We start from the raw sequence: 101,411 nt of genomic DNA, 5'->3' as shown, positions 1-101,411 counted from the left end.
CAGCCATGAACTAAGTAGTCTTAGGCTCGTATCCTAAATGGGGAGTACTTCTGAGACCATTTCATAGGATTGCATTGATCTCTCTTAGCTTCAGTTTTGAAATTAGGAGAACATAATAATAATATACCTGCTGTGCTGCTCCTTCAAAAGCAATAGATAAATGCAATTGTTAAGAAAGCATCTGTGACTACATAGTCATGCACCACTCTCCAAATTGCATTAATTAGGGAAAACAACTTGCGGCACTTGAGTCCTGTATATCCCGTAGGCTCTTGTTAGAATCCAGAGAATCCCAGCCTTCATTAAAAAATAAATAAACTTACATTATGTTGCAGAGCTGCAGTTGAGAGCCAGCTGGAACCTCATCAGGGTAATCTTTCTGGGAGACTCTGAGAACAAAGATAGTGAAGGGACTTGACAAGCATTTGACAGATAGCAATGGATGGGGAAGGGTAGCCCAACAAAAGAGCTCCAGGATCTGATGCAAGGGGAAAATTTATTTCACTTTGCCAAAATGCCTAATGCTGCAATCCTAGATCCACTTAGTAGAGAATAAGCCCCCTTGAAATTCAGTTATAAATTACTTCTGAGTAGACATATATAAGCATGTACTGCGAGGCTCCTATGGGCCTGCGTAATTTAATAATGACTTCTTAGTAAGGGATGAGGAACAACTATAAATCTGCTGCTATGGCCCAGACAAGAAAAGATTTCTTTCTCATGCTCCAAGTATTCATGATGTTACAAAGCAAACAAGACAATTCTGAACAACACAGATTCTGATTTTTTAAAAGTTTGTAAAATCTGTTAACATTAGGCAAAATGATACTTTTCTCTAAATTCATGTTTTCATGGAAGGTCATCTTGTCAGTTGCCTAAAGGAAATGTTGGCATAACAACAATTTATCAATGTAGTGATGACATACACAGATCATGTATGGTTTTACTAGCTAAAACTACCTGTAGTTGCTCAGGAATTTTAAGAAAAGGGGGGGGGGCGGGAATCAGTGTTTTTGAAATCAGTGTAACATTTCAATGTAATTTTAAAATGTTCAGTCTGCCATCTTGATTCAAAATTGTGTCCAATTGTAACCAAACAGACAAAAAACTTTCTCCTTGATATCAGAAACCATAATGCACACTTTGCTTATAGTGCCTTAAGTATATATAGGACAGACAAAAAGACAAATAAATTTCCAAAATATATAGTACATGAGGCTGAAAGCCTGAATGCACAAGGCTGATACGTTCCATAGGTTCACAAAATACTTTTGCGGGTCTTGTTGATAATGTTGATACGTTGTGCACAATTGTAATGATTTTTAACTGCATCGCTTTTCCTGCAAGTCTCACGTTGTCACTTCTGCATTTGTTTGTAGTATGGAGTTGATCACTGGTTCCAAGTTCCCAGGAAGCCAAATCACTGTGTCACTATCGCTTTTCTCCAGGGCTGGAACATCCAGTTCATCCATTTGTCTCTCTCCCAAGCCAAACTTACCCACACAGTAATACCATCCTTAAAGGCTAATACTACAAGCTTGCAGAGTTCTCAAGTGAAATAAGTGAAACTATTTAAACAGGTCAAGAACCTGCAGTAGCAGCTACTCCCCCAGCCCTCCTCCAGAGGTTATTCTGTTTGATGAGAATTTTTGTGCTCTGCTGGCTAAAAGTTGCTTCCAAATCCAAACTCCTCCTAATGGTTTTATGTTACGCCTATAAGGAAGAACAGAACTTTAAAATACATAATTTCAATATATTTGTGCCTGTCTAGCAGCTGCTCAGATCTTTGTCAATGGCATACAACCTTTGGCAATCCTCACAGAACTCTAGCCCAATGGTTGCCATTAATTTGATCTGAACTGATTTTATAATGAACTGATTTTAGAATGTTGTATTATTTTACTGTTGTTAGCCGCTCTGAGCCCGGCTTCGGCTGGGGAGGGCGGGATATAAATACATTTTTTATTATTTATTATTATTGTGGTACACAGCAGCAGTTAATGCAGTGTCCCTGATTAAACTGTTTTTAAAATGTTTCTGGGCTGCACCAGGAATGTCTGAGGATCCATCGGATGCCGGGCTTCACAACTGTAATTTTGCTTTCTGATATTGTGTGAGAATCAAAGTTCTGTTCTCTCTCAGGACTGGAGAAACAGTTATATGTCATCTGGAGTTCATTATTTGAACTGTGTGTGACAGGGCAGCATGGAACAAGTTCTATTTTCACATCAAACAATGTTTTGGGGAGTTTTAGCCAGTACTTCTCATTTGAATTCATGAAAGTGAGAAGGCAGATTCACACATCAGCCTCTCTACAGCATTCAGATGTGCAAGTCTCCTGCAGAGTTGTGTACTTGGAAAAATGTAACCTGCAAAAAGGTAGCACACCAATGGTAAACCTGTTTTAGAAGTCAATTTTGTACAGAATAAGAATGAGATTTCTGCGAAACTAGTTCATCTAAAATTCGCTGCTTATGGGGTTGCATCCCGTAATTGGTGCCATTTAAGCCCATGTTTAAATCTTCTATTGAAATCAGTGGGACTTGTTGCTCAGTCCTGTGCATATTTACTAAGAAGTAAACCCCACTGTGTTCAAGGCAGGAAAGTGTACATAGGACTTCAGATATATGGTACAATCCCACATGCAAGATCTCCCAGCCAATATTGCCAGAGGTGAGATATGTTTTCACTGGGAATATTGGCACAAATGCTTTTATACTCATGTGGCCCCACAATGAACTATCTCCTTTTCAATAACAGATGGATACGATTAAAGGGGGGGAAGTTCCCACATGGACATCTTAAACCAACAAATTCCTAACCATGGCTGTGCCCACTTTGCAGACTGTGCTGCATAACCTTGCTTGTTGCTGCCACCTGATTTTATGTCTTTCTTCAGTTGTGGGGTGTGGGGATGTTTTACCCATTAAGAGATTTGAATGAGTGCTGTCCTGAGTGTTTCTGTTTAATCACAGTACCACAGGGCACCATTGGTGGCAACACAACATACATGTTTCCAGTTCATATTGTGTGTGCTAGCTCATTACATATCCATGTGTTGTTTGGACACCATCACTGGCATGGTACATGGTGGTGAGCACTGGCGTTTTCATTTTGTCATTTCCCCATATTCCCACTGTATTTTGTATTCTCTGAGTTGTGGGTTTTCCCCTCCCACTTTTCTAGGTTGAAAGTCTATCAGATATGGTGGTTGTCCTACCTGGACAGCTGTGGCATATCTCTGGAACTGCTGTGAGCATAGAATTGCTCGTATAATTATGGCTGAACTGACTTCATAGTATATTAATTGTCCTTCAGAGTAAATACTGCAAAATACAACAGCCATGGAATATTTGCCATGCATTAACTGAAAGCTAAAAAGAAATTCTAATGTTCTCTTAGCAACAATGTTGGATATAGTGGTACTCCTCACGATTTGTGTAAAGATACTGCTATAGGCAATCCCAATTTCTACCCTGGAGGTTAACAGGGGGCGTTATGTCACCATAGGAAAAAAGGTGTCCTTTGAAACTAAGGTTTCTGAACAATGGTTTTCAGGAAGGAGAAAAGAGGGGCCTGAACTCCATGCACTGGCTGGGTGAGGCTACACACAGAGACCTGGGAGCAGGGCTGGCTACTGTTTTGGACCCAAGCTTGCCGGTGCTAAGAGAAGCAATGAGAGACACTCTTGGAGTTTAATGTTCTTCACTCTCTCCATCAAGCTGCAAATATGTGTAAAATAAACCATATTTCATAAAGACACCAACTTCCACTGTGCCTCATTCCAAAGGAACACAAACCTTGGTTCACTGCCAAGACTGCTGCTCAACAGAGATTGAGGTGGCCAGTAACAACACATTTCCAGAGTCTGCTTGATAAACTTGGATTTATTTTTCTTTTCTTTTTTTGCTTTATAATATAAAATTTATATCAACCTTGACAAAACAGGCAATTGCAGCAGCTAATTAAAAAAACACAAGCAGATGGAATCTGCAGAGTTATTTGAAAACAGGGAGAAATCTGCAGCATTACAAAACGAGTTTTGTATTAAATCAAGCTGATTTACCAATGATTAGAAAACAAGAGTTTGATTTTATAATTTTATAATGTAGCAAACCGTCTAGTAAGGTAAATGACCCCTGGATGCTTAAGTCCAGTCAAAGGTGACTATGGGGTGCTGCGCTCATCTCACTTCAGGCCGAGGGAGCTGGCATTTGTCCACAGGTAGCTTTCTGGGTCATGTGGCCAGCACCTCTGGCACAATGGAAATGCTGTTTGCCTTCCTGCTGCAGCAGTACCTATTTATGTACTTGCACTTGTGTGCTTTCGAACTGCTAGGTTGACAGAAGCTGGGACAAAGCAATAGGAGCTCACCCCATCGCATGGATTTGAACGGCCAACCTTCTGATCAGGAAGCCCAAGAGGCTCAGTGGTTTAGACCACAGCGCCACCCGTGTCCCTTAAAAACCATCTAGTATGCAAATGCAAGCAGATTAGTGAATAACTTGTTCCAGAGTTTTGCAGTTGCTACTGCACATATGGTAGTGATTGTTTTAAGAACAAAGACACATAATTAAGTCACGGAGCTCAGTACAAAAAAGCATTTTCATGGTTGTGACTTGGAAGTCTTCTGCTCAAATCCCATTTGATCTGCAAATTAATTTAAACACTTTGGTTAAAAGCTCCCTGCCTTCCTAATATCACATTTCTGAGGGCTCAAATATCTTCCTGTTTTAAAATTCCTCTTCTCCTTCCATCTGAAGTTAAGCATAATACCACAATTGGCTGTATATATGTTACATCAGGAATGATAAAGCCTGTGGGAATACCTAACAGTATTAAGGTTAAATTACACAAAATGCAGGAGCTCCATGAGTGGGTCTCCTGATGTTTTCGTCTTTCCCAAGTATCATTAGAACAGTAACACCGGTACCTTCCCTAAGAAACCAGAGGCCTTCCTGCTGGGCATGGTAGACCAGAAAGTGTCAAAGAAAGATAGAACTTTGTTTATGTATGCTAGCACAGCAGCAAGAATACTCATCGCAAAGAACTGGAAGACACAAGATTTACCCACGTTGGAGGAATGGCAGACGCAGTTGATGGACTACATGGAATTAGCTGAAATGACCGGCAGAATCCGAGATTTGGATGAAGAATCAGTTCAGGGGGATTGGAAAAAATTTAAAGACTATCTGCAAAAATATTATAAGTTGTATGAATCTTAAGATAGTGCATGTTATTGAAAATGTTATGCTTTAGCAAATATGATTAAGCAAATGGTAAAATAAGTCACAAATGAGAAAAGAAGATAAGTGAACCAAACATATTATGTTTATTTTAAAGGTATCAAAATTGAGATATAACATATTGAATGCGGAGACATAATAATTGAAAGTTGTAATAAGGTTTGAAATAAGGTAACAAATTGCTGATATTGTTATTACAAAGAACGCAGATTTGGAAGGTGTGGGGAAGTCCAATGGGGATTTACGGAAAGTGGAATGTTTACATATCTATAACTTTATTAAGGTTTCTTTTGTTAAAAAAATCAAAAAAAATGTTTCTTGCATTTGGTCTCTCCTGTACCATTTGGAATGTACAAAACTATGAAAAGAAACGCAATAAAAAATATTAAAAAATAAATAAATAAATAAAAAGAACAGTAACACCGGAGGAAGGTTTAACCCTTCTCCTCATAATAGATTTTTCCCATCTAAAGTGTTCTCTCTGGTTCTGTTAGCTCCACAGCAAGTGCTGAGGCACATGGCTAATAATACTTTAAACTTCCTTCCACTCAGCTACACAACCGAGTTGCTGTCCTGTGGTTGCTTAAATGGACAAAAGAAAATATTGGCCCATAGTTTTTCTATTAGATTATAAACATGGAAAAACAACAGGAGAACACTGGCTGCTTGATCACTAGTTGTGGGCCGCAAGACATACTTGTGACCCCTTTAGTTAGAGTACATTTTCTTTTTGACCAGTGCTTTGTTGTGTGATATTGTAAAATCTATGGGTGCTCAAGATCCAAAAGGTGGTGCCATAGGAGCCAGCTCCTAGGGGCTAAGTTCCCTTTGTGCCTCCCCATAAAATATTTGAGGGAGCCAGGCCCTCCCAAAGTTAATGGGCATTGCCATTCAAATGGTGGGTGGGTGCTGTGTCATGTGACTGATTATGTGGGGCAGGGTTTACCTGTCCCCCACCCCCATTATTTTATTCAAGTTGGCACCGCTGGGTAGTGTTGCCCAAATGGAAAACACTTTTGCTAATGCATGGAGGTTGCTGATTTCCCATGCCTCTTCCAATCATGCCCTGTGTCACTCTATTGCATAGAGCCCTTCAACTCTCAGGAGATTTGGAGAGGGCACACAGGGGTCTTCAGCAGGCAGGGAAGCCAAGCCAAGCCACCCCACCCCTCATTAATAATTCTGTTCTGTTCATGGGAACAAAAATTGGGATCCAAGCCATAGTCTTCATTTTAGTGCAGTACTGGAGAGAGAAGGAGCCTCAAAGCACATAGTCATATTACTATATGGATCAGTGTATAGGTATTTATTGGTATTATTTTTCCATATTCATCTGGTGCAGCACAGTTCTAGGTCACATTCACACTATGCATTTGAAGCACTGTGATGCCAATTTAAACTGTCATGGCTTTCCCCCAAAGAATTCTGGGAGTTGTAGTTTGTTAAAGGTGCTGAGAGTTGTTGGGAGATGTCCCATTACCTCCCAGAGCTACAATTCCCATAAATCAAATTCACTTCTTTATCTATTTGCCTCGGTGATTCTGAATGGCTACCAAATAGAATCTTAGAACCAAAGAGGCCTTGTGAAGCATCTAACCAACCCCTGCTTGATGGAGAAAATCCAAACCTAGAGCACCTTCAGCTTTTCCTTCAAGGTTTCTGACAAGGAAGAACCCATCAGCCCTGCAAGTAACTGATTCCACAGTCAAACTGCTCCTACTGTTAAGTTTATTTTAATGTTCAGCTGAAAACTGTCCTTAAGTCCTGCCCTCCAGGGCACCAGAGAACAAGTATTATGTATCAGTCCTTTGAATCTTTGATGTTCCTCTCAGTCTTCTCTTGTTCATGCTAAAGATACCCAATTTTTTCAACCTTCTCTGAGAGAACTTGTTTTCTACATCTCTAACCACCCATTCTTCTTCTCTGAACCGTTTCTGATTCATCCACAACCTTCCTGTGTCACAGCACTCAAAACTGAACAAAGTACTCCAGATGAGGTATGATTAGTGCAGAATATTAGCCTTGTTTGAAGCTGCATCACCTTATCAACTCATTTTCAGCAACTAATAGTTTATAATCTTGAGATCCAATCCTGGGGTCCTTTTCACATGTCAAGTCAGGTATCCCCCATCCTATACGTCTACATTTGATTATATTGCTTTTTGCCTAGATGAAGAGTCTGAATGTGTCACTATTGTATTTAAATCTCTCTAATCCCACCTTCTCCAGCTTTTGAAAAGCAAAACGGCTATAGGGGAGAGGGACAGAAGGTTAAAAGAGTAGCAGGCCTTTGGCAAGAGCAACCTTTCCCAAATAATTTCTTGCGATTAGAAGGGCAGGCACTATCTGTCTTCAGGTCAGGCACTGACAACTCAGTGACACTAATTACCTACTTCAGGTAAGTATGGCAGCAGAAAATGTTTTTAAGAGCAGGGTGCCAGTTCCAGGGTGGACAGAGTATAAAGTGATCCTCTTGTGTGTGGAGAAGCTCCTTCCCTGGCTACAGCCCAGGGGCAGCTAATATCTTCTGCACCTTGTCTCAAGTGGCTCAGCTTCTGAGTTTTGTTGTGGGAGAAGTAGGTGCCTCATTGAGAGAAGTAATGATAGCCTTATAATGCTTCTCATGCTGTAAGTTCAGAAATACAGGAAACATCTGGCCCCTCACAAGTTTGTTCTTGAAAGGCCAGGCTGGGGCACTCATGCATGAGTGGAACTGACTGTAAGTGCTCCAAGAGCAACATGGGAATGTACCAGAGAAAGGAAAATTTCCCACTCCCTCTCCTAGAAAGAAAACTGCATGAGAAAGGAGATGTGAACAGTAGCCTAAGCTGAAAATGGAAAAAAACTGTTCATAGCCTCCGGGGGGGGGTACCATATGCCTTGTGGAACTATTAACAGTTCAATGGACATTACCTCTCTGAAAGGGCTCTCAGAAAACCTAGACCAAGCTTTTTGATGAATATGCAGCATATAAAATTTATTTACCAAGCATCTGAAGAATTAATGTTTTGCAGAAAAGCCTCACAAGTATGAAGTGGTTTGCTTCTGTGAAGCAAAGGACATAAGTTCTGAAACTCAAAAAATCAGAAGCGAATGAAATGCAGTAGTACACAATTTGTTCTGAATGCACATAGGTATGGTTGTGGACATGATGAAAGTCAAATACACTTTTAAACATATTTATGCTGCATTACTTCGTCCTCCCATGAGTAATAAGGAAATAAAAATAACTGTATAAAAATAGGGTAGTGCTTAGAAAAGTTTTACATTCGTTAAGTCTGGTGCAATTAAATTATTACCTGGAGCATTTGATTAAACATACTCTAGAGGTTGACAAACCTAGTATCCATAGGTATGTTTTCTAATGTTACTTCCAAACTATCAATCTCACTGTTTTTTTCTCCTCGGACAACAACCTTTACATATTTTTCAGAAGCATGCTTTGCATTCGATTGAATTTTATTTTCCAAGGGTATGTTTTCTTGAAGTGTGTGTTCCATGGTGCTTAGCCTGTCCTGGCAGCACTTTGGGTAGTTCTTGAAGCATTCAAAGGTATCGTTGCACTTTTCACAGGGAAAATAAGAACATCCTTCTACTATCTGCATGGAGTTACTGCTGGATTCATGTCTTCCCTTAAATGATTTCGAGTGGACTTCCAGAACTGATCTGTAAGAACAGCTCTGTACATGCTTGAGACAAAAACAAGTTTTGATGCATAATTGTTGGAGAACAGCAAAATCTTTGGCAATAGTGCTTCGGAAATTAGGCTTTAGCATAAGATACATAACTGGGTTATAGAGTGTTGAAGACTTGGCAAAAACAGCAGGTACAGCAAAGGCTAGTGGAGGAATCCTCTCTATTGACCCAAAGGCTGCCCACATGGCAATGACGGCATATGGGCTCCAGGCAGCAAAAAATCCAATGCATACAGCAATACTCAGCTGCAAAGTTAAAAGAAGAAAAGAAAGTTTGTGCTATTCAAAACAAAACAGTAGGTGGGTTAGACCAATAGATTGCCTAATTCACTGTCCCACCTCCAAGCAACAACTGCCTAAGAGTGATGACATGACTGTCAGTCAATTTCAGGGCCATTAACAGATCTGATTTGGCTTTTAGTCTATTTAATTACAGTTTGCAGTTCTAACAATTACGGTGTCATCATTTATACTCTCATTGGCTTTATTGTTTTAAATAAGATGTGCTTTGTTTTTAATAATGTTAACCAGATGAATTCATTTGGTGGAGATTTGTCCAATACTTGGCCCTTTTCCACATGCATACTTGCCACCACAATAACCAAGTGGCCATAGCTACTTCAGTCCCCTAGACTTTGTGATATGGTCCCTCCCAAGAGTTTATAACCTACACTGGGCAGCCAAGATTGCAAATAGGCTACAAATGGCTATGAATATATTCAAAGAGCATAGCATCCAATCACAGTCAAAGAGATCCAGGTGCATCTTGCAAGCTAAATGGCAGACAAAATAGAGATTATTTCTATTCTTATTTATTTTATTTGTGAGTTTATTGGTTGCTTCCTATACCCTGAAGCGATTTAACAATAAAAGCACTAACAATAAAAGCATGCTTAAAAATGATTTCACACTTCAATGATGGATCCACAGCAGGAGAACTGAGACAGTCTCTGCAGTTGGCTGCACAGCTCAGGTCCCATATCTTCCCCTCTGCTAGTGCAATAGGAATCCCATCATACAAAACAAACACTATGGCTTTGCTACCAAAGCATAGCAATGGTTCTTCCATTTTCCAAGGTTAAAACCTGGAAGTAGTCAGCCTGCAAACAGCATTTCCATGCTCACAAAAGTGGTGTTCTTACATTTGATCATACATTCACATACCCATACCCACACCCACACAGAGAGAGAGAGAGAGTTCAGAGAGTATGCAAACTCTTTATTTGAGGCAACTTAAGTCTTTACAGTGGTACCTCGCAAGACGAATGCCTCGCAAGACAAAAAACTCGCTAGACGAAAGGGTTTTTTGTTTTTTGAGCTGCTTCGCAAGACGATTTTCCCTATGGGCTTGCTTCGCAAGATGGAAACGTCTTGCAAGTTTGTTTCCTTTTTCTTAACACCGTTAATACAGTTGTGACTTGACTTCGAGGAGCAACTCATAGAATGCGGTGTGGTAGCCTTTTTTGAGGTTTTTAAAGACTTTGGTGATTTTTGAAGCTTTTCCAAAACTTTCCCGACACCATGCTTCGCAAGACGAAAAAAATCGCAAGACGACAAAACTTGCGGAACGAATTAATTTCGTCTTGCGAGGCACCACTGTACTTAAATTGCCTTGTTGCTGCATCCTGCCCAACACTTTGACCGTTACAAAGCACTCAAGAATTATGCCATTTCATGCAATCTTACATTCAGTCCAAAAATGGAAGAGGAAAGAAGCACCAGTCACAAAGCCTCAAAAATTGAGGTGATCCTTAAAAGGTGCTTCATATTTTAGTCTTTATGGCAGGGGTAGCCAATGTTGGGTCCTCCAGATGCTGTGGACGCCAACTCCCATCATCCCTGAACATTGGCCATACAAGCTAGGTGCACTTTTACCATACCTGCTTCCACTTCTGGATGCATATGCAAAGCTTCAAACAACTTTGTGAGGCTCAATAAAGATAAAAGCCAATAAAGACCATTTCACCTCCACTATAAATGTGCTTTAAAATATCAAGAGAATGTCAACATCAAAGCCAGCATATCTGCTCTGTTTATCTCCTGCTGCTCTCCTCCATTTTTCGGAAGCATTTATCAAATGGGGTATATAATAGTTCTGAAATAGGAAGGTTCTTTTTTTATATTAGCACTTAAGAATATTGGTTGTAACTATAAATAAAGCAAGGATATATAATCATTTGCTTTGACAACCAATTACCTATACATATTTCATAGTGCCAGCATCTGTTCTTTTTAGTGGAGCTAAAAGCTCTCACAGATTAAAAGATTGATCAGCTGCAGTTAATCACAGGCTACCTCCCCACCATTATCTGCTGTCACAATCCTCCTAGGGGTGAAGGGGAGGTCCTAAGAATGCACTCAGTGAGTCCCAATCTTTCTTCAAAGGAGGCTTGGCAAGTCATCCCCCCCCCCCCCGAACAAGTGAGTCCAGGACACATTTCATCTGCCTACATTCGCTTTTAATAAAGCATGATGCACACCTGATTCCAATCACTCCTCCATTGAAGAATGCACTGGGGGAAAGGTACAATGAACGCCACACCCCTGGTGTGTCTCTATCACTCTATTGTCACTCTTCCCCTTTATGGCCTGGCATGAGAGACAAGATCATCCTGAGTGAGCAGGCCATAAACATCACTTCTGGCCTGCCCATGCTTACTTCCAATTGGGCCAAAACTGCTGGAGCATGGAGGCCACATTATGAATTATATGCTACTACACTGGCCATAGAAACAAGGCGGCTTCCTCCATCCTAGTGGGTGGCACAAGGCAAACTTCAGCTTGGAGATCCAGGTGTGAGCACTAATTCCCTTCCCCATGAACTTTAATGAAACGTTAACATTTTTAAGATTCCTACAAGCCCAGGTACTAGAAAATCAAGGGTCTGGTTATAGCACCAATCCTAAATCTAGCATTAGTGTAAAAGCTGGTAAGACAGTCCTGTTCACAAGCCAAAATTTCCACAAGTGTAAAATGTGGACCAACAAGCAGTCTTTGGCACCATGAAAAGTATTAGGAACAGAAGTCAGAAGAACTGGATTCTTTATTCTTAGACAGGAAACTCAGTGCCAAACACAATTCCTGTTCATGCTTCAGTATAATTTCAGAATATCATAGCCCTCTTCTCTTGCTTCTTCTATCCACAGATTCCATTAAAGGCAAAAGGCTGTCAACATAAGTGCACAGCAGCCATGGAAACTAACTTGTTCAGCACCAGTGACCACATCAGGAAGACTAGATGGCAATTATGATGCTTTGCTTATGCAGCCTGGGGATAGCGACAGGGTGCTTGGAGTGAGTGGGCACCCTGCCATTGGTATGCTCAAGCCTATATTCCAGTACAACTTATCACTTCTAAAGGGAAGTGACTTGTTGAGTCCAGGAGACAGTTAATGATAGGACATTTCCCTAAGTTAAACTAGTATTGCTGCAACAGCTGTGTATATTTGGTGAGATTATCATGGGCTCCTACTTGACAGGGCCTACAGCAAGACAAACCCTTTCCTCCTGCCTTCACCCTTGCAGAGTTTACACAAATTGCATCTATTTTTATATTTCTAAAGTATACTCATGTAGCCTTTAAAATGGGAGAGACTAACTGCTAAAGATTGCTTTAGGACTGAATTTAAATCAAAAGCTGTTTAGCAATCTGGTCATCAGTTTTACCACTCCATTGATAAACTTGATATATGTTGGACTAGATTCAGAAGAATACAAAGTGAACTAAGTTTTCCCCTCTTGCAGCAAGGCTTACCTCCTCCATGACATTAGACAGTACAATAGTACTATGCTAGCAGCATAATAACAGAAAGATGGAGGTTCCATAGACTGCATGAATTAACAGTGAACACATTGACAGATTGCAGGCCAGAATCAATGTAGTCTCTGATTGTTCAATCATTAAACAGAAACTCTGCAGGCATTAATCAACAGGACAATGAACCTTGCATCTAAAATGTACTTTGATGATATATTGCACTTAACACCTCTGGCAAACAAGTTATGGTGCTGTGATATACGGCAAAGAGCTTCATTGCCTAAAACACACCATAATTTACAGGCTATATATAATCGTGTGGCTTCATTGATCTCAGTGGAACTACAGCTGAGCAAATGGTTTGTAAATTACCCATAAGCAACTCTTAAGATTCTAGCTACCATTGGCCTGATCCTGAATAATCTCGGCCTTCCTGAAATGTTGACTGAGCCAGCAGCCCAAAAGCTAAACAACTTCCTCCCTAGAATGTCCTTGCAAAAACGTCAGATTTGTCCCATCAGGGCAATCTCTGTCCATTTGTCTCCAAAAGATACATATTTTCTAACTTAGCTATCTTACATTTTAGTACCACCTCAGTAAAGAGGTAGAGACACAAAGATATCTGAAGGATTATTTCCCTAATCTAATTTTCCAAAATGCTGCCATGTAAATTTTTAATTTGAATCAGATTTAGAGTCAACAAATATGCATAAAGTATAATACCACAACAAACTACATTAAAACTGTTTTGTTGTATTGTGGATGTCTCCATTTTGATAAAATATGTAAATAGCCTGCATTGATTCCCCCACATTTTGATTTTTAGTCATGGGACTAGTCCTGTATGTTATTCCCATGACCCAAATTGCAGAGTAGTAGAAAAAGGTCTCATCTGTTCCCCTTGCTAGAATGCCAATGGCAAGAGTGTCTTCCCCTCTGATAAGCTCTCTCCCCCATCCGAGTTCTTCATGAACTGCAGAGACTATGAGAGGGGCTAGTGCAACTTGTCTCCCTTCATGACAGGGGAAAGAGAAAGTGGGAACGGGTGCAGAAGTTAGTGGTTTAGTCATCACTGCTATTCTAGACTTTCATGTTAGGGTTCTCTGCATGCTTACTGGAGGGCAAACCTCGTTGAACTCAATGGGATTTTGCTTTTGACTATGTATAGCTCAGGCAATTAGTAATTTTGGGGTGAGCGCAAGAGCCTGTTGGACCCATTAGACTCAGGACTAAGTTTAAATTCTTTAAATTCTTTTGGCAAAGCATGTTTTGTTTCTTTCCCCTGCAGAGCTAGGCAGAGTCTCAGCAAAGTTTCATATCTAGAGTAGAGAGTCAGTCCTATCATTCCTGGCTTAAAAGAACCCCATTTTATTAAGCAGGGAACAAGTGCCAGGCTCAATTGCTGTGCCCTCCCCTGACACCTGGCTTCAGCACTTTGATCCTGATCTCTTTAAACCACAGTTCCCTACTATAATCAATTGAAAAAACCTCAACAGATCCATGGAAACATCTGGCAAGACCTATTAAATTAGAGTATTTAATATGCATTATAAACTGTTTCTGATTTTGAGCTGCTGCGATGCCTTTTCCCGAGAAATGGCAGACTAGTTGCTATTGTTGTTGTTTATGGGGCTTTGAATTATGTTTATTACATGTGAAAAAGCAATGAAATACTTTTTAAAAAACAGAGTGCAAATCTATAGGTGAAGAAAAAAGAGCATGGCTTTTTAAATACCTTGGCTGTAACAGCCTGCACGTTGCTCATCCTGGTGGGTCCCAGGACATGTTGCTCCACTGCTTTTCTGGAGTCTTTCACCGTAATCAGAATAAGAGTATAGGAGGTAACAATTACTCCACAGGGGATAATGAAACAGAAGACAAAAAGGACAATTGTGTAAGACATTGCTGTTGTGTTTATATTTGATGAATACCAGTCAATGCAACATGCTGTACCATAAGGTTCGGCTCCATATTCTCCCCAGTGAGCCAGTGGGGAAAGGGCAAAAATGGCTGCATAGGCCCAACTGCATCCTATCAAGATCCAACCATGTTCTCTCCTAAATCTATTCCCTGAAATACAAAATATTCACATTTAAGATACATGGGTGAGATGTTGCTTGTAATAATACTGAAGCTGGTTTTAAGTCTACAAATCAAAATACAGGTCTCTCTGTTTATTGCCTACAGAGAAGTGGTGACTAGCCTATGGCCTTCCAGAATTTATTGGATTCGAACTCTCATTAGCTACAACTAGTATGCCCAACCCAATAGTTGCTCAAAACAACCATGACCAGTGTGGGGAGCGAAACATAGTGTTATCTCCAAACCAAAGGAGCAAAGCAGCCCAGGTTTGCCTATACCAGGCACATCCAACTTCCTAGAGACTGCAATCTACTCACATGATTAAAATCTGGCAGTGAGCTACCCCTTTTGGGGGGGGGGGGTTCAGGTCAAAGTTGGACATCCCTGACCTATATAAAGTAAGCAAGTAATTATGTTCTGTCATGACGTGTACATTGTGTTGCTATTCAACAATCCTCCAATGCAAGTTATAACAGTATTATTCACAAAAAGGGGGGAACCCTTCTACAGAGAGAGCCAGAGAGAGAGAGAGAGAGAGAGAGAGAGAGAGAGAGAGATCACACTCCCTAACACTCCATTTTCTGAGACTTAATGGCCATACTAGAACTGCCACAATGATAACCTTGCTAAAGCATTTAGTACCAAAATTTGTGTTGCATAACTCTTGGTTCTTCTAAATTTGTGCAGAAGGAAAGAAAAAAATTATTTACCATAAGATGGGAAACAAATTTTTAGGCAGCACACAGTACTCAGTAATGTTAGCGTAGACAGACTGCAGATTCCAAAAAATACTCCACAAAATGCATAGAACAAGCAAACCTGTTGGCCAAATAACCACCTAGGAAGAAAAATGAAACATTAATATCAAAAAATACTCTTTTCGCTACTGTTCAGTCATATATTCAAAAGTAACTTTCAAGGGTCACTACTGTACTGAGATAGCAATACTGATTATAGTCCATGCTCATTCTGAGCCAAGAGGGACCTTAATGTATCTTTATTTGTCTATAAAAAATTAATGAACGTAAATGCTTATAACCATCCCATGAAAGAAATTATGTTGCTTCAAATTTAAATAACGTAATTGAAAACACAGCATGCATCTGGAAGGATTCTGAACAATATATAAACTCATTAAAGAAATAACACAAAAGCGTTCAGTTTCTTGCCTGTATCTCTGGCAAGTAGTGTCTGCTTGATACAATTTAACTTGAAAAATGGCTATTTGAAGTTGGGTGGAGAAAAGGCACATTTGCAAATTGTGGATGTGCAGATTTAATATTCTTACATATTGAGATAGAACTGAAGTCTAAAGAAAAGGAAACTCCAAGGTAATGCTCTCTCACACAAGTTACAGGAGTACTGCAATTGTTTGCTTATTTGTCTATTTATTTTATATATCCCATACATATACTAAATTTGACACATTTGTTCCAAGGAATAATAAACATACAGTAATTTTTTTCTCATTTATGAGTTATGTTTTCTGTATGTATCGTTTATAAACCAATAAAGATTGAATTTTTAAAAAAGAACAATGCAACATACTTACCAGCATCACTTAGTATCTAAACTCTTTCCTTAGAAAGGTTTGAATGAATAAGATTCAATAGATAGCTACGACAGACTTAATGAGCCCAATAAGGTTCAACTAGTTTTTTCTAGCTTGTAACATTTAACCTTTCTTATCTGCATCAGCTAGTAAGAATACTGGCCTTTATTTATCAATCTAAAATAGTTTTGGATTGCATGACACACTGAGATGGGAAGTATTTTCCCAAATCACTTACCACATAGGGCATGTATTATTGTGCCCTAGATGACGAGCGACAACCTCAAAAATTGAATTGGGATAGGAGAGCCATTGTGTTTTGATTCCAGCTCTCTGACTCAATGACATTGTAAGACTTTAGTGCTGAAGATCCACATGGCTTCCTGACACCATCATCAGATACTTTACTGGGCCCTTCCCATTTTGACAGCAGTGCGTAGAAGAACGATATATTTAAATTAAAGAAAATTACTTTTATAATAAGCCATATTAATGATAATATCTACCTTGTATTAACTGCCCCCATCAACTTGAGTCCCAAAGATGAACTCTTAAATCTGTGTCTATCTCCTGACATAGACCATCCAAGACAGTCTCAGTGCCAAAAGCCTGACTGAAATTGATCTCACCCAAGAGTACCTAGAGCTGGTCAAAAGTGGCATGAGCAACTGTTCAAATCTTCTGAGTACAAGGGGGGATTTTTCAACCACTCATAGGCTGTGCAAAAGATTTACAATTACAACTAATGGCAGGGAATACTGGGGAGCACAACTCTGACTTTTTTTCAAAGCAGGACTGATGTCACCATCTGCAAGTGCCAGGTAATTAAGAGAAGCCTTGCTCTGGCAAGTGAATGAGACAGTAATGAGGCTTTTACATTTCTTTGTGACAAGCATAGCATAGAGGAAGCCAGATAATGAGGAAAATAACAGAGCAGATGCTGGATGCTTCTTTCTTTTTCTTTGATGGAATTCCTACTTTTCTACCAGTAGTTTAAACAGTAACACTTATTTGCAAATTGTATGCATTTCAACTGGGACGCGGGTGGTGCTGTGGTCTGAACCACTGAGCCTGGGGCTTGCCGGTTGGAAGGTCGGGGTTCCCCGCAACGGGGTGAGCTCCCATTGCTCGGTCCCAGCTCCTGCCGACCTAGCACTTCAAAAGCACGTCAAAGTGCAAGTAGATAAATAGGTACTGCTCTTGCAGGCAGGTAAACGGCGTTTCCGTGCGCTGCTCTGGTTTTGCCAGAAGTGGCTTAGTCATGCTAGCCACATGACCCGGAAAAACTGTCTGCAGACAAACGTCAGCTCCCTCAGCCAGTAACGTGAGATGAGCACCGCAACCCCAGAGTCATTCATGACTGGACTTAACTGTCAGGGGTCCTTTAGCTTTTTATGCATTTCAAATTAAAAGCTAAAAGTTTTATTTCTGCTGGATAAATATTTTTAGTTAAAGCTCAATGTGTTTTACAGTGGTACCTTGGGTTAAGAACTTAATTCTTTCCGAGGTCCATTTTTAACCTTAAACGGTTCTTAACCTGAGGCACACTTTCGCTAATGTGGCCTTCTGCTGCCACTGGCTCACGATTTCCGTTCTTATCCTGGGGCAAAGTTCTTAAACTGGAGGAACCACTTCCTGATTAGCAAAGTTTGTAACCCAAAGCGTCTGTAACCCGAAGCATCTGTAACCTGAGGTACCACTGTACAAGTTAAATGTATACAGTCATTGGAGCTTACTCCCAGGTAACAATGTATAATTGCACGTGTGTGTGTGTAATGGATCTGCACAACTGCCTGTAATTTTGGATTCTCCTTGGAGACATGGCTAGGGATTATCCCTGGGGAGTGGCTACAGCAGTTTTCATGATGAGGTCATGAGCGTCAGAACGCATAACCTTGAAAAAGAAACATAAGCAATTCCACTAATGTATTCCTTTCATTTCAATTGTAACTGAATTTCACTCTGTAAAAAAAAATAAAAATCATTTGTAACTAAGTAACAATGACATGTATTACTGTAGAAAGGGAAGCTGGATCTTTTGTTATTCCTTCCACTGAAAATTAGGAAACCAGGTGGAGTAATTGTACTGAATGAATGCAACTTTTCTCCAAAAGGTATCCTAGTGACAACAGTGTTGTGCAGCTCAGAATACTAATTACTGCCAGGAGCTTGAAAGACTGCTTTTCTCAGCCCTTGGAATTATTCATCACTATAGTAATAAAAAAATGTGGAAGAAGAAAAGTTTAGTTACTGTTTCCTACTAACAGAGAACTTCAGTGGATGCACATTGAACACACCTGTGTGAAAGGCTGGATGTAACAGCTAGAGGGTACAAGGTCAGAGTCATACCAAGGTCACTGATGGCCAAATTGATCATGAAGTACTCTGCTGGTTTCAATATGTTCTTTTTCTTGTAGGAAACATAGAGGAGGATACTGTTCCCACAAAAGGAGCATATGCCTGGAGGACAAAACAAAAAAGGGTTAACTGTTTTCACTCTCATTAGCATTTTGACTTTGCATGAAAGTAGCATGTTGTCCCTTTCTCCAGTGGCTTTAAAGGGAAAAACATACAGGGCAAAGGGATGACTAATCATGATTTTTATATAGGGGTTTTTACAAAAAATAATAATTTTGCAGCATGATTTCCAAATTGTTCTCTTTCCTTCAGTGCCAGTTTATTCTTATCACCCTTGCCTCCAAAGTGGTTGAGCACTTTGTAAAAATTAATGAATATGACCCATATAATAAAAAGTATACTATCTGTATAGAAAAAATTAGACATAAAACAAGGCAGCAGGGAACTAATGGCACCTTACCATGAACCAAATTTAGTTCAAGTTAAGCTGACCCAGACTGCAGCCCACTCCACAAAATGCTAAAAAGCCACTCAAGCTTTTTATATATTGCCAATCAGGTTTTCATGATGACCGCAGCTAACCTAGCTGACTGCACTGTTAAAATGAGCAGTAGCGAATTTATTCAAGGCACTAATTGAGCTCAAAGCTAAAGGCAAATATATCACATCCAGATCAGTCCTCTGAACCATAATGGCTAGCATCTTCTTTTGTGCACAGATGCACCATATGGAAAGGCATTATGCTATATCTTTGTGTTTCTGTAAAACAGGGTAAGAACAGCTTTTGAGGCACAACACTGGAGAAACCAAATAGAGGAAAAGGCAAAACAGTTTATATCTCAGCACCTCTCTTCCAATTAAATTTGGAACTCCCTGTGCCTGTTTTAAAGAACACATGCCAAAAGATCCCAAGTCACATGTGATTTGGCCCTAAAACACTACGAACCTAGGCCAGGGGTGACCAATGTGGTGCCCTCCAAATGCTGTTGAATGATACAAATTGCAATTTGGCAACATTTAGAAGGTACCACATTGGCTGTCCCTGTCTTGGACTGTCTCAGAGATATTTAGTCTTAATATTTAGTTCATCAAGTACTTGAGTTAGCTGATTTGCCAGGAAAGTCACCAGATTCAGATTCAGTAAAGCCCAATATAAATTTCTGCTAGCTTGCCAGGAAACAATAAACATTATTCCCACAGTAATTGTAATCTGTATTCTTTATCTGTGAAAGTTCAGCTTAAACACTGCTTCCCAACAACACATCAATATGTCTGTGAAAACCGCAATGTGTACTTTGTGCATTATATCATCATTTAACTCCAACTTCTAGATTTCCCCCCACCTTAACACCCATGTGTATCTATGCCTACCAACTGAGGATTACACGTCATGCATCTGATGGAATGGGTGCTAGTCCATGATCGCTTGTGCTATAATACATTTGTTAGTCTTCAAAGATGCAGAAGACCCTATGTTGTCATTACTTAAAGATTATTTCCTTCACTAGAAAACGATTCAGTCTCTAAAGGTCTGATGGCACATGAAGGGACCACCTTACTGAAGCTAAGCAAGTGTGGTCAGGTGATAGGAGACCTCCTTGGAACCACATGTATTTCACCTTGGGTTCCATGACGCTTCTGTGTAAAAATGGAGTGTAAAATATAAGAAAATACAATAATAAAAAACTAAATTGGTTTCCATAAACTAATTTAAACCAATGCAAATGTAATTATTTTATTACACTTACTTATTTAAAAAATGAAATTTTGCATATTGCTTTATGTATTCCAACTACAATACTGTGAAGCAAGTCACTAAAATTCCCATTGTATTGATGGGCGAAACTCAAGACAGTAATTTGCCCATTGCTGTCCCAGGAATTCACAGCTGAACAGAAATCTGAGTCCAGGTTTGCTGGGGTCCAAGTCCAGCAGAGGCCTCCAGTATATATATACTACAGTTGGATTCTCCTCTCTAGCAGCTGGTCCATCCAGTTCCATATGTACTTCACACAGAAAAATGTGGCCACCTTCTGGGTGGGTCATATTTCAGATTCTGTCACCTACAGCCTTTGCAGCTACTACCAAAGCACACATAAGCAATACAAAGCTCAGATTGGGCCGGGAATGGGAAAACAGATACGTGGGTAAAAGGTAAGGTAAAGGACCCCTCAACAATTAAGTCCAATCTAAGGCAACTATGGGGTGCGGCACTCATCTCGCTTCAGGATGAGGGAGCCGATGTTTGTCCACAAACAACTTCCTGGGTCATGTAGGTAAACAGTATCACACACATGCCAGTGACAGAGTTATAAAATCATCTTTTGTTTTCTAGAATGTGAAATACAATCATCATCATATGTAGAGAATATCACAATCATATGTAGAAAATAGCAAACAATCACTCTTACCAAATATAATATAGAAGATTCCAACAATAATATCAGCTGCTTCAGTTATTTTGGAATGAAATGTTGCGTTCACAAAGTAAGAACCCATCTGGGGGGGAAATAGGATGGAAGAAGAGAGAATTCAAGGTAAGTGCATCTCAGAACCCTCAGTTTTCAGGTACAGTGTTTTCAAGCGTTGATACATAAATGTGGAGGCATTTTCTTAAGCCTCACAGTAATTTAAAAACTGACGTTTTGAGACTTTAAGGAAACATGACCAGATTCAAACCCTCTGAGAATCTGGGCTCTCCCTCACTACCTGGTTGGGCAAGCACAAGTCTATTTGCCCACTATGCACAGGCTACTTGGAGCAGGGGTCACAAACATGTCACTCACAGGTGCACATACAACAACAGGGGCTTCCCCTTGTGACCACAGCTTCCCCTCATCCACTGAAATTAGGCTTGAAGGAACCATTTTATTGCAGTCAATAAGAAATAGAATAAGATGAGGCTACAGCGTATGTGTGATGCCTACAATAGTTTTTCCAATTTGCAAATGTGCCAAAGCTTTATCCACACCAATCTAAAAGATGCCATAGAATGGCATTGGATTTATGTGTTCCTTCGTGGCACCGCAAACATAACGGTAAATGTTTAAAAATAAACTATAAAAATCACGTGTCGACATTATTCATTCAAACTTTATTAAGAATGCCCTTCTCACAATTCATCAATTTAATACTGCATACTACGTGCTGAAAAAAATATTTTTCAAGTCACAGTAAAAGTATAAATAGCACAGAATATATTCTTCAAAACACAGTCCTTATCAACAACCTTTTATTATGTTCATAATTCTAATTTCACAGGGCTCAATGCAACTTCTGTATGAAGTCACTATGGAAAAATTGCCCAAATAAAACAATCACTAAGTTATCCAAAGGATACTTTAACAAGATATTTATAACATGAGTAAGCAACCTTGCACTACCAAGGAAAGATTAGCAAAAACAGAAATCTCCATCACAAATTTTACATCAGTGATTGTGAACAGCGGATTGAGAGCCTTCACAGGGACACACAGACTTCAAACACGTTTCACCAAGCTACTCAACACAAGGTGGTCTTGTTGTCTTGGCGGCCCAGGACCTCCATACACACGGTCCGTGCTTGCATGTCAAAGAGGTCACATTGATGCTGGTAACGTAGTAAAAACAATGCAGGAGGCAGAAGTTATGAGTTACCAATTTCTGCAGCCCCAGCAAGCACTGTGAATCTCCAGCTGTTTGACTTCACCCCTGGAAGCTCACTCCATTGTCTCTCAAGACAGATGGATGCCAACAACACTTAACGGTGCTTCATTTACTTACCACCCAACCTATTCAAATATTTAGTTAAACTACTTTTGACTAGGGCAAAAATTCAGATGCAGCTCCCCCCCCCCCAAAAAAAAGTCCAGAAAAATGAAAAAAAATCCAAAATTTCCATGATTACAGTTGGCCCATGAGTGGTGACTAAAGTTTGGCTTACATCTGCGGTTTGTTCATGGGGCAATTGGGGGGGGGGGTGGACTATGCACCCAGGTTCAGACATACAGTAATGCTAATTCAGATCAGGTATTGTTTCCCAACAGTGAAGCAGGAACAAAGGAAGTGTGAGCCACCTGTGGTTTCAGCAAAGAGCACCGGGCATGCTGTACATTCACATTTAAGTTTTAGTTTAACTATGGTTTTAAATTATGTGTGGACCAGACCATTGTGTGGGTGAGCAGCCTTCAGCAAGGGATCCTTCGGGGGGGGGGCGCCTTCAGAGACATGTGCGGATCCGTCACTATACTCACTGACCCTTCCACAAAAAAGGATCACTTGATGAAGGCTCTGTATGTGTCTGTATGTGAAAACAGAGCTTATTTTCTTATTTTCACATACAGACACACACACACACACACACACACACACACACACACCACCTGCCATGATGGTAGACTTTTACTAATTTAATAGGTAATTTTAACTTTCTCTTTTCCCAGAACACATGCTGTAAGTCACTAGCTATTGTTAGTGTTTACTAGGTGATTATTATTATTATATATTTATTTATGCCCTGCCTTTTCCCCTAATGGGACTGAATTACTAGTATATTAAATTTATATAATATTAAATGAAACAAAATTTTAATTGACAGATATATACTTAAGTTAAATATATAGATATATGAACTTAACTGAACTTAAAAAAATGTTGACCTAGGACCTGGGGAGACTGGACAATCAGTTCTCAATTATTTTAATGGAAACAGGTCAAACTGAGCCAAAAGAATTGGAAACACTGCTGTGTTTTTATTGGAGAGACCTCATATGACACGATGCTGAACAGTTTTATTAATCCCTTATTGTTTTATATCTGGCTTGCACTAGCTACATCATTTTTGGCTTGCAATCAAGAGATATTTATAGCAAGACCCAACAAGCATATGCCAAAAGTTGATGTCTTCAATTGATTAGGACAATGGGTGCCAGCCAAAGTATTCATAAGATATCACCTCTACTTCTCTCTGTAACTTTATGTTCATAACTTTGTTAGAGTGCATCATACCTGTTTGTCACTACCTTGAAGGACTGCTGACACTTTTTTTTTTAAAAAACCTTCCTTATTGTGTTGATCTGTCATGGAACAAACCCAGTGAAGAAAATAACAGTGATTACTCAGACCTCATCTCCATCCTTCCTGTTCTCTCTCTTCCTTCCATCACACTTGGCTGACCACTTCATCAATCATCAATTTCCTCTCTTTCCTTCCTTCTAACTTTCTGTACTAGAGAGTAATTGCTCTCACCTTACTCTCTAACCCAGGGGTCACCAACTTGGTGCCGTGGCACCCACAAATGCCTTCATTGGAACCCCTAACCAAGGGACTCAGGAGGGAGAGAAGATGTGATTTCTGTACTTGTGTTATGCTATGCCCCACACAGCAGCCATTTTGTGACTGGTGCCCACAACACTATCTCAAAATTTGAAATGTGCCACTGGTCTAAAAAGGTTGGCAGTCATTGTTTTAACCAGCTCCTGTTCACACATATGCCTATGCATTATGCTAGAATAGCTGCTAGCTGGCTGGCTTTTGTGCAACTAAAATGCTACACTGCAGAGGCAACACTCAAGTCCACTTGAAAGAATAGAATGGGATTGACTTCTGAATAAATATTACTAGGATTGCTCTCAGACCTGTGCTTTTGCTCCCAGGGAAGCATTGGGGAAGAAGTGAGTATATGACTCTGTGCGTGTGTTTGTTTTTGAGTCTGTCCCCCTTTCTCCTCCAGGTGTGGATGTGTGCAGGAAGGATATGTATATGTGCACTGCTTGTCCTCCACCACCACACACACGTATGTATAAGCTGTGTGTGTGCTTTTTGAGTATGCAAGTCCGCACATGTACACGTGCATGCACATGGGCTTCGAAGGGGTGATGAACCCTCAATCTGGCCCCAAGCCAAAAAAAAAAAATTGCCATCCACATTTCAGAGTATCAAAATCCTTCCAGCATTACTGTTATGCCTGGCAAATGTTTATATTTAATGTTCAATCCTTCTCAGGCCACACGCTTCACAGTCACTTACAAGGTACTCGAATGAACCACTTCATCTGATAAATGATTTGCATGTCTAAGCACAAGGTACTTGGAAGTACGTGATAGCATGCATGCAGAAGATGACTCCATAGATTCTTATTTTTCTTTCTGCAATGCAGCTTGCTTCTACTTTCCTTTTTCCTCTGCTGGGAAACAGGACATCAAAAGGCTTTCAGAGCAATTAGCAACATGAGGAATCAGAGAACATGCCCCAAAGCATAAGTTTTTAATGAAAGTTTGTGTGGAACAAAAAATATTTTCCCAAATTTTATTATGTAATACAATTTACCTAATAATTCTAAGAGTGGTGGTGGCCAATATTTCTCATAACTGGAATTTAATAGAAGAACCACAGTCAGTTTTGGATTGAGAAAGCAAGTTACTGATAGACTTGTATCTTGCATACATGTTATTATTACCCTGCAATATCTGAAACTGCTCAGCCTGGATAAAACAAGCAGACTGATAAAGCCCCAACCTTTTGCTTCTTTTGAGAAACCATGAGTCAAGGGGAAAGTTTGTTAAAAATTCCACAATCACAATCCACCAGAAATGTGTCTGGCACAAGCTTCAATGAAACTGTCGTTTCTACACACACAAAAAACAACCACCACTTGTAATATACTACTCAAACTCTTTCCTCTCTTCATAATAGGAATTCTGTTGATGTAAAGGCTGCAAATGATGGACTACAATGTCAAATGCACCATCTGCCCACAATCTGACTGCAACTCTCACATATGTAAAAAGAGTTACATTTGAATGACCAGTAATGAAACCTAAACGTACTCACACATTGTGACACTGCTACCTGCACACCCAGACTGTCTGTATGAATTCCTGTCACACATAAGAATATTTATTAGAATTCATTCCAATTATTTATTTTTGACCCAATGAGTCAGATCTTTATTTCCCTATCCCCTATCCCCACTTTAAGGGCCAACTTTGACATGTGGGTGGGGCCAATGACCTGTCAGTCATGTGATGCCATGATGACATCAGGTGACTGATAGGGGACATACCCATAGCTGTCAACTTATAGATTTGAAAATAAGGGGCTAGCAGCCTTGAAAATAAGGGACCAGCAGCCAAAATAAGGGGCCTGCAGCCTCACCTGTTCCAGGCACTCCAGTCTTACTGTCCTCCTGCAGTCTGGTCAAACTCATGCTGGTAGCTTCGAGAACACTGTCCAACCAACTTTGTAACCAGAGGTTCAACTGAATAGAATCTGAATCACATGCACCACATGGCCTATGCAGCCTCAACTTAAGATGGCTCCCCGGCCTGGCTTTGCACTGCAACGTTTGCAGCAGCACGTGCAACAAAATGGCGTCCAGCATTCAAAAAAACCCTCCGCTTGCATTAACTAGCCACACACAAGGCATGCAAGCTCCACCCCCCAGTCATTCTTAGACTTCTTATTGGGCAACACAGCCAAGCAACACAGTTGGAGCCTCCCTCCTCCCTGGCCAGCAGGGAGGGAGGGAGAGGAGCTGCTTCCTTTGAAATTTAAGGGACATCATTTAAGGGACATCCATCAATAAGGGACAGCAGCGGGACATGGCGCTGGAATAAGAAGAAGAAGAAGAAGAGTTTGGATTTGATATCCCGCCTTTCACTCCCTTTAAGGAGTCTCAAAGCGGCTAACATTCTCCTTTCCCTTCCTCCCCCACAACAAACACTCTGTGAGGTGAGTGGGGCTGAGAGACTTCAAAGAAGTGTGACTGGCCCAAGGTCACCCAGCAGCTGCATGTGGAGGAGCGGAGACTCGAACCCGGTTTCCCAGATTATGAGACTACCGCTCTTAACCACTACACCACACTGGCTCACTGGCTCATAAGGGACTGTCCCTTCAAATAAGGGACACTTGACACCCACCTGGCAAAGTATAAATAAACAGACAAGTATAAATATGTATAAATGAATAAATAAATGAAATAAACGCCCATCATCCTAGACTACTGGTCATGCTGGCTTGAGCTGATGGGAGTCCAACACAAAAGGGCTGCACATTTGCCGTTCCAGCTCTAGATGTTTAGAGTTCTTGACCTTTAGAGACCTCACTGAAGGTGGAAAATATGTTTCCATTGTACCATCTGCCAAAAAGCAGTATATGATGGACACCTGGGAAGCTGGAAGAAACTATGCAGAACATATCATTGGGAAAACAACCACCTTGGTGTTTAAGCATACCTAGGTGTCTTTGACTTGTTATGTCTACAGAGAAAGACAAGTACATTGGATTATAGAACAGCCACAAAGATTTTGTCACACTCCAAACACATGGTTGGAAACAGGCAACTAGCTACTATCCACTCCATCATCGTTTTTAAATAAAGCATCTACAATTAATAACTGTTGTACAAAGATTTTTAAAGACAACTCCCTGAACTTACTTTTGAAATTAAAGCTCACCAATAGCAGTATAAAAAAATAGACAAGGGTGATGTGATTGAGGAACATCCTTTTCTTGCTCATAGTAAATGAAAGTTCAAATAGTTAAGATCTATGGAAAGGAAAGGATCCTCCAGAACACCTTGCCCATATTCTGTGTACTCTGGATTTAGCAGGAGCACGTAGCACTGCCTTCTTCTAGAGCAGAAGCAGGGGAAAAAGAGCTGTTAGCTAATTTGGTGAGAGATGCGGTTAAAATGAAAGAGCTACACTACAGAGAGCAATTGGCTCCCTTTCACACTACATGAGTACTTGCAACAGAGGGGCCGAAGAACCATAGCTTCACAGCTTGACAGATTCTAATGAATGAATACATTTTTTAAAAAGACCCCAGTCGTGTTGCCTGTCTCAATACGCACAGAAAGTCTGAGCTGTGTTGAGCACCTCTGCTATGGCATTACCTCAGATGCTCTTTGTTGCAGAGTTGCCCCTTATCACACAGCTCAACAGTTCCAAGTTCCCAGCAGGCTAAAAGTAACACCAACTCCCTCAAAAATTAACAGAGCAGGCATTGCCCCTTCAAGATGTCCTGCCCTGAACGTTCTTTTAATCTTCTTTTGCATTCTTAAGAGGACAGATGAATCCACAACAGCAGATGTAGTGTCAAAGATGTTCAGAATTAGCAACTGCTGTTGGCAGTTCTTTGTCACAGCAGATGCTGGATAAAGTAGCTTGTGGAATTTAAGGCAAGGTGACCCTTCTGCAATCTTGCATGGCACAAACTATATAGTAAGATCTACCAAACTATATAGTAAGATCTACCTCACAGGGATCATAAAAGGAGGTTGCAGGCACCCTGCCCATTTGGATTGCTACTTGACCCTCTCAGAAGCTGGACACCTTCACAGCCAAAAGGAGTAACAGCACAGAGTAAACTGATAACAACATATAGTTATTGGCCACAACTTTCTTAGACACCACATTCTTGTACCACTGTTATTTGCACTTACTTCTCATTAGGCACAGCATAGCTAAGCCTTCATTTTCCACCAGTACCTGACCTTACCTCTCTGAACCCACTACTTTAGTACTGAACCTGAAAACCCAACAGGATTGCCATCTGAATTTCATTGTTTTTACTGGCAGAACCTTTCTGTCCAATTATAACTGGATGCCTGGCAGAGATTCAACAGGTGATGCTCTCCCCATCAGGACATCTTCATTTTGGCACTGGCCCACCTGCTCAAAATCTAGCCTGGCATGAAGCTCTTAGATTTCAGTCGGGCACGCAGCGGCTATAAACAGGGGCGTCCTGGCAGAAAACTGGAGACAGATTAAAGGAAGGGGGGCTGGAAATAAATAAAAAATCAAGTCATCAGGAACTTTAGAGTCGAGTAGGCAACAAACAGTCCAAGGTTTAGAGGCTGCCAGTTTCCCTTCCCACAAGGCGCTCGCTAGAAGCTGCAGGTGGACCAGGTGAGCGGGCGCGCAAATTTACCTTGGCTCCGGGCTGGCGCGCGGGGAAGTCGGCGCAGCGGCGCGCGCTCGCATTCTCCGCCGCCGACGCTGCCGCTCTGCGAAGCGCCAGAAAGAAACGAAGTGCTTTCGCCAAGGAACCTCCAGTGACTGACGAGGCGGCAGAGGCAATGCCCGCGGGTCTAGAAGGCGAAGGCGCGGATTGGGGCGGGCTTGAGCCGGGGCTGAGGCGAGGGAAGCGCCTCTGCCGCCGACGCCACTCGTTGCTCCAGCATGACGCTACTATTACTAGCCCACAACTCCTGCAGGCGCGAAGCACAAGGAGCCCCTTGCCCTGAGGCGACGGCGCCAAGTTGGGGAGCTCAGGGAGCAGAACTTTCCGCTTCTTCCTCACCTCCGCCCGCTTCTCCCGCTTGCTGAGAGGCCGGAGGAAGGGCCATGGCAACGGCTAAAGGGAGCCGCTCTCTCGGGGGGCTCCCTCATCTTATAGCCACGGGCGGGGAACTCGAGGGAGTTTCCCTTTCCTCCACCCCTTGATAGCGACTGGCCCTCCAGCATGAGGCTGCTTCCCAGCAACCTTCCCGCCTTTTGAGAAACTGGATTGGATGCGGGCGGAAAGACCCTGAAGCGGCGCCTCCAGTGAGAAGAAAGCAGATCTGCTCCGCATCTTCCCATTGGCCAAAGAAATATCGGCGGCGTCTCTCCGACGGCACAAGGGCTCTCAAGATCCTGGCGCTAATTGGGGGGGGGGGATAGGGGGAAATTGTATTTGATTGCTTGTGTTTGATTATATATTGTTCCTATATCCAACTAATAAAATATTTAATAATAATAAAAAAGATCCTGGCGTGCGCCTTGCGATTGCGCCAGGGCGAAGCGCTGGCGCTATGTAGGGTAGAAAACCCGGAGCCCACAATCTAAACTGAAACCAAGTAGAATTGTTCTTACTTCGTTGAAATCTTGCGGTGGGGCTGCTGGGCGAATTTAAATTCTGGGTTGATTCAGATTTAGGGACAGGCGCCTTTAGACGGCCGCGTCTGTTACTTCAGTTGTGAAGCACATAATGAACGTCTCTCTCATACACACACAGAGCGCCTTCCCATGCCTTACCATTGCTTCAAGTAAATAAATTTCTTTTTATTTTATTTCCGTCCACATTTGTATCCCGCTGTTCTCCCAAGGAATGGATCCTAGTTTGTTCTCATAACAATCCTGATTGGAACTGTGCGGTGGAGATCTGATTTGCCCAAGGCAACCCAGTGAGCTCGCTGGCCGAGACAGGTCTGGGATCCAGGCCTCCTCAATACTTAGCAGCTCACGGCCCTCTGGATGGGTATGCTAGACACTGCAACACGGCAGAATAGCCACACCCCTCCATCCACTCAGCACTGATCCTGTGGATATTCGTCTGCTCATGGTGAGAGCCTAAAATAGGATCATCTGTGTCCTAGTGGGAAACAGCAGTTGCATGCAGAGAATGGCTGTTCTGCAGGGGCAAGATGGGCGCGCGAAAGGTGCTCTGCACGTGCTCCGTTTTCCCACTGTTCACATCGACGCTGACAGCTCAAAAGTGGCTTCTGCGATTCGCCGCCTCGTCTCCGATGCAGCCCGGGCAAGCCGGTCACCACCGCTAGGTTTACGTACCCGGCGCAGCAAACCGAGCAGAGAGAGGAAACAGAGAAGATGGTCAGATTCACCAGGATGCTTTCTGCATTGGAGTCGGAGAAGTGCCTGGTTTTGGAACGGCACGTACTTGTAATATGCTAATGCAACAATAAAACATGGGTGGTAATTGCAGACTTCCTATGACATGATCGCCCTCTAGGGGCTGATATGTGGCACCGCGACTAAGGAGCACGGCGCTAACCTAACTGTGGACCAGGAGAGAGTGCCGGTTCCTAGGGCTTCCCGCTTCCCACCACCACAACCAGCTGCGTCGCTGCATCGTTGGAAAGAGTAACTTGGATGGCTTTGAGAAACTCGGCGGTTCATATTTCATAAAGGATACTATGCAAAGGAACCACAATGGCTGTGGAATACTATCCCCATAAAATCACAGTTAAGTGTTGACTTTCAGAAGCTTTGCCTAAGAACGCATCTTTACCATTTCCTAGCAGTCATGTGCAATTTGACACCCCACACCCACACACATTAATCCACTTGTCACTTTCTAAATAACTTTTTCGCCTCTGCTTGCTTTTAAAATAAAACTGAACATAGCATCCTTCAACCATGCTCACATTCATTACAACTAACAGTCTGAAACTTCTGTGGGGCTTATTCCCTTCCTGCAAGGAAGGACATGCCTATATGGGAGGGGAAGAGAAGTTCACTCTCTCCCCCTCTCTGTTTTTCTCTCCATCCAACAAACTCAGTGCAAGTTTCTCTTTTCTTTTACTGAATGGAGGCAGTATTTGTGTTTCAGATGTGGCTGCATCTTGCTGGCAATTAGCCAGGGCTAAAGCTGAAAGCCATCCTCCTCCTCCTCCTCCACTTTTGTGCCCTACCTTCTGTTGATTCCTCTACACAGCATTGGGGCAGGCAGACAAAACAGCATGAGCTCTCCACTCTGCCCTTCACCTGCAAGGTCCCAGGGACCTTGCTTTCTCCCAGTTCTGAAGCCAGTCAAGGAGCCAAACATGAGGATGGCTGCAACTTGTTCCTAAGCAGATTGTGTATGATGAGCCTCCTCCACATGCATTCCTTTAGCCTGTTCCTCCTCTTCATCTTTGATTATGCATCTCTGCAGCTCCCTCCTGTCACGCTTACTACAAAGCAGGTGTCAGTTTACAAGAATCTTTATTTTTGTTTGTTTGCAAAATTATATGTTTTAACCAAGGAGAAGATGGGAGTTCAAAGCACCCAAGTTGAATAGGATAAGACTGGGGCAGGATCATCACTCACTGGATCATGACACTTGTGAGCGAAGCCATCCTGAGTCTCATACTCCCAGCAGGTTCACCTAAGGTGGTAAGGTCAAAGGGGAGGAGCTAGACAAAGAATGATCCAAGAAGTTCTCAACGGCAGACCAGGCAGAAGGTATGTTACAACAGCTGTGAAGGTGGATGAAGGCTGCAGCAGATAAGAATCTACCAGTCATTGTGATACTCATGCTATCGGAACAGAGCCTTACTGTGAAGACTGTGCATTGGTCAGCGTGTGCTGATCTATCCACATAAAACAAATTCACACACAGGCATCTTCCAAAAACCCATCCCAAACCCAAAAAAGGCCCATGACGATCAGCAAATGGTAACGGAGGCAGGACCATGAAATCTGGAAGCCCCTAATCATGAACCAGCTCATGGGCAGTGGATACAGATTCAGTCATTCTGACTCAACGAGACAGTTGAGTAGCTCAGCAGCTGTATCCACAACTGAGCAGCCCTGTTTAGGATCTACTCTACCCACCCCAAAAAGGCGGAGGGGCTAGAAAAGGTGCCCTAAACATAGTCTGCCTCGCTTTTTCCCCTGACTGGATTACAACACCCAGTGGGGTCACCACCTAGCGGTTGTAAAAGACAATTGAACTTTGGAACATGGAATATATGGACTTTGCTGGATAACACAGATAATAAGCGTCCCAAATGCAGGACTGCCATCACTGAAAGAGAGTTGTGACATTTTAACATTGATATTGCAGCACTTCAAGAAACTCAAAGAACAGGAGAGGGACAACTGAAAGAATAAAAAAAAACCTCTACACATTCTTCTGTAAAGGTCTACCTGAACAAGAACGTCAAATACATGGGGTAGGCTTTGCTATCAAAAACTATCTTGTAAAGCTCTTGTCAGAAGTCCCTACCGGCATTAATGAGCAACTTTCAACCCTTCAAATAAAACTTACCAAAAACCAACAGGCTACTATTTTAAGCGCTTATGCACTGGATGCCAATGAAAACATTAAAGAAAAAAAAATTATCGCCTGGATGCCATCCTATCAGATAAGCCTAAGGAGGATAAAATTATCCTCCTGGGTGAATTTAATGCAAGAGTTGGGTGAGATTTCGATCTATTGGGAAAGAAGGAATTGGCAACAGCAACCAGAACAGAATCTTACTTTTGACTATATTTGCAGCACACAACCTTGTTATTACCAACACACTATTTCGACCAAAAAAAAATTAAAATATCATGGAGGCACCCACGGTTGTACTACTAGCACCTCTTAGACTACAGTGGTATCTTGGTTTGCAACCGCTTTGGATTACAACCGTTTTGGATTACAACCACATCAAACCCAGAAGTGCGTGTCCCCTTTTTTGGATTACAACCCTTTTTAAAATTACAAACAATTGGGGGGGGGGAGGCCCCAATGGCGAAAGCCAGCCTTGGGTTACAACCTGTTTCGGTTTACAACTGGACCTCCGGAACAGATTATGGTTGTAAACCAAGGTACCACTGTATGTCTGAGCTGAAGATCGCCGCGATGTACTCCTTACCAGAGCTATGACGATGACTGATGACTGATGGACAGATCACTGATTAATACATTCCACGATGGCGATCAAGATTATACCTCAATGCAGGCTTCAAGGAAGGAAACCAAGGCGCAAAATGACTACTCAAGCCCTTAAAGATCCTATTAAGCGGGATTGCTTCCAAACAACTCTTAAGGACCATCTGAAAGGAGATAGGAGAAGCAACCACTCAGCAACTTAATAGAACAGTTGTCTTTTAAAGTAACAACCTAATCGGAATAGGAAAGGCTAGAGCCCAATAATGGAGTAAGATAAAGGTTAATGTCTCTGGCCTGCCACTGGGTAAAGTACACATAGTCCTAGTATCAAACCATCCTAAATAGCTTCACATAAGCTTATGGAAAGCTTGGCCCATCGCTCAACATCCAAGAAACCAAAGTGCTGCACCAACAAGCACAAATAAACCCACTGCAGCAACACAAATCCAACTCAATGATGTAACATTGGAAAGTGTCAACCACTTCTACCTGGGTAATTATCTTTCCACAAGGGTGGACTTTGATGCTGAAATCCAGCATTGCCTGAGCTCTGCAAGTGCAATGTGTTTGAGGACTTGGACATTCACAGGGAAACCAAAATGCTTGTTTACAAAGCTATTGTACTACCAACCTTACTATATGCTTGTGAAACATGGACCACTTATAAACGCCATCTCCAGCTCCTCAAAGAGTCCATCAACGGTGTCTCCGAACAATTTTACATATCACTTGAGAAGACAGGCAAACTAATGCCAGTGTACTGGAAGAAGCAAAGATCACCAGTGTGATTCTTCAACATCAACTTTGTTTGACTAGTCATGTTTTGTGGATGCCTGATTATCGTCTTCCAAAGCAATTACTCTATTCTGAACTTAAACATGGAAAGCATAATGCTGGTGGTCAACAAAGAAGGTTTAGTGATTCTCTCAAGGCAAATCTAAAAAAAAAGTAAAACAAACACTGACAATTGGGAAACACTGGCCTAGGAGCATTCCAATTGGTGAACAGCTTTTACCAAAGGTGTCATGGACTTTGAAGACACTCAAACTCAGGACGAAATGGAGAAACAAGCTAAGAGGAAGGCATGTTTGGCAAACTCTCACCATGATCAACTCACCCCGAAACCTACGTTCCCACTGTGGAACGGCCACCTGAATAAGAGCTTAGGAAGAGAGGGAGACAGATGGAGCTGGTCTCTCAGCCAATCCTATGTGGTGGACCCTGCAACCCTCCCCATCCCTCTGGTTCAGCCAGGTACAAAAACAAGCAATAGAGGACGGTTCAGGGAGTGGATGTGATATTTTGCATGCACATGCTTGTGGGTGTAGAGAACGAGAGTGGGGTTTCACTGTTTCCTGGTTAAAAGAATCCATTTTATCATCTTTTATTCAGGAACAAGACAACACAGAAGCTATAATGAGCATCATGTGAAATCTCCTCAGGTACCCCATCCCATCTAACAGCCAACTGCCACTTGGAATTCAGAATAACTGAATTAGAATCTGGAACAAAACAGACGTTTAAAAACACTACAGCTAACAGCATTCACACTGAACACATCTGTTCATGCATTGTGGGGTTGGCTTGAGAGAATAATTCAGAAATCAGCAATGCGGAAGCCAAGCAGTTCTGTAATCATATTAGTGATTTTTTTGCTGTGTCTGGATAGGGGTGATTCTTGGCCATGCACTCATGAACTACTGATTATATCAAGCGTCTCCTTCAATTCAAGTATGGTATCACACGGCACTGTTCTCTCATACAAATATAAGGACCCTCGTCTAATACCACACCCATGTGAGGCATTCTACTTTGGAGGACAGACTCCTCCAGCCATATATCTTGGGGAAAAGGTTTTCCTCAGCCAAGATAATTTTCAGAGCAGTCTTTTGCCAATGACCATTCCAACTATAATAGAAAGCTCACCAGCTGAAGTCACTAGTGCTCTTTTTGTGCAAAACAATCGAGCGCTTTTCGTAATAAATGGAAAGGTCTATGTGTATTTCTATAGCACATGGAAAACTTGGAAAGTGTCAGCTGGCATCGATAGCCCCGTTACAGATATCACAAACATGGACTGCTGTTATTCTTTGAAGGACATTAATTGTTACGATACCAGCAATTTCATTGTGGCTTATACAACTGGAAAGCCTACTGAATCCACTGATATCTTCACCTCCAAAAATGGGGGATACAGATTTGTAAAAACAAGCCCTGCTGGTTACGAAAATGCACTGATTGGTATCTACAACTTTGTTTCCTTGGCACAACTTGGAGTTATCCTCAACAAAACAGATGGTGATGGGGAAGCTTATTTTACATATACAGATATGAACTTAGCCCATCAAGAACAAGGTGCAGAATTCGACATGAAACTCTATGCAGATGAATCTGTTATTGGCATAATTCCCCCTGGCCTGAGAGGTTTTATTCTCCTTTGGACAAAAGACACTTTCGTGTTCTCTTTCAACCACGGCCTGAATGTTGCTCTGATAACAGTGCATCCCACCGATAAATATGTTAATGTGACATTACCTGTGCAAGGCCTTTGTAATGTAGCTGCCAACAGAAATGAGATTGCAGCCCTCACCAAGAACCAGAAACTTTTCTATGGAACCCTGGACATGGAATCAACACAGATGGTATACATTGGTGATAAAACCAAGGGCAAACCCACTGACCCTTGTGATGCGATGATGTTTGAGAATATTGGGGTGCTTTTTTTTGTCAGTCTTATTCCGAGCACAGATTCTGCATTGTATCATTTTCAGAAATGCATTATTAACATACAGGACACACTCATGACTTTACGGCCACCGCTGCAGCCCTGTCCTGTAGAGATCCTCAGTGGTAATTTCCATAACAAAATATATTATATTGATATGAAGCAGGAACTTCATTTTAATGTCACATTTGTGCCCAAGCCGGGCACTGGGACCCATCCATATGTAACTGTGAGCAATCCCCATGCACTGGCATTTCAAGCACAAATTGATCAGGATGGCTTTACCTTTGATGGAAACACTAAATACAGGCTACATATTAGGCTGCTTCAACAGGCTTTCTCGGGCATGTCTCAACTCGAGTTTCAGGATACTATTTACTCAAGCAGGATATCCACCGTCACGGTGGATATCTACAACAAAGCCATATTCTGTATTGACATGCATCCAATTACAGCCCTTATTGTAGTGGGCTGTTCACCTAAGAAACATATCAAAATTGCTGAGAGTACAACAGCATGCAACAGAGGTCTCTTTCAGGATATTGTGCTGCAGAATAATTTTGTTTATTCAATTGATCGAAAGGTATATGACCCACAGTTCCTTGGCAGGAAAAAATTGTCACAGCCAAACCTTAACATTACCTATCGTTATGATCTTTGGAGATGTCCTATTCTGTTGTACTATGACAGCCCATGGCTCCCCGTTCTTGAGCTGTGGGACAATGATGAATTCATAGAATATGTTTCTGCTGATTTTGTACTGTATGAAATACATGGCATGCATAATTATGATTATCTCCTGAATGAAGTAGAAGCCGAGTGTAGGACAGCAGCGCAGAACTGGATCACTATAATGGCAGAGGATCCTGGAAAAGAGCCAAGTGATGTGTGGAACAGATTGCTTTATGAAAATTGTAAGATTCCCCAAGAAAATGGGCCTTTGCCATCAGCTTCCAGGCCGTATCATGTTCTAAACAGGAATGAGAAGAACAGAATATTATTTCCACAGTACAATGGCATATATGTCTTCAAAGCCATTGTTGTAGATACACACTATAGCTACTGTGACCTAACAACGGTTTTCAGTGTGTATGTACATGGCGCCCTCCCAAAGTCTCAGATCAATGTTGGTAAAACACTTATTAGTTTTCTGGTTATCATATTTGGCTCTATTTTGATGGTATACTACTTTCCTAAGTTAATGAAGGAAAATGCAAGAATGAAAACAGTTTGGGCGTAATATTTTAGTCCTGTAATGTCATGCTCTGAGGAGGGGTAGGTTAATTCTCAACAGCACTGAAAGGAAATACCATTTGGTTTGCAAACCAGTATTTATGGATAAGGGATGCTTTAAAAATGTATGAGTTTTAATAAATACAAGTTGTCAAAAGAAAGTGCTTTGTGGATGGTTCTCTGACTTTAGCAGTATGAGTACCTGCACTGAGCAAACTCACAACTCCAAATCCACAGTGGGAGAGAGTAATGCACTGTTGTTTCCACAGTGTCTTACGCATCCATGCGAGGAGGGGGAACAGGGGGGGGGGAGGGCACAGACTCAAGAAAACTTTTTCACATTTCCTTTTTCTTTCTGCACTATCCAAATATGAGCAGAATAGTGCTTCATAGGCAGTAATCGGTGTTAGGTTTGTGGATGTGTGTGTGTGTGGTGGTTTTGGTTGTTTTTCAGTGTGGGTGGAAACAGTTGTCACATGGGCTTTGGATTTGGGGGGGAAAGCTCTCTAATGCACTCTGATGCTACATGGTATGCTGCCTTGAAGGCTGAAATACTAAGCAAGCAGCCCATGTTACTCTCTTTTTGCCCCACTATTTTTAAAAAGTACAAACTTCTCAGTAATTTGAAAAATTGGGGAGAAAAATATTGGATTAGATTTAGATAGAATATTTATATTGGAGATAAGCGTGTGCTCTCTCTCTATGTGTGGCTGCCGTCTTGATAACACAACACACAAGTTGTAATTAGCTTGAAGATTTATTGCAATACAAACAATTAGTCTCGGACATCTAACCAAGCGTCCATGCCGGTGTTTCTAAGGAGTGCTTCCTGGTTCTGCAGAATATGCTGAACCTATTACCTTTCTCATACGTCTACTCCTTGGGCTCAGGGGATTGCTTGCTTGAGTGGGCTGATTTCTCTCCCTCCCACTCTCTCCTGACACCTTATCTACATTCCATTCTGTGTCAGGCGGAGGGGGAGGGGAACTGCTCACAGCTGTCCGACTGCTTCCAAACTCATGCTGCATTTCTATACTTGGGGCAGATGTGTTCATGACATCCTGGATCAGCAGTGCACTGCAGCTCACAAAGTCAGAACTCTGATTCTCAAGTGCCTTACAGAAACATAGTTACACCTGCATTACTGAAGACTCAAAACTGGCTTCAAACTAATCCTGAAAGTCCCTTCTTGAGACAATGTCGAAGGTAGTTTCTGCTTCAATTTGAAGCAGTGTTTTGGTGTGTGTGTTACTCTGATTTTCCTCTAGACTCAAACAGAGAAGGGAATGTCTGATTTGTTTGACAGTACTTCTGGCTCATTTTGAAAGGGGTGTTTTGTTTTGTTTTGTTTTGTTTTGTTCTTTGCTTTGCTTCCCTGGTGGAGAAGGAATTGTTGCCCAGGTGTTGTTCACATTCCCGTTTTATTGTGCACCTGCTGCATTTCCTGTGCTGAGATTTTAATCCATGATCATACATTATCCAAAACGCATATGCATCCTGTTCATGTTTGATGTGTTGTTTGTCAAACCAGCTTCACATTGGAGTGCTTTAGATGATCCTAATTTGTCTCCAGCCAACTTGTGAACCCCTTTGCAGAATCCTACTTTTTAGCTGGGGGTGGTCCTAAATGGGTGAACTGGGGCTCCCCACTTCAAACCCCAAACCTACAACTCTGTTTCACTTAACTTATTATTATTTATTAAACTTGTGTGCTGCCCTTCATCCAAAGATCACAGGGTGATTCACAACATATACAAAATGAAAACACAAAATACATAAAAAGACCCAAAGAAACCAATAACACCTCATCCCACAAACACATTTAAAAGGCTATAGAATGTGTAATCAGCCAAAGGCCTGGTTACAGAGAAACATTTTCACCTAGCACCTATGCAGTGAAGGCGCAAGGCAAGCCTCCCTGGGGAGATCAGGCAGCTACCACAGAAAAGGGATTTTCTCATGTTGCTACCCTCTAGAACTCTCGTGGAGGGCCTCTATGATGATCACGGGGTCCAGGTCAGTTCATATGGGGAGAGGTGGTCCTTGAGGTACTGCAGTCCTGAGCCATTTAAGACTTTATAGGTCAAAAACCAGCATTATTAATTGCACCCAGAAACTTGCAGTCAGTGCAGCTGGACTAGGATCCGTGTTATATGCTCAAACCGTCTTGTCCTGGTGAGCAACCTGGCTGCCAAATTCTGCACCACTTGAGGCTGCCAAACATTCTTCAGAGGCAGCCCCACATATTATGTGAAGCAGTAATGTAACCTAGAGGTTACCAGAGCAAAGAATATAGAAGTTAGGCTATTTCTGTCCAGATACTGGTGCAGCTGGGCCACCACACAAAGCTGACGGAAGGCACTCCGCACCACCGAGGCCACCTGCACCTCAAGCGACAGCAGTGGATCCAGAAGGATCCCCAAACCACATACCGTATTTTTCGCACCATAGGACGCACTTTTTCCCTCCTAAAAAGCAAGGGAAAATGTGTGTGCGTCCTATGGAGCGAATGCAGGCTTTCGCTGAAGCCTGGAGAGGGAGAGGGGTCGGTGCGCACCGACCCCTCTCGCTCTCCAGGCTTCAGGAAGCTATCCGCTAGCCGTGGGAGACCCAGCTCTCCCACGGCTAGCGGAGCGCTGCATTAATCCCGAAGCTTGGGGCGCGCGGAGCTCAGCGCGCCCCAAGCTTCTGGGTGCCGGCAAGGTCTCGCTAGCCCTGGGAGAGCCCCGCGACGTTGCGTGGCTCTCCCAGGGCTAGCGAAGCGCCGCGCTAATCCCGAAGCTTGGGGCTTCGGGATTAGCGCTCCGCTAGCCGTGTCTAGGCTGCGGATAGCAGCCTGCTTCCCGGAGCGCCGGGCGCCCTGAAAGCAGAGCTCAAGGCGCTTCGGGAACACATCCGCAGCGTGGGGAGCCTTGCAGGAATTCCCCACAGGGCTCCCCACGCTGCGGATAGCAGCCTGCTGCCTGGCGGGTGGGGCGCCCTGAAGCAGAGCACCCCTCGCGCCAGGCATACATCCGCAGAGTGGGGAGCCTTGCAGGAATTCCCCACAGGGCTCCCCACGCTGCGGATAGCAGCCTGCTGCCTGGCGGGTGGGGCGCCCTGAAGCAGAGCGCCCCTCGCGCCAGGCATACATCCGCAGAGTGGGGAGGCTTGCAGGAGTTCCCCACAGGGCTCCCCACGCTGCGGATAGCAGCCTGCTGCCTGGCGGGTGGGGCGCCCTGAAGCAGAGCGCCCCTTGCGCCAGGCATACATCCGCAGAGTGGGGAAGCTTGCAGGAGTTCCCCACAGGGCTCCCCACGCTGCGGATAGCAGCCTGCTGCCTGGCGGGTGGGGCGCCCTGAAGCAGAGCTCCCCGCCCGCCGGACAGACATCGGCCAGCCCCACAAGCTTGGGGACAGCAGGGAGGCGCAGCGCCACTATCCCGCTGTTCCTCGACCTGGTTCGGTTTCCCTGACCTGCTTTTGGGGGGGAAATAAAGGGGAAATTTTTTTCCTTTATTTCCCCCCCAAAAAACTAGGTGCGTCCTATGGTCCGGTGCGTCCAATCGTGCGAAAAATACGGTACCCGTTCCTCCAGAGGGAGTGTTACCCCATCAAGAGCAAGCCACCTCCCATCCATCCGGTCTAGGGTACCGCCTACTAACAGTGTCTTGTGTCTCAATCTTGATCTGGACTGAGCTTCAATTTCTTGGCTCTCATCTGCTTCATTACTGAGGCAAGACAACGGTCCAGAACAAACCATTAACAGGCATCTACTTAATTTCTGTCATCATTTCAGAAACATTATGAAATAAATCAATACAGTGAATATGGTGCACATTTTATTCTATTTACAGCACATTTGTTATAAATATAATACATTTATCGAAAAGCTTAATTAACTGGTAATTTAAACAGATCATCTGAATTGTTATAGTTACATAATAAAGTGGATGTGTTTACATGACAAACTTTAATGGTTGTGAAATAGTGCATTTTGTACTGAGATGAATGAGAACATATCTAAACTGGGGTTTTCTGTTTTTAAAGGATATTAAGTGGAGTTATATGCAGTTTGCAAAGAGGACTGGCTATCAGAATATGAAAGAAATCCCAATTTCACTTTTTTAAAAGTGGAAAATGAAAAACTGTGTAGGATTTATTTTTGTATCTTACTGAACTTCACAGAAATGTTATGAAAAGATGGTTCATGAACAAACAAACAAATAAAAATGCCAGCAGGGTTCTGTGCCCTAAATTGCTTCCTAATGCAGCCACAAATATTAACACCGGTTTTAACAGCAGTATGGCTGCATTTGACAGGGTCTAAGGTATACAGGAGTTTCCAATTCTGATACGAGGAGGATGATACCCAATTAAGTTACATGAAGTAGACCCACAGAAATTAAGTCAATTGATTTCATTGGGTTTGTTCTGAGCATGACTAACATTGGATATCACCAGTAATGTTGTGTATTTCCACTTAATTTATGGAATACTTTTTAAAAAATAAATGTTCTGTCAAGTCTAATGTACCAGGCATTATGAAACAGAAGGAGACAAGTACTTGTAATAGTTTGGAATTTTATCTACACTATTTTAACAGTTCATATGCCAAGGTTGCAGGTTAAAAGTAATGAAGTAAGTAACAGTACTCAAAACACTTCTTTTCTTTTTGGTTTTAAATAAACCTGCAGCAAGTCAAACATTGCCAATGATGATCAGTGCTGGCATCGAGTTCTGCTGACTTGTTTCAAACAAAGTAACCTGGTCCGAAAGCTTGGCAAAAACTCGCGGGGTTCCAAGATTATAAACTCCTGTGTGGACGAAACAGGCCTTTAACTGCAGGCTGGATACTTCCTGGCTTTTCAGCTGAAGCTTGTATTGTGTTTGCCCAAGCCAAGTAAAGGAACCATGGATTTCAAGTGTTTCTGGACTGGAAAAGAGAAAACATGTCATATTCTTCGGCTCATGCCCCAAAGTGTTAGTATAAACCTATGAGTAACTTAGCCAAAGTGACAGTGATTCAATAATTTAATCAAAGCATACTGGGATATAATAAAACCAGTTATATTTATACTAGCTTTTTGCTTATTTATCCACACTACAAGGAATTTCAGTTTAATGCATTCCAAAGTTTGCAGCCTATTATTACTATTTCAATTCTTACCACCTTTCACCACAAGGTTCCAGGGCAGGTTACAGAAGTTTAAAAAGCAACATTGAAATTTCCGAGTAGTTTTCAAGAGTAGCCCCACATAGAGTGAATGGCAATAATCTAATCTGGAAGTTACCAGAGCGTGGACTAGCATGGCCAAGTCATTTCTGTCCAAAAGGTGTTGTATTTCATGAACCCGCTGAAGATGGAAATAGACATTCCTAGCTACCTAAGTTTCCAGTGATGACGCTGGATACACCCAACCTACAAATCTGCTATTTCAAGGGAAATACAGCCCCATCTAGTTCCACCTCCTAAACTTGAGAACTTGAACACATCAGTAGTTTTCATTTGTTGGCCAACATCCAGCGCATCACTGCCTCCAAGCACCAGTCTTGGACTTCAGCCCCCTCTCCCAATTCAGTTGGAACAGAAATATAGAGTTGGGTATCATCTGCATACTGGTGACACTTCACTTCATATCTCCTTATGACAGCCCCCAGTGGCTACAGAGAGTTGTGAAATATCATGGGGGACAAGGCTGAACCCTGCAGGACACCACAGGGAAACGCCAATGGTGTTGAGCCGTGCCCCTCACTCCAACCACTTTCTGGAAATGGTCTGGGAGGTAGGAGAAGAAGCACTGAAGTACACTGCCCCAAACCCCACCTTCCCAAGCCTTCCCAAAAGGATACTGTGGTCAATGGTATCTAAGGCCACCAAGAACTCAAGGAGAACATGTACTTCCTTACTCAATTCAAGGAGCATTAGAGTCGACAACCATTTAATGTGGGGGTTCCGTTCCTGGCCCCTGCATGCATCAGCGAAGCACATATAAGTGTGCCCTGCCCCCCATTTTAGTGACGTTTTCTGCCACTTCCAGGTTCAGCACTGTGCACACAAGCACAATAGCATAATTGGTTGTCATCTATACTACAAACAACACACAACCTTTTTTATATTATGAATTTGGTAAGGGGAAAAAGTAGGGAGGAAAGTTTAGGTGCATGAAATAATATTTATGCCCAACATGTTTCAGAACAAATTCTTACTCAGAGACATGTTTTAGCAGCAATTCTTAAATGCAAGAGACCCTCCAAGCAAAGATTTATTCCAATATGTGTTGGGCTTGGAATAAATCTCATTTTAAGCACTTGGGAGTTCCCTCCTCCCCTTTTCCTGCCAGTGTTGCTTTCCCAGTTTTGTGGTTGAATTTTGCAACAGTACACATTTATAATTGCTAAGTCCTGAAACATCAACAGTGTCCAATATGTGGAAACACATTCTGGAACTGTACTGGTGTCACTGTGTGTGTGCATGTGCCTGCATGTTAGAGAACCAAAGGAAATAATATGAGGAGTAAAACCAGACACATCTCCCCCAACAGATTATGAATGTCAGAGTCAACAAACTGGATTGACTTTCCTCACAATAATATTTCATAGTAGGATCTAACAGGGAATCCTCTGAATCACTCCTACATAACACAAAATTATAAATTGGAAAACATGTGAAGTACTTAGTTACTGACTAATTTATTACACTGTTATCCACCACCACCCCCTCCAAGGTCTGGGCTGCAAACATGATTCCCAACTCTTTTTATCCTAAGTTTGTGATGAGAGATACTGGCTGAAAGATACTGCTTGCAACAATATCACCCAGGAAGCTTTGCAAGTGAGTAGAGATTTGAAACTGTTGAGCTGAAAGTTTAGATAACATTTCTCCTTCATCATTTGTAACTTTTCCACTGCCTTCAAGAAACCTTTAGATTGAAGTAAGTGGTTCATACACGGAGAGCAGGTTTCCCTTTTAATTAAGATATGTTGTCTAGAGGTGAATATCTAAATTTGATTTGCTTCATTAACATAAAATTTAGCTTTAGAATATTACCTTGTTGTTTTATGTCGCAAGTCAATGATCACATCAACATCGGCCTGAGAGCAATTTGAAAGTAGAAGAGTGACTGGTACTATACAAAGGCTACAAAAGAAAAGTCTCATTAGAAGCTTTGTCCTGATACTTCTGACTTTGGAAAACACAACTACACAACACAATATGCACCTTTATTAACAAGAATGAAAAAGACTTCTGTTCACTTAAAATCAGCCAGAGGCCAAACCCTTCAGTTATAATTCCAAAATAAATCACCATCTTAGCTATGTTACCTGTGTTTGTTCACAAACATCTTTCAATTACAAGGTCTCTGGAGCAGGGATTGTCCACTGATGGCAGAATTATCTATAGCACATTATGCTCTTGTGCCAAAATGCTCAGGCAACCTAGCAACATGTGGGGCTACTTTTGTCTCATCCACAATTCTTAATAAAGAAAGGAATCATTATTCTTCAGCTAGATGGGAAATTATAATGAAGCTGCTCTGCAACAGCCTCCATTCTCCTTTCTGGGTTCAAATGCAAAGTGGCAACATGAGGCTAGAAACAAGTGTTTAACCAAAGAGAATGCAGCACTCTGAAGCAGAGGCTGCTGTACCCTTCTTTGCTGAACTAGACACATGACCATATCTTCACCCCCACCTTACATGGGGTGTTAAAACACAATAAGAGAAGGCAACATTTTGAATGAGGTTGTTCTTAGTTTATGCTGGCTGAAGTTTTGATTTAAAAAAATGATCTTTAGCATGAGAAACTCCCATGGTTCTTTCAGCTCTTGAATTTATTCAAAATTTGAGAATGCAAAGGATGGAAGCCTAACCCCAGATCTAATTCAATGAGTTAGTTAGGATGTGGTGGATCTTCAGCCAGAAGGACCAACAGAATTTACACCAGTATAAGTCCTGAAAATGGGCATCCTGGGGGAGCGGTGGGGGCAGGACCAGGCAGGGTCGACTTATTGTGGATCCTTACACCATTCAGCTTGATCATGTGACCTAGCAACCCAGCAGAATTTATGTCAGCAAAAAAGAGTTACACCAGCTTCCCATACTCAAGATCCCTCCCAAATACTCTGCTTCAAAAGAGGCCTTTGTGATATTATTTAACAGTGATGAAAAATAGCCTTTAAATTTTAAATAACTATTAAAATTAAAGGCTAACTATTACAATGGTCATTTCTTTTCGTTCTTTGTAGTTCAGTGTTGCACTGCATAGTTCTTCCACTGAAGACTACTTGCATCACATTCAACAATATCTAAATTCCTTAAATTAGAACAAAGAAGCATTCAAACCTTTTTTGATGAAATGGGTGGTTATAGGTTTCTGGATAATGAAGACTAGTTTTAATAAGGCTGGAAAACTGATCCAGAGATGGCCTAGCAGGTACCGATGTGTTTTCCGGCCGAAAAAAATTGAAGAGCCCTATCTCCGATGACTCCTGGAATACAAGTGTTAAATAAGCAAAGTGGTATAAAATCAAGAAGAACTCAATCCCGCATGTGAGAAATACATAAGAGATTTTATTCAAATCATGTAAGAGGAAAAAAACTGTTCATTTATTCTTTCCTTAAAACAAATGCAGAAGAAATGTCCAATACGATCAAACTTCTGCAGGAGATGGAACAACCAAGAGGGCCCCCTCTGCTGATCTTAACACCCAGGAGGAACTATAGGGAAGGAGGCAATCTTTCAGTTATTTGGAGCCTAAGTCATTCAGGGCTTTAAACACTAGCATGAGCAACTTGAATTGGACCCAGAAACAAAGTGGCAATGTGTATGCTTAAGAAAAGTGGTTAGATGATGATGATGATGATGATGATGATGATAATTTATTTATACCCCGCCCATCTGGCTGAGTTTCCCCAGCCACTCTGGGCGGCTCCCAATCAAGTGTTAAAAACAATACAGCATTAAATATTAAAAACTTCCCTAAACAGGGCTGCCTTCAGATGTCTTTTAAAGAGAGGGTAGCTGCTTCTTTCCTTCACACCTGAAGGGAGAGCGTTCCACAGGGTGGGCGCCACTACCGAGAAGGCCCTCTGTCTGGTTTCCTTACTTCTTGCAATGAGGGAACTGCCAGAAGGCCCTCGGCGCTGGATCTCAGTGTCCGGACTGAACAATGGGGGTGGAGACGCTCCTTCAGGTATACAGGACCGAGGCCGTTAAGGGCTTTAAAGGTCAGCACCAACACTTTGAATTGTGCTTGGAAACGTACTGGGAGCCAATGCAGATCTCTCACGACCGGTGTTATATGGTCCCGGCAGCCACTCCGTCACCAGTCTAGCCGCTGCATTCTGAATTAATTGCAGTTTCCGGGTCACCTTCAAAGGTAGCACCACGTAGAGCACATTGCAGTAGTCCAAGATGAGTTCTAAAGACAACCCTACCCACTGCATTTTGGACCAGTTGAAGTTTCCAAGTTATCTACAAGGGCTGCCCTGCATAGGATACATTACAATAATAATCCAATCTGGAAGTTACCAGAGCATAGGGATACCATGGCCAAACCATCTCTGTCCAAAATGGGCCACAGCAGGCAAAACAGGCAGGGCTGGAAATGGGCACCCCTCACCACTGAGACCACCTGGGCCTCAAGTGACGGCACTGGATCCAGGACTACCCCACAAGCTCCAAACTTGTTCCTTCCAGAGGACTGCAACCGTGTCCAGTATTGGCTCTCTTCATACTTCCTCAAAACACCTAATAACTTTGCCTTTTCAGTGTCACCTTGTGAATGAAGGCCCAGGTGGTTTCAGTGGCTACAAGTGCTTTTTACCAACTTGAGATGGTAAGACATCTATGACCCATTTTTGGACTGGGACAGCTTGACTACTGTTGTTCATGTGCTAGTAACCTCCAGAGAAAATTACTGAAAGGCACTTTATGTGCCTTTGAGGTTAACCTGGAAGTTGCAGATAGGGGAGAATATGGCACCTCTACTGCTCACTGGGACAGATTATTGTGTTACACTGCCTTTGAAAGAATTGCACAGGCTACCGATAGTTAAGCCTTGTGGGGGGAAATGACACTATAGTTAAGCATAAGAACAACCTAACCCCAAATACTTTTACTCATGAAAGAACTGAATTCTTATTAATCTGGTGTAGGGTCATTCTCTACATCACTTTATGCACAAATTGGGGAGGAGATGGGAAAAGAGTATATATAAATTTCCTACATGGAGAATAGAATTTTAAGAGCAGTGTGAGTGTCAAGCCTCCGAAGAATTTATTCAAAGGCAAGGAAGTCAAAAGCAGAGATCAAGCTATTTGTGGTGACACCCAGCTTGTTTGGTGAGGAGGGAGGATGAGATAACAGCAGGTTATTAAAACAGATAACAGAAATGGTGACCATACAGCACTATAGAAATGTATCTTTCCCCTGGATTCCCATACCTGTTCCAAGTCTTCCCAGTCAGAATTCCCGAGTATTTTTTTAAAACCCTAAAAAAACAAAGGTATCAGAGCAAGATAATATATTCCACCATCCACAAATATGCTAATTAAAGTTAGTTAAAGATCCTTTGCTACGGGAAATCCTGGCTGGCCTTAATCGTGGTTAATATGTGCACCAGGGAGGAAACATTTTCTGAGGTTGAGTCATGATCTATAGTTGGAAGGAAGTCATCATTATGTTTGCACTTGACTCAAAATAACTTTTATTTAGACATGCTTCAAGAAAACAGGTTAATACAATAGGCCATCTTCACATCCGCCCCCCCCATGCAGCACCCTACTTCAACCTTCATTCCAAGCGTTTGGCAGTATCTCAGTACTCCTACATTCATTGTGTTCTTAATAATGGAACTTCTAATATATACTATGTTATAGAATTCTGCCTGAAATCCATCTGGTCAAGGAGATTTCCTCCCCCCAAATATTTCTCAAAGTTCATCTATTAAAATGCTAGCAAGGCAGATTTTACACCTTAATAACTGTTGATATATACTATTGTTGTACTGTGTATTTTGGGGTCTATGGACTGCAATAAAGCTTGTGTGTAAAAAACAAACCCTTGCTTTTCTTAAAAACAAAAATAAGTAATTACTCCATGATACCTGTTTTTGAGGGAAAGAAAATGCCTCCTTCCCTACTGTATGAAGCACAACATGATGCTGCCCTTCCAAAATGAGTTGCTTGTTATCCTCCACCACATATGCCTGTTTGAGGAAAAGGTTGAAAAAGATCACAACATAAACAAAATTGTAAGGTGTAAGTTGTAACAGGAATTTTCCAAATAGTGACAGCTAAGAATGGACACAAATATAGTGAAAATAATAACCTGTTATAGATCTATTGTAAAATATATTGTTGAGTAGTGTTAACAGAGTATAGCCATCCCGATACTTTTATTTGGTTATTAAACACATTTATAAAGAACCCTTAAAATGACATATTTAAAAACATGTAAAGTACTGGAAACAGGGTGTTCTCTGTTGAACTTCATCTCCAGACACATTCACCAGGGGCTGATACTGCTATCCTTTAGGAAGTGTTTTAAAATGGCCCCGGTCTCCTAGGTCTGTGTCAGTCAATAACATTAAACAGCATCTCTACTGTTTTGTATGCTTAGGTTGTACTGTTTTGCTTATCTGTGGAAATATATTATATTTTATACATACTTTCCAAAGTACAATGATGTTCAAATCCACTTCACTGCACTTCTGTATTAGTCTGACAGCATTGTCAGGAGACGGTTTTGCAGCTCCTTGTGATGTGTGCACACTTTGCTGTGATCGAGTTCTTTTTAAGTCAGAATATAAGCTTCGGAAAAAGAAATCTGCACATGGACTGGTTGAACTGATTATCTATGGAAAAAAAGGAACAGAGGTGTTGTTCTTCAGAAATAGCCAGTAAAATATTTGTTTGAAAAACAAACTATAAACTGTAATCCAAGAGTGATGTGCATTCAGAGGTTGCCTCTCAAATTATAATTCTACAGAAACCCCAAATGGTTCATCATGTTCCTCCAGTTCCAAAACAGTCTGGGGATTTACCGCAAGAATTTTATTTAAAAAGGCAAATGGTACCACTGTATGCTTGTAATTGCGCACTCGCACACTGCACTTTTAAAAAGCAGTTCAGTTCAGCAGAGTTGTTCTGAACAAAGGCCAAGAAATATTCAGACGTGCACATTGATTGTGGTCATATTCTGCTTATGTCTAAAACTGCGTATACAATGTGGAAGAGAGAATGTGATTGTACTTGAGTAATTATCACATGTTTTTAAAATGCCTTTAGGCACATTAGCGCTCCTGAGCTTTGTGAGTAACTACATCAAACATATAAATACTTTATTTTTATTTTATTATTCAGTACATGGGTACTTGGACCATTGACTTTTCTGTGTTTTAGATTTAGCAAGGTTTTTTCCCATCACCCAAGATCATTTATTGGAATAAATGCTTTGCTCATGTGGTTGTATTACACCACTGTATAAATGCATTAAAAAAAATGACATGTATACCTGTTCACTTCCAAAAACGATATCTGCAAATGTATAATTTTCTACAAATGAAAAGGGAGAAAAATGTTAGCCCATAAAAATGAATGAAGATTTAATTATAGAAATATTATACTCCAAAAAACTGAATACTTACCTACTGAATGCTTGCATCTTACTGCTTTCAAGCACAATTTTCCTTTCTCTCTGTTAGCCAGCTTAATATCTGCTAGAAGGAATGACCAAATATGGATTGCTTCTCATGTCATATAAGTTTACACTTTAACATCATAACTGCTAAGCTCACATATTTTACACACAGCAGCATAATGACAAACGTGTGTGTGTGTTTTAGGGTAATACTATTTTTCTTCTTCAAGTACTTAACAAAAATTCTTCTTGTGCTTCTTAATCTTTTACTTGTGACATGTTACAATTTCTTGTCCACAACTTTTCTGGCCCAGAACTTTCCCACCACTTCCCAAGCACAACTACTGTTCCCTCCCTCCCACCCCTACATTAAATAATGTCCTACAGACCCTCAGGAACAGTTTTGGGGGTGCAGGGAGCTGCAGTCAAAAGGAAGCAGGAAAGTTCCATTTGATGAGCTGAACTTGCCGTTCTTAGGATCCAAGCCTAAACATTTATACAAAACACAATTTGAACTACCATATCTACTTCTGCAATTCACAAACCTTTGTCTTCAGACAGATTTATGGATTCCTGTAATTTCCAGTTCTTGCTGTTACTAGATACTTGTACTATGTGAAATTCTTTTACACCAGCTTCACTCTAATAAGCAAGCACCAAAAAGAGAGATAAGAGATGAAATTTTATTTAAGTCATATATTAGAAAATGTTCAATAGCTTGATATTACTCAAAATATTTAGTATTTTTATTCATGCATCTTTCTGAAAAGGTTAGATCAGGACAATTCACAAAATGGTGCTTCCAGAACAGAAAAAGGACAGTGTAGGGACAAAAAAAAAACCTCCAGAAACATCCCATCAAATTTCACCCACTAGTATTGGACAGCAATCTATGACTGTGGGGTAAGGAACATGTATGTACACAATCTAACATGCCAAACATGCACACAGAAAAATCAAATCTCAATGGCCTGCTTGCCATAAAAGGCCCTGTCAGGAAGCACTTTAAGCCGGTGTATACTTTAAGGATACCTAATTGTCCCTAATTCAACTCTGGCTGCATTTGCTCAATAGAATTTAATACATTGCAAGAGTTAGTAACTCAAGTAAAGTTTTCATATAAAAAGAGAGAGTGTGAGTCGTGGCACCTGAAGATCTTCCAGATTTCATTATTCACATTTTCCACACCTATTTTAATCTGTCCACTGAAAAAACAAAATAAACGAAGCCCTACTTAAGCACATTATCTCCACCTTGCCAGGTTCATGCCTGGAGAGAGATTAGAAGTGGGCCTTAAGGTTGTCAGCTTGTTCCTCTACTCCCTTCGTTGTGGATGAAAGAAAGTAACTGAATCAGAAGATCCTGCATTCATTTGAATGTGGAGATCTCTCTTAACACTGCAAGTTTAAACCCTCTGTATAGAGATTTTAATCTCAGAGGAACAAAGGCACAGAATCTCTTAGATCTGGTTATTCACTTCCCTCCATAGCAAACCAAGTGAGGTACAGATGTGGAGGCCCATTTGGCAGAAGCACACTCCAATCTCTCCCAAGCTAGACCCCTAGAGAGAAAAGGACGTCTGAAGAGGTTCAGAACAGGCCAATTATTTTAATTATGCATAATGAAGCTGAATACTACAAAGTGACATTTCTAAATTTACCCTACCCTAGATGCTGTTAGAAGTTAAACGTCTGCATCGCCAAAGGTTCAATAGAACAGGGAATGATACTAAAATTACTTTATTCTGAACCAGGCATAGGCAAACTCCAGCCCTACAGATGTTTGGGACTACAATTCCCATCATCCCTAGCTAACAGGACCAGTGGTCAGGGATGATGGGAATTGTAGTCTCAAAGCATCTGGAGGGCTGAGTTTGCCTATGCCTGTTCTGAACTTTCAATCCAGTAAAATTAGTTTTTGAAAATTAGTTTTAAGAGACTATGCACAGATCTATAAATATATATTAAAAAGTCAAAGTTAGAGAAGACAAAGATAAGCAATGTGCTCTGAGCAAACTGAAGCTCCAGGGGAAGGAACAACAACTTCCTTTAAAGGTTCTACGATCCTGCCTTCAAGCAGGGGTGTGTGCATTCTTATCCCACCTAAGGATATCTTACACACTCCCCAACATTTTGAGGACAGCAAGCTTCAATTTAAAAATACAAACACTATTGGACCAAGTTCTAAGCAGACTTACGGTATTGATATTTTCCACATCCACAAACACTAGCATGTTGTCACCATCACCTTTTCCATCCTCAAGAGCATTGCTTCGATATACGGTAGCTCGTACAGTCAGTGATCGACTGGTACAAATAACGGCAGTATGTCTCAATACTCTGTGACTGGAAAGAGAAAATATGTAACATTTCACCACCTTTGTATTTTCCTCACATGCACTTCAGCACCAGGAAGTTGTTCACTAACAATTAAGATGGTTTGCATTAAAAATGAGGGGAAATTCGCTCTGATGCATCTACATGCCCACTGAAACGAGCTTTGCATCAAGTTTCATTTCACTCTAAAAAGTTCCACATATCTGATGCCACCTGCCTTACTGGACTCCCTTCCTACTAATAGTAGGCAAGAAATAACAGTTTAGCTTCAGGTGCTTGCTTAATCCTTTTTAAAAAAATCACAGAGGCCTTCCCTGAACTGTGATCCCAGTGGTGTGTACTGTTGATCATTGTGATTTACACTTATTCTGAATTTTATATTATTTTATGGTATATTGTTTTTCTATGTGGTACACTGCTGTGTAGTCCGCCATTTTGTTACAAAATAGTATCCACTGGTATCCAAAAATAGACAAAAACCTACTCCATGGCCTCATGCCAAATGTAGCTGAGGTGTTTTGAGAGGTGTCCAAATGTATAAGTGCATAGAATTCTTTTATTTCAAAATATATAGATTTTTATGTTTTCATTGTGAGTTTGCTTTATGACAACTTTAAAATGCTAACTTAATATAATCAAACAGTTATTTGTTGGTTTGCCATGTTATGTTTTGAAATGATTTGTCATTTGTGACTGTAACATTGTATTGATTTTCATTTTTGTTCTGTTGTGAGCCACTTTAAGCATATGTATATGGAAAAGCAGCATTAAAATTTAAATAATAAATAAATCCAGTTTTCCACGTAGTACATTCATCTGCGTGCTTAGAATCAAACCCAATGATAATACTCAGGCTCATCCAGAATCTGAAGACTATAAGCAGTCATTTGATTAAAAATGGTACAAATTTAATTAAGTATTGAATCTGTTCTACCCCAAAATTTTGTAACCTACCCAGACATGTAATTTAAAGGAAGTACTGGCTTTACACATTGAATGAATGAAAAGGATATAGGTTTCTGCCCATGCAAAAGTGTCTGCATATAACCAATTGAATGGGATTCAACATTACAGCCAATAATAAAACTGTTGTTATAAGCTAATACTCTGCAGAAAGATCTTCTAGTCTGACATCCTGCTGTTTGTGGAAGGACACGTCTGGATCCACCCCAACAAAACTCCACTTAACTCAGAAGTAAGGAAGATAGTTAAGCTTACCACATTTTTGAGTGTTTTCTAATACTTTCATAGTAAAACAAGAAGTTTATTTCATGGACACCTTCTTCATCTGGACCACGTAACCACATGGGAAGCTGTACTGAAGCTCCGGGGAGCAGTACAGAATCAGGAAGGGGGACATCTATCACTTCTGGCTGACATCCTGTTCCAACCCCAAAGTCTGAAGAATCGGCGGAGGACGTCAGAGAATATAGGGAGGTAGAATGCTTAACAACAGTCTTGTAAGCGCTACAGTGTTCAGATGCTGAAGGGCTTAGTGGTGTTAAAATAGTGCTACTGCCACCAAAGGTAAAGAATTCTGGCCGTTTAGAGACAACTTTCACTCCAGTCAGAGGACACTTGCCTACATTCATAAACTCTACATATGTCTTTCGGATTTCTCCACAAAGCAGCCCTGTAGGAAAATTTATAAAGAAGACCTGCATTGGAAGAGAAACATAGGAACACGTTTTGACAAACTGACAAAGTTCATTAAGGCAGGACTATCTTATTTGTCCATAATTATCAATAGAAATAATTTTTGCAGAATCAAGCCCACGTCAAGGTGGTTTTCCAAATTCCATTTTCACCTTTACTAAAATTAACATGAAAAGAGTACCACGTAGAAAGTGACAAGAATTCAAAATAGTTTTTCTTTTTCTCAGAAAGCTGTTATCAGCCAACGTTAGAAAAAATACAGTGCAATAAGTCTGGGGAAGAAGATGCATCATGCTCTTTTACAGTTTACAGTCTTTTCCACTTTAACACTCTTTTACACTTGAATTGATCAAACGCATCCATTCTTAAGGAAATCAGCCCTGAGTGGTCACTGGAAGGACAGATCATGAAGCTGAGGCTCCAATACTTTGGCCACCTCATGAGAAGAGAAGACTCCCTGGAAAAGACCCTGATGTTGGGAAAGATTGAGGGCACAAGGAGAAGGGGACGACAGAGGACGAGATGGCTGGACAGTGTTCTCGAAGCTACCAACATGAGTTTGACCAAACTGCGGGAGGCAGTGGAAGACAGGAGTGCCTGGCGTGCTCTGGTCCATGGGGTCACGAAGAGTCGGACACGACTAAACGACTAAACAACAACACACTTGAATTAAATTTAACCGGGCTTCAAATTTCAACTCTATGCACTATAACTTAACAAGTTTAATCTGATACAGAGTAATAAAGGAAAAACTGGAAGAAACACCTATGTATTTCAAAAGCAGCTGTTACATATTTGACAATGTTGTCAATGATTAGCTGTACCTCTAGCAAAGGCATTTCCTCTGTAATGATAGGATCTAAACGTCGATCAGGTCCATATTTAATAGATGTTTTCTCTTCTTTTGTGCTATTCAAACGAGGGCCCTGTATTTCTAAATCTTGTCGACCCCGTACTGACATTCCATTAGAGATAAATTTTCCTGAAAAGAAAACCAACAGGATATTGAGGAACAACAAGTAAGCAGATAATAAAAATTTGAGCTGGTTTTTAAGATCACATTGAGTTGAGTTTACAACTGTTACAAGTGAATTGGACACTGAAAGAAACCATCTTCATCATCATCCCTCCCAAACAGGTTTGTTTAATGATGAAACTAAATATAATGAAATTATTTTGTTGACATAAAAGGTATGTGTGCCTGGCTGTTAAAATGATGAGGTTTTAATGTTAAACGTAACTTTACAACACGATCAACAGATTGGCTTGGATCCCATATTGTATAAGCAGGTGGTGGCTCACACAACAAGGCTTTTACACCTCCTTCCTCCACACAACATCCTGTGCCAGTCCTCAGAAGCAGCTTTTAATGGGAGCTGGAAGAGGGGGCAGGATAATCTCACTGCACAGCACCCTGCTGCTTGTACAAGTCCAGATCCAATGAGCCATTGCTTTCTGGTGACTTTCTTGGTGGCAACCTTTTCATGTTACTTCTGGTAAAGGTGAAGTTGGAATTTGGAAAACCCTTTCTTTCACTAAGTAATATGGGAGTTCAACAGGCAACACTGCAGCAGTAAGAAAATCTCTTTCATGTGATGTAGCCATCTCATGATGTCGACACATATATTTACAGGTAGTATTTTATTGCCATGTTGGTAATAACACATAAATCCCAGTTTAGCACTATGCACACAATCCTTGGGATTGTATATTCCACCATCCCCTTCCCTGCACCGGTTTCATCAGTGAAAAGGAGATCAGAAGCACTTGCTGAGTTTCCAAATAAATGTGATTTGTTATTTCTAAACCTAGACTGAAAACAAGTCAATTTGTAACTGCGATTAATAATTCCATAAACCATTGTTAACCCTAAAACCAGTTGCAGGATGGGCCATAAAGCGCAGTTAGTTGAAAATGGAAGTGGATGCTTCTGCGCTACATCTTGTGCACAGGAGTGCATGAACCCACACTATGGTCTAGATATTACAAGGGAACCAGAACTCTAGCTTATCACCCTCATATGGCCTAGGGAAGTACCAAATTTGGTGTTAAGACTATGGTCTAGTCATGATAACAAATCATGAACTGAAATACCTATATCCCATTAGTAGTGGGCAAAACTGAATGAACCAGCCCTATGGACCACATTCCATGTGTTACTAGACCCTGTGTTAGATATAAAAATACAACAGGCATACCTGTTTGCAGTACAGCAGAAGGGTCTACTCCATCTAGCACTGAAGTACTCTGAATGGTGCCAAGATTGTAAACGACTCCCAGAATGTGTAGCTCCCCTGTTTGATGGGGAAAGAGCTTTAGTCTTGCCTGTGGAGATATGTTAAATTTTTGTTGTTGCTAGTGTAGTTATTTTACATTTAAACGCCATTTTAGTTAAACAAAAACAAGCATCTACATTTACCATTCTAAGAAGCTATCTGCAAGATTAATACAATTTACATATTTCTACAGGAGTGTTTCAGAAAATAAATGCAACGTTGTAGCATAGGCAAACTATTTGCCATCGCTTTTCTTGTGTCTTTACAATTCTACAGCATACTTGCTCAGATATTGTTAAAGGGCTGCCCAGATGCCCTTTACATGGAAAAGAACGTCCCCACTGCAATGCTTCTCTACTGCCAAGTATCATCTTAAATAATGTAAGCACTATTAAAGTAGGAATTAAATTCTAGTGAGTTATTTAAAACTGAAAAATAATCCCTCCCCCACAAAGTGCCTCCCAAAAGAAATGTTTAAAAGCATTTTATGTCTAACTCCTTTTGTGAGGTTCTCGAAAAGTTTTTGCTTTTAAAGCGGGGGGGGGGGGGGGGAGAGAATTAGGTACCCACCATTTTAGTTTCTTCACTGTTCATCAAAAACTCTGATATTACTTCAGCTCCAATCATATCTTTTCCAGATGTTTCCTAAAATAAATTATGAAAACAATGTTCAATTAAGCACACCATTATTTCTCAGTAGCAAACTGTTCCCAATAGTGGTTCTAAGAACATTATATTTTAATGTATTTCAAGCTTGATAGTTTACGAAAACAAAAACCTAAGTATAGCTGGGGGGGCAGGTATCCTATGTAACGGGTTTGATTGGACACAATGTTAAACCAAATTTTGCATTATGAGAAAGAGCCTAGTGCTCTTTGGGGTACTTATGTGCTCCCCGCTTCCTCCTCTGGTGTAGCCGTATGTTTGAAAACTTTTGCTTTCTTTTTAGATTAACTACAGCTTCCTGTGTTGCCAAACATATGACTAAAATTAAGTATGGTTAGTGGAAACAAGCCAACTTCAAACCATAATTTATAATGTTGGCTTGTTTTCACTAAGGTATAGGATTTGGATGACACAATAAACTACAGCTAATATAAAGCAGAAGCCTCCATTCTCCACTGCAAGGTGATGGTGGGGAGTCTCAGTCTCAGTAATTTCAACTATAGTCATTGTCTCTATAATAATGAGAAGGTAAATTTCCCTTTGATGAGGTGGGACTCCTAGTTCCAAGAGCAGAGGTCATGCACAATTCTAAACCTTGTCCTCTAAGAGGAGGCTGTGAATAATCTCTGGGGGATTAAAAACTAAGTAGAATGAAAATCAACATATGAAAGTGTGCACTGATTTACTTTTCAGTAAAAAGATTTTGAAAGATACAAATATTGCTAGTAGTGTTTGAAGTCTTTTTAGAGGACTTGATTAAATCACTTACTACTTCCTTTGTTTCTCCATTATTCTTTGAATTGTAATCCTTTGGTTGAAATTTCCAAAGCAGTGATAAGTCGGTTAACAGAAGTGGAACTTTCAATGGATTTCTAAAAGCTACTTCCACAGTTATTGGCTCTATTAAAAAGAAAAGTCAATGTATGTATTTAGGGAGGTTATTCTTATAAGATGTGAGAATAAACCAAGGCATTTATAATTTAAAAGCTTATCACTGCATTTCTATTCCATAAACAACTTTGCTGAAATAATATTAGTTTTATGTGCGATTTTTAAAAATCTGTACAAATTTTTTACCTTCTACTACACCAAGTGGAAACCTAGAGTTATCTGAATACTTATTCAGACAATACTGTGTTGGCTGGAAATTAGAAAGTGCTGTGCCTTTGTTAGCTGCAGCCACAGCTTGCTCTTCAAGTTCCTTCCATTGATAGGAGAATTCAGAGTCATATTCTTGATCAAGGCTTATGTGTGTTGCTGCCTGTTTTTCACCTAGTTGTGAATAATAATAAAAAATCACAATCACTTCAGTACACCAGAGAGTACCAAACAAAAAACTTTTTCTGTTTTTATTACAAATGGTGAATCAACTTTCAATTGGGAGACCATACAATTTTCTTAAAATGCCTGTTTCATACATGCATTTTCAAGAGATGGTATGTGTTGCTGGGAGCAGAACTCCAAAGGACAGACAGTGAGACTGAAATCCAGAACAATAAGTGGGTAGGGACATCAACAAACCAGTGGGAGGGGACCAAGGTTCACATATTGAACTAGCCGGCCCAAACTTTTGACTGCAGAATCACTAATATTTTTTTTTTCTTTCTAACTTATGAACTAATTCTAATCTACAGTCATACATAGAAGGCTCAAAATAGATTTAAAATTCAGTAGCGACTGGTGTGAAGCAGCAGAGATGGAAACTGCTCTCATGACATCAGTGTTGCTAAGCTTACCAGGACGGGGTTGGGGTGGGTCATGGCTGTGTGGACACACAGATGAAGCCAAGCTTTAAGACAACTGCAACTCCTGACTATAGTGTTTAGTGCAAGAACTGTTCTAACTCTTGGACTGACTGTTTATAGTTCAAACACTTTAGGAGAATGAGCATGATTAGCATAGGAACTGTGGCAGAAAAACTAGCAGCAAGAGGAAAAAATGCCCAGGTACTATTTATTGTCTGGTGCTACAACTGTTAGAGCAGCTTACATGTGAAAGCATCCAAACCACAGCAACCAAAGGCGGCTCGGTTTTTCTGAATCTGTCCATTAGCAAGAACTCCCATTAATCTTATATTTATTAAAGTGCATTAAGGTGAGGAAGGGAAATGCTGAAATCATTCACTTTCTATATATTTGAATAGCACAGAATTAGGCCTTAAAATGCAACAGAAATTATTTATTTATTTCATAAAACTTATATACCATCTGATTGTAGGAAAAACCTCAAAGCAGTTTACAAAATGAGGAAGTAGGATGCTGACTTGGTAGAGTAGGTTGCAGCATTTCAGAATGTATTTTAATGCCCATCTAAACTTAAAAATAAAAATTCCTGAAAACAGGGGAAAAAACCCCAGCACAACAGGAAAAGGGCTGGCCATCAACTTTGCTCCCTGATGTGCTAGTTCACTGTATGCAGGAAGTTTCTGATGCAGAGGTATATACAAAAGCAATATAATATCCACCTGTAGTATGAAGTGGTACAGTCTAGTCTACCTTCTCATTCTGTAGCATGTACAAATCCAACCTTATGTTAAGGTATGCTATCCTAATGAACTCAAATGGCTTAAGAACAAATCCCCTTTTTTGTGCTAACCTTCTGATGGCCGTCTGTCATGTCCAAAAAACACTCGTGTTGCAGAACTATTAATATAAGGTAAAGGAAGTTGTGGTAACGGCCCATCAGGTGATAGCTGACTCACATTCTGCAAGAAAGAAAAGCAGAACTTGGTCAACTTTTGGCAAGTAAAACTAGATATTGAGAATTGGAATATACAAAACTAAAGATTTACTAAATGGAAAAAGAAACTCTTTGACACACCAAAGTCCACTTCGATACATGAAATTAGTCATGCAGTGCTTTGAACAAGGACTAGCATTTATAGCAATTGACAAATACTTATTACTATATACAAGTTTTGAGTAGTGGGATAGAATTTAGAACATCATATTGTGTCCATACTAAATGACCATCTTTTTTGGAACAAACTGCTTGATACAGAAGCCAGCTGACAGGCATCAGTGAGATGCTAGCCAGACATGGCCCTACATAAAGTAACATGAGCTGCAAGCATTCAATATAGCATTTCTGCGTACGTCATCAGGTAAGGTTAACTTACATTTTAGTATCAAGCAGGGAAAAGTTAAAAGACAATTGCAGAACACTGAGGATAAAAACTGACATCTTACCCTATAAACATAAAGATATTCTCGGAGGAAGGCCCCTTGCTGAGCAGCACTTTGCTTGCTGTCATTGATCAAAATATGCCTGAATGCAGATACGGCATTGTCAAGCTGCCGAAGTGTAAAAGACTGCCGACCAATAGTGAAATTTATATGATCTTCTGCAAGTGACCATCCTTTCCCTTTATAAACTTGCATGGCTTGACAGTAACATCGTAAAGCATGCTTCTTCTGAAAGATAAAAAGTGAAGTACGGTAAATACAATTCCACCTGCTGATGTATTTAGAGCTAAAGAGTAAAAACCCAAAAAGTTCAAAAGGATATTTTATGTCAATATAAGAAGCCATTACCTTAAACAGCTTTCTGAGATTACTGAATACTGGGGAAAATAAGGGCAGGTCAACACAAGCCAACTGTGTCCCTAAACTGATAGTAAGGGTTGCATCAGCAGAATGGCTAGGAAAGCAATTTCCGATAATTTACCTTTCCCTTGTACCCCTCCTAATCTGCTCTGAAGGGTCCCCCAATATCTAGCATAAGAATGGTCTTGGTAATTCAATACAGAGTGCTAATCCCACCTGCATCAAGGTAGCCAGCACTTGAGATACAACTACCTATGTTCTCTTCAGTAGATGGAATCGGAAACATTTCATTTCTGAGTTTCCCCTCCCAAAGATGTAGAATAAAACTTTCCACTCAACTCAAGCAGTATTTAACAATGATCAAGTATTTCAAAGGTGCTAAAACACTATCAAGAGAATTGGAAAATTACAGAATATGTACTTATTTCCTAACACAGAAAACTTACCTGCCCTGCTTTACTATACCTATGGCCAGCCAGTATCATATGAAAGGCAAATTTTCTAACCATAGGACTTTTCATATTTATAAAACAATGTGCAGCTTGCTCGAGCAACAGTGCACTCCGCAGATCTGAATCCTATTAAAAACAGTGAGTGATAAGAGACAAGTTACAATTACCCAGAAAGCACAGTGATGTCCATATTCTTAAATATAAATTCCCTATTACCAGAGAAGGCTCTGAAGTCTGAAACAATGCAAGGCTCTATAGTATTACTGATGCAGTGAATATATGCCAATTTTATAAATCTTCACTAGCCAACACTGAATACGCTGCATCCAAATTTCACTGCAAAGAGCTACAACAGTACCCTTGATGATTTATTTCTCAAGTAATAGCAAACCATGTTTTCTGTACTGCATGTCAAAAAGTGAACTATTATCTATTTCACTGGTTCTGCTTGACTTTTTAAAGATCAAAGTGAGCTGGTATAAAAAGGACGTTTTATGGCCTTTGTCCTTGGTTCAGTACTTGTGATGCCTCAAACAAAGGAGCTGAATAAACCCTATGGAAAATGCTTGTAGAAACAATATAAAAATGAGTCAAAGCTTAAACATTTTAAGAAGCTTCCTTCCACAGAGCTTGTTGCAAAAATGTAGTGTTCCTTCTAAGTCTCATTTACCAATAGTTCAGCAAATGAGGAGTGTTCTCCAATGAGCACAACAGTGCTGTGATGTTCATGTTAGTATCCAGAACCACACACAATCATCAACATGAAAAAATTCTCTTACACTGGTATTTTAATCAATATCCAGATATCAAAACACAGTGGCATACAGATGAGTAAAAACAGATTTAACGCACTACCTAAACCTCCAGCTACTCAGGCTGACATTTCTAACACTCACCATTCCCATCCAAGCGCTCTGCTGCCATTTTTCAACAGAAAAATTAAAGAATAAGAATATAAGCTTTAACATATTTCAATTAAACAAAAAGCAAAAAAGACATGGAACAAGTATGGAATATTACAAGCTAACTTTGAGTTGTAATTCTGGAAGACTAAACAGGAGCTACGTTACCTTTTTAATTTATAACTGAAACATCTTACATAATTTCGAAATGGTTTCAAAATAATTTCTGGACAATTCTAAAATGACACAGGAGTAATTCCTCTTAATCAGTTACCTGTACAAAGTAGCCTCACACAATCTTAACAGATCCCCAACACGAAATAATTGTATTCACTATTGGTCTTTCTAATCTCATGTCTACTAGACAGGGGGGGGGGGGAATCTTTATATTGCATCTTGGGAGTTTTATACTTCATTTTAAGACTACTCTGCTGCTATCTAAAAGTGTGATTCTAAGAGACACAAGAAAATGTGAAGAGCAAAACTGTAGCTTAAAGTTTCTTCAATACAGTGGTGCCCCGCAAGACGAATGCCTCGCAAGACGAAAAACTCGCTAGACGAAAGGGTTTTCCGTTTTTTGAGTCGTTCCGCAAGATGAATTTCCCTATGGGCTTGCTTCGCAAGACGAAACGTCTTGCGAGTTCTTGCGAGTTTGTTTCCTTTTTCTTAAAGCCGCTAAGCCGTTAATAGCCGCTAAGCCGCTAATAGCCGTGCTTCGCAAGACGAAAAAACCGCAAGACGAAGAGACTCGCGGAACGGATTAATTTCGTCTTGCGAGGCACCACTGTAGTTATACTATCCTACTTGAATACATGTGTGCTTTATAATCACAGATTGTAGCATACTGCAAACTATACATTTAACCGCCTGTCAACTTTCCTTCAAGAAAGGCTAGCAGAATGTTCAAAATGAGAGTTTATTCCAGCCTTCATCAACCTGGTGCTGCCCAGATGTTTCAGAGTCCAAAACATATTGAGGGCATCAGGCTGGCAAAGGCTTCCTTATTTTGTGGTCATAACAAGACTTCTGTGGGTTTCCCATAAATTAACAGATGCAGAGAAGAAGCAGCAGAATAGTTTTATTCAATGGAATGCAAATAGTTAGAATCAACATCTGACATGATAATCTTTTCCCCCCAAGGGCCATTACAACTTTCTATCTAGAAAGCTCTATTTTATAATTTAGTTATTTATTAGAAAAAGTTCAAAGAAAGCCTGTCTCATTTCAAAGCACAAGACCAGCTAATAGAAGTCTTCTTTACCTCACTGGTTAAACGTATCAGGAGAGCAGCTGCCTCTGAATATTTGCTTTGGCTTTTTAATACTTCAGCACTAAGCAGCACACATCTCTCTGCCAGCATCATGTTCCTAAAAGACATAAAATCAAGCCCAGTTACATATATCTTATAATGCATGTTTTATCAGTGGTGCTTGACAGATCAGTATATGAATGTCAGATTAGTATATGAATGGCACATTTTAATTAAACAGAATTACCACGGCCCTGCCTTTATCAAAGGTGGTCTCATTGTGTTCAGGGCTACAAGGACTAACTAGCACTGCAATATATAAGTTATATGGAGCATCTGCGCAGGATTTAACCAGGTTTCTTCTTTGATAAGTTAATTATAAAACTTGTGAGTTCTTGTAGAACTAAATACATGCTTAATTTTAGAGTATTTGGATTTTCCCTCTGGTAGACCAAAAGTAACTTTGTTGCGGCTGGACTCTGCCTAGTCAACCAGAGCCATTTTATTCAAAAGTTGAACTACAACACCACCACCGCCAGCACCCTATATTACTGGTATTACCCAGAGTAATCATGAATTACCCATTGAGGAATGAAAACAATATTCAGTAAGACTACAGTCTATCTTCTACCAGGAAGAACTGAAAATAAATAGCCACACTTACTTGCAAATATCCCTATATGTTTGAATTGCAGTATCCATGTAATGGGCAGGATATGGTCTAGGTGCTCCTGGCTGAAGAAAAGCAGATACTGCTGCCATTTCCTATAAAACAACAATTGGTCATTATCTACTATTTTTGCTACAAAGCTTTTATTACAAACAAACTGTATTCAAGTAAATTTCACATACACACTCTATTATGATTCAACTGCATTTTGCAGCAGGGTGATTTGTGTTTTCACATATGCTTGTACAGTGGTACCTCGCAAGACGAATGCCTCGCAAGACAAAAAACTCGCTAGATGAAAGGGTTTTTTGTTTTTTGAGCTGCTTCGCAAGACGATTTTCCCTATGGGCATGCTTCGCAAGACGAAAACGTCTTGCAAGTTTGTTTCCTTTTTCTTAACACCGTTAATACAGTTGCGACTTGACTTCGAGGAGCAACTCATAGAACGCGGTGTGGTAGCCTTTTTTGAGGTTTTTAAAGACTTTGGTGATTTTTGAAGCTTTTCCAAAACTTTTCCGACACCGTGCTTCGCAAGACGAAAAAAATCGCAAGACGACAAAACTCGCGGAACGAATTAATTTCGTCTTGCGAGGCACCACTGTATAAAGTTTAAATGGTTCACACAAAAAAAACCCCACAAATCTTCAAACCCTCAGAACTTACAAGATGATTCTACAAGGAAATAATGATGGATACTCAGCAATGATGCTCAGGTTACCTTTAAAGTCACTTTGAAAAAACTGATTAAAATTGAGTCAGTTTTGTTTTGATTTATTTAACCTGGGCTAGTAACAGTCACATGTAAGATCAAACCAAGATAGAAGGGAACGTGGGGATTTTGGAAGGGGCCATGTGAAATCTGCATCCTGCTTCCTAAATTCTGATTCCCTTCTCTGATTGTTCATTTTAATTGCACCATCTAAAATGCCAACAACCCCCTCCTCCAACTCTGGTCACATGCTACAATTATATGCTTCTCTTTCACAATAGCAGATCAAATACTCTAAACCGTAGAAGGACTAGATAGCTTAGTTGGTAGAACATGACTCTTAATCTCAGGGTTATGGGAGCGGCTGCCAAGACCACATAATACCGGTCTTGAAAGACCTACATTGGCTCCCAGTACATTTCCGAGCACAATTCAAAGTGTTGGTGTTGACCTTTAAAGCCCTAAATGGCCTCGGCCCAGTATACCTGAAGAGCGTCTCCACCCCTCTCATTCTGCCAGGACACTGAGGTCCAGTGGTGAGGGCCTTCTGGTGGTTCCCTCGCTGTGAGAAGCCAAGTTACAGGGAACCAGGCAGAGGGCCTTCTCAGTAGGGCCATGTGGAACGCCCTCCCACCAGATGTCAAAGAGAAAAACAACTACAGTGGTACCTCAGGTTACAGACGCTTCAGGTTACAGACTCCGCTAACCCAGAAATAGTACCTCAGGTTAAGAGCTTTGCTTCAGATAAGAACAGAAACTGCGCGGCGGCAGCAGCGGGAGGCCCCATTAGCTAAAGTGGTGCTTCAGGTTAAGAACAGTTTCAGGTTAAGAACGTACCTCCAGAACGAATTAAGTTCTTAACCTGAGGTACCACTGTACCAGACTTTTGGAAGACATCTGAAGGCAGCCCTGTTTAGGGAAGTTTTTAATGTTTAATAGACTACTGTTTTTTAATATTTTGTTGGAAGCTGCCCAGAGTGGCTGGGGAAACCCAGCCAGATGGGCAGGGTATAAATTTATTGTTGTTGTTGTTGTTGTTGTTGTTGTTGTTGTTGTTGTTGTTGGCCCCACATTGGGCAAAAGATTGCTTCATGTGCAAGGGTTTGGACTATATGACCCTTCTGGTCTCTTCCAACTCTACAGTTCTATGATTCTATGACAGATGATATGCAACATGACCAAAGGTGGGTAAATGCCAACCCTACAAATCACCCACATACCCACCCAACCTGTTTGAATTAGAAACATAGAAACATAGGAATTGTATACCGTTCCAAAACAATCAATATTAATGAACTAACCAGTGCTCCTGCTGCATAAAGCATTGCTTGATCATTTAAAAAGTCTTTCTTTGCTGTATGGTAGCAATTGTATGCCAGTTCATAATGTTGCACCAAGAAACACAGATCTGCCATTTTCCTGATCTGAAGCTCTGGCGCTTCTGGAGGATACCTAAAAACGTAAGACATTATGAAAAACAAAATTTGAGGGAAACAGAACATACCGCATTCTTAATAACACAAGACTTAAACCAAGGTACAGATACTCCAACATTGTGCTTCCCCGAATTACCAACCTCTGAATGCTCAAAAGGGCACTAAAGTGACCACAATCCCTGGTTAGTATCTAACAGCTGTTTCCAAACACATGGAATGGATGGATTCCATGGATGCAGATGAATTCATCCCATGAACAAAATGAGAGACTCCATGGAAGAAGTCCTCCAGTGACAGGAAGCTCCTTCCAATCACAGAGCAAAAACTTTGGACCCAACTCAGTGATCAAAGGCAAATTGCGTAATTTTTGTAAAGTGTTAAACATCACCTCTAATTTCAACGGTAATCTGAAGGACTGAGTTTTTACAGGCATGCTCAAAAATACGATACAGATTTCCAATGTGGATAAAATAGCAGGATTCTTGTCAACTTTTTTTTAAAAGTTGCAATAGTTGTACAAGTTAAAAAATGAATAGTTGTTAAATCAGCAGTCCCAGGGCATGTAGATGAACCACACCTACTTATTAAAATGCAGAAGTGTTATGCTTTATATCTAGAAGACATGCAATGGAGGTAGTTAAGAACACGTATTTAACTGGTGTTACTAGTGTTAATCAATACCTTTTAAGACAATCTTCACACAACCATCACCACTAAAAACAAAAATTATAAGCCTATAGTGGATGCAAGTTTTTAATCTTTGAACAAAGTAGGATACAAACTTAATTGCCTGATGCGAAGGATCATATCTCAGTTTAATAAGCCAAGATGTGCACAGGCCTTCTGTCAATGCATGTAGCCCCTTTCTTCTTAGATGTGCTGCATCTAAATATGGAATTTTTGATTAAGCATAGTTACATCCAAACTTGGAAATTGTTGTCACCAGCTTCTAAAGAAGCCAGGATCTTAAACTACAGTTCGAAGCACGTCTAATACCCTGATTTATTCCAAGCCAGTAATCATAGTTTGTTGGTTCAGATATAATGAGAAACTATGGTTAACTGAAGACTTCCTAGTTTAATCTCAGTGTAAAGTTTATTCTCTGGTTTAATCTCAGAGGGACATGGTTCTGTGTGCTAACAGAAGGTCTATACGCATTTGAGCTTACTAAGAAGAGATATTATTGTCTGAATACAACCAATGTGTGAATCAATGACAAAAGAAATCACAAGGAACATGTGGAAATCAGCAAGCCAAAACCTAATCGAAATCAAGTACTTGACATTTTTATGGCGAGTAGATCTACTCACAACAAGCCAGAAGTGCTTTTTAGCTCATTTACACTTTTCTCTGGAACTTTGCTGCCACTAAACCATTTTTTGGTTGCAGAAAATAGTGAGCGACTCAGGCCTTTCCTGGATATCAACTGAAAAATAAAATGAGAATCTTATAGTATCACAGAATTGCAACATAGTTTATTATTTTATGAGCAAATAATGTTACAAAGATTTTTAAACCAATTTAAAGACTGCTTCTCTTGCAAAATCAAGAATTGAAATGTTCAAGTACACTTCTGATGTAGTCTTCAGAAAACAGCTTTTAATGTTTGTGTGTTGGTATGGGCACAATCTCTAAGTTCAATTAAAAGATCAGGAGAATGGTAACTATCACACAGTCCTTTCCCTCTCACATGCAAATTCATCCCACTATTCCCCAGACAGCCTTAAATATTACATCTGCACCACCCTTCAGCATGGTTAACAAAGCCAGTGTGGTGTAGTGGTTAGATCTCAGCAATGAGTGTCAGTTAGTCTCTTAGCCTAACCTACCTCAGAGGGTTGTTGTGAGGATAAAATGGAGAGAAAGAGAATCATATAGGCCACACTGAGCTCCTTGGAGGAAAGGTGGGGTATAAAAGTGATGACTAAATAATAGAGTCAGGTTTACCAATGTAAGTATGACCAGAAATTATGGAGTGAGGGGCTGGATTAGCACTCACCATGCTTGAAGCTAGTGCTGATGTAACCCTTCAACATGCTTCAGTCATTCAGGGGAATGGTGGAGAGAACTGGCACTGGAAATGGGAGGGACTGGGTGAAGGGAGCCGTAAATCTACATGAGGCTCTTCTGATCAGGGTCAAGAGACCAGGAAATGTTACATTTCATAGCTACTGCTAAGGAAACGAAACTCTTTAGAATAAGCTTTGAATGTCATGCTCTACTCTATGGTTAAGGGTAAGTCTGCAAATGTGAACACAACTCTGAACCCATTTTGCACATGCACTGCAATAAAGCTTTAGTGAAACAACCAAGTGTTATTTTTTAAACAGAGATCTGAGCTGAATCAAAGGTTGTTGTTTTTTAGAAGTCAACACACATTTTCCCTAGTAGGAAATAAACACACAAACATTTTTTATTTATGTGGGTCTTACCTGTCCTCCAAAGGAACAAGATGGTGATTTTTCCTTTGAATGTGGTAAGATTTATGAAAAATTTCCTTTGAATATAAAATATTGAAAAGGATAGCTCTAATAAGGCTGTGTTTGCCATTTTTAAGGCACTTGCACTGCGACTGTTTCATGGTCCTAGTGCTAGAAGCCATTCATGGGCAATTGTAAAGAGAAAGCAGGTTTTGTAGAGTCAGGCCCTATATTATGAAGTTTTTAAATGTTATGAAAAGCTGCAAGCTATGTTCAGAGCTGTATAGATCACCCCCAAAAATGAAGTGTTGCACTTTTTAATACTGAAGCAGGCCTTCATCTAAATATAGCTTTCTTCCTAGAGACAAGCTAAGATGATCAGAAGTTATCAATGTCTGTAGCACAGTGATGGAAAACCTCCAGCCCGGGCAAAATTTGGCCTGCCAAGCCTTTCCATTTGCCCTGTAAGTCCAGTTTCCAAAAACAAAGCCTACCGCCCCACAACTCATATCATATGTGATGCCATGTGCAAGGTAAAGATGCAGAAAAGTATTACAGTGGTACCTTGGTTGTCCTACTTAATCCGTTTTGGGACTCCGTTCGACTCCCGGAACCATTCAAAAACCAAGGTAAACTGATTGGCTGCAGGAGCTTCCTGCAATCAATTGGAAACCGCAGAAGCCAAGTCGGATGTTCAGTTTCCAAAGAACGTTCGAAAACCGGAACACTTACTTCGGGGTTTTCGGCTCTCAGGAGCCAAAACATACAAGTACCAAGGCGTTCGAGAACTAAGGTATGACTGTGTATGGTTCAGATGGGCACACCCAAACCTTGTAGAAAGCAGGCCTGAACTTCCCACTCATCAACCAATACTTAGGCTCTAGCTAACCACACCCAGACAGGCCAACCTTGACAGGTAAGCAGGACCACCCTCCCTCCCACCCATCAATCACATGGCATCATTACGAAATCAGAGGATTACAAGTGGGTGAGATCACCCATCTGTCAAAGTTAGATCCTGGGTTACGGGAAGATAAAGATCCAGCCTGTCCAGACAAAAAAGGTTCCCCGCCTATGCTGTAGCAAAACACAGGAATTTTTCATCAGACAAGGCGTACTGTGCAGTAATGCTACAAAAATCCCTCTTACTACAGAAAAAAATTAAGACGAATTCACAAATTTAAAAACCTACCAGCGGGATCACTACCAACTACCTCAAACTGTCTTAATGGAAGAAACTAGCAACAACCAGATTAGGAAACAGGCTGAAGTAGACGTGTCCCAAGGAGCAGTGTCATTTGTAAACCCCAACCCTCATTACTAATTTAGCAATAAAGTTCTGGGATCTGTCTAAACAGGACAGATTTCTGCTGCTGCAGTAGCAGCAGCGGCACTAATTCCTTTTTTTTAAAGTAACCCCAAATGGTACCATGGAGAAAGCCTTCCACAAACGGCAAGCCACCGCAGAAAATGCTGTTTCTCGTGTTGTCACACACACCCTGGACCCCTTGGGGAGGGGGCACACCAAGAAGGGTGTCAATATTATTATTGCAGGGTCTGGGTCAGTTCATATGGGGAGAGGTGGTAGTATTTAGCTTCAAGGCTCAGCCTCTGTGTCTCAAGATGGTGATTTTAGAGTATCTGACCACCTCAGTCTTCCTGATTCCTTGATGCATGTGAAAAAAAATTATCCAAAAGTAGTTCTAAGCCTGACACAGGTCCCCTGAGATGGGAGAAGGAAAAGCAAATGATTCACATTCTGTCAGATGGGTTTGGGTTCCTACAAAAAATAACTCAGGGCGACAGATGATCCCATCTGGAGGCCAAAAGCAAAAATGACAAATGATGGTAAGATCAGAAGCGCCACCCAGAGCCACCAGACCAATAGGAGTAACACAAGGCTTTTCTGAAGAAAAGGCTCAGTCTTTTTTCCAGACAGCCTGACTGGAACTGAGGCAAGGAGGGAGGGAGTATCAGGAGGGCATTAACTCCAGAAAACAGGCAGACCACTTTGTTGTAAGCAAACATAGACGTTGACTACATGTCTGTTACATCTACTATAGATAAAACAGATTAAAGTGCATATCTTCCTGAGTTTATTTATCAGCTAGGCAAAAAGGCTTAGAGGGTGAATGACTTACCTGGTCATTAAGTTGCCTGATTGTTTTCTCTATATGTGGCAAAAGCCCTCTAAAGGTAAATTCCTGTATGAACTGTCGAATTCGATCATGATCTGTGAGTGTCAAACAGGTGCCATGAGGTGTCCATGTATTTGACTTCTTCGATTCATGCATGGATGAATTTGGTTTCACATAATCAGTGCCATCAAAACAACCACTCTCACTAGTGTGATCCAATTGAAGTGGATGACTCTTAAAATTATTTGATAAACCATCTACTGAAAAACAAAATATGTAAACAATTACCCATTTAAATAAGCTCTGATACTAGGGATTGGAATTTTAGCAAGTGATTATGAGTTAACTGATATCCCACCTTTCTAAAATGTACTGAAAGTTACTATAATTCAGAGTGGTCAATCCTCTGTATACAACATATTTTACAGCTACTATTACTCCATTCCAAATTAGATTAGTTGTATTTTAATCAAATGATTATACCAATATGCAAAATAAAATATAAGTGTATGTTAGATTTTCCCAGTCTACATGGATACTATTTAATGACATTTTGCAATGGTTATGCCAAATTATAGTGCATAATATGAAAGTTTGCAAACAAATAATGTACCAACTTACAAGAGGAAAACAATAGAAAATGAAAAGGTATATCTAGGTAGCCACTACCTCTCATTGGACTAGCCTCCCTAGCCATTGGCCAACCTAATATGATTCACAGGAAGTCAGAGCTGTCATGACCTCAACATGAAGGAAACATGCAAATTCTATACATGGCATCTGAAGGTAACATGGAGATTCCAAGTAAGGGATAAAGTATAAACTTAGAATTCTGACAACTTGGAATTACAACTGGAAAGAGACTAAAGCCAGCTCTCAGCTGGGAGCCAGTGAAATGTCTCTGAGGGAAGCACCAAATCAAATATTAACTAATAAACAAATGTGGTTTTTAAACCCATATATATGCAATATCAAACAACTAGAGAGACCCAAGACCAAACTCAGCCAACAATTGCCAACATTATTATAGTCTCCAGAACAGGCATAGGCAAACTCGGCCCTCCAGATATTTTGAGACTACAATTCCCATCATCCCTGACCACTGGTCCAGTTAGCTAGGGATGATGGGAATTCTGGTCCCAAAACATCTGGAGGGCCGAGTTTGCCTATGCCTGCTCCAGAAGTACCACCACTATTTAGGTAGGGCAGTCACATTCCTACTCTCTTCCCCACATTCCTACTCACATGTTCTTAAGCTCCCCTCCTCTCCAAGAAAACCAGAAATCTGAAATGGCACCATCTGCAAAGAACCCTATGGTGATACCAAAGATATATAAACTAGGAACTGTATAACAACATTAAAGGTAAAAGATAGGTAAAGGTAAATGACCCCTGGATGGTTAAGTCCAGTCAAAGGTGACTATGGCGTGTGGCGCTCATCTCACTTTTCAGGCTGAGGGAGTCAGTGTTTGTCCATACAGCAGACAGCTTTCCAGGTCATACGGCCAGCAGGACTAAACTGCTACTGGTGCACAGAGGACCGTGACAAGTGCCAGAGCACATGGAAACACTGTTTACCTTCCTGCCACAGCAGTACCTATTTATCTACTCACACTTGTATGCTTTCGAACTGATAGGTTGGCAGGAGCTGGAACAGAGAAAAGGGAGCTCACCCCGTCATGCAGATTCAAGCTGCCGACCTTCCGATTGGCAAGCCCAAGAGGCTCAGTGGTTTAGACCACAGCGCCACCTGCGTACCATAACAGCATGAAAGCATGGTTTGCCCTACAAAATAACTGAAGCAAACAAGTGTCATGTATTTGGTATTTATTATTTATTATGTGTTAATGAAACACATTTAGCAAAAGAGTATATTTAAGGGGGTGTGGTAAATTGTGAGATCTACAGTACCTGAGGTAACTATAAAATCTCAGGACATTCACTAATTCTATTTAGCTTAATTTTAATATGCATGCATTTCTGAACTTCCTTTGCATTTTTGTAATGCAACACAACAATATTTGCTTGTTTGCTCCACCTCTGCAATACATTCTTATGAGCTGGCTATGTTTCAACTAGGAGAGGTCTACAAATAAACTTCCCATGTGCCTAGTGAACACAGCTTAGAAAGACAGGGGCTTATCTCTACAAATACAGTGAGCTTCAGAAACACTTCAAAAGGAGCTAGACTTTTACCAATGATTGTAGTCTTTTACTGTTTGCTTAACAACTACAACAAGCTTTTATTTTATTTTTTAACGGCACCTGACTTGTAAGGGGGAAACTCTTGGTGGAAGGCTAGGGTCATACTAGCTGATCTGATCAGATCACTTTCAGGGGATGGGGAAAGTCACCAATCAGCTTCACTGTAATGGAGTTTGTAGGAAGAGCAAGATACTACTTGAATCATCACTGATACTGCAGCAAATACTTTTCAGCTAATCCTGAAGGAACAAGCATCCCTACATAAGCACTTGATACTTTTATGAAAACTCAAAACCACTTCATATATGTTCTTAATAAGCCTTAGAATAATTATGCAAATTTTGCTAGTATTGTTTCAAAAGGGGACTGAGACAATGAGTTAGTAGTTTGTAGGCGGCCATCAAAAGAGCTCATAGGAGAACTGAGATTTGAGGTGGGGATTTGCAGCTCTTATCCAGTGCTTTTTTTCTTAAAAAATGTTTAGGGATATGCTCATTTTCCTACTAATATTGAAATACTACCCCTCAATGAGGCCAAACTTAGATTCAGAAAATGTTTAGGGGCATGCATGCCCCTGCATCCCCCAAGGAAAAAACACTGCTCATATTACACAATTTTGATGGCAGTTACCTTATTATACCATGATGAAATAAGGGCACATTCTGGCATGATTAAAATGGGACCTGCAGTTGCAGTATTCTGATAAACCACTGGTTTATTTTTATTTTTTAAACTAAGTTGTTATAAAAAGAAATATACCTTTGGAATCATTACCTAACCCATCCAGTGGTATAAAGTGATCAGAATTCTTATTTGAAATTACTGTATATGGGCCATCTTCATAGGGTTCCTGTCAGGATAAAACATACAAAAAACAGTTTCAACTTTCTGAAAATGTAACATATTTTACACTTCTATAAATCACTAATTTATTTCCAACAGAATGTTGCTTGGATACTACTGCAGAGTATGCCTTGCACTCTCTAAGTTAAGCTGCAGTCTTCAGAGGCAGAAGGGGACATTGAATCTTCATCACCGGTGATGAGGCAAACTGCTAGTTTAGTCAGCTTATGTATGTTGAAAGGGGAAGTGCCTTTCACTTTTCCACTCACCTCAGGCAGCAAAGTGTCCTGGGCTAGCTGTGTTGGAAGGTAGCAGCCAGAAATCAATCATATTATAAAATAATGCCAAGAAAGAAGAAAAGAAGCTGAAACTTTAAACTTCAACTGGTATGTGGATTTGCTTTCTCAATCAGACATTTAAAAACTGCGACAAAATACCGTATTTTTCGCTCTATAACACGCACCCGACCATAACACGCACATAGTTTTTAGAGGAGGAAAACAAGAAAAAAAATATTCTAAACGAAACAGTGGATGTATGATTTTTGTGGTTCATGCTGTGGCCACAGACATGTGATCTGAATGTGAGTTTGGGGTAGCCCAATGCAAAAATCCTGAGGATCCATGTGGATCCGTGCTTTGTAACCATGTTTTAAGTGGGGAGGGAAGGAAAAGCACTCAAGGGACAAGGAACACGCGTGGGGTGGGTGGAGAAGGATGCTGTTAATAATGCAGAAGAGGGGTATAAGAGGAGAAGCAAGCAGGCTCTGCTTCTCTCCCTCCTCCCCGGCTTGCTGAAAAACTTTGCTTTAAAGGAGCCAACCGGACAGGAGCCACTTACACTCGTGTAAGCGGCTCCTCTCCTCTCCCGCTTTGCTCCTTTAAAGCAAGCAGGCTCTCTGTCCCTCTCTCCTCCCTACTCAGCGGCTCTTCTCCCGCTTTGCTGTTTCAAAGCGAGCCACGGAGGAGGGAAGGAAGGGGAACCATGGATCCTCTGCTCACGACTGCAGCAGATTCCCCCCGCCATCTGTAGGCATTCGCTCCATGACACGCACAGACATTTCCTCTTACTTTCTAGGAGGAAAAAAGTGAGTGTTATGGTGCAAAAAATACGGTAATTTATTAAAAGAAATAAACAGACTCACATACAGCAAAAGGAGTGAAGAGAACCTTCAGTATAGTACAGAAAAAGTTTTAAGTAAAAAAATATACCTGGGTTTGGATAGTGTTTTTCTGAAGATACTGGCTCCAGGGATCAGGAATCTGTTCGTCTGCTCCTCGATTAGACCCACGAGAATTTATCTTAAGTAAATAGCACCCCTGAGTCCCATACCTCTGTTTCATTTCTTCATAAATTGAATCAGCCCTAAAAATTGTAAAATATTGCAGAATATTTTCAAACATCATCCTTCTTGACGGGTAATGCAACTTCACCTTTATTCCTGGCATGTTCACGTAGCCATTACCCTGCCCATCTGGGCAGCTTCCAGCATGAATAAAAACATCAAAAGAGGACAGATTTTGAAAACAAAAGAAGAGGGCAGATGAACATTTAAGAAGAGGCAAACATGGTACTGATAGAAGATTTTGGGAATGTAGTGCATAAAGAACAAGGGTTGTTTATGCTAGCTCCACTGTGCATGTTTACCTTAGATCTAACCCATGGGTAGGCAAACTAAGGTCTGCGAGCTGGATCAGGCCCAACGGCCTTCTGGATCCGGCCTGCGGACGGTCCGGGAATCGCTGCGTGGATCGCCAGCATGCACATTCTTTCCCTCTCCTTCACATGGCGGCAGCAGCGGCACCTCCCTCCCTCCTCCTGGCTTCTCCCCACCCTGCCTAGAGGAAGGGGGCTGGGCTTTGTTGGTGCCGGCAGTAGTAGCACTCAAGCAGCAGCCGTTTTAAGCAGCCCCTCTCCAGAGCCCTTTCGCATGCCGTTCATCATCCCTCCACCGCCGCCAGCCCCTGCTGCTTGCAAGACACAGGTAAGCAGCCACTGGGGCTCATTGTGCTCTTGCATTATTATTATTTTCAAAATATAGTCCGGCCCCCCACAAGGTCTGAGGGACAGTGGACCGGCCCCCTGCTGAAAAAGTTTGCTGACCCCTGATCTAACCCATTATGTTCAAGCCAATTCTAATGTGAAATATCTGTAGGAGTCAGCTTCCATGTAGCATCCATGTAATATGTCTGCAGTGCCAGGACAGCAATAAACAGCATAAAATTGTGTTGGCACATGCCATTTTGTAAATCGCCCCACCCTGAGCACTTATTTTTTTTAAGACAGAACAGAGTTCTTTCCTAAGGTTACTCTTGTAAAGTCAGGTTAAGAGTAGCAACACATTTGCAAAAAAACTCTTTCACCAGTTTATGTTTTATATTGTTACGGGCTAATTCTGGTCCTAGTGACTAACTGCAGACAACCATTTGAAAAGTCCAATTTCCTATTTAAAAAATGCACACATCCCAGTTGTACACAATGGTAGCAGAAGGTACTAAATAACAAACTTTTAGAGTGTTTTGCAATATCAAGCACTTGCATTTCTCCTGACTGCTTCATGGAAGAGGTCATGAATTTTTCTGAAAAAGCACCATTTTATTCTAAAGGAAAAAACATGTATGACTTAGAACACAAAACCCTAAAAGAATTTCCTTAACATGAGCCAGAGGAATCACACTTTATCTAGGAATCCTCCATGACCAAAATATCTGATTTAACCTACTTACTTTAAAAGAATACAGCTCTCTCTTTTGGGTTATTTATAGCGGCATAGTCCTACATGATTTATGCTTGTTACAGCAAGTTATATTAGACACATAGTTTTTGTACACCAGAAAGAATTACACCTGTATGTTCAAGAACTGAGAACAATGGAATTATCTTAAACTATGTAGACATTAGCAAGTTTTAAATCGGCATTTCAGAAATCTTATAAAGTGTCAGAGAAGCCACTTAGACAATCCTACTCACCTTTGTTCCTCTCCCAAACTCACATCATGCAACAACACATAGTATTTGAGGGTGTTTGGAATGAACCATTTTGGATAAGAGTATTCATTACTATGTTGAATCTGATGCTGCTCTTGTGAAAGCTTTAAAAACTGTTCCACAGGTTCAGGTTCACTAGATGACACCACGAGCATACCTTAGTTGACATTAAGGATGAACCACAAGTTCACAAGTTAACCAAGAACTAGTTAATGCTTGGGTATTGTTCCAGTAACAACTTCAGTGCTTCTTTTAAATCTATGCCTAAATTACATCTAAAGAAAAGCTACAAGTAAGTCACTTGTGAATAATAATAATAATAATAATAATAATAATAATAATAATCCATCTTTAGCAAGACAGGTGGCAGCTAACTGAAGATAAAATACTGTCTAAAAATAATATTGTACAAATGATGGGCTCGTTGCAGTCTGTTTGCTATGCTACCATTAGCTAAATGACTGCAAGATTATTCTTTGATAAAGTATTAAAAGCTGGTCTGTACCCAAGAATCCTCACCCAGCTACAATCCTCATATTGCAAGCAGTGATTAAACCAGGAAGCCTCCAATTATGTTTATCAGCATCGGAACAAGCCAGGATATTACAAAAGTTCAAACCAAGAATTAATATCCTGGCTTGTTCCAAAGCTGAAAACCACAGTTTACCATTTCAGATGAAATGTGAAACCATAGTTAATTAAGGGCTTCCTGGTGTAATTGTGGCTCGTTCAAAGGGAGGTGCAAAGGGGTTCTGTACAAGCAAGAACACATAAAAACCGAGTAATTTAAGGTTCTGAATAATGCAGGTTTTTGCTGCAATTATTAGCAATTCAGTATCAAACAATTCAAACACAAACAAAATGACCTTAAGCACCATATACTCCCAATTAATTCCGATAAAGATTTTGGAAACAGAATTGCTTTGTTGCAGTTTCCCACTTTTTTAACAAGCTTCTTTACTAGCAGATGTAGGACAGAAGCATCTTATATACAACATACATTTATCTTTCTGTTCCAAAGGATACAGGCTACATAATGGTTTAGGAATTCATGGTCTGATGGTGGCATAGACTGAAGAAAGCTCTCTCGATAAGCCTCAAACCATGGAGTGGTAGCTGAAATAAATTAAAAAGATATCACAGAAACATTTAAAATGAAGAGACAAGCTACTCTGCCATTAAAAAAAAAAGTAGACAACTTAACTGCCAGCAGGAGAGGTCTTGGAAAAAGTTATCAAGCTTAACAGCAGTAGTAATTAGTTATTGAGCACTTCTGCAGTATGATTTGGACAAAGATTAGAAGAAACTATTTTCACGATTGCAATTCATAAGGAAAGGGAAGCTAATGAAGATTTCATTCATATGGTTCACAATATATCCCACGGCATACTGCAACATCAGAAAGATTTCGCCCCTCTGCTACAACTACAGCTTATCAGTAGTATGGTTTTGGGAATTTTTCATTTATTTGAACGAAAACAGAATTCACGCTAAAAAAACAAACACAATTTTGGAGTGTCCTGGTTTTTACTTTTTGAAATATAGCAACCCTATCTGTAAGTTACTCAGAAGTCAGCTCCACTGAGTTCAATGAGATGTAGTCTGATGTCTGTAGTCTTAAGAGTGTGTATACATAATTTTTATTCAGTTTTCAAATAAACAGAAACAACTAAGACTAAGCAAGACATTGTAACATACAAAGGAGTTGAGGAAATGGCTGGGGAGAAAAAAGGGGAGGAGAGAATTAGGGAGGAGAGGTGACAGCAGGGCCCCAATACAAGATTCACTGATTTTTTAAAACTACAGAATAACAAAATGTAAAATGGATTGGTGAATTGCATTACAATGCAAGTGTATATATGATTGCAGCCTACATTTTGTTAAAATTCTAAAATCAGTTATATCATTTTTTGCAATTCAAAATTACAAGTAAGCTCCACTTAAGAAACCTGATCTAATGCTGAGGTTATTCAGAGAACAATCAAAATATATTAAACAAGAAGCAATATAGCTAGCATACATTGATCTAACACTGGCAAAGGGAACCTCCAGGCTGCAGAACTCATTAGGCCCGCAAGGCTGTTTTCCCCAGGTGCTAGGTATGGGTCTAGCAGGGTCACAACTTGTCATGTATATTCAAAGTTACTAAAATCACACGCTCATCATAATGAAACTGGTTATAGGTATAGTATAATTCTAAATTTGAAAAACATAGAACAGGAATTTGTTTTGTTGTCATGGTTGTGGTTAGATGAACACCTTTCAGGATTTGTTACCACCACAAGTATAGTAACCAAGACTACTATTCCCTTCTAGTAAACCCAGTGTATAGATTTCATCTTTTTTTCTTTTTTTAAGACTGTAAATGCATTGTTTTCTTAGAAATACCATTATAAGCTCACAGGCACTTCACATTCAAGTAAAGGCCCAATTCATTTGTTAAAGCATAACCCAGTATTTTAAGATTTTAATTCTGGAACGTAAACACCACTTTTGTACCATTCAGCATAACCATCATCACTTTTTATATCCAAGACACAAAATATCAGAAAAAGAAGTCCTCCTATGACTTTCAAAAGCAATATTGTTAATCACTAAAGCATCATACTGCTCCTCATTCGAGAAAAGGTATTGTAGCGGTTTCTAATCTCAAAATTTGAATACGGTATATTTTACTTACGTATTTATATACCACTTAATCATCCATAACTTATAAGCAGTTTATGTAGAATAAAGAATGCCCGTTAAAATATTGATCAAAGTAAGTTAAAAGCAAGTTTTTGTGTCCTTTTATTTGTTTTTCTGTTATATCGCATCGTCAACACATACTATGTTACAGTCATACATAAAAATAAATAAATACCATGGATATAGGTCATAAACATATGATAGTAATAATAACATAGCTATATTTTTCCAAGATTCTTTAAATCACATATATCTTGAGTTAAACTTCCCTTCCACTCTTTCCATGGTTTCCTATCTACTATCCTTTTAACTGTGTTTTATTACTCTACTAAATTATTTTCATTAGTTTACACCAGGCATGCCCAAAGTCCTTTCAGGGGCCTAATCCAGCCCAGTGTAAGTATTGAGATCGTTTGGAACAGAAATAACATTTTTGGGAGGATATTCATTTTTATCACTGAGATTCTCACTATTAAAGATAAATGCATTCTGCCCCATATATCTAGGTCTTTTTTCATTTCTTTCCAAGTCTTCATATAATTGGCCTCGTAAATATTATGATTATTTGCCATTAACCACACTCCTAAATACTTCACTTTTTTCTCTATTTTCCAGCTGGTAATTCCCTCTAATTTCCTTTTAGAGCGATAATCCATGTTCTTAACTAACATTTTGGTTTTACCTTTGTTTATTTTAAAGTCCGCCAATTTTCCAAATTCATTTATCTCTTTTACTAACTCTACTACTCTTTCTAAGGATTGTTCCAAAGTTAAGACTATACTGTCTACGTTTTGTTTTAGAGTTTTGTCTGCCCACTCTTACTCTACTAATTTTATCATCATTTCTTATATTTTGCAATAAAAATTCTAGGGTAAGAATACATAATAGCGGGGAGAGCGGACATCCCTGTCTTGTTCCTTTCATGATATTGCATTTTTCTGAAATAATATTATTTACTATAATATTTGTCCTTTGTTCCTTATATAAAGCATTGATACTTCTTAAGAAAGCATCACCTGGTTCCATTTTTTTAGTATTTATTTCATAAATACCCAGGAAATACTATCCAACACTTTTTGTACATCAAGGAAGATCAGGACAGCCTGTTTTTCACTATGCATGTCTAGGTAAAAGGTAAGTTAAAAGCAAGTTAACCTTGAAGTGTCATATTTGGTAGCTACTGGTTCTAATTGGGAGCTCTGATTGGGAGTGTCCAAGTGGAACCAATTCCAGTGGACATGCATTTGGTGCCAAATTTAAAAGGTGCTAAATACAAGCCCAAGGGACACGGGTGGTGCTGTGGTCGAAACCACTGGGCCTAGGGCTTGCTGATCAGAAGGTCGACAGTTCAAAACCTCACGACGGGGTGAACTCCTGTTGCTCAGTCCCAGCTCCTGCCAACCTAGCAGTTCGAAAGCACACCAAAAAGTGCAAGTAGACAAATAGGTACCGCTCCAGCGGGAAGGTAAATGGCATTTCCGTGTGCTGCTCTGGTTTCGCCAGAAGTGGCCTAGTCATGCTGACCACATGACCCGGAAAAGCTGTCTGCGGACAAACATCGGCTCCCTCGGCCAGTAAAGCGAGATGAGAGCCACAACCCCAGAGTCATTCGCAACTGAACTTAACTATCAGGGTTCCTTTACCTTTACCTAAATACAAGCCCCACTTGTCAAGGAACAATTGGAAGCACAGTTTAAAGCTCCCAATTGTTCCTTTGCAGTTGCATCTTTACCTGGCCCAGCATAGAGAAAAATACCTCATAGGCCAAATTACGACCTCTGCTAAAGGGAGTTTCCCCACTGTGAATTATCCAATACATTTCCAAGATATGTCTCCCAAAGAGATTTCAACAAAGGGGAGAGAGAGAACTGAAGACCTAATAGCAAGAAATATAAAAAAAGAGAAAAATCCTCTGCACATTCTGGATCTAACCAAAGTCTAAAATGAATTCAAATTCCTAGTGCCTGCTTCCTCCATCTGAGACAGAAAAGAGTGGAATTGCCAAACACATAATCAGTTTAGGGAAGAGGAAACCAGCAGACTTCTCCCTTAGTTTCAGTACCAATGCTTCCTTCCATGCAAGTCCCCTTTGCAGCCTGAGTGGTTTGACAAGGGAGAAAATAGTAACCACTGATGTCTCGAGCACTGTCAATTAAGTTTCTGTTTATCACACAATCACATTCAAGATTAATCATAACAGCCTTGTTAACAATGAAAAGAACTAACTTTTCCCAGGAATAATGTGCTGGGCAAATGCAATATATCACAAACAGGAATGCTGTTGTAGTGAAAGACATCCAAATTCCATGCAACAAATGAGCAACTATACATTTGTTAAGCTATAAACTACAAGACCCTAAAACAAAATATGATTAACAACAACCCAGCTAAGAAAAATATGGTGGGTAGTGAACAGCAGCTTACAACTCATCTGAACACTACTATTATTTTCAATTATCACAAAAAAGTTATTGTTTAAAAAAGGAAAAGGAGGCAAGCATTTCTGGAAAGTCAAGCAATTTAAAATTCAGCATGCTCAATCAAGTCAATAGAGAATGATTTTCTCTTCATTTTGATCTATGGAATAATCACAATTGGATTTAAAAGAAAAGATAAGATCTCAGCAACCATCACCAATATTTATTTCTAGGAATGAAATCTATTCTAAGAAAAGTGTAGTAGGGTGGTAAGAATAGATGGATGGGTTGCATAACAAAGGAATAGAAAGGACTATTTAGGAAACCCACACCAGTCACACAAAATACCTGAATAAAACGTGGATGTGTTCAGTCCCATCAGTGTGTCTTTCCAACTACTGTACCAAGGAACACTAGCTTTAACTGAGAGATCTGACAGAGAAAACATGGAAGTATTAAACTAAGCAGGTAGTTTGTATACATTTCATCTTCGTTCAGGTTTAGGAAGCCTCCTTCATATGCATGTGAAAATCTACTGGATACATGTAAACCCTTAAGCTTCCACTGATGTCTCTGGACATAAGACACTTTCAGAACCAAACATGAAAAATATAAAACCAAGAGCAATTTGTCTGGAGCGAACTGCATCATGCTCATTCTCTTCAGAATTTGAATATTTTAAAGCTCCGGAGAAAGCAGGTGTATTTGACAGAATTTATTCAGTAACATTGAATATTTCAAGCATTTGTTATAGGGTAACTGTGTCTTACTAAGAACATAACTAGGTTTAAACATATGGGATATTTACAATATCAATCTACAACAGTTGCTTACTGAAAAAAATACCCAAGTAGCATTTTTATTTTGGGGCTTATTACAAAAAAGACTTATGCTCATTGAAATATTCACACACCCCTAAGTCTTCATCTTCTTCTTTAAATGGAGATATTGTTCAAAAGAGAAAATAGCATTTCATGGGGGTGGGGGGAGCAGGGAAAATCAGCCAGACAGAGAACATCACTTCGAACACACTTTTAAGACAATCCCAGCACAATCACTAAAAAAACCTACCTAAACAATATTAACAATCTATATTAACTATATTTTTCTCCATTCAACAGGTATCATCAGTCATGGGAACACACACATACACTCATCACAAGCCTAGCAACTCTAAAACTATACTTAATGATATGATAAAGTTGATAGCCTTTCCTTGGACTTTGTTATTTTAACTCATGTGCAATTTTATAGTTTTGTTTTGCATCTTTTAATTTTTGTCTGCTGCTACAATTTTTCTGTTTTTTATACATTATAAAATGAAATAATATTTTTTTTAAAAATTAACTGGAATACAGAAAATAATGTACTTGCAAAACCGAGACATACACCTAACACAGACAACTGATTACCCAACTAACTATAACAAGAGACAAGAGTTTTTCAGGAACAAATAATGAAACATCTCACATGGTCAGTAGTCATGCCTTTTGACATGTCCAAAGCATTTCCATTGGCCATGCATTTTTAAATATATTTAATACTCTGAGTAGGATACTTCAGACATGTCAAAGGGCATATAAAATGTCTTTTGGGGTTTTTTTAAGTGTTTAAAATACTGGGTGTATTTTAAAACATACTATTCAAAAAGTCTGTTCACACCAGCTTTCCCCCCCTGAGAAATATCTCAGGAACACGAGTTGTAGTTCACACCATATCCTCTAAGTGGAGAGTGACATATTAGTGCTCCAGTTCTGGGTTTTACTGGAGTCCTACTTTCAATAAAAGATCCTTTCTCTCCCTCTGTTGGGGTCCCTCCGTGATCTGTTCTTAGCCCCCTGCTATTCATTCTCAATCAAGCTCAAGGCCAAATTCCATCACGACAAGCCTTCCAGAAGCTGCATGCCAGTGGTGGGTCCAAAGCCAAAGAACAACAAACTGTTACAGTAGGCTATATTCCAAACAAAATCAGAGGTTTCACACACACACAAGCATCTCTCCATTTGGCAAGCAAGAGACATGATCACAGTTGTAGAACACATTCCAGCCGGGCAAAAACACTCAAAGATAATGAGCAGCAGGGCTGGGGTGAGGGTATCCAGCATAGGTAAAGTCCTGACCGCCAGAAAGGAGCCTGGAGAAATACATTGGGCCCAAGTTCCCAATGCTGGCTCTACATAGTCCTTTGGTAATTTCATCAATTTCTATGTATATCAGTCCTATTTATATGCAGACAACACCCAACTCTCTCTCCCACCCGCAAGCTGTCCCTCCCCACTCCAATCCAATCTGCAACTGCCTCTTTGATATTTCTCATTGAATGCTTTGTTATAGCCTCAAACTTTTTATGTTCAAAGACCAAACCTCATATTTTCCCCAAAGCCCTACTTCTTCTAACCTTTCCTTTCTCACTGGCATTATTACCATCCAGTCACATTTTGATGCCTAGATCATCTCTGTTCCTCATATTCAAACCATAGCTTTTCCCCTTGCAACACTGAAAAATTATAATCCTTTCCTTCTGCAAAAACGAAGTAGACTAGTCCTGACCTAGTTTGCTGCAATCTTTTCCTCTCTAGACTTTAATTGTCTCTCAGTCTCATCATATCTATCTAGTACTCTGCTGCCTATGTCATTAGCTCTGATCATGACAAAAGATGGTACAGTGGTGCCTCGCAAGACGAAATTAATTCGTTCCGCAAGTTTTTTCTTCTTGCGAGTTTTTCGTCTTGCAAAGCACGGTTTCCCATAGGAATGCATTGAAAATCAATCAATGCGTTCCTATGGAAACCGCCTTCAGACCAGGTCCGGGGACAGTCTGTCCCCCGACCTCTTCTGAAGGCTGGGGGGGGGGGACAAGGGCTTTTCTTCCCACCCCCAGCATTTTAAAAAACCCCGGGACAGCGGAGACTTCTCCGCTGTCCGGGGCGATTTTAAAATGCTGGCGGGCGGCAGCGAAGCCTCCGCTGCCGCCCGCCAGCATTTTAAAAAACTTCTCCGCTGTCCGGGCGATCTTAAAATGCTGGCGGGCGGCAGTGGAGGCCCCCGGGAAGGCAGGCAGGGGGGAGCAAAGACTTTTGCCCCCCGCCGGCCTTCAGAAGAGGTCCTGGACCTCTTCTGAAGGCCGGCGGGGGGCGAAAGTCTTTGCTCCCCCCCGCCTGCCTTCAAAAGCCGTCCGGGATAGCGGAGAAACGAAGGCTGGCGGCGGGAGGAGGTCTCTCCGCCCCGCCGCCAGCCTTCAGAGGAGGTCCGAGGACAGTGGAGAAGATGCGCTGCGCTTCCCCGCTGTCCCGGAGATTTCCCTATGGGCTTTCGTCTTGCGAAGGAAGCCCATAGGGAAATTCGTTTTGCGAAGCGCCTCCAAAAGGGAAAACCCTTTCGTCTAGCGGGTTTTCCGTCTTGCGAGGCGTTCGTCTTGCGGGGCACCACTGTATATAAATTTAATAAATAAACAGATAAATAGATAAAACACTTCTTAAATCCTATGTCGGTTACATCTCCGCTCCTAGATCCAGTACAAGTTCCTTGTCCTTTTTTTCATGGCCTTGTTCACCCTCACACCCCATTACATATTCTTTTTTATATCCCAACAGCCCTACCCATGCTCTTTCCTTCTAAAGCTCCACCATTTTCTACCACCTGAAGGTCTCCTGCAGCCTCAGAACATGTTGCCCTTTCTCTCTCATGCTGCTCCATGTGCTTCAACAGCCTCCAAGAACATCTGTATGATGTTACATCTCCTTTCCTTCAAATTACACTTTTTCCATGAAGACTTTGGCATAAAGTGTTGGTAGATAAAGTGATAAAACACTTGCTTACACTTTCAAATTTTCAATTGTAGCTAACCTGATGCACTAGCACAAGCCAGTGCAAGGACTTCCACTAACACAATGGGGTTTCCCACCCTCAAAAAAAACTGCTCTGAAGGATCGTGAAAACCCCCAGAATAGCACATGAGAGGAGAGGAAATATAGTTCCATATGCAAGTAGAAATGTTTGCGCTGACAGAACAATTGTATTACAGTAGCACTGAATTCCATTCAAAGTTTCTTGGGTAGACTTGTCCTCATATACTCTGAAAGGTCATGCACACTGGTTACACAATATAAATAAACAAAGAAATAACAACAATTTTCTCTATGCTTCATTTGCTGCTTATACATACAGTATGATTACATAAAGACATGGGGTAATCTAGAAAAGTGATGCATGTACAGGAGATTTTCAAGCAGAAAGGTTCAGGTAATAAAATTATTTCCACGGAGCTTAATTTCTAGCTAGGTGTTTCTAGAAATACAGCCTTAAAGACAGCCTTTGCAGGATTTTTGTCTTCAACTACCAAAATACTGACCATGCAAAAAACAAAAACTCAATAATTTTACTTAGTCAGCAGTCAAGTGAATACACAGAACTAAACTTGAGTCATCTAAAGCAACTTACACACATTAACTGGATTTCAACATAGTACAAATAAAGAATGAGGATGTGTTGTATATGAACAGCCACAGACAGAGAGCTACAGCAATACAAGTGTAATAAAAATGATAGGATGTATTTTAATTTGTACAGATTTCACTCCACACAAAGAACAACTATGATCTGCTTTCACTTACCGTACATGTTACAAATAGTATGAATAGGAAGGTTGCATTTCTAGAAATATGTTTATATTTTAGTTTTATGAAACTTCACTTACCTCGCCTCCCTTAATCCAGACACTATATAATAATGTTTTTTAGAAAACAATTTTTACTCCCATTAAGCAAAAAGCAGAGAACTTTTAGCTAAAGGGAGTAAGATCTAATGGGCAACATCCAATGGTAACCATCCACCAGCCAAACAAACTTCCACTCAAACAACAAGACTTTCCCTTCCTCTCCTTCCCCACACCCGTTCCAGAATCCCCTCCAAAAAATGTGCTCCAGTCTATTTTGGGGGAAAGGGAAACACAGGGAGCTGCAAGGAGAAGGGGAAATCCCATTACAAGAGTAGACATCCACTTGCACAACTTTTCTACAGAAAAGTAGTACAGGTTTCAACACTTTTTCCATAAGTAATTATATCTAAGGGCAGAATTGTATGTTACCCTAGAGTTCTCACCCCTTTCTTAACATACAGTAAAAAATTGTGGCCTGACATAAATGCATTCTGCACTTCCTGGACACTGTCAGTGATGTGGACTGAGGAATCTCATTACATAATACCACATAGGTATGCATAGGTAATACCACATAGGTATGCAGAAAGCTTATGCTGCCTTTTGGAGGGAGGGGCAGAAATCAGGCAAGTTGCTCCTTTCATATCTATGGGGTGCAAGCTTCTCACAGAACCAGAACCCTTCCTCACTACTGACAGCCACTTCACTTGGAGAAATGATGGGGGCTGGGGCCTGCAGCTGCTTATTTGTCCATCTGCATTCTATGAGCCAGATGAATATTGATGAGAGGGCAGTAATGGTGAGAAGCAATAGTGGGACAATGCTAACTTTGATGACAGCACTAAGTATATGGTTAAATGTTACAGGGTGGGAAGGATAAAGCTCAACATTTTGGGCAACAACCATTTATCTTACAACATGTACCTCTGCCCTTCAAAGAAATTTGGCTGGGATTAACAACTCCAAAATTGAAAATAAGTAGCAATGGAGAGTGGAAATCAAAGTAGGAGCATTTCTAACACTGTCTGCTGCTTTTAAAAAAACCCCAACTCCAACAGTATATATGGAATTTTATCAACATAGCAATAGGCAACGAAACTGAAGAATTCCCACATTTCCTGCACATGCAGTATTGTATTGTATTTTTATCCTGAACAATTCCCAAACTACCTATGTGTGCAGAACAGTACCTGTTATATTATATTGTATTTTTCTGTAGTAACTAATCACTGTGCAATATCAAGTTTTCAAAGCTGCAAGCTGTATGTCTCTCACTGGGAAAATATAAAACAAAACAAAATATAAAATCTTTAACACATTTCAATGTCTTGTTACATACCACTAATGTTGAGATCATAATCTCCCGCAGTAATCACATTAGCTACTAATCCTTCAGCAGGCTGACTAACAGTCACAACATCATTCAGAAGCTTCCGAATGGCTCCTTGTTGAGGCGGCTGTGTAATAATGTTGTTGACAGCAATTTTCAAGTTTTTGATTATGTGAAGTTGGTTGTTGGGATCTCTCATGTGCACTAAAGTAAGAAAATAGCTGTGTTAGACTAGTCTGCTTTGAAGCAATGCTCAATACACAACATTTCTGTAAAAAAAATCAAAACATATAGTATCTTCAAAATTTTTGAAAAAACAAGCAAGATCTCCTCACAAAATATTCAAAATGAGAACATTCCTTTAGACTGCAATCTCTCTTAAGAAGTAACTCCCACTGGAGTTAGTAGGGTGCACTTTTGATTAAACATGCATGGGATTATACTATTTTACATTATTGAAAGTGCTAGAAGCATTCAACATGGAACCAAGGACAGGGTATTCAGATGTGGGGGGGGGGGGACTTCACAAAGAAACATAATTTCATTTTTTTTTTAATATAATTTTTATTGGATTTTCAAATTTTAATACAAAGCAAAAAAGAAAAAAGAAAGAAAGAAAAAAAGAAAGAGAAAAGAGAAGAAAAAGAAAAAAGGAAAGGAAAAAAAAAGAGAGAGAAATAATCACAAATAGATTCTTTCATAACCCTCTTTCATTGACTTCCCCCCACCCCCGCCCATGCATCCCAATTTTCAAACTTAATTCAGCAAGTTCTTGTTTCATTCCTTAAACCTCTTCTTATTATATTTAAACTTAATTCCCTTTATTAGGCCCAACTTATTTATCCCATTTTCTTATATTCCTTAAATTCTTTTTCTAAGATCGATCGAGGTTCTTATACCATAAATTTCCCCATTTTCATGTTAAAATATAAGTCAAAATTATAAAACTCAAAGGTCATAAACTAGTTTTAAAACTTTCTATTTTCCCCCTCCCTCCTTGTCCGGATATCTGTCCCTTCCTAGGTATCTGCCCTCTTATAAGACTCCTAGCCCGGATTCCTCACATCTGAGGCCTCTAACACCATTTGAGTCTCTCTCTGCCTGTTTTGTTGATAATCCTTCTTATTGATCTTCCAGTCTCGAGGGATGTCCAATACAGTCTCTTCACCTTCTCTCCAGTCAATCCTAGTTGAAAGGACTTGCTGCAGGGGTTCTGCCAAATATTCCCTTAAATCACGTTCACCAATGCCAGAAAAGAGGAGGAAGTCCCAGTTATATTTCTTCATTATTTCAGCTTCCCATCTGTAGTGTCCAAAGTCTTCCTCCTTTACTTTTCTCTTTTCAAAATCCATAATCCAATAAACTTCTCTGTCCCCTTGCTGCATGAAGTCCTGTTCCTGTACTTTTTGCCCTCCAGACTCCTTATCCTCCAACTTCAAAGAAACTTTTTCCAGTTCAGCTGCAGAATCTTTCAAGGTCAAATCCTCAGTTCCATCAGTAGAGTTGCTTGTTTTTGAAATCAAAGCCGTGAGCTGTTTGTCCATAACTATCTCTTGCTCTTGTAGAATTCCCACGAGAAAAAGGGCTCTTTCTATTTCCGCTTGTAATTTTCCTCCTGCAGCCATTGTAATGTCTCTGGTCTCCCCTAGGGGGATTGCCATTTTTTTCCCCTTTACCAACAGTCTATTACTTTGTTATTACTTGTTGTTACTTATTTTCCAGCCACTTCTGGTTAAATGTAACACCTTTGGATCAGAGAGATATAAAGATACAGTTCTTGTCTTGATTCCGCTGTTTGACAACTCAGATGACAGCTGTCAAACTCCCTTTCTTTCAGGCTAGGCTAGTACGGAACACTCCCGGATCCCGGGTGGGGGTTCCCAAAAATTTTCCCAAGTACACCTCTTCCTCCAGCACAACTTAAAAAGACAAAAAAGAATAAAGAAAAAAAAAACTTATTTTCACAAATCGATGGAATCTTCTATCAGTCCCAAAAGACAACGATCTTAGGCTTTCGCTCCTTGCTTCCGATCGTGCATGCAAGGGGGGGGGGTGCGGACTTCCTTTTGACACAGCCCCCCCGTTCGCCAAATTAAAAAAGTTAATTTCTTTTAAAATCCAAATTTCGTTTTACTCACGAGGGTGTTTGTTTCAGTCCAAATGTCAGGAAGAAAGTTGACGCTCTCCGGCAATGGCTTGCGGCTTCGCTCCACCGAGGTAGCGATCGACTCTCAGCACCACTCCACTCCTCAGACCTTCTCCGCAGCCTTTAAAAAGGCTCTTCGACTGTCAAGGAGGGCGCTTAAGGTGCCCACCGAGTCACCAAGTCCACAGGTATCCGCACCTGTGGTTTCTAAGGGCCCCCGCGTCGCCGGCGCGGCAAGACCCGTCCTCGATGGAGCCGATTCCCTCCGGAGCTCGGAGGGAATCCGCCATTAAACCGATCGCGTCAACCCGGAAGTCTCCAAAGAAACATAATTTCAGTTGTTGCTGTCAGCACAGCATTCCCTCTGAAGTGTTCAAGTCATTTTTAAAAGTGATTTATGTTTTCAATAGTAGAAATTTCTGTCAGTGATGTCAAGCACTGGAAAATTTTCTCGTGCTTCTTTTTTGTGGAAAATTTTCTGTTTGAAAAGCTCATTAGTAACAATGAGTTAATGCCAAAGGTAAATACTATTTTAGGCATTCCCATTACAATAAACCTATACTTTATAGGGATAACCAAACAGTCAAAATATCTTTAATAAACATCCTTCTCCTATTAAAAAGAATCCTATATCCCTAGCCCTATCTACAACATGCCCTTCTGTTTTGATAAATTTAATGCAGGAAACTATTATGAGTATATTATTTTGCAGTACATATTGTATATGTTATAATAATGGCTTGGATCCATATGAAGGTTGCAATGGCAGCAACATCTCATGATCAAGAGTTCCACTAATAGGATGCTCTGTCAGTGGAAAAGGAAAATCATTTTTGCTGTTCTTCACTCCCACCTGAATCCCCTTGAAAATCTTCTCCAAAGAGTTGGAGGAGCCTTCAGAGAAGTAATGCAGGGACTGCAAGGGAAATGGGGTTGGGGGGGGGGGGAGGCCACTAACCTCTGCACTCCACTGGAAGCCTCCAATGAGTAAGAACATAAGAGCCTGCTGGATCATGCGAATGCCCATCTACTCCAGCATCCTGTTCTCACAGTGACCAACCATGTGTCTATGGGAAATCTGAAAGCAGGGAACTGAGTACAACAGCACTCTTCCCACTTGTGATTCCCAGCAACAAGGACGCAGGCACATACTGCCTCCAACAGTGGAAGTCCCTCAACAAGCAAAAGGAACCCTTTGGTTGCAGTTTGGTGTGTGTGAGATCTACGCCATTATATTTCTCATTTTACAATCACTATATCTAAGCAGTTTTTACCTGTCCTGAACACCTTTGGATGAGTTATAAATCATAAGAAAAACTGGTATTCATATTCTTAGTTTGTAACTAAACTTGTCACTTTGACATCCTTCCATTTCTAGTCTCCTATCTGACACTTTTCCAAATTCACAGAAATTGCCCTCAACTTTGTATTCCTGTTCATTATGTTTCCAAACAAGCACATCTGTGAATTGCAGAAATTCTTGGTAGATCTCCAGCTGAAAAACTGCCTGCCTCTAATTCACATTTCCCAATTCTGGACACATTAAAACAAGGTGCAAATGAAAGGAGCAACTTAAAATACAGTTTGGTAGGCAGTATGCCAACACCCCTGCTTAACATACTCCTTACCTACAAATTGTAATTACTTATTGTTTCCATCCATGAAGGTTCAGCACAGGTAAGAAACATAATTAAAGACTGCATCGATACAGTGATTATAAAATGAGAAATATAATGGTGTGGATGTCATCCCCACCTGCAACTAAAGGGCTCCTTCTGTTTGTGGAGGGAGCTGGGATATCCCCACTGTACTTATTCACAAAAGCTGGTATAAAATACAGTACAGTGGTACCTCAGGTTAACTACTTAATTCATTCCGGAGGTCCGTACTTAACCTGAAACTGTTCTTAACCTGAAGCACCACTTTAGCTAATGGGGCCTCCTGCTGCTGCCATGCCGCCGGAGCACGATTTCTGTTCTCATCCTGAAGCAAAGTTCTTAACCTGAAGCACTATTTCTGGGTTAGCAGAGTCTGTAACCTGAAGCGTATGTAACTTGAAGCATATGTAACTCGAGGTACCACTGTACTCAGAAATGCTGGCAGGAAGTGGCCATCACTTATCCTAGAAGAGTGGTTAAAGAACTTATGATTTCTTTGGGGCAGCAAAGTTGTCCACATATGTGTATATTTCAAACGAGCCTAGCATGTGCACAATTAGAATTCCAACAGCTTAATCCTAAATGTATCGGCATTTATTTGTTACATTCACATCCTATATTTCTTTCATGATAACAGAATACACTGAGCTCAGTGATGGTCCCCCATCTAAGCTCTGACCAGATCCAAGCCTACTTAACTTCAACAAAGTTGCTGTTTCATGTGCCTTTAAGCAATGTCCTGCTTACTTGGAGTAATACATTAGCAAAGAAGAAGAAGAATACAAAAGCAGTTCTTCTGAAAATTGTTGTTTTCACCAAGAGCCATTTCATTACTATCTAATAAATTATTATTATTATTATTATTATTATTATTATTATTATTATTATTATCATCATCATCTATAGATGCCATTTTACAGCAGCAGAAAATGTGCATATTTAATAAAAACACTGCTTGACCAACTAAAAATGTATTTAATGTTTTTAATGTTCAGATAGCATAATAAATACAAAGCAATAATGTATAAAACAAACCAAAACAAATTAATAATTACTTGATGTTTCTAACTGATTTTCATTTAGCAAAGGTGAGCATTTTGTTAAATGTGCTTTCCTAGATTGTAACACCCAAGTTAAAGTAATTTATTCCTTTTTCAAACATCACCTATGTGTTTGTTTGAGAAACATATGTAATATTTCTATTGGAACAAAATTATATAATCATTTTGTCAAATCAGCCTAAGTCTCACAGGGAGCAATCTCCAGTACATATAACTGAGGCTACAACTGACACATCCATTGTTAATAACCACTAGCATGGCTCACATCAACAGGGTTTAATTTGAGCCAGCACTTGTAGGGCATTCTGTGTCATCTTTTACCTCTGAAGTGTGGAAAATTGGTAAAGGACACCACTTTCACAAAATACAACCAAAATATTGATCAGCAGAGCGTAATTCTGCCCACGAGGGTCCTAATGACTTGCTGTCCCTGTTGCTGCAAAGGCCCCTGGACATCACACTTCAGAGACATTTGCCCCGCTGGAGTGAAAGCATAAGCCGGATCCAATGCTCCCCCCTTCAGAGTAAACAAGATGCCATCACCCACGTGAACAAGTACCCTCCTGGCTTTCGCAGAAGGGAGAATTTGGCAAGCGATCTGTATGGGAAGCAGCTGCCTGAAGTCGGAACTTCAGCAAAGGGAGAAGTCCACACAGTGAAAGGGGCTCCTGCCTCGGAGGGCTCTGGAGATGTACATACTGCCCCCGCCCAGCTGCCTCGCAGCACCCACACCCGGAAGGGACGGGGCGGCGGCGGCAGGGGTGCTCCGGAGGCGGCTCTCCCTTCCCCTCCCACCATGTAAACAACCCAGTTCCGCTCCCGCCAGGTGACACCGACCTTCCGAAGTGAGGCGACAGAAAGGCTTTATGAGCTCGCAGAAGCCCAGGTTGTTCTTGCGGGTGACCTTCTCCGCCTCCTCGCTGCACAGCGCGGCCACCAACGGCACGAACGAGTCCTGGAGGAACTCCTGCGCCGACTGCACTCGCTGGGCCATCGCTCCGGCCGACTGACAGGGCGGCCCGCCGCGCCGAGCCCAAGCGATGGGCCGGCCCCCTCCGGCCGGCTTAGCCCGCTCCTTTCCTCCTGGAAACGCTTCCCGCCTCGAGCGCTGAGGCCGAATCCCCGCCGCAGACGAGCGCAGAGTTGGGCTGCCCGCGCTGACACCCGCCGCCCCGCCAAGCCCCTCAGTGACCGCCCAGACCCGCCATATTGAATCCGGAGAGCCCAGACAACCGGGTCAGCCTGCTCCCGGCAGCCTTTGCGGCTAGTCACGTGACAGCGGAGGGAGAGGGAAGAGGCGAGGCTCTAGGAGGAGGCCGGGGGTGGCGGGGCAGTGAGACAAGTACGCATGCGCAGTGTGCATTTCGCTGAGCTTTTGGGAAAGGCAGGAGGGTTGTGCAGAATCAATGAGCAGAAAAGCAGTCCGGGGAAAGGATCTGGGTCTGCCGGTGCTACTTTAGAGCTGCGCATGCAGGCTGATTTTTCTACCAGGGCTGCGCCTGCAAGGATAAGACACCGCCCAGGGGCTTTCCTTCCGCTTGTGCTCACGCTATATGAGTTCAGTTCCCATTTACAGGGATTCCGGGATATGTTTCTGCTTTTGTGGCCAGTTGGCCCTCTGCAGAGTGTAACCAATCATAAAACATTGCTCTGAGCAGGTCCCTCCCAAAAATGTCTCAGGCGGAGAACCTGAGCACTTTTTTAAAAACTGGCATTTTGCCTGGGCACCAGATCCATGCAATTCCCTGAATGCCAGTTCCTGGGATTCACAAGGGTGGAGAGTCCTGTTGCGTTCAGGTCCTGCTTCTGGATTTCCCATAGGCAACTGGTTGGACGGGATGCTGGACTAGATGGACCAGTCGCCTAATCCATCAGGCTTTTACGATCCTAATCTAGCTCTCTTGGTTGGCAGTAGGGATGCCAACTTGAATAAAACATTGAGGGGGGCAGGTAAGCCCTGCTCTGCATAAGCGATCACAAGAGTTGGTACATTCACAACATTTGAGTGGCAATGCCCATCAACTGGGGGGGGTGTTCAGCACCCTCAAAAAAAAATGGGGGGAGGGAGGGATCTCAGGCCCAAGGAGTTGACTCCTATGATTGGTAGTACTCGACATTCAGGACAAGGGAATTAGCATATCAGATCACCCACCGTGAACGAAGGTAATAGGGCTGAGCTATGGCCATCCTATCAGCAAGTCAGAATCACGTGTTCTGTTCTGCTCTGGTTCTGAGCCTGTGTAGTGTTGTCCTCTCTCTGAGTTTATCAACAGCAAGTTCTGAAAGTCTGCCAGGCCAGCGTGTCCTGAGCAGCCTTTGCTCTACTGTTGTATTGGATTATGTTTGAGGGGAGGCACCTTGGTGTACTGTGTGAGTCTGGCTTATTTACTAACTAATCTATTTTTTTGCTCACCTGCCTGCTCCACACACCCCTTGAATACTTTTGGCGGGCTAGAATGCATCGTTGAATTGTGATAACAGATCTTGAGTTTTGTATGGCTGGAATGTAGCCTACTATACAAAAGTACAATCATTTCCCATTAATCCATCTACCTTTGCCTCCTGCCCCACCCACAACTGGCATGCAGGTCCTGCAGGAGGGAATGCAGTTTTAATGCTGAAAAAAATTTCCCCATCCCAGGTGTAGAATCAGGAAAGGGGTAATATAAAAAAACACACCCCATAGCTCCTCCATGATACCTGTGATATTGATGTATATTCCATATGTGAAATCTCATAGGTCTTTAGCTGGGGCCTAGGGAAGGGTGTTTCATGTCCAGCAAAATGTAAGCTCTTGCTTCAAAATATTGTATGCATAGTGTTCATAACATTAAAAGAATAGGTGCTAGAGGTGAATTTGGCCTTTTATTCTGAAATGGAAATGGGATGTGGTGAAGCTATTCACAGAGTTTATTTGCATATCTTAGTTCATTTAGATTTGACACTTTTCAAATATGTTCTCTTTTAAAGCGAATTTAATTAAGGATGGGGACAAAGCCCTGAAGCATTGCAAATCCCTGGTGACTGGGACTTTAAACAATCAGATGTGACTCTTAGGATGCAATTTTGTAATCCAGGTTTATAAAGATTGGTATGGTCTGGATTTCCTTCCTTTGCAAATAGTATTTTTGGCACATGTGTTCCCAAAGTAATTTTACTTTAACTACCCTGTCCATTGAAATGTAGATACCAAAAGGACTGAAGTCACAGGACACTCTTTCTTTACAGTCAACAAGGTAAAAGTTAAAGATTACACCTGCATTCCAGGAAATTTGGCAGGAACTTGCTCTGTGGCAACATATGTTGACTTCAGGTTCTAGGCTTAAAGAAGCAAATTGCTACAACATCCTTTGTACACTTTGCTTCCTGAGTAGGACCTTGTCCTATGTTTTTCTGCAGGATTATATATTTGTTTTTAAGAAGGCAAAGAATCAGGTAAGGAAACTTACTAAAACTGAGTTTCAAATTAAAAACAAAACTAATTGCAGAAACACCAACACCTTGTTTTTATTTGAGGGTGGGAGAATTTGCATGTTTGTTTTGCAACTGCAAGAAAATGGTCCTAAGAAATCCCCTGGTGTATTATTAGCCTTTTGTGTTGTCATGGGGAGCTGGGAACAAGACAGAGTGGCACCTCAGAATGTCCTGTGTCAGTCTTATCACCAATTGTTATTTGAATCTTTGTTGATACACAGATTACCATGTTACTTCTAAAAATTATCTGACTGAAACGCTAGTTGGAAGTTTTAGTAGACATGGGAGAAGAAATAGGAAGTTTTAAAATACTGAAGTTCTGTTTGAAATAAGAATAATGGTGTGGAAAAGCCACCACAAATCAATTTATTTTGGTAGCTTATTAACAGCAACCCACTTACAGGATCACTTCAAAAAGTCATTCCATAAGATCCAGTCATTCTATCAGAATGGTTTATAGATCTGAATTTCCACATACTCATGTTATAAGAATTTTAAGGTCTTACATATACTGTATATATAATAGATGTTCATAAATGTACCAAGCAAACACATACAAATATGTAAAGCACATGTCTGAAACCCACAGAAAAGTCCTGAAACCATTTTGTCTTTCCCAAAATGACCTCAAATATTTCTCTGCAAGGTCGAAGGAAATGGGAAAAAACCTCCCCCTTGTCTCTGTGCTCACAAATCCTACCTTAAGGGCACATTTAAGGTGTGAACAGGGTGAGTCTGTGACCTGGATTCTGGAATGTAGTAGTTATAATAACAAAAGAGTGGCCAAAACCCAGATACTGTAATGCAATCAAGTAACCTGCCACACAGAAGATAATATACTCTGTATGTATGATGCATTGGGGGAGGTGGTCCTGGGCTGCACCCCTTCTGTGATGTATGTATGAAGTTTTTAGGGATGGTCTGGAGTTTGAGGGTGGGCAATTTCAAAAGTCTATATGAGGGCAGGCACACCTTTGTTCTGGGTTCCTCCTCTTTCCTGCTTGTGGTGAGTGAGGACCCTGTTGCAACTGTTTAATAAAGATCAGGCTTAATAGCTGCTTTGCTTCTCAATATTCTCTGGTTGGCCTCTGTTATTTCTCCTACTGATAGAGAACCTACAAAAGGACTCTATATGGGCTCTTGGGTACCCCATAAGGGGAAAGGAGCAGTTTTTTCTTATAACACTTGTTATTTCAGGGGTGGGAACCTGTGGGCTTCCAGGTGCCACTGGCTTAGAATTTCCACAGTCCTTGTCTGAGGCTGAGAGTTGGAGTCCAACTACATCTGAAGGGCCACAGATTCACCAGCACTGCATTATTTGATTTCAATAAAATCCCACAAAAGATTCAGTAAAATAAATTCTGGCTTTAAATTCTGCTATGTCATTCATTTTGCTGTCATCCTTTTATTTATTATTTATGAGCATGTTAAAGGTAAAGGTAAAGGTACCCCTGCCCGTACAGGCCAGTCTTGACAGACTCTAGGGTTGTGCGCTCATCTCACTCTATAGGCCGGGAGCCAGCACTGTCCGGAGACACTTCCGGGTCACGTGGCCAGCGTGACAAGCTGCAACTGGCAAGCCAGCGCAGCACACGTAACGCCGTTTACCTTCCCGCTGGTAAGTGGTCCCTATTTATCTACTTGCACCCGGAGGTGCTTTCGAACTGCTAGGTTGGCAGGCGCTGGGACCGAACGACGGGAGCGCACCCCGCCGCGGGGATTCGAACCACCGACCTGACGATCGGCAAGTCCTAGGAGCTGAGGTTTTACCCACAGCGCCACCCGTGTCCCCTATGAGCATGTTAGTCACAATATAAAGCCTATCTGTATGGCAGCCATCAATATTTACCAAACCTCTCCTCAGAAACTCCTGCACTCCCATCTGCATGCCCAACATCTTGGGTGCTCTGACCTTTTCTCACAATTTTTGCCCTGCATCTACTACTACATGTTAGGCACTAAATCATGATGTGCAAAGGGAGGAAAGATGAAAAAATAGGCAGAAGGAGTAATTTCCAAATGTGCACAACTCTGTCAGGGGGAGGAATTGTGGGTGGAGGACTAGATGTGTTTCAGATGGGACATATTTGTTCACTGCAACACCAAAAGCAGGATGGCTGAAATGCAGTTGTGACCCATATTTCTGCATGGCCATCAGATGATAAACTGCAGGAGAGATAGGCTCTAAAACACTTCAAGTGAATTCTGCCTTGTATATGAGTCAACTGTGTATCCCTGTGATATCAGAAGTCTTTACGCAGGCCCAGGATGCCATTTGCTCAACTATGCTTGCACAACTGATGGCCTTGCAAGCCTTCTCACAGTTGGATCCATTGGAGCAACAGGAAAAGGTTTTGAGTCATGGAGCAAGACTTAAATAGTAAAGGTAAAGGGACCCCTGACCATTAGGTCCAGTCGTGACTGACTCTGGGGTTGCGGCGCTCATCTCGCTTTATTGGCCGAGGGAGCCGGCGTACAGCTTCCGGGTCATGTGGCCAGCATGATTAAGCCACTTCTGGTGAACCAGAGCAGCGCACGGAAACGCCATTTACCTTCCTGCTGGAGTGGTACCTATCTACTTGCACTTTGACGTGCTTCCGAACTGCTAGGTTGTCACTTTTTAAATATAATTTCAGAATTCACACTGGTTTTAATAGTCTTCATATTTATGTGTATAAACATTAGGTGTGGAGGGGGGAAATATCTTGTAACTTTAGGGTAAGAATTTTATATGCTACAGAGGTCAATATAAAGATATAGAATCGATAGATTGCAGTGTGATCGTCCCATATAATCTAGGCGCAGGGACCCTGTGGCTCTCCAGATATTTGCTGGACTACAACTCCCATCAGCCCCAAATAGCATGGTCAATTGTGGGAATTGTAGTTAAGCAACCTCTGACAGGCTGCAGGTTACCCATCCCTGCTATAACATGTCAAACAACCAAAGGCAAATCTGCAGTCCTATGCACATTCACCCAGAACTAAGTCCAACTAAACTCATTGAGACTTACTTTTGAGTAGACATGCTTAGGATTGCTGTGTAGGCTAGTGGGACTTCTGAGGAAACCTGCCTAAGTTTGGAGTATGAGTGAAAAAAAGTTTAATATTAATTGAACATCTTGAAATCTATTGCTATGAGCACACCAAACTTGAAGTAGTAAGAAACTTCAGGAGTGGTAGCACATACATCAGGTTTGGTTTCCTTTGAAGGAAGGACACTGGAGACACTGGTGTCTTTGTAATAAGGTTTTAGTTACACAAATATACAGGCTGAGCATAAGGTTGAAGGGCTTGAAGCAGTGGTTCTCAAACTTTTTTCTCTGGGCCACACTTTCAGAATAAAAATTTGCTCACACCACACCAAAATTTTTATTGATAAGAAATATGTCAGAAAACACAACTAGGATGTCCTCAGTATCACTTGACGCTCTTGTTCTCATTTTGAAAATATATCCATATTCTGCAAATAATAATTATTTCTGAATATACTATACTATACTAAGCTGAAATATTTAAATGTTTACAGTGGTACCTCCGGTTACGAATGGGATCCGTTCTGAGGCCTGGCCATATCCCGAAAATTTTGTAACCAGAGGACCGCTTCTGCGCACACACGCGGTGCCACAGAGCACTTCTGCACATGTGCGAAGCACACAAGTGCTTCAGCACACACGCGAGTGGCAAACCCATTTCCAGGTTTGCAGTGGCCATAACCCAAAGATTCTGTAACCTGGAGGTTGAGCTACACGAGGTATCACTGCATTTTAATGCCCTTGACTCTTTCTGCCACACTTGCGATCCTCTCCTGCCACACCCAGTGTGGTGCACCTTTGAGAACCACAGACTTAAAGCAGTAACACTCCCAACAGAGACTGCTGTTCCCTTTGGCTTCCAGGGGGCTTCTCAATGCCATAGCTTGGGTTTCTGCACAGAGAGCAAGTCAAGCCTCTGTGTCTACCCAGCTCCAGACAAGACTAGCCCAAACTAGCCCCCCCCCCAGCCTATTGTTCTTCTAATGCTACAGAGATGTAGCCTCCAGCTAGGTAAGCAAGGAAGGCCTTCCCAAAACATGCACACACAAACAGGGAGGGCCTACTCTTTGGTCATGTAAAAAGATATAAAAAAGACTTACCTAGGCCCATTAACATAACAAAGAGACTGGTTTGTCCAGTTCAGTAGTTCCTTCCATTACAGAATCCCATGATATAAAACCACAGGCTTGTAGAGGGTTGAAAGATGGCAACCAAAACAACCCCCGCCAATCCCATAACAGTATCTGTATTTGCTAGGCTCCAAGCGATACTGAACACAGTTTGGAAATGTTAAAATACTCAGAATTACTAGCTAATGAATGAAACAGAACATACACACAAAGGAAGTTGCCTTATACTGCTGAGTAGAACCATTAGTCCATCTTACTCTCTCACTGTTGTCTACACCGGCTGGCAGCAGCTCTCCAGGGTTTCAGATAGGGATCTCCTAGCCCAACTTTGAGATGCCAAGGATTGAAGTCAATTGATTCTTGTGTTACAAGATTCATCCTAAGATTTCCTACTCAGTTTTCAGAAGAAGGAATGTAATCCACAAAGTGATCATATACACTCAGACTGTAAGAGTCTGTGTTCTGATTAGCACTTTACTGGTGGTCACCGTTATTACTGCTGAAAGTGGTGCTGTCATCATCATCCCATATAGTAGTCTAATTATTCTTATGTACCTTGAGACTGTGGTTTAGGCACAGTGATTAATACATTAATTGGAAGAAGAAGATGCCAAAACAGCTTAATCCACACACAAGGTGGTAGTATGGTTTGGAAAGCCAAGGTTTCCAGAACTACAAAAAATATTTAGAAAAAGAATATTAATGAGAAGGAACTCTGAAAACAGCTGAATTGAGTACTGTTCAGTGGTCATGGACCATTGAAGAGAGAGAGGTAAAATAGAAAAGAATATCCTGGCAATGGCATGGTTGGTTGTAACAAATCCCGAACAGAAGTACTCCTGACTGCAACATTTTGTTGTAAGTCCCACAGGTATATACTAATAGCGAACTCAAATGGTGGCTTGTGATGGCAGTAAGATGATGGCAATAAGAGGCTACTGAAAAACAAGAGGGAAGTACAGTATCAGCATGCTAGAGGGAACCCCAAAGCTAGCAGAAGTAGAAACAATCATTAAGCAGGTATGGGGGCATACAGTCCATAACAGTCCAGTGTGAACTGAGCATATGGACAAGGTACCCTGAAACTATCCAATGAAGGTGCAACAGATCAGGCATGTCCAAAGTTCATTTTGGGGGCCTAATCTGACCTCTTGGCCGGTTTAATCAGGCCCCTGTGGCAGTCTATTTCTTGGGGTCAAATCCCAAAAAAAGTTCAACAACTCTGGCCGGCCCTCACACATGTTCACTTCATCAAATCTGGCCCTCTTTGAAAAAAAGTTTAGGCACCCCTGCAACAGATGCTCAGAAGCCAGACTGACCAGCATCTGTGTGGGAGGAGGAAAATAGAATGGAGTATTATGGAGAGGACATGGCTAGCTAAAACCTGGACATGAGCACTCTAAATTTTGTTGTAGTCTCCTTGGTTGCCTCCTAAATCTCAATAAATGTGCAGGTGCTCCTTTAGAATCTGCTCTCTTAGATTTCAATGGAAAGCCAAAAGATTGGCAAAACAAATTAATGGAATACAGTATGTGGAAATGGCTAAATTTATGGAGAAACTTTGAAATCAAGACAATAACAAATTTAAAAATGAATGGGAAGTTTTTATTGCATATATATCAAAGCAATGTATACAAGTTAACACATTGGCAGGATTTTAAGAAACATTTGCAATACGATGATAAAAGATAGAATTGGATACAAT

General features: G+C 40.9%; 3 protein-coding genes across 17 annotated transcripts; 1 reads left to right on the top strand and 2 right to left on the bottom strand.

The window, feature by feature from the left end:
- Positions 1-8,208: 8,208 nt before the first annotated feature.
- Positions 8,209-30,856, bottom strand: LOC114600655 (opsin-5-like). Of its 4 annotated transcripts, XM_077933078.1 has the most exons (7): positions 28,603-30,856; positions 21,102-21,189; positions 18,630-18,792; positions 15,491-15,618; positions 14,652-14,768; positions 14,434-14,507; positions 8,209-9,187 (listed from the first exon to the last, which is right to left on the bottom strand). In XM_077933078.1, the coding sequence occupies exons 2-7, from the start codon at positions 21,187-21,189 to the stop codon at positions 8,570-8,572; spliced, it is 1,188 nt and encodes a 395-aa protein (XP_077789204.1). In that variant the 5' UTR covers positions 28,603-30,856; the 3' UTR covers positions 8,209-8,569. The 4 variants fall into 4 exon arrangements, with proteins under 4 accessions (XP_077789204.1, XP_028592931.1, XP_077789203.1 ...); XM_028737098.2 differs by having other exon boundaries at positions 14,434-14,768; XM_077933077.1 differs by having other exon boundaries at positions 14,434-14,768; positions 28,975-30,856.
- Positions 30,857-34,576: 3,720 nt separating this feature from the next.
- Positions 34,577-37,219, top strand: CATSPERD (catsper channel auxiliary subunit delta). Its single transcript, XM_028737095.2, has one exon. The coding sequence runs from the start codon at positions 34,650-34,652 to the stop codon at positions 37,002-37,004; it is 2,355 nt and encodes a 784-aa protein (XP_028592928.2). The 5' UTR covers positions 34,577-34,649; the 3' UTR covers positions 37,005-37,219.
- A 3,585-nt stretch (positions 37,220-40,804) lies between these two features.
- On the bottom strand, positions 40,805-93,312 carry TRAPPC8 (trafficking protein particle complex subunit 8). Of its 12 annotated transcripts, none has more exons than XM_028737084.2 (31): positions 92,906-93,311; positions 87,213-87,407; positions 81,565-81,648; positions 77,138-77,227; positions 76,094-76,268; positions 74,335-74,488; positions 73,040-73,130; positions 70,079-70,335; positions 66,828-66,943; positions 65,383-65,533; positions 63,367-63,467; positions 62,715-62,820; positions 60,546-60,677; positions 59,743-59,967; positions 59,150-59,258; positions 57,632-57,826; positions 57,324-57,454; positions 56,459-56,533; positions 55,811-55,937; positions 54,437-54,594; positions 53,175-53,614; positions 51,818-51,965; positions 50,166-50,262; positions 49,628-49,699; positions 49,495-49,535; positions 48,650-48,835; positions 48,086-48,187; positions 47,424-47,471; positions 45,321-45,466; positions 44,027-44,116; positions 40,805-41,911 (listed from the first exon to the last, which is right to left on the bottom strand). In XM_028737084.2, the coding sequence occupies exons 1-31, from the start codon at positions 93,060-93,062 to the stop codon at positions 41,677-41,679; spliced, it is 4,434 nt and encodes a 1,477-aa protein (XP_028592917.2). In that variant the 5' UTR covers positions 93,063-93,311; the 3' UTR covers positions 40,805-41,676. The 12 variants fall into 12 exon arrangements, with proteins under 12 accessions (XP_028592917.2, XP_028592918.2, XP_028592919.2 ...); XM_028737085.2 differs by having other exon boundaries at positions 49,628-49,696; XM_028737086.2 differs by having other exon boundaries at positions 70,079-70,332.
- Positions 93,313-101,411: the final 8,099 nt, after the last annotated feature.

The sequence above is a fragment of the Podarcis muralis genome, chromosome 8 (assembly GCF_964188315.1).
Source record: "Podarcis muralis chromosome 8, rPodMur119.hap1.1, whole genome shotgun sequence".
Lineage (NCBI taxonomy): Eukaryota > Metazoa > Chordata > Lepidosauria > Squamata > Lacertidae > Podarcis > Podarcis muralis.
This window is presented reverse-complemented; position numbering and strand designations above follow the sequence as displayed.

Bases quoted from the DNA above. Each gene is read 5' to 3' on its own strand.
- TRAPPC8 (XM_028737084.2), bottom strand. From the start codon at position 93,062: ATGGCCCAGCGAGTGCAGTCGGCGCAGGAGTTCCTCCAGGACTCGTTC. The intron at 76,269-77,137 runs GTATCCTTTGGA...ATGTCAACTAAG, and splicing joins CCTAAACCATTATGTAGCCT to GTATGCTCGTGGTGTCATCT. The intron at 48,836-49,494 runs GTATACATGTCA...TTTTTTCCATAG, and splicing joins TCGTTTTTGGAAGTGAACAG to ATAATCAGTTCAACCAGTCC.
- LOC114600655 (XM_028737098.2), bottom strand. From the start codon at position 21,189: ATGGGTTCTTACTTTGTGAACGCAACATTTCATTCCAAAATAACTGAA. The intron at 18,793-21,101 runs GTAAGAGTGATT...TTTGTCCTCCAG, and splicing joins AATCTTCTATATTATATTTG to GCATATGCTCCTTTTGTGGG. The intron at 14,769-15,490 runs GTAAATAATTTT...TTTGTATTTCAG, and splicing joins AATTTGTTTCCCATCTTATG to GGAATAGATTTAGGAGAGAA.
- CATSPERD (XM_028737095.2), top strand. From the start codon at position 34,650: ATGCGGAAGCCAAGCAGTTCTGTAATCATATTAGTGATTTTTTTGCTG.